A 140,062-nucleotide genomic window follows, 5' to 3' on the forward strand; every position below is an offset into this window, starting at 1 on the left:
GAGTTAAAAACATGACCAGCTGAATACTACTTAGGCTACTTTATTTTATTAATCCTGCTGAAGAAATTAAGAATGGCTGGCTGCAAATAACACAATCAACAGCAATGATAAAAGAAAACTGCATGCATGATATTAATAAATGAATGTCGTTTCAAATAGTTATAGACAGAGGCATAAGATCGAGAAGCACCTTATCAGTCTGGCTCATGAATATTATATATAGAACCTCATGTAATATTCGTCAAAAAATAGCCATTTTAGGACTACGGCTATTTTGTCGCGAGTTCTTCATGTCAATGCAGTTTGTTTGGTCATAAAACTGAAGTCAGTCATAAAAACATTCTTAAAGGTGCAGTGCATAATTTTTCAATTGTAAAACAAACAACAAGTAAGTGTATTCCCAAGAAAAGTGCACAAACTGACATTATATTGATTTACCCAATGGACCCTTTTCACATTTCCAAGGTTCTCAGAAGCGGAAGTTGTCATAGTTGGGTAAAACTTCTATAGTGGTAAATGGAAACTAGCACAAATATAATTTTTGCATTCCAGTTTGATCCAATATCAAAAGATTAAATCTACACAGTGTTTCTAACATTCCAGGAAAGGAGGATAAAAATACTGATAGCTTTATTACAGTGGTCAGAACAGAAAAAAGATTTTACATCAATCTCTAAAATCTAGATCAAATCTAAATAAAAAATCTAGAAAAAAAAACTTGACTTATGATGTTAACTGGAAACACGTCATTACAGTCTGTGAATTAGTGTGAGTTGGGGGTGGGGTTATCTGGCTTTCTGACCAATAGCAGATAGGTAAACTTGTTTGAAAACAATCATTAGTTTTGAAAACTCGTTTGATGCCACTAGTGGCACAAAAAGAACACATTTTACTTTTAAATTTCTAAATATGTCTACAATTTTTGTATCCTTCTCTTAAGCCCCTTATATTTCCACTCAACTTAATCCCAGAAGAAGAAGTACACAGAGCGGGAAAAGGGGTAGTTTGGCTTACAGAGCGGAAATGGTGGAACAGAGAAGAGGGGTAGACGGAGGAAATAAGGATCAGAGGAAGGGGTAAAAGAGAATAGAGGGAGGGGTATTGCGGTACAGGAGCGGTGTGACGGTAGTGACACTCTGCAAATCGTGTTAGACAGGGCAGGGCTCGGCTGAGCTGCAGCAGTGTGACGTGGGCTGATGCACCATGCCTGCCTGCGTTACTCTCGCCAGTGTGCCTGCATCTGTGCACTCTTTACCACAATGCATCCAGCAGCCAATCACTTCTTCCACTCTAATTAACAGCCATGTAAATCCACACCCCGGCCGTCCGAGTGCACACCGACAGCCCACGCAGGAGGGGTGCGGGAGAGGTCGAGGCATGGGGGCAGGGTGCCGTCCCAACCAAAACGCCATCTAATCCGAACCTGCGTTTGTATCGGGGTGAGACCTCGACCCTACGGCCCCCCGCCTCTTCCCGTTCTCCTCCCTCCAAAGAGTCTCTCACATTCAGTGTGCCACCAGCTCCAGCCTTCAGCTCCCATCATGCTCATTGCCCCGGAGAAGGTCAGTGGGGTGGCGTCTGATTGGCCGAGATTCAGATATCCATGGCATATGGGAAGCGTGACACACCTGAAGTGACAGGGCACGTCCTCTCGGCAGACACTGGGGCAGGAGGGATAAACAGATGAATCCATATAAAGAGGGAAGAACAGAACACACCCATCAACCCGATTGCACGTCAACCACTGTTGGGCGGAAACACAGCTGGCCAAGTCATGGTAAGTTGAAGAAACGTTGTCTCAACGCATCTTACCACACCTTCAGTCCTCACACAGAACTTATGTGCCACATGTCAACTCTCTGGAGGCTTAAGCCCCTCTGAATGCTTCGGTGTGTGTGTGTGTGTGTGTGTGTGTACCAGAGGAGGGGAAAAGGAGAAGAGCAGAAAACTCTTCTGAACAGATGCTTGAGATTTGTTTTTATATTTAAAGTAATGTTACTACCATTCAAAAGTTTGGGGTTAGTAAGATTATAAATTTTTTTTTAAATCATATTTTATTCAGCAAGAACGCAAACTAAATAAAAGCGACTTTTTACGTTGTTAAAAAAAATACATTTTAAATAAATGCTGTTCTTTTGAAACATTCTATTCATCAAAGAATTCTGAAAAAAAGTATCAAATTTTCCACAAAATGTTTAGCTCTTAATTAAACCCTTATCAACATTGATAATAAAAAAATAATAATTCTTGAGCGCCAAATCATCATGTGACACTGAAGATTAGAGTAATAGCTGCTGAAAATTCAGCTTTGCCACAGGAAAGGGACAGAGGGGGGAAATACATTTACAAATATTTTTAAAAATTACTTTTAATCAAATAAATGCAGTCTTGGAGACCATATGAAACTTCTTTTTTTTTGTATATATATTTAACAAAACTCTTATAGACCCCAAACTTCTTAATGGTAGTGAATAGGAGTGTAACGATACCCTCACGATTCGATACATATCACGATACTGAACTCATGATACGATATTATTGCGATACTTCAAGACTTAAGGTAAAAGGTTAACAAAAAATGTACTGTTAATTAAAGTGCTAAATTTGTTATTACATTGTGGGTGTAAATGAATATCCTTGGACTTACTAACTAGCCTGGTTAAAACCAGACCATTCTCAGTTGTAACTGAGTTATGGTCTGGCAAAGCGTCATAGACAAATCATTTCCAGAGGGGCGTCACCAAAGGACGTCGCGGATAGACCTAAAACCAATCAGAGCGATGAAGGAGATGGCGTAAGCAGAGCGGCGAGTGTTGTTCTTTGCTCGGTTTTTAACTAAAAGGAAATGTTGCAATGTTGCCGCCGGCCTTCACTGCTTTGATATGAAAAATTGCGAAGGCAGGTGACGGAGCTTTCACAGTGGGCTCGTTTGCTGCGGTCCGAGTCGAGCGCGAGCGAGATTGTTCCCGGCGCCCCCCGCAGCGTTGGTCTGGTTTCACACTCAATTCTATCGAACCCTGTTGAGTTTGCGTGCATCTTATGCCATCGCAAACGTGCACGGCGTATGATAGAAAACAGAACGCGGGTCAATATATTGTGTTTTTCAAACGGACTCTTTTGAGGAGACAGTGGATTTCCAAATGTGTTGCCCTGATTGCACGCGCAATGCGCGAATACACTGCAGACTCAACTCTCGCGTATCCAAGGTAAATCATCAACACTATCATGCCTTACATGTGTTTTATTTAACTAAATGCATCATAATCAGCTAAAACGCATGGGCAGGCAGGTTACTTAACTTCCTGAACAAGCGCTCCCGAGTCCGTGTTGCTTTCACATTCACGCGAACCACGGCACGGGCCCGCCATGCACGCAGGTGTAAACGCAAGCTACATAACTGCGTGCCTGCCTGCTTTCAGCGCGACTCATAGTGGGCTAGTCCAGACTCTTTCATTTCAATTCCAATTTATTTGTATAGCGCTTTTCACAGAAAATGCATTGCATCTACTTTACTATTCAGAGTGATGTTATCAGTTATGCTTTTCAGAAATGTACATAAATTAATCATTATTAGCTTACTGTACATTTTAAGGCAGAACAAAGAGCTAATTTAAGTAATACATACATGTTTGTTATTAGAGGATTAGATTAGGACTCTGGATAGCCTAATGGAAATGCAGATACTTAATGCTTAGATTGTTAATACATAATGTTTTTGAACAGGTGACATTTTATGTTTTGGCCCTTCAGTTGAGTTCAAAATAAAATGGACACAATGAAATAAACACTTGATTTTTTTTTTTAATTAGTCGTTTAGATTAGTCGACTAATCGAAAAATTAGTCGAAAGATTAGTCGTTAGAAAATTAGTCGTTAGTGGCAGCACTACTGAATATTAAACTAATTAATGAAAATGCAAGTAATGTGGATCAAAATAAGACTTTAGAAAGGAACTGTGCAGGAATAAATCGTTTTCCCTCATATTTTTGTAAATTTTGTAAATTGTTCTCATAATGACCCAATTTACCCTCTTGACATGACACAGCTTACCCTTAAAGTGGGGATCTTTTGATCACATTTCCACACCCCCTTGTTTCAGAATCTTTTTTTGAATAATTTCCAGACAACTTAAGCGAAATAGGCATAGTATATGAACAAAAGAAAGACAGCATCCAGGCAGCAAGTGTGAAGTTAAATGCGAAGAGGAAGCCGCAGTAACACAGAATGACAGCACCAGCCCTTGAGTTGGAAAACCTGTTCCTGCGCTTTAGATCAAACCAAATCCATCATTTTTCCACGAGTGGAGCGCACAGCATCCACTCACCCCCCTGCTATGACACACCAGCCACCAGGCAGCTCTATCAGTCCCTGATGTGGACAGACGGCCACAGAAAAAGGCCCTGAAAACACCCCTAGCACACTGTCACTTCTCCCAGCCTCATGTGTTCAACTAGAGCGATATGACGCCTTCTGTCCCTCTGTCTGCTCTCCTTCCCTACTCGTTGTTTTCTCTTTTTCCTTTTCCCTTCACTCAGGCTTCTGGGGTCAACTAGTTCTGCTTTTGCTTCAGGTTTTTTTTGTATTGATCGAGCCGCCAGTGAACAATGACTGAAGTAAGTGGAGTGTAACTATACTGGTCTAAAAGATGTTGCTTTAATGTTTAAAGTGTTGTCATTTAAAGACATTTGGGTCATTCTACAAAACGGATGCCATTTGAGACCCTCATTTGCATATGCGAATTTAACAAAGAATAGATTGTCAGCTACTACTGTGTGTGAATATAGATATTTAAAAACCCCACATAAAATTTTTTAAAAAAATCTATATTTTATTGTTTTTTATTCTTGATATATTAGCAAATGTGCCACATTTTCATAAATGACACATAGACAACATAAATAAAACACTGCAAACCTATACAGTATATGTATGTAACTAATTATTTAAGTGATTATATATAATGCTAAATTGTAACAATTATTACAAAATTAATTACAACAGTAATTTATCAAATATTATATAAATATTTATTTACTTATTAATTAATTAATTCACTAAATATTTAGCTTTATATTTTTAAATAAATAATATGAAACAATAAAAGCTTAATGTCGACATCATTACAATGGTTTAAACTAGGTGGCGTTATAAAATTATATTTTATACAAATATATATATATATATATATATATATATATATATATATATATTCAGTTGTGTATTTACTTTTTATGTACACATTATTATTATGTAATATTTAAATATTAAAATCTTAATGTTAGCCCAATTATCTAAAAAAAATAAACTAGCTTGCAATGTCAAATTAAACTGTAAAACTGTCAACTCTGTTACTTTTCTAAAGCCCAATAATTATATCCAAAATATTTTCAAATGAATTAATTTAGCCTTATGTGGCACAATGAATATATTAACACTTTAGCAAAATCAGTCTGAAATAATACACAGAAATGTAGTTTAAAAACAATTTATCAATCTAGACAAGGCAGCAGTTTCCCATTATGCGCCATTTGTGAGTGTGCTTTAGTGCTGTTATTTAATTTATTCTTTGACACAAGGGTTCAAGCACCAACTCATGTAAAACAACACAAAACAAAACATTTGGTTTCAACACATAGATGCTAGTTTTAAAACCCCACAGAGCAAAGAACAGGTGAATGCAGAAAAAAAATAAGCAAATTGTCACATTCTATAAAGTGAGTGTAAAAATGTTGTGCAGCCTGCAACCAACACAGATTCATCACTGACGGCATGAAAAAATACTCTCTTCAGCACATTTTAGGGCACGTGGCATAAAGTGTGTTAAAACAGAAAACTACGCTTGGAAATGCTTGAAAGCGTATATTGGATCACTGGCTTCCATTATTACCGTGACTTGCAGAAGTGGCACAAGCAGCTGAAATGAGCAACTTCAATTCTTTTACAAACTCTCTCTCTCTCTCGCTTTCTTTAGCTTCAGAGATAATAACATTGTTGGAGACAGAAGGAGAAAACTAGGCTACAAAACTCTAAACGAAAGTGTAACAGCATTATCAAAGCACAATCCCACAAAAAAAGTCTAAGCAAAAGGAGAGAAAAAAAACTGTCACGCGTCACGTGTAATCATTTTCAAACAGAACACAAAATTGTTCTCATCTTTTTCCCGAAGCACTGAATGAACGTCACGCAAAACGCAGCAAAAATCACGAAGTGCAAAATATAAAGGCCAATTATGAATAATTACGTCTTTTCATTTCCAACGTGATGAAATAAGTTGATTGCTTTTCAGACAGGTCTGGTCTAGCTCAAAAGAGACAGCACGTCTGCGGCCAGTTAGCATGGCGTACGACAGCGCCGGATCCCTCGCAGTGACGGAATCGGAGCTGTTGGCCATAAATCACGTAACCGTCATATTGGGAGGAAATGACAATATGGCGGGGAAAACAAACATTCGGTGTGACCCACATTAGAGAGATAAAATAAAATCATGACTACCACTCTCAGCACAAGCATGTTACATACTGTCTGGCGTGAGACTGATTAAAATGGACAGAGTGGCCAGTCACGCGAAAAGCTCTGCAAAAAATATCTTGCAATTGCAATACAGAGGTATAATATGATCAATTCAACCAACCTGGACTATTTTCTGGAGAAACATAGGAACTGGAAAGACCCTGACAATCAAAATTTACTCTACAGTTTGACATTCGCCACATTCTCATCCACCTGACAAAAGAAACCACAGTTTTTTTGTGCTGTCAGGTCAGCCATTATAGGGTATGACAAGGGCAACTGGTCCAGATTGGGCCGATTGGACCTCTGAGAATGTGTGTGGGTGTCTGGTTAAAGTCATAGCCATCTGGGAATAATCTCAGGTATGTGACACACTATGTTTGTGACACACAGTGAACCATTTTAATCACATGATAATGATAATGGATTTGATTAACAGAAGCCATTAGAAAATGTATAACATGTTAATTTATTTGCATAATCTGGTTATTATCCTGCATCTTATGTTATTAAATATGGGAATGTATTTCATAATAATGGCAGCAACAGGGACATAAAAATTCATAAAAGTACATTTGCATTTAAGTGCAATTGCATTTCATTGAGGTATTAGTCTCACGCAGTCAGATTTTAGACTACGCAAAAAGCCTGATAAATTTTTGACCAACAATTCCTCATTTAGACAGAAAAACAAAGTGCTCATTATGTTTAATCAGTACCTTGTAAACACAAATTTATTTCCAGAACTGATTATAAAAAAAATTGCACCTGTGTGCAATATCAAAGGTTGGGGTCCATAAGAGGGTGTCAGAGGTAAAAAAAAAAAAAAAAATTATATAAAACAAGAAATATATATATAAAAAGTAATAATAAATCACGTGTCACATGATCCTTCAGAAATCCCTCTAATGTGTTGATTTTGTGGTCAAGAAACATGTCTTATTATTATCTGAAAACAGTTGTGCTGCCTAATTTTGTAGAAACCATGATATTTTTTATGATTCTTTGATGAATAGAAAGTTCAAAGGAACTAGAAAGTTGAAATATAACTCTTTATAAATGTATTTTTAAAATAAAAAATCAGAGTGATTAAAACAGTGAAAAGTGAAAAAAATTGGCGTCGGTAACTGAAATTTTAACAGTTTAAACAGTTTAAACATAACAGTTATAAAAGAATCAGCAAAACGCTGTTTCAAACAGTTCGGTGTGAAGAAAAAATCATGAATATACATTAGCTAAAGTAACATTTGCTCATTAGGTTAGATGAAAAGCAGCTAAATGGGTGCTAACCATTAGGATTATCGAACAATATTTTTTACAGAATTTATTCATCTAGGTTAATTTATAAATATGATATTGTTTATTGTTATTAATAATTCATGCTAATAATATATACTGACCTCAAACTTTATAAACAACATGCCTTCATAATTTCACACTTACTATTTGTAAATCAGCATTTTAAAAGTGTTAAAATATATGCTGACTTTATATTTCAAGAAGAGGGGCCTTCACAAGGGCATCGTCATATTTGGGGGACATACAGTAGGTATCAAAAAGCTTGAAAACCCTGTCAAAAAGTCAGCTGACTGTGAGCAGCTATCCAGGTATAAATGTAGTGCGTAATATTTTTAATGTCCCGAATTCACTGACTATGACTTTACTATAGGGGCACTACAGCTCTTGAATATGCCCACACTGCTTCTGCTATAGTAAACACAACAGACAAACCAGATTTGAATCTGTGAGTTGAGATCATCCCTACAATTAATCAGCAGCACCGCAGCGTCGCTCAGTTCTCTGTGTTCTGTCTGTAAACACACTCACTTACGTTCTCACTTGAGGCATGTAGTGTGATGACATAAACACACACCGTAGTCGGCCCGCACCATCAAACAGCGGGGGAAAGAGCCACAGGACGCAGAGCAAAAAAAACAAAAAAAAAAACAGGTCAGGCACCCCTCTCACACTGGCAATCATAACAAGAGGCCCTCCACGGTCTCTCAGCATCTGTCTGTCTCCGGCCGCCTCCCAGCAAATGTAGACGTTACAACTAAACTACAGTTCCAATTCACCTGCCTGTTTGATGCTCCGCTCTCACACATGACAACACATTGATTTTACTTCTGCCGCCGCGCCGACGTCCGCCTGAAGAAATCCATTAGGCCGACACTTCTCGTTTCCCGTGACTGACAGGGTGACAGGCCAATGCTTTCCACCCGTGTACATTTGACGGACAGCTCGACACTTAAACAAGCCCTCAAGTTGCTATAATAGTTTAAAACACTTTCAATTACCTGAGTCAAACAAATTCAGCCGGCCATGCGCTTGGCTGCATCTCTGCAGGCTCACCGGTCCCGGAGCCATTCAGAACCTGAGTGAAGAGATATAAAGGGTTGAGCGGGGCCATACCCACCAGCAGCATCTATATTTACCGCATGAAAATACATATCATATACTGGGAAATGTTGTTTTACATTTTTATAAACTTTATAGTGTGCCACACATTCGTCCTGCACTAGTTATTGTGAGGAGTTTATTGATTTAGGGTTGTTGTTGTAACTGTATTATACTTTAAAACAATCAAACCATCATACTTTAATGCAAAAGAGGCTGCTTTTGCAGTCTAGGCCGGAGCGAGAGAGAGAGAGAGAGAGGGAGAGAGAGAGAGAGAGAGAGAGAGAGAGAGAGAATTGCTTACATTACACCAAAGCAGTGCGAAAATTAAGGTCAGAGACATAAACAGCTCATAATAGTAATGCCACCAAATAATGATGTGCTGCATAATTTAGCCAACAACAAACGATTCCTCTCAAGGAGGCACTTCATATTTTTCTGTTTTCTGTCATTTCATTTCTAAACAAAACTGTGAATGTCCTTAATGACCAAGGTCATCTCCCTGTAGGAATACCGGAGACAGGTTTTTAAGCTGGGTTGCTGGGCTTTCCTGTGTATTTTTATCCTGGCAGAAACTGGTGAAAACGCAGCCTTGTCATAATCATTTAGCCAACAGCTAGCATACTAATAAAACCCTGCGAGGAAATGAATTAAAATAAGTACTTGATTAAGGGGACGTGCGTAGCTGAGGGTTTTTATATTTGGATGCGCAAATATTCATGGATGTGATGGCCGTCCTCTATTTCTTTGACAAAAAGGGTCACCGTCGACTGTCTTGAAGTTGCGTATTTGTACTTTTAGACATACTCTCAGAAATAGATTTAAATAGGAAAAAAAAAGGTAAAGGAAACCAACTAGCGATGTAATGGAATGTGAATCCTTTCTTCAAAAACTTTTGGAGGAACTGCACTCGCAGTCTAATACAAAACAAAACAAACCCAGTTTTTCTTGAACAAAACCATTAGTTCATGCCGTCTACACAATTATACGGGAAATATATTTGCGCTGGACGTAAACAAACTGAATTACGTATTTTCCAAAAAAAGATCAAACTAAACTGAAAATGTTCCCTGTGCGACTTGCAGACTCTCTCTCTCTCTCTCTCTGAACATCTACATCCCTTCATTTAAAAAGAAAAAAGAAAAAAAAAGAGCGATAGCTTGAGGGAAATGAAGCAGTGAATGTTATAGTGTGCTATGGGCCCTGATGGCCTCAGTAAATGACATGGGCTGCTCAGTGGTGTGTGTTCTCCTCTCCCATCCCTGATGTAATGACCCGTCCACACTAATGCCTCCACAGGGCACTATGAGTACCTCCATCCCCCACCTGCACCTCTATAACTACCCCCCACCTACTGTGTGCAGGAGCGGCTCCCACCGTCTCTACCGCTGGATGATTTCATTATGAGCAACTTTGAAATTCAGTGCTGAGTGTTTCTCCATAAATTCAAATTATCCCCATTGAAATTATTTGGGGAAAGTTACACTTCTGAATGCAAATATTCCGTTTTATGTTCTCCTTGTCCTCAGGTAAGTGGCATACTGATTTATATACTGTTTCCCGAGAAAAAAAAAAACACAAGTAACAAGAACGTACAAGTTAGATTGGTGACAAAAAGTGTACTGCTGCTGTATTTGATTTCATTTTGGTCTGTTAATGTAATATATGCGAATGTTGATGTACGATAAGAACAACATGAACTTTTAAAAACGCAGCCGTCTTGTTTTTCTGGCCTCTTATTAATATTCATTAACTTTTATTTATACTTCGTAGCCTAACTGTTTACAACCTAAGCACGCAAAATAGGTATGGGGATCAAAAACCAAATCAGAATCAGATGCCAGTGCAACATTGGCACATATTTTCCCCCACTTTTAAGAGTTCGTCCACCAATAGCTGTCAGCCTGTTCGCCCAGAAATATTAGACGCCAATTATCAAAACAGTGATGTCACACTCTCTTTCATCCTTGACGTTTTCAAGCCGAGGAAAAAGGAATATATGAGTGCAGGGGATGTGAAAGAGGGCCAAGGGCTGTAAAAACCAGGGGAAAACATCTTCCAGAGTCCATGTTTCTCACACTCTTTCCATTCAACTTGCGTGGTACCGTGGCGTAACACTGCACAGATATACAATTATCATTACATTTCATTATATCATTGTGAACATTTTGAAATTTGAGGAGGAAGAGCAATGGCAGGTATAGAGAAATATACCAGATACGCTTTCACACATAAGCTGCTTCTTCACTCATACACACAAACACACACTTTGGCTAAATGACAACCGTAGGCCTTTTTTTCATATATATATATCTGAAGCCAATAAGAAATGTTATAAAAATTACAATTAACACCCCTTCTCTTTTACTCTATATGTGCCTATATATATATAATATCACTTAAAAAATATTCCTGTTCAGTGAGTCAGTCTATAACTGTGTGGTGGATTCAGAAAAGTATTCTTAAGACAGATTCTAACCGCTAACTTGTCTTTTTTTAATGATTCGTTAAAAGAACCGGCTCATATGAATCATTTGTTAGGGAATAAGACCTCAGTGGTTGTGCTGTATGTTTTTCATTTGCTGAAAAGAAAGCAGCTCATAAAAAAGTAATTTGTTCATGAGTCGGACTAGAATGGACATTCTAAACAGTATGTTGTTTATGCATACAGTACAGCCCATGAAGACAATTCAGTAGAAAGACGTTTCTTGCTAACATGATTTAGGTGAGGGAAACAGTGCTATAAACATGAACCCCATTCCTAGAACAAAACTTTTCACACTTTTTAAATGAAATAATAATAAGTGTCCTCTATTTAAATATTTCACCATATTATTGTTTTTACTGTACCCTTAATCAAATAAATGCATCAAATACATGCAAATAAACGCAAAAAAGAAAACATTTTCAAAAATCTTACCAACCCCAAACTTTTGAAAGTTTATATATATATATATATATATACACACATACACACTCACAAACACACAACAAGGGAGCTGAAGTTGGTGATATTTTGTTGTGCCGGACGGATTTAATTTGTTTTATTAATTTTGAATTAATAAGGTTTGCTTGTGATATTGTCGGGGGAAAAAATAGTCAAAATGAGACTAATGCACAAAGCACTTTTAATAATTACAGCTCCAGTGATAAACAGAGAAGTACTTTAACAAGATTCATTGGTCTCTGTAAAACACCAATTGTCATCAGTATGCACAGTGATAGTGTCATTCTCTTCTTGGCTTGGTCAATATTGCGGGCGCCACACACACACACACTCGGGGCAAGGTAGAGTAATGTGACTCGCTCACTCCAGGACTGTGTGGGTCACATCCTACAACAACATTGATTTTCCTGATGAGGATCTCGTCTCTGTTTAACCCGACCATGTCAACTTGCCCCTGAACATATCCACACCACCACTACCATTGATTCCTGCTCTCTGACTCCTCAGCATTTAGGAGTTACATTTTGTTTGGGTGGGCCTTTTACATTTGGACGTCTCTCGTGTGCTGGCTTCAAGCGCGTCACCGCTGGCCAAATCACTCGTCTGGGACTGTTGGATGAATTTCCAAATTCATCTGTCGAGAGATTTTAATGTATTTCCCTGCTTGTTAAATCACACATATTATTTATGCTTTGAGTCTAGTGTGTGTTTGGAAAATGAAAATCAAATTAACTAATGTAAATTCTCATATCACACATCAATCAATGAGCATTTGCTCTTGAGAGGATTTATTATTCGACAAAATTAAATACGTTTTATGTGGTGTGATGACATGGAAAAATGTCAAATGTACAAAACTGAAAGATTGCATTAAGAAAACTATCCCTGCAGAATAACAGCCGGCCGTCCCCTCGAGTCCAGATTTGTGACAGAATCCAGATAAAAACTGCACCCTCTGCTGTTGTGTACATTGCAAGTTCACTCTATTCTCCAACAATAAATATGAAGATTAAAGATGTAATAACAGACACGGTTTTAGATCATCTGTATATCACAGGTTGTTTTTTATTAGTTTTGTTATTTATAATTTTTTTTCTTCTGTCAATAATGGATTGTTTTATGAAACATTGTAAGGTCGGTCGTGTGACTTCAATGTGACCTTGCTTTATTCTACCGTGACAACACAGGACACCAGATGAAAAATAAAAGGAACAATTATAAATTCCTTCCCCTAAATCTGTCTCTGGATTAAGAGATGAATGAGGAGGAATAATTATGCTTTAATTATTCACATTTCTCCAAGGCATTTTTCAGACATCCTAAAGCACAAGCTCTTCCATACAAAAGCATATCGATGCTGATAACATTCTTCTTACAATCTTAAAAATCACATCAGGCTGACCAAGTTTGATTTAAAAAATAAATAAATAGTGTCCGCACAATCCTTCTCCCTCTCCCTCTCTTCAGTTCTCGTTCACTATACCTCGACCATTTTTTACAGCCCCAGACATTCCCCTTAAATACTACCATATGCAAATCGTGCGCATGCAATTTGCATATTTAAGTATTTAACTCCGCATATTTATTGGATTTGGAAGCCTGGCTGATCATTGATTTATCCGCCGCTGGCAATCATATTTCCATATTTGTACGATTTTAATGACGGTGATAATTCAAGGATGCACAGAGTATATGTTTTGAACGATATGTTTAATTATGTCCTCAAAGCATCATCACTTTGGCTGGCTGATGACGAAGAAGGGAGAACTGAAGCAAAGAGGGAGAAGTTATCAGAAATACGAATCCCTGAAAAACAGCCATTCCCGTCGCCCGCCACAACTCCATCGAGAGGAAAGACAGCAGATAGAAAAGGCGAGATGGCTGTAATTGCTCTGCGGCCACAAGCTCCTAATCACGAAAAATTAAGGTCAAAAACGGAAATTATTTATAGCAATAAAGCTTTGAGATGAAAGAACGTAGGGAGAGATGGAGAGAGAAGCGGAGATAGAAAGCCTGCTAACCTTTGTACATAAACATGTGATTAAGTGTGACACTCCTTCACGACAAATTCAATCATGCTTTGAGAGAGAGGCAGAACCTGGCCCTATCCTCTCCAACGGGGAAACTTTCTCTGCCACATCCCTTTATACAAGGTGTCACTATTTATAGGTTCCCCAACGGGAGGAGACGTTCGAAAACACACGGACACGTACACACGCACACACACCCACAATGACATTGACTAGCATTCGGCCAGTTGGCTGCATCAAGCGACGGAGAAATGTGCCATATTGAATAGACTCTCTGAAGAGATCACCGTGTCATTTTGTCATTAACCATACAAGAAGCTAATTCATTTGATTATTTTATCACGCACAAATTGTGTTACAGCTACAGAACAAAAGAATAAATCATGCGATATTTACTCTTCATCAAAGTTTTCAATCACTTTGTCAAAATATGTTTCACATTTCGCAATTCCCTGGTTGTAATATTAAACAATATTTGGCAATTTAATGTATCTGATACATGTAATAAAATGCAATTAGATGTATGCTAATTTCAGAAACGTATGCATAATTAATGTTATCTACACAAAATGTCATTCATTGGCTAGGTGTTCGCTCATTACACTAATTCATTTTAATAGATCCGCACAGTGGGTGGGGCAAGAATCAGTCATAGCCCTTATAATGTCACTGTGGCCAATTCACACCACAGATTTTACATTTCATTAAAACTCACACCCCAATCAAAACAGAATATTTTTGAATATTTTGTCTAATAAAAGAGAATAATCAGACTGAACAAAACTGACTGGAATATTAACAAATAATGATGTACTCCTTTAAAACATAGCATTAATATACTAGTACTAATATAGACTATTATAAAATGTAAAAACAGGAGAGATTTTTTTTAACTAATTTGACTACATAATAATAAATAGTAATCCAATTTTAAGTATGTTTTCCAGGGCAGTTTATTCGCTGCCCCAGGCATCTGTAGAGTTATCAGACCTTATGTTTACTTGCTTCTATTCTTCCCCAATACATAATGATTTGAATAGGCCCTTGTGTGTTTCTTATCAGATCTGTCTATGTCTGTGTGTGTGTGTGTGTGTGTGTGTGTGTGTGTGTGTGTGTGTGTGTGTGTGTGTGTGTGTGTGTGTGTGTGTGTGTGTGTGTGTGTGTGTGTGTGTGTGTGTGTGTGTGTGTGTGTGTGTGTGTGTGTGTGTGTGTGATGCTATCAAATGCCTCCTCGGGGTAAAATAATAGCAGATCTTTGATAATGAAAAACAGATATGGTATTAAATAAAATCTAGAAATTGAGATCTGATCAGAATTAATTTAATTTTCACAATTATTTAACAAGCTCAAAAACAACCTTTATTTACAAAGTATGTAAATGTAAAAAAAAGTGAAATGATTTACAAGATTAAAATGTATTTAAAGCTATTTTAACTCTTTCGTTCCTTTTTATAATACACAAAAATCCCTGTTTCAATCCATAATCTCATCAAGTTTATTTGACTATTTATTTCTATTTGAACTATTTTAGAATCTGTAATAAACAACAGCGTGTGTCTCCATTCTTTGACCTGTTTCCACACCCTTTCACAGTGCTTTCCACAACAAACACACAAATATGAACACAAGTGCACTGCAGAAAAACAGATGTTACAACGCCAGATAGAGACCAAATGTCAGTCTATTCCAAGATCACCTGAACAGTATTTACGAAAGAAAAAGGAACACCTGGCAAAAAGTGGCCAAGATTCAAACTTCACACATCACACACAGACACACCTCACAGATCTTACACCCTCATTATCATCAGTGCTTGTTAATTGCAGCGGTGCTGCTCTCGCAGTGTAAGTCTTCTTTTAATTAAGGTGCTCTATAAGGGGAGTTCCTATTACATGTGCTTTGTCCTTGCCGTAATTGCCCTCCCGACACCCCATTCTCCACTGCCTTTATTTTTTCTTCCTCCTCTCCCTTTAACGTACAAGCTCCCTGGACATAGTGCCACGGGGCCCCCCGGGGACCTCACCATCGTCTAGCCTCCGCGTGGCCCAAAGGATCCATTGTGAAAACACCCCCTTGTGACTCTATAGTGTGTGTAAATGATTTCTCCTGTGCTCTGCACCATAAACACTTCAATTAATATGCTCAATGAGGAAAAAAAATAAACGAAGTTGGTCAAACATCCTTTTTTCATTTTTTTCTGAACCGTCCGGGTGAAATTCTTGCTCTGACATTCAAATCAAATTAGTGTACTTTGACGATGACGCCATACACTGTTAAATCCATTCAAAGATCCAGCTCTTCTTTTGCATGGAAAAGAAAGCTAACGCCATCTACTGCCCAAAAGCGTCCAAACAACCCCACAGCAGCAACATCTCTATCCAAGCCGGCCTTAATTGGGAAATAATTGCAAATTTTAAAGGGGACAATTTCATCTCCTTGCCTTATCATTTATTTCAGTTTCTTGTTCTGCCCTGACACACAGAAAGAAAGGGGGAAAACTTCAATTAGCTGCATTCTTGAAAGATGTTCTTCGCCTTAATGTTTCGAGCAAAGAACTTAAATTCATGTAAATAACGAGTCTCAATTAAAAAAAGGGAAGACAAGCCTTGGCCAATTATCCCGGCCCGCGGAGTCTCTTGGGTTGAGAGAGCAGTGGAACTCTACTGGCTGAGTGCTACACATTAGCTCATTGGCTTTTGAACACACAATAAGCAGAAAGCCCTCAAGTCATTAGTAGGGAGCTCTCCATTTCCCTCTAAAGCCTTCTTCGCTGTTACTCTAAATGTGGCGGGCAGCATTTGAAACCGAACACACAGAGGATTGTGGCAATTAAATGTTTCTTTAAAAAAAATTATGAATAAAAGACTTTTTCAGTACTGGGTGGCCTAATGAGGAATAGAAAATATGTAGTATAGTTAAATCTGTCATTGTATTAACAAGTTGATTGATAATTGAAAATATATGCTGTCTAAAATAAATGTAAACACATTATCAAATACATTATTAGTAGTAGTAATAATAATAATGTATTTAATCATTTCAAATTTTAATTTAATAAATACACTTTGAAAATTGTTCAGTGGTGTTCTATATAGAAGGTTCTTTATGCCTTGCATAAATGTCTGCACAAATGCACAATACTCTTATGTTTAACAGGTTATTTCAATTTTGTATTGATAAAGTAAGTTTATGAGTCGTTTAATTCACAAAATTTAAATAACTAAATTAATTAATTAAAACTAAATCCATAAAATGATCCCATGATATAAAAACCTAAAAATATGAATCACATTACAGAACCCTTTAAGGTTCTAAATAGAACTTTTCCTTCTAAGACTATAAGTGGAATATGTCCTGGAACAAAAAACAACACTCAAAAGAGACAGAATTTCTGGCCACATATCCGATGTGTGTGTTTAACAAAAGTCCATAGAAATAAATGCATAAAGCTGAAAGTATATTTATAAATGTATATTATTTATAAATGCAGTCTATTTATTCCATTATGGTGGTGCGCCTGCTACTTTTGTAAATCCAATGAGAGATATCGTCACGTATTAGAGTCAAGTGTATGTGTATAAATGGTTAAAATAACGGGGATATGTCAGCTTCAGCTGCTAACATGCCATGTTCTTATTGTTTGTAATCAAATCAAAGTCTTGCACGGTTACCAGAAGAAGAGCAGAGTTAACGTTGTGGCAGTGTTATGAAATCTGCATGTTTCTGAGTTCATATTCACAGCAATACCCACTCTTTCCATTTTTCTTTTTCCATTCTCCTCTGCCGTACCCATTTCTTCTGCGTTTTATCTTTTACGCTGTTTATCTTGTGAATTCCCTCACATATTTCCTCCTCACCTCCTTGCATCTTTCTATCTCTATTCCCCGGTAGCCTCTGAAGTGAATGCACAAATTACATCCCTCCACCTTTTTACTCTGCACTAAATCTTTCCTTTTTTCCACTTTGCTGAGCTTGAATATTTCATTCCCCCCATCAAATATGCATCCCATTAATTAAGTGAAATTACTCCCGACTGCCAAATATTCGCTGCCGATGACTGTCAACACAAGATGCACGGCTTTGAACTTCTAATGACACGGCCTCACTTTCAGCTGAGTTACAGCCTTCAGAAAAGCGTCCGCGGGCACGCGATCAACGCCCTTCCTTGATGCCAAAGCCTGGAATTAAGTGCCGGTTTCTTTTTCCTCCAGCTTTTCAACAAGCCTCACAATGGATGACACGCACGCACTTGACAAGCAAGAACTTCCATTTTAATTATATACCTTTTCCTCATCTTTTAATTGCTGTTGTTAATCAGTCATTAACTTCTCCCGCCCCCCTCCCGAGCCCGAATCCTAAATCTCCCGCGCAACGTCTCAATAAATTCCCGCGCGCCCCTCCCCGCGCCGGCTCTAACGTGTAATTTCATTTATTTTTAAAACTGTCATTTTTCCAAACAGAGGTATTTGTTATTTGTTCCAAAGGGCTTGACAGTAAGGGGATTTTAATCATAACTTGCATTAAATTATCAGTCTCCGGATCTGTCAAGAGGATAAATTCAAGACGACGTTAAAGACGCCGCTATTGAGTAATTGTGTTCTGGGCAACACTAATATTACCACTGACTGATTCCAAACAATGGTGATTGAGCTATAGGGCTATTTGCCTTTCACCCTCCCTCGATAATTCCAACCTGTCCGAAAAGCAAAAGGACTCGATATGAGTACAGATACAGGGGTGACAATGGGCCTATTTGTCTCTCCTCCCTCTGAAAAGAAACAGATGTTTCTAGAGGAACTGACTTCTGGATTAACATGAGCCAAAGCGGTACTTTAAACGGGGTGGGAGTGGCGTGCTGATATGATATGACAGACAGGGCCGAGATGGCTTGACAACAGCGGGAAGGGCTCCGAAAAAGATCTTAGTACACCACGCTGGGGCGATTGAAGACCCCTGCGACAAAGCAAAAAAATGAACTTTTAATGACTGTGGCAACTTGAAAAATCATTATAGAAACATAACAGAAACCCTGTGGCATATTTACACAGACACCGACCTGTAAAATTGATATCTTTTTCAAAATCACGGCGCTTCTTAATATTGTTATTCAACCCATACGCATCACAGAATAGTGCTAACCAATAATTACAATCTATGAGCTGGCGGCATGGCCATGACAACAGTACTTAAGTCTTGTTAATATAGGGTGTCTGTTCTGGCCCTTGTGGCAGATTGTGTGAAGTAACTTCCTCCTATGTTGTGAAAGAATATGAACAATGAGCTACTAATAATTAGCGTCGTCAGGAAACCTAAACTAAAACTGATTATTAGTTTAGGCATCATATACAGATTATCTGTGCTCAGGTTGCGAAAGATCAAGTATTTCCTTTTTAAAAGTCATCGCAAACTTCGCTGTAATTTAAATCATTTAAGTTACGCAATTTTTGACGCTTTGTCACCGGCTGCTTCCCAACTGAAGAATCGGGTTGTCGGGTCCAGGGTGTGAGCGGGGAGGGCCGAGAAAGCCCTGAGAAACAGATATACGTGGCGTCTAGACAAATTATAACCTCATCTGTTTTGCCTAATGAATTATGCAAAAAGGGGACCTGGCTTGGGCTTGGCTAAAAGTAAATATTTAATATTCATCCTCGCAGTCTGAAATTACAAAACACTTTGCATGGCTAAATGTTTCTCCACCCCGGCGAAATTGCCCATTTTGGCCAATTTAGTTCATGCGTCTGAAGACGTTGATTTGAATATATCGAGCTTTTAAAGCCGACCCGCTTTGGTGAGACTCTTTTTGTTGTACAGTAACCACAAATAAATGGCTTTCACAATTAGAGGTTTAAATAATGCAATGGCTCATGTTCAGTCCTAAGCAGGATTCCAATGAGCTTTCTAATGCATGTAATGATTAAGTGTAATTCAAATACCAACTGTGTTGTTCAAAATCTGACAGGCAATAATTTGCTCTATTATATTGTGCCATTTAATTGCCTGCTACCGACAACCTCTGACGTGCCATGAAGCAATGATTTACAATTACTCCAGCAGTAAAGATCAGGGGATGACAATATAATCATCTACACAGAGATCCCTTCTCATCTGCCACAACTAGTGAGGCAAGTAAAAATAGTTTGGAGCTTGTAGTTTTAACTCCACTCTATTTGAGGATTAGAAGATATTACAGCTGCGGAGGACGTTTAACAATAGCAGTTGTGTTAAGAGCTGGCTGCGGCGGGATGAGGCGAGTCAAGATGTCGGTTTGCTGTCAGGGACAGGCCTCACACGCTAACGGAGGGACATTATTGTTGGGGGTAAAGCGTTACTGATGTCGGAGTTTAATCTAAATGAGGAAACGCCAAGTGGAAGATCAAGCAACAGACTCTGTTTCCCCATCCATCCTCTTATGAACTCCGTAAGACTTTATTACCATATAAATGATAAAGGATAACGTACGAAAAAAAGTATGCAATAATTGCGCTTCCCTATGTTACAGTCTGATGTAAATGTTTCTAAAAGACAAAATAAGCAAATCGACGGCCTCCAACAAAGTTAAGTATCCTGCCCTAATTTGAGTGTGGAATTATGGAAAACAAGTTTACTCCATATTAAACCAATGTTTCACAGCATTTAAGGAGCTGATACATAATTTAGCGCTTACAAAAACGAGCACAGCATGTTGGGGAGGGGGGGGGGGGGGTCCTTAGAGGGAAGGCAAGGCTGCTGAGTGCACTGCCTGTTTAAAAATGATGGAGGAGAACAGGGGATTCTCATTAAGTGGCTTCACTCCACCCCGAGCAGCAGACACTAGAGAGAATGCAGACAAAATCACAGGCTCGTGTTTCCCCATTAAATATGAAGGATTGTGCAATATGTGCAGGCAGGCAGTTTGCCGGGGTCAGCCGTCGCACTCTTTCTGCTGTTTCTGCAGGTCATGTCATGATGACCGACTTTACCCCGTGTTCAATCAGTTCCTTGTGTTTTAGAAGATGGGGCAGGAAAATAATAACACGAGGCAGGGGGACTTTTAATGAGGACAAATTAGACTTGGGCAGCAAAGAGCTGCGAGGGACGAGAAGTTTCATTACATGACCTACATGGAGAGAACGTTTTTCAAACTCATTGACAGGAAGATCGGCCTTGATTTCAACTTCACTTCCTGTCGAAACTGAGAGAAAGTACTAATGAAAAGTGTTTCAGCCACTTGACGATGTCATTCAGTGGGCACTAAACTTTTGGACACTTAAAATGTGTTCATTTCATTCCATCTAGTCCATCACATTTACACATTTACTTCTCAACAAGTGTCCATCACATTTACTATGGACATGTTCCACAAAAATAACCAGAAAAAGTATTAAATGTTTTGTTTGGAAAGCGTTTTTGTGTTATCTTTCACTGAAATAAATATCTCTTGGTTTTATACCTTCTTATATAATGCCAAGACAATTATACATTTTTAAATGGTAACTTTGTCTTTAACTTTCGTTTTTTTCAACACAACATAAATATATTTTGAAAACTGTCTCAGTATCTTTATGCCCATTCAATAAAAGTCAATGGGGTCCTCCAAAACAACACTGGACCCTCATTGTGTGGACACTGAGACATTTTTCAAAAGAAAGTAAGAAAGTAAGTCATGTTTCTGGTCAAAGCGAAGGCTAAACATACACATACAACATCATCCGTGCTTTGACAAATCACAGATCCGAAATCAGTCGCCCACCTCATAACCGCAGTGAACCGAAAGCTGAAACCGATCCCAAAGCGGGTCGTCGAATTGCAGCTCCGCGATCGCTCACCGGCACTACTTGACATGGCTTTTACTTTGATCTCCCCTGTCTCCGATTCATTGGCTGCCGACTTCACTGACTCCAATCTGACCCAGATAAAGACTCTGACCTTTCCGACCAACTCCATTACATGCAGCTGTACTGGGTACAAGCTCTTAAACGACTGCGGTTTAAATGTGGCCATTACTGGAGCCGGTGTCTGCAAAGATTTCATTGTCACAGCCCGGCAAAGGGAAGATGGCCACACAAAATGACTCTTGACCTTCATTTACATTCGTTAATCAAATGTCACACAGAGTCTGCGTTTTATCAGCGAGTCCGTGTCTATCTCCAGAGATGATTTGTGTTTTCAAATAGGTAAATAGAAGGGTCTGCTACCGCGACGTGTGCGAGGAAATGGCTAAAGGATAATTGTGGAGAAAATTCAGCGGTGTTTGCCGCTTTGGGCTGATTCTGAGAACAAGATGCAGGTGAGATGAGATTTATTCAGATCATTAAGAGAAAAGGAAGATTGAATCTAATTATAGTCCACACAGCTGAAATGAGAATCTGCAAAACAAGTCTCGGATAAAGTGACCAGTGCCATTTTGTCATATATAAATAACACAGAAGCTCACCAACGGATTCGTTCCAATAGAATAAGCATGTCGTGAACAGCACAGCTAATGACCTGAGTGGTACATTTTGCATTCTAATTCATTCAGCACCTAATTGTGAGTGGACACCACAGATAGCCGCCCTCTCTCTCCTCATCTCTCCCCAGACTGCAGAGAAGCCCTGCTCAGAAAGGTCAAAATGGCCGACATTAATCAGATCGCCATATCCACAACCCCTCCCCGCCATCGTTACTGTGCTAATCACTCTGGGTTTGGTTGCAGAGAGGTTTACTCCTAATTATTGTCATTAATAAATCAGACGAGTCAGGCTGTCGGGATGAAAGAGAGGCCGTCCCTGCTTGCCATCCATCAGAGAGGCAGAGTGCAGGAGAGTCCAGTCATTAAGAAGCCTTTGAGACACACGGCCGCATTGGGGACTCGGCAACTCAGACAATAATACGCCTAACTTTTTCATCAACCTGTGGCTTTTGCAACCAACCAGGAGACGAGGATCCCGGAAAATCATCAGTCACGTACAAAGGAGTTAAAAAATAAAAGAACGAATGTTGCAGAAAGCAGGGCGCTGTGGGATTTTGCGAAAGCAACTGTCTATGTACATTACATAGAGACATCCAAAAGTCTGAGAACACACTGAAAAAAGAATTCTTAGGAAAAATGTAAAGTTACGGTATTTTGAAACTGTTTAAACACAAATGGAAGCATCAATTACATTTTTTCAATTTCAATTCAACAAAAAATCATGCTGGATAGCATGGGAAATTTTTAAATCAAAATGAAATATATATATTTTGTATTTGAAAAAGAATGCACAATAAAAGCATTTTTACTGGTGGTCTCAGACATTTGGACCCTATTGAACTGATACCAAATTTGCGATCTATTTACATTTTAATAATTTTATCATTGTCGAGAATGTCAAAATGTATTAGAAAATGTTCAAATAATGTTATTTACTATTTGCAAACTTCACAGTGGATACCAATTACCAAGAAATTACCACACACACACATTACCGTGTAAAAGTTAGCAGGTTTTTAAAGAAATACTTTTATTCAGCATTAAATGAATCTGTAAATTGATTGGTAGTAAAGACATTTATTTATATTGTGACAAAACATATATTTCAAATAAATGCTGTTTTTTTGTTTTTGAAAAATGTACCGGCTTCCACAAAAATAGTCAAATCAGCATATTAGAATGATTTCTGAAGGATCATGTGACTGAAGAAGACTGGAGTAACTTTTTTGTCGTTTTCTTAAATTAGGATCAGGATGATCTTTGCAAATTATGATGATGTAGATGTGCATTTTATTCACAGATGCCATCTAAATTCATCACATTCTAGTGCCTTAACCTCTGAACAGAAATATTCACTCAACAACCAGCAACCATCAGTGTGCTTGTTTCCAAAACACATGCAGACACACACGCTCACTCGGTTACCATGCGTGTTGAGGACACCAGCTAAAACGTGCCGTATATATCTGTGTATGTGTGTGTGCTTCCCATGCCGCAGGGAGAGAGAGATGGAGAGAGACGTGGCATCGCGCTGCCATCACATCTCATCAAATTAAGGAAGTCCATTCCACTTAAACGAGTTCTGTGAATCTAAAATCGACCATTAATGCAGTGTCATGTTAAATTAATACTGTCATCTAAATTACTGGTATGAATCTTTCACATTTGAAATGAGACCAAGAATGACTTATTCATTCTCTGCTATCTCCTCTGATGTCATCCCCATTAAACATAACCAGGCGAGCTGTCTTGGCCTAATTGTATTAGAGTGTTAAGGGAGTGTTAGGCTGTTCAGAAATCATCATTTAGTATGCTGATCAACGGCTTTAGAGAACTGAATAATATCTGAAATGAGTCGCGCAACGAGGCACGCCGCAACTGACAACGCATGAGAGAGAGACATCAAGGAAATGCGAATGCCGGACAGTTATGTCCACAAAACATTTTATACAGTGAAAAGAAGTAGCTCAAGAGTGAGGTGATTGACTTAAGTGCCTACCATGTGTTGTGCCAATCTGACATCTACATGAAAGGAGGTGCAACCCAGACACGTGCCCTGGCATCTCTCCAGCAGCAAGACAAGTCCTTATAAGCTGGAAATGTTTGACTTCCCTGAAAGGAAAAGGGCAAACACTGCTGAAAACTTTTAAAAATTCAGATTTTTTTAAATTAATGTGTAAGAGAGACAAGCTAATGTAATCTGGTAATGAGCCAGACCTCATAAAACTAGTGGAGCTCAACTTCCTCCTTCAGTTTTATGGAGGCTGGCTGCAGGTGAGACTGATCCTGATTTACTGTCTATTCTGTACAGCACATCTCATGTTAGACAGACAAAAACACGGTGAAGCGTGTGTCTATACGTTTGAGGTTTGAAATGAGCAATGTAATCATAATGACCAACGTGAACAATAATGTGATACATAAACATGTGCATAGATTGTGCAAAATTCACAATTAAGGAACTGGCTCCCTTTCAACTCATGACAGGAAGTTGAACTCAAATCTGATTTAGAATATCAGGAAGAGGAAATTACTGAATTGCATTTTAAATAAATTCGAGATAGTAAAGCATTCTGGGAAATGAAGTGTTTATAGCCACCCTGGTCCAAAAAGCGTATTTTATTAGGTAACACTTTATTTCAAGGTGATCTAGTTGCATTGTACTTACTCAAATAAGTACTGAGTAATATTAATTAACTACATATAGAGTTCCGGTTAGGGTTTGGTTTAGGGTTAGTTAGGCTACTTGTAATCATGCATAATTTACTGTTAAGTGCATGTAGTAATGTGTAACCAATTATTATATTTATTTATCATTTCTATAGGTGGCATTTCAAACATTATCTCTCTATCGCCTCAAAACCTTAAGGTCTATTTAAACTTTTTTGCGAGCCTAAATTCAGTGTTTGTCTTGGCAATAAATATATAAATACAGTTATATGTAATTCTTTGATTTTCACTTCATTTTAATTCGACTTCCGTACACAGTCATAGTTCAATTCGAACTGTAATTCTGCATCCTTTTTTGTTTTGTTTTTACCTCATTTCAAATTTAAGAATTTAATTGTAATTTAAAAGGCATTCACAGTTCAATTCTGACTACAATTAAATTCATAGAATATTTGTCATGTTTAAATGTCATATCTTGAAGAGCAATGTCTTCTTACTTACCTCAAATGTGTTCTAGCGTAGGCTAACGGCTCTGACCTGGAGCATTTACCGTGACGTCACCGCAAATCATCGCTCAAAAGTTTGGAACAACAATTTCAAAGCCAAATATTGTCCCTGTTAACCGTATTTTAATCATAATTCATAATACTATAGTGCCTACAGTTATGGGAAAAAATGCTGCTATAAACGGTTACAGTTCTTCTAAAATGCAAGTGTGATATCTGATATACAACTGTCATAAACAAAAGATTTTAAAAATGACTTGAAAAGCTTCTTGCCCGTTTTGATATAATTTCAATATTCATTCATTGAAGTTTTGCAGTATTAAAAACGTATTATTTTAGAAGAATCTGTTATCAAGCCATTTCATTTAAAAAAGAATGCGGTTTAAGAAGTGCTTCAAAAATTAAATGCCCGCAAATCACGTGTCCTGGTTGCAATCTGACAATAACAAGCATTTGTCGCCATCTAGTGGCACAAATGAGAAAAAGCTACTCCTCGCATAAAGTATATCTGTATTGTAACAACCACCCAAATAATTTTAGTGCTGCTTTAAGGCCTTCTAAAAAAGTTTCCATTGTCCCGGCCCCTTAGACTAGAAGGACCCATAGGGACCTCCAAATAGCCTACCCAATGGGCCCAGGGGAGTGAATTTAAACAATGACCACGTTACAACTGTTAACTTACTTTTCTCTGCTGAAACGTGGCAAAAAAGATTGTATTTGCTGATACAGAAGAACAGTAGTTCTACAGGTAAACAAAAAGGCTCAAATATTGCATTGGTACAAGCTTGCAATGACTGTTGTTCAACAATCCATTCCAGCCTTTTGTCTTATCACATGAAAGCAGCAACTCCATTTCATGGCCAATTTTAAATCATAGACAGGACAACCTGTGTTGGCTGTGAGGTCTGACATTCTTGAACTAGTCAGACCTGATGAAATGTGGCTCTGCTGCTTACAGCAAGGCCTGGTAAACAGTTTTGTATTCAAATTCTCCTGCTTTGTAACTCTTCCTACTGACAGCCATTGCCACAGGCCAAGATATCTCACAAAGCCAATGTGCATTTCAACATGGTGTGTTCAAAAAAAAATATGTCAGATGGACTGAAACTGTTCTGAACACTAGCAAAAGAGGGAGAGACGTAAAAAAAAAAAAATTCTTAAGGGCAGAGATAGGCTGTCTGGTCACATTTAGAGACTGGGTGTCATGGGAAAATAGCGCCACCAGACAAGTTTGTCCATTTGGATTCATCTACCTCGCCTGGCTGTGGTTGCACCGTTCCTGGGGCTATTAAGAAGGAGGTACAGGATAGATGTGACCTCCCGCTCATAGAGGGCAGACCTACCAGTGTGCTGTCAGTCCACCTGTGAGCATCAGACATCAGAATGCACATAAACAAGCAGGTTCACTACATCAAACCCTATGCATGCTAATTTAAATGCACCATTGTGAAAAAGTATAGTCAACTATAAAAAAAAAAAGTGTGTAGATTTGTTTTCTTTAATGTGTATGAGTTTAAATATATACTCAAACTCAGGTGACGTGATGAACGGTTGCATAAAAAAGCTTTTTACAATGATTTTGAATTACTTATATCGCCCCAAATATATATGTTGGATATATATATATATATATAGTGCCGGCATTTCTGAATGGGCTGAGGCTGGAATTTAGTGAGTTTGAAGTGAAAGTATACCCTTAGGTCTCTGAGGGTTAATGAACGTATACTATGTGCGGAGAGCATTCACTCAATAGTATTATCTCATTTTTGACAGAGGTGGCTTTTAGAGGCTTTTGCATCGGAGGTCTTTATATATATATATATATATATATATATAATTCAAAAGTTTGGGGTTAAGATTTTTTTATGTCATATCTTTCATAAATCATTATAATATGCTGATTTGAAACATTTCTTATTATCAATGTTGAAAAATGAACAGCAAATCTTTTGTAACATTATAAATGTCTTTACTTTCACTTTTGATCAATTTAATGAAAACTTTTGAACAGAATTTTTTATTTTGCTTAAATATATAAAAAAAATATTTAGTACTGCCCTTTGGAAGCGACAGAAGATACATATATATGTAATATATATATACATATATATGTAATACATGTTTCCAGGAATATTAAGTACAATTTACCTTGATCTTCAAATCGTCATTTGTGTAAATTGTCTTGTGGACAATATGTAAACATTTTATGTAAAATATCTTATTCAAGACAGCACTAAATAAAAAATAACATGCATTTTGTATGATCCCTCTTATTTTGTTAAAATTATTCACAAACTTACATGTGTAGCTCTCTAATATTTTAATGCATTATATTATCTATTTACATATATGTAATGTATGTGTATATAGATAATAGATAATACATAAAAAATGTTAGAGCTACACATGGCAGTTTATCTGTTCAATAAATTACCTTACTCGCCCGTTGAGTAATAAAAAAGCCACCTTCGCATCGCTTTTACAACATTTCAAATCCCTACGTAATCGTCATCTCCGAAAAGCCAAGCCGATGTTTATTCTTGTTGTATAACGAGCTCTGGTGTGTTCTCTTTTTGCCAGCAGACTCTCCAGCCGTTTTTTTTAAAAGGGCGATTCCCCTGAGGTTCGAGATTTAGCTGCTCCATGTCAACCTTTCTCGCTTGTTGTGACAACTAACCTATGCCACTCCCACACCATACATGCTTCAAAGTAGCCACGAAAACCATTCCGTGAGGTCTAAAATATAAACACTCATAATAGGCTTGCCATAGTGAATCAGGGTAAGACAAAAACACATTCTGGAAGAAGGATTGACGATGTTTTAAGTTTTGTTAATTTTGAACAAAATAAAAGTTACACAGTGTACCTTTAACGATTAACTAACACTTGAGCACTTGGAATACTTAAATTGTTCTCAAAATAGTCCACATTCAGTGAATAACAGTACAAAAAAAAAGATTCTAAAGTAATCAAAGTTCAATTTTAATTTGCATGTTATACAGTAGGTGTGCATATGCCATACGTAAACAGATTACACCAGATAATAGATTGTCATATACCATATTAAAGGATATTCCCGTTATACCCAAAAATGAAAAGTCTGTTATTACAAGGGTGAAGAATTTCAGGCAGACACCCAAATATTGCAGCTACTAGGGATATACGAGACTGAAACAACAATGTATGCTGATTTGGTCTCACCAGTTTTTTCAAAACACTTGCTTGATGGTTTATTTAGAGAAAACTGGACCAAAGAAAGAAGTTTCTGTTAGCTAAGCAGAGATACTTCATGGAAGTAAGCTCCCAACATCTTGGTGCCCTGAATATAGTTGGATCTGTAAAGAAACAGAAAAAAAACTTTTTCAAGCATCCCAAGTTCAGATACGTTTTGCATAAATAAAGCTGGCCTATGAGAGCAATCAGATGATTACAGAGGTGACAGCTATCATACGCAGTATCATACTCAGACAGATCTTGATAAGATGTTTGTCATAGCTATGCGTAAACCTCACCTGTTGAGTTTCTCGTTCTGCGAGTGAGCTCCATCGTCAGAGGAACCGACAGGCAGCAGCATAACATTCTGGCCGGTTGCTTCCTGGAAGGTTAGAGCCACCGGGATACTTCCTCCCTCACGGGTCAGGTCAGGCTCCACGCCAAACACTAACAGCAGCGAAAGATACAGAATTACGTTAGACCACAAATAAATTGTGTTTGGAGAAAAAAAAAAAGGCTAAACTATTGGTTTGACAAAACAGAATCAAGGCAAAAATCAACCAACATTTTGTAAATATCATGCATGGGTTGTGGATGCATTTAAAGTCGGCATGAAATCAAATTTGACAAATCTTCTTTTTATATGTAATATTGTAGTGTTTATTATAAATGATTTATCTGTGCACTTCATTATTTTTTTTAAATTCATGTACCCTTATAATCTTTAATCAAATACATTACCCTTCCCTCCCCCCTCGAAACGACCTCTCTTCTCTTTCGGTCACGTGCAATGGCGAAAGGGTGCGGCCAGAGCCGATGAGGGTGCGGCTATCGGTGCACCGCCTCTCAGAGAGGATACATTCAAATCTGCCTCCATTTTGTTTGCAACACCCAACCTCCAACGATCCAATCAATTCCCGAAGGACGAAATCAAGCCCCGCCCTACATTTTTTTCTAATTTCAGAAGCCGTTTCACTCGGATATACGTCACAACAAGGAAAAAATGACAATCTCAACTTCCGTTTCATGCCGACTTTAAATATCCATGGGCTTCTTTAAATCAATATAAACTGGACGTCATTGTCCATTCTTTTATGGGTTTTCACTATTTCTAATCACATTTTTTCCCTTCATTAATTTGATTAAAAGATTAATTTAAAAAAATTACAAGTTTTTAATAATTACATGTAGTATATAAATTAATAGGGGCTCATTAAAGCAACATACATAAATATAAAATATGAAATTAAAATAATTAAAATAGATTAAAATGCCAAATAGAATATCACACCGTACATGTGAACTTTAGGTATTTTATGTCAACGTAGACTAGAATAAGATCAGCAATGTTGTATCTACAGTTATACCATATATTATGTCTTACCAGTCTTCATGGCCTTTCTGCCAGCCATGTAGTGAGGGTGGTTAAAGTCAGACACCCAGGCTTTGGCTCCATGTCCCATGTACACTTTCAGTTTGTTGGGACTTTTCAATTCCGCAAACTTGCTTTCCAGGTGAGTAATAACCTGTAAGAAAGGCAGAACATTCAGCACAAGCACATTTGTAGCACAACAAGTCTGTAAAGTATGCAGATGACTCTATGTGAGTGGTAGAGCATTAAATAAGAAACCTTCATACCTGTTTCTCCACTACTTTGGGATCCATGTCAGGGACAAGGCGGATGGAGAACTTGCCATTGACCTTGCGGGGGATGACAGTTTTGGCCCCTGCCTCGGAGAACGCTCCCTCTATGCCGTGCAGAGACAGGGATGGGTATCTCCAACGATGCATCAGAATTTGCTCCTGCATAGACAAACTAATATATTATCTGGTTTATTATACACATCACTGAACATAAAACATGAATTTACAGAAAGGTCAGGCAGCCTGATTAAATCAGGCAATTTTTTAAACATGCTATCATATCATATTCAAAATATATTCCAATAAATAAATAAAATTTGAATCTGTGTTATTTTAGCATCATTGATATACTATTATAATTTTTGTTAATATTTTGAATTAGATTTTATTTTTATATTTTATTTTTAGCTCAAGGTTTAGTAATTCTGTTGTGTTTTTGTCATTTTGTTTTGTTTTTTAAATGTCTATATAGTTTTAGTTTGTTTAGTTTTAGTTATATTAGTACTTCAATTTAAAAGAAACTTGGCAATTAGCTAAAATAAAATAACCTTAAGTTTGTTTGTCGTCCCCCCCCCCCCCAAGTAAGACCATATTGAAAGGTTTTAGTTTTAGTGAACGATAATAACCCTGATTTAAATGAACAGAAACATAAATATTACATCAGCGGACACTGAAAATGTGGAAAGAGAGGGGTGATTTACTTTGGTGTCATGCAGGAGTTTGCCTGCTCCAACATCTTTGGCGTATTCTTCCATGTCAAACTCAATCTTTTCATAGAGCTTCTTCTCCTCATCAGTTAATTTAGCCACATGGTCGTACATTCCTGGTACTATAATTTTCCCCTTGGTATCCACCAAAGTGCCTACAAATATAACATACTTAATACACTTTCAGCATTGCAAAAATAATTAAGTAATGGTACATCAACAAACAACAATAACATTTTTTTAAGGTTCCTTAAATTGTGAGATGAGCTGATCCAGAGGAAATCATTGCCAACTGCTCTAAGCTGACAGGTAATATTAGCAGGTCAACAAGAAAGATATCCCAGTGTAATCAATGCAATCTAGGAAATCCCTGTCATCCTGAATAGTTTTATGACCAACCTACTGATCCTATTTCCACCAAAGGAATATCTAGGTATCAGTCTCACCCATCAGAGATATGAGGTCAGTCATGGCCTCATGAACGGATCCTCCAAACACACCAGAGTGAAGATCTTTATCACAGCAATCCACCTGAAAATGTAAAAGATGTTTCTCAGCCATGGGAAAACTCTCAAATCTTTGCCTTTGCTCTCTTCTTTAAGTACGATTATGAATAGTGATAAATAACAGGTAGATTAATCAGGCAGTAAGCGGCAATTTTGTGATTATCGAAATTAACTGTGCCTACCAAAAACTGTGAATTAATAGTACACATTTCCGGTTTTCAAATATATATACAGTACTGTGCAAAAGTCTTAAGCCGGGTGCACACTGTGCGATTTATAATAGTCCTTTACGATTGCTGCTTGTCAGACTGTACGAACATGATCATCACTGTCATCCATGTCACACTGTAAGATCTCAGTTGTCAGTGATGTCAGACTGTACGGCAGTCAAGACACGTTACAAATGGACGCACGCGAGAAAACTTGTCTGTAGTTTTACATCATCAATCAATGACGCGTTCAGTGACTATGAGCTGCATTACACGCGGGATTAAAATGGTGGCTACAAAGAAATCTCTAACGTTAATTTTGATCATGGCTTGTCTTGAAAAACAAAGACAATTTGACTGTCGTCGTCGTAGAAGTCACACTGCAGGACTGTGAGTCAAATCTTCTGATACAGCTAGAATTACGTCGGAGGCAAAAATTTTATCGCAACGGTCATTAATCGGCTGTCGGTGAACATGTCAAACTAACGATCAAAGACTTCAGATACTGAAAAATTTGTCTCGGACGGCCAAATCGCAGCCAAAATCGCTTTGGCACGTTAGTATTTTAACAAAAACAAAATAGTTTTAAGCCAATATATTTTGCTGTAGTGTGTCAGTAGTCATAAATAGATTTTATTTATCAATTAACTTCTATTAACTAAGTCAAATCAATATTTGCTGTAATCACCCTTTGCGTTTAAAACAGCTTTTGTCCTCGGTACACTTGCACATAGTTTTTCAGGTAGCTTTGCAGTAAACCTTGCAGCTTTTCAAGTGTCTTGGAGACGTTGCCACAGTTCTTATGGATTTAGTCTATCTCAGTTTTTACAGTTTCTTCATGTAATCACAGACAGACTCGATGATGGTGAGATCGGATCTCTGTGTGGAGCATACCGGCTGATATCAGACTCCTTGTGTATACAAAAATTTCACTGGATTATTACAATTAATGGCAAAATTGAGATTCCCTCAACCTCAAGAACTCAACCTTAACTAAGCATCACTGCTAGAAATCTTATGTTAACCCTCTGGGGTACTTCGGTCATTTCTGACCGGGTTTTTTTAAATAAAGAAATGTTAAAAATCGTAGCTTCGTCGGAATGGTTCGAAACTTGGTGACTTTTATGGTACTTGGTATACGAACACACACAAAAAATTGGGGACAGGATTTGAAAAGTCTAAGTGGTCATAAAAAAAATAGTCACACTCAGGACCTTCGGTCAAAAATGACCGGCCATAGGAAATGAAGGGGAAATTGGCAAAAATATGAAAATACAGAGTTTATTTGTGCGTACAATCTACAAATCAGCCACGATGCAGGAAAAAAGCACACAACAGTGAAGGGGGGAATCTCTAAAACATCAAGAGTGCAAAACAGACAAATACACTCACACACACACACACACTTATACACACAAAAACACACGCATGTACACAAATGAACGCGTGTCATTGCAAAAGCTAATTTTGGGAAACGTGTGAAATAAAAGCAATTATTCATCAATGTAAGAAATAAAGCGCACAGCAATGAACGCATGAGACTGTAAACAATCAAGGTTGCAAAATACACACACACATAGGGAAATATGAGACTGGTGAAACTGTAACAGAGAAATGTGAGAATATGTGAAATAAAAATCAATGAATCAAATAAAGGGGAGACTTTGGGTCCAAAATGCAAAGGTCACACACTATGTCTCTCACACACACACACACACACACACACACACACACACACACACACACACAGTGTAAGATCAAACGATGGAATTCTTCCTTAGTAACCTCCAGGCCTATTGCAGCACATATGTGCTCTTTTTATGCGTTTATTAGAGGTTGAATTCAAATCAAATACTGTCAAACCACCCATACTACTTCTGAATAAGATGTCTACTTCATAAATTGTATGAAAATTATGGAAATACATGGTTCAGATCACTCAAAACATATATGAAAATGGAGGTGCCCTTATATGGTCAGTAAGGAAGCTTGGCTTTCCATCTAGTGAAAAAGTTTGGTATGCGCCAAAATAAAAACTTGACTGAAAGCTTATTTTTTGAGATATCAACCTAAAATTTGGAACACAACTTCTTAAGATTTTTGGCTTTCATTTTCTTGCAGTTTTAGAGTAAAATATATTTTGTAATATATATATTTTATATAAAATATAAATAATTAAATTTTTACATTGTTCATTTTCTTTTTTTCTTGTTTCACTTTCATAATTTATTTCACTTCTACAATAATCTGGCAAATGTCTTCTTTAAAACAAGACCAACCATAGGTCTATATTCCAAAGCATTCTTGACTTACAACCATTTAAGTTTGGATAGTGATTTTCATGTCTATGCGAAAATAATAGAATTTTTATTTTATTTTTTAAAAAATAAAATAAAACAAACAAACAAAAAACTTGACAAAAATAGTCTTTGAGAATCACTTATTATAAAGTAAAATCCACAACCTGAAAAAAATAGGCAAATATGTGCAAAAACAACTAGAATTCACAAGCCTTTCTACAGAGGCTGTAAATCCATCTAGTGGTTAAAATATGATATTGCATGATAATTATGCTCACTACATCCACCAGATGGCTCCAATGTGATTTAAAAAAATGTTTTCTATAGGCCAAGGATCCACTTTAACCTGAAATACAGCATTAATTAAAAAATAATAAAAATAATATATATAAATGTTCTATTATATTCAATGGGAAAAAGTTGATCATAATTATTGCATAAATATTAATTATTTTCATAAAATTCTCTCAAAACACCAAAAAAAAAGAGAAAAAATATTATTGAACAAAAATAAATTTCATTGATTTTACTGAAAAAAAATAAACATTGATTTCAGGGGTCCGGTCACTTTTGACCGCGAAGGTCCTGAGTGTGACTGGAAAACGAAGAACCCCAGAGGGTTAAAGTAACCCATTAACTCCTACCTCAATAAAGAAGTAGCAGATTCCTCTCAGGCCGTAGGTAATGCAGGGCTTGGTCTTTCCCAGCCAGTAGTTGTCAGAAATGCAGACATAGTCCACATCCTTAAAAAAGGTATCTTTGCGAGAGAAAACCAGCTCATCTAATCCCTCTGATCCAGACTCCTCCATTCCCTCGAAGCAGAACTTTATATTGATGGGCAGTTCCTGTGATCAAGTAAATTTAGGTTTTTAGTGCAAAATCCATTAAATGTGAGGTTTCTAGATATTTTACATGGTGCTTTCTGCAGTCAGTATAAATCTATAGATATAATATAAATTGTGAAAATGATCAATTATAGTATAAATTTTATTGTACTAAAACGTGAACAATAGGAACAAAAAGGATATGTTTTACTCTTAGTCTATCATGTATTATAGAAACAGTGCATAACATTACAATTCCCCTTACAGTTAATGAAATAAGATCTAATTAAATTAGCTTGACACAAGGCTTTAAAATGATCAAAGATCACAAAACAACCTTTAAACTGTTCTGCTCTCAATTTGCGTGTGTAAATGAGGAACTTTAAAAGCAGTGACAGTTCTCTCAGGTGATAATGATTGAGAAACTGAGGTAATCTATGGATAAGCAAAGGACTGTCTGTATGCAACTGATTTTTAACACAATGATATGCAGTGTTCTGTTGTACTTCACAGTTTCAGTTGTACTATGTGTACATGCAACTGCAATTTAATTTACATTCTGTCTTGTTGGGGGGAAAAAAAGATATATTAACAAGATGGAGAAATGCAGGCAATGCTAAACTTCTAGCAACTGACATATTTATCCACTGATACTGTCATACTGCTTGCAATACAGGAGGACTTTGCACAGGTGTTACAGGTTTAATAAGTAAGCAGACAGTATCATTTGAAAAAAGACAGTGTTAGCACCTGTCCAATCTTCTGATAGGCCTCAATGATGTTGAACCAGGCCAGTACAGGGCCTTTATCATCGGTAGATCCACGTCCGTACATTTTACCTACAAAACAATTAAATGAAGCATGAGCCACAGTCAAATAAAATGTTGTAAAGTGTAATGATTACAATGCAATTCTATCTACAATCTCAATTCAAATCTTCAATCTCAAGTCTTTTACAGTACATATCAAAGTGAAAATAAAGCCCTCGCAGATGTGTGGCCTTGTTATTAATTTACAAAAACGTTATGCTAATTGTAAAAGATTACTAGACAATTCCTAGACAAAAGCATAATGTTTTGGCTGATCCTGTATGAGAGACTTTCATTTTAGAGCATCTTAAGAAGATCATAAGAACCTAGTTGTGAAATTATAGAATTGGTGAAACTTTGTGTCAGAAAAAATATATAGATTAAGGAGCTAAATTTTAAAAACAGAAAATATTTGATTGCACTATATAAAAAAACTAACTAATTAACTATTTTTAATGATATGCAAAAATATATATATTTATTTCGGTTTAAGATTAACATTCATTTAGCCCAGTTTGGAAAACAAAATCTACAGGAATCAGCTGACAAGTCACATGGCTACGCTCAAGCGTCAGATCTATCTCAGCAAAAAGAGACAATAGGATTTGTCTTGAAATCTCTTCGGGCTGGAGGGACACAAATGTAACATGCTGAGTGGGAGAGATTTCTTCCTTTTTTGTGTCAACAGCCACATGCAAGCAGGACAGAAATCTTTAAAAAAAAAAAATGCTAGTGGTGACTAATTTTAGCCAAATTGAATATGAAATATTACCTGGAGGGAGCACTGCTTGCAGAGTATTGCACAAAAAGCAAATCAATTGAAGAACCTCATTTGGTCTAAACAGGTTTCTTCAATACACTCAAAGGCTTCATTAATAAATTAAGTAAGCATCTGGATCCTCAACACCAAGAGACTGCTACTGTACACTTAAAAAAAAAAAAAAAAAGACTTAAAGGCCCACTTGTGCAAGCATACTCATACCATCTTTCTCCACCAGAGTGAAGGGCGGTGAGTCCCAGCCATCCTCAATGTTGGCTGGCTGCACATCCAAGTGTCCGTAAATGCACACAGTCTTCTTGCCTGGGTCTGAGCCAAGTCTGCCCAGAACTATTGGAGGAAGAGGGATCTGTTCACCACTTGGCAACTAAATTAAAACCAGAAAAAAAAAACAATGCATGAGGAGTTTAAAATGATGTAAGAGTGTCACCTTAGTATTCTTTTTAAACTTTCTTATTTATTTTCAAAAGATTTATTTAAAAAAAATTGTAAAAATTGTCATTTTATATACAGTAGTGGCCAATGTCTGGAGGCGGAAGGGAATTGGTTTGGAGATTTGTTTTAATGAACCTAAAAGTTTGATTAAAGTATAAGTTCACTTCAAAATGAAAATTCTGTCATCATTTACTCACCCACAAGTTGTTTCAAATTAAAACCTGTATGAATTTCTTTCTTCTGCCGAACACAAAAAAAGTTATTTTGAAGAATGTCAGTAACCAAACAGTTGATGGACCTCATTGACTTCCATGGTAGGAAAAAAATAGCAGAAGAAAGAAATTCATACACACTGTAAAATGTTTCTGTTAATTTACACCCAAATTTCAACATTATTAACCTGTTATTTTTAATAACTGCGCCTTACTGTTAATTTTAGGGAATATATGTTAAATAACACCTCATTTTTTGTTAATTAACACCTCATTGTTAAATAACACCTCATTTTTGTTATTTAACCGCAAAATCGAAAATTCAAGCAAAGATGTCAGATAGAGTATAGGCTAATGGTCTGGTATGTTTGGAGATAAATGCCGATATGCAATTTTATGCTTATTATAAAAAAAAGTTATTATATCAGAGAAGTTAGCCATTTCATTTCGGTTTTTTAGGTTGCTAAACAACGACTGATTCAATCAATAGTCGACGGTGCAATCCATTACTAACAAACTTAATATTGTATGCATTTACTGAATGAAGATTAGAATTAAACACCTGATTTCTCTACTGCAAATGTTATCAAGAATAATCTTGCATAGCCTATTCCACAGACAGAAATAAGAAAGTTTGCGGTGTTTTCTGTGCATGCGCAAATGTGTTTGTTATCGTGGGTGTAGGCTAATAGCCTTTTATTAACTGTTACCCTATTAATACCCTACACTCCGGATTGTACGCGAGAAGGCCTAACGTTATACATTTAGTTGAGGAACTGCGCTCCCAATGTGTGTGTGTGTGGGGGGGGGGGGGGGGGGGGGTGTGTCTCCCCCAGGGGCGTAGAATTTAGTAGGGACGCTAGGGACGTGTCCCTACCAATATCCAGTGACACTGATATATCCCTAGTAATAATTTCGATAAAAACTTAAAATATATTTATATATTGATGTCCCCGTCCCCACCAATTTAAAAATCAAACCTACGCCACTGGTCTCCCCTGTTCTTTCTGAACACGGTGTATATCCGTATGTATGACACGCAGCACGCTGGCAGGCGCCCGCGCCACCAGTCTATTGGCGCCACTATTTAAAATAACATGTTCATACAGTATTTTTTTTAATTCTGGGAAGGAGCGTAGAAGGCATTTGAACCGGCCGGCAAGGAACACGGAGATCCATGTCGGAGGATCGCGGTGGTTACATCGACCAAAATCACAATAATCCGGTGAGAGAGTTTCTTGAAAGTCATACATACGGTAGTTGTATAAGATGATGTATAAGTTACTAATATAAACGCCACGGACTTACACCACATGAAATGAAGTAACGTTAACGTAAGTTAACTTAGCTAGCTAGCTGCTAATGAGCCTAGGTGATTTCGATAGTTTGTCCATTAATTTTTAGAAACAATGCGCTTATTTTAATGTCCATTAATGTATACGATCTAAATCTATAAACAATAGGCTAACATTAGGCCTATAACTTTAAGTAGCATTCCCGTGGTCAAGTTTGTGTGGCATTCTTGGCATGTGCATGTCTGGTTAAAGCAGATTCATCCTGAAAATCAAACGGCTAACATAAATCTATTTACTGATAGCTGTTTATTATGCTAGATAACGTTAACTTAGTTGGTCCAAGTATTTAATGAATTCATGTCAGCTGCTCGTCTTTGATGGATTATAGCGCTAGCTGTTTGGGCTACCAGACATGCTGGTGTGACTATTTTATGTGCAGGTTTTAGCCTATCAATGAGGTAAATCCAGCAAAAACAGCTATTACTGATAGGGCTAACGTTAGTGCAGTATCTAGCTATGTGAACAGCTATTCTCTTTTAATTGCCTTGGTATACTATAGCACCCTATTTTGTGTTTTTTTTTTTTTTTTTTTTTTTTTTTTGCTGTTTTGATTATCATTGAGTTGTAGATCAATGTTTACATTTGTTTTCTTGTTTTTTTTTTTTATTACAGATGCAGGATACCATCCCTGATCACACTGCTGTTCAAGATGATATCCCAGGATTTATATCTCTATCTATATCCCCTCTCTCTTTATCTATCTCTTCCTGTCGCTCCATCTCTCATTCTATATATCTATCTATCTCAGTCAGTGGTAGTCTTATGTCATTAATATTGTGTTTAATTTGTTAATGTCCTAGAGATATGCCACTGCAGCTGACCTTGAGAGTTCACTCTCTATACCTGCAACTCCTCGTCTGATACTTCTTGGTAAGTTGGTTTAGATAGGACAGTTGGCTTTAGTGTTGTATGTAGTGAATTCAATGGTATCAAACTAAACTATTCAAAATGAAAACTAAAACAGAAATTTGACAGTTAAAACATTTCTGTTTCAGGAGAAACGGGAAGCCGCTTCCAGCGCTGGATGCTCAGCCTTGAGGGCCAAATCATTTGCAAAGGGATCCAGTCCACCTTTGTGATAGGGCTGGCGTCTTTCTTTCTTTCATTTGAAAATGGTGAGTAAGATGTATACATTACACATATGTTCAAACAGCAACGACTCAGGAGCTGGGGAAATTCATTCTAATGTACATTCTCAACTGCCTTTCAAAGTTAGAATGCTGAACTCCTCTTCCATGCTCTTGCCATTCTTTTTTTGTTCTTTCAATGAATTGTACTCATCACCCTTTCTATTATTTTTTTTTTATTCTGTCTGGTTTGGGCTCTGTTTCTAAAATGAGCTTTTGTTAGGTCAAGCCATGTGATATAATTTTGGATTAAAAATGTGAAATTATGGAACTCATATCTCTCTCTCTCTATCTCTCTCTCTCATATACAGACCCAAAGGATCCTCATTGTGTGCTTTGAGAAAATGGTTAGTGGTCTAAGCAGTTATTGATGAAGAGTTCCATTAAGTGTTGGTTTGAATGTATTCATACATGTTGAATTTTAGTGGTTTATGTAACACTAAGTGTTGAGGTTCAGTATTTTGTCATAATGAACAATGTATTTGAGTTTAAAATGTATTTGCTACTTTTTAAGCCATGAAAATGAGATTTGTTTGTGATTAATCTGAGCCTATGTGTAAAAATTTTATGTGACCAGGAGTCACAGTGTATATCCTTGGTTTGAGTTTTTTAGCTGAATTTTAGCATTTCAGGGAACATTAAATGTTGAGGTTTAGGGCCTTATCTTGCACCGACGCAGCGCAAAGCCAAACGCAAGTGTCTTTGCTAGTTTAAGACAGACACAGTTGTTATTTTCCGTCCAGCGACCACAGATGTCAGCAATGAACATGATATACAGTATATTTCTGTGATTGGTCTGATCCATGCGTGCCTACATTTGTAAGTATTTACCTTTCAGTGTTTGTATTACAATAAAAAAAGTTAATTTCAACACAGAACTATTCGTTTTCTTTTACTTAAGTGTTATCTGATGGATTATGCCTATTCTTGTATTAACTCAAGCTACAATATGTCTATAACAATCAGTGGTACACGTTACTATAGGTTTGAAACAACTTGAGGGTGAGTAAATGATGTCAGAATTTTCATTTTGAAACAAAAAGCTCACAGTGACTAATCCTAATCAGTTAATATTTTGTTGGCTCTTTCTTGTTTTTGCATGTGTTCATAATTTCTTTGTATGACAGCCTGGCCAAAAAATAAATGTCAGCACAATTTAGAATGTTTCATTGCATTATCACAAATAAAACAATTGACTCCAAGCACAACTATGCTATGCAATATACAAAATCTTTATCAATTATTTTTAGTAATTTGAATAAAGGGTGAATGTCAATTTTTTTTCTCTCTCGCTCTCTCACACACACACACACACATATATATATTATATATATATATTTATTTATTTATTTAAATAACTTTAAGATAAACATATACAACTTTTATTGTGCTTTTATGGCTTTCTTCAAAATGAATATGGTTTTGGAACAACATGAGAATGAATAAATAACGACCAAATTTTGGATTGAACCCAAATAAACAAACTCATTAACAAATAAATGTCACTTTCACTTGATCACAATCACCACGTGATCTGAGTTTAGGACCAATTTCAAAGCATAACTACACAACTGCAATCTTCTGGTGCATGTGACACATGCAGTCAGATGGTCGACCACAAAAATGAAAAACAGGAACCAGCTTGTAATGCTTGCGCTAAAGGCTAAAATCAGTAAAAATAATAAAGACAGACATTAAAATGAAAATTCCAAAGCCTTTTCCAAGGCAAGAGATTCATAGTAAGTAACTGAATTTCAGAAAACACACCTTCTGCATGCCGAGGTCAGCCATCTCCACTGTTCCCCCAAGTCTCTCAATGTCCTTGGCTGCCATCTCCATCATCTTCTTGATTTCTTCTCGTTTCTCTGGCCAGGCAGACACACTCTGTACAGCAACCCACTGTGCCAGGCGCTACAAACACACACACAAAGTGTTTACATTTCCATTAGAAAAATATACATTGCTTCATGTCCAAAGAGTAAAGTCATCACAAAATTTGAATAACACATAGAGTTATAGGAATAAAACAAAAAAACTATAAATAAATAAAAACAAATCTAAACTATTTTAGCTTAAGTGGACACATTTTCCAGTTTTGGATATATAATAATATACAATGTAATGTAATATAAGATACCTCTCAATACCTCAACATATTGGTCCTGGTGCTCATCGACGTATTTGAATAGAGTTGGAAGGTAAGACATTGCTGCAGTGATCCAATCCTTCAGTGACAGAAGAACTGACCTAAAGGAAAGGAAGATAGACGTGTAATATAGATTATTTGTCATCCAGGGAGGAAAATAAACTCCTCCCAACTCTGTAATTGCTGACAAAATCATTCCCACTTTCAGTGCAAAGGACTAAGAGACACGCTGCGCTGCCTACAACCATAAAACAGGACAACAAATTGTTTAAAAATATGTAGAACAACAATCTTTTTGATATCAATATCAAATAGGCCTATTGATTTAATTTAAAGAATAATGATAATAAGAATTATTTCGCTTAAAACAATTTCCAGTGGTAAGTTAACTAATTTGTCGTTCTCCGAAATTCCTAAAATAATAGCTTGCAGTGGCTATATATAGAAAACAACTAAAAAACAACAACAACTCATACTTACTGAGAAAAAAAACACTTCAACGTCTTGAAGTTAACCGAAAGTAAGCTGCTCTCCACCTCAGATCTTTTTGATCAGTGGTGTGAAGAACGCCATGAGAAAGCAACTCATGGGGTTCCGACAAGATCAATGGCTTTCAAAATAAAGGTCTGAGTGAGGCGGAGGCTTTCACAGTGTAGTGTACAGTGGCTTCAAAAAACGACTACACATCAAGCGTGCCGCACAAGCCCTCAAAAGTGAAGCCAAAACGTCTCGATCGCCCCCCGGTGACCGGTCCTAGTATAGCTCATAAGCCCCGCCTCCCCATGTTATTCAATGGGACGTGAGACCAACTAAATAATTAAATTACACGTCACATATCTTTTTTCTAAAGATAGTTTCTGTCATTTACTGTAGTTTCTATCACGTTGATGTAATTTCAAGTGTTTGTTTTTAAAATAAGTTAGTTTTTAGTTAGTTATTTGATGCTATAAAAACGGTGCTGTGACATCATGATTGACAGCTGTGATTGACAGGTTCTCTGTGTGAAGTAGTCACTGAAGCACCAACGGACTTTTTTTCATAATGTTGACTATGTGGTTAGTAGTTATATTTACCTTATTTTAACGAGGTACTGCAATCAGCAGACATCATTGGAGAGGAACGGAGCAGACAAGGCCACTTAAGAAAAGTGCAGGGCGTGTGCTTGCGAATGATTCAACGAGCGTGAGGGGGTGGGGCCTTGATTTCGCGGCTTTACTTCCTGCTCACGACTGCGCATGACTGGTCCCGAAAACGCTACTGCGCAGACTCAAGTTCCAATATGTCAGCGCCATATCGGGACTCTGGCGGCTTCAGTTTTCTCCAATGGAAAAGAGCGAAGGGGCGTCGTCCATCTTTTTTTACAGTCTATGCTACACATTTAGTCACACTTTGTGTATGAACTATGAAGGTCATTACATTAGATAATAAAATATGAAATCAAGTGGCATTCATCACTTTTCAATAAAACATTTCACTAAAGTTTGTTATATTTTAATTTAGCCTATAAAATAGATTAATATTAAGATATAAAAAATGAAGACACTTCGTTGTTGTCAAACTGTCCATCATTAGGGCCTGTCCTAATAGAGTGCTGCAGTGATGACATATTTTTGTAGGCTTAACCGGAAGTTAGTATCACCCTGATTCCCTCAACACTGTAAAAAAAAGTAGCTGTCTTAAATTAAGTAAAATCAACTTAGATGTTTATGTCATTTCAACTTAAATTACATTAAACTAGTAACTTGTTAAACTTGAATCTTATAACTTATAAAAAAAAGTTTAAAATTGCTTAACTTATTTTGATGAGTTAAAGCAATGTAAAAACATACACTCACCGGACACTTTATTAGGTACCCCATGCTAGTAACGGGTTGGACCCCCTTTTGCCTTCAGAACTGCCTCAATTCTTCGTGGCATAGATTCAACAAGGTGCTGGAAGCATTCCTCAGGGAGTTTGGTCCATATTGACATGATGGCATCACACAGTTGCCGCAGATTTGTCGGCTGCACATCCATGATGCGAATCTCCCGTTCCACCACATCAAAGATGCTCTATTGGGTTGAGATCTGGTGACTGTGGAGGCCATTTTAGTACAGTGAACTCATTGTCATGTTCAAGAAACCAATTTGAAATGATTAGAGCTTTGTGACATGGTGGAAGTAGCCATCAGAGGATGGGTACATGGTGGCCATAAAGGGATGGACATGGTCAGAAACAATGCTCAGGTAGGCCGTGGCATTTAAACGATGCCCAATTGGCACTAAGGGGCCTAAAGTGTGCCAGGAAAACATCCCCCACACCATTACACCACCACCACCAGCCTGCACAGTGGTAACAAGGCATGATGGTTCCATGTTCTCATTCTGTTTACGCCAAATTCTGACTCTAACATCTGAATGTCTCAACAGAAATCGAGACTCATCAGACCAGGCAACATTTTTCCAGTCTTCAACTGTTCAATTTTGGTGAGCTCTTGCAAATTGTAGCCTCTTTTTCCTATTTGTAGTGGAGATGAGTGGTACCCGGTGGAGTCTTCTGCTGTTGTAGCCCATCCGCCTCAAGGTTGTGCGTGTTGTGGCTTCACAAATGCTTTGCTGCATACCTCGGTTGTAATGAGTGGTTATTTCAGTCACTGTTGCCCTTCTATCAGCTCGAACCAGTATGGCCATTCTCCTCTGACCTCTGGCATCAACAAGGCATTTCCGCCCACAGAACTGCCGCTCACTGGATGTTTTTTTTTTCGGACCATTCTCTGTAAACCCTAGAGATGGTTGTGCGTGAAAATCCCAGTAGATTAGCAGTTTCTGAAATACTCAGACCAGCCCTTCTGGCACCAACAATCATGCCACGTTCAAAGTCACTCAAATCAACTTTCTTCCCCATACTGATGCTCGGTTTGAACTGCAGGAGATTGTCTTGACCATGTCTACATGCCTAAATGCACTGAGTTGCCGCCATGTGATTGGCTGCTTAGAAATTAAGTGTTAACGAGCAGTTGGACAGGTATACCTAATAAATTGGTCGGTGAGTGTATATTGTCATAACTTACTGATTGACGTACCTTTCGCAATGTTCTGGCCAACACACATAGTCCAAACAAGATGGAAAGAGATTAACTGTGATGCATGCATTTATTTGTACATTAAGTTATGAACAGCTGAATTTGTGTAAGGTTTTGCACTACAAATAGCTGTCACTGAGAATACTTATTTCTCATAATATGAATTGATGTGTTGTAGTTTAAATCAGTTTTAAATTTTACAGTTTTCAACTTTCCAAACCTAATTATGAATGGACTTGGATGGATCCTTTTGTCTCAGCCACTGCTGAATTTTTAGGAACTGGATGTGTTGTAGTTTTTCCATCTTAAAAACTATATCTAAATTACGACATATGCAAATTATCTCAATGACAAATGCAGAAAAGTTAGTTCATGTGTTCATGACCTCAAGCCTAGATTATTAGCATATCACATTATTAATTTCTATTATTCAACAAATTTATAAGGAAAAAAAACAATAAATTAGAAATAATAAATCCACTCCACATCTGATTCCAATTGATCAAGGGCTTAGAGTTTCATTTAAACACATTGCAAGGGTTACGCCAGTGGGCACTCGTGCAACGTAAGCAATGACGTGCATTCAAGTGAATGAGATGGAGGGAAGTTAGCGTGGGAAGGGCATAAAAAAAATAGGACTTTAATTCTGACATGGTTTTATGAATAAACCTAATAATTAGCACTGTGATGATAAATAAGAGCTTAGAAATACAAAGATTAGAAACACGCCATTCAATATTTATTCAATATACAGTGGCATTTTCAGATGGACAAAATTATAAAAGACTGGTGATCGTAACAGCAACAGAGAAACACATTTAAATATGAAGTTGAAAATCCTAAACAAGGCCATTAAACAGTCCAAATGACCATACTGCTGAACGCTCAGATCTTGTCCAATGTTGATGAAAAAAAAAAAGCAATGCATAAAAAAGTGCACAGACATCAGTATCTGTATTTGGTTGAGTAGTCTTTTGGGGAAACCACAAGACCCCGTCCTTTCCTCGCCCCCCTGTAGACAGTCTCAACAATGTCTATCATCTCCTGCTTATCTTCCATGGTCCAGTTTATCTTGTTGTTGTTACCAGTGCCAAGATCAATCATGATGTGCTTGTTCCTGAGATAGACAAACAAAAGCAGAAATATACATTAGGATAAATATGCACTGTAAAACTATTATTGAGTAGATACTGTATATAAATATTTCATATAACTTTGACAAGGTCAGAAAGTGATTCTATAACATTAGTCTTGTGACAACAGTTAAAGTGCCCCATTATGCTTTTTTCAGACATTATCTTTCATGTAGTGTGGTTTAGCTGTTTATGAATGTGTCAGCAAAATTTTAGAGATCAAATTGCACGATAAATGGAGTTATTGCCTCCCAAAAGAAAGAACCGATTCTGAAATGGCTTTCTTCCTGCACAAACCTATATAGGTTTGTAACAAATTTGCATAATGGAGGAGTCGATGTGATAGATCATTTAATTAAATTACAAATAATCAAATATAACGACTAATACAGCAGCGTGTCACCAAGGTTGCATCAGATGCGTGCTAGTCAGAAAGTGTAACTCCTGTTGTGGACACGCTCTTCCTGGAACAACGCGCTAAACCCAATTAATTCACAACAATTTATTAAAATAGTGTTCTCATTATAATGTTATGTAACATGACATTTCCAATCATAGTTATTATTAGTCGTGCATTACTGTTTGAGCTGCGCGCTGAAGCGCTGAATGAACACTGGTAACCTGGAGCACTTTGTTAGCGGGTTATTTAACTCAACGAAATGCATCCTATATGAGATTAATCAGATACAAAATAAACATATTACAAATTATATCTGCACAAAATGACGAGAATGCACAAGTGAACTTGGACTAAGTTACGTGCTAGTCAGAATGTCTAATTGATGTGCTCTTCCTGGAAGAAAAGTAACAATACATAAGAAAATCACGGATCAGATTTGATTTAAAGGTCAGACAGATTTAGTTTTTACTAGGGCTGTCAAAAGATTAATCGCGATTAATCGCATCCAAAATAAAAGTTTGTGTTTACATAATATATGTGTGTGTACTGTGTATAATTATTTTGTATATAAATGCACACACATATATATTTCAGAAAAATATGTTATTTATATATAAAATGTTTATATAAAATATACATTTATTATATATAGGCTACATCCAGTCTATATACAGTCTATACATGCAAATATTTCTTAAATACACATGCATGTGTGGATATTTATGTATTAAAAATAATTATACACAGACAGTACACATACATATATTATGTAAACACAAACTTTTATTTTGGATGCGATTAATCGTGATTAATTGTTTGACAGCCCTAGTTTTTACATGATGAATAAAACCAAACATGACACTTTTAAATTAAATAATTTTATATATACAGTTTTATTTATTAATGTGTAATATATTTATTCAAACGGATTAGGAAAATAACTTTTTTAATTTTATTTGTACAGCTCTTTTGCTGTTGAACATCCACATATAAAATGTTAAGCTTACAACTGCATCTGTCTGGGGGAAAAAACAGCAGTGATTGATTTTATTATTGCTAGTTTCAAAGCTTTCAATTTAGTCTCATTATAAAAAGAACTTTAATGTTTTAGTTTTCGCTCAAAAGTAAATGAAATGAAAAATAATTTGTTTATAATCCTTGCACAAGAGAGACTTGGTGTTTCCAAACATAAGGAAAATATATCGGTAATGAGGCCAAAATGAATTATTCGATATCGGCAAAAATCCACTAACGTACACCCCTAGCTTTTACTATGTCAGTCATTGCAATTGAGAGTGAATTCCACATTTAACCTGTATGTGGATGTCACTACAAAAACTTTGCAGCATGTATGTTGCGGTTGGTCCTCTAAAAACCATGAAAAACCATAACTTATTCAAATACTGAATAGATTATATATAGAAAAGAAAGGGGGAATAGAGCACTCCCTTTATAATCACTAAAACCTTGTTCCTCCTCATGATTTCTCAAAGTTCCGTAATAATAAATTAAGCTGTGCACTGCACAATAAATCTCTTATTTAACATGCGGTGCGTGGATTCCGACTTAACTTAAACACCTCTGAGTGGCCAGATATAACTGTGAATACTTTAAGTAGAACACTTCATTTTCATTGAATATTTTGATTTAGCCAAGGCTATGTTTGACTCAAAAATATAGGTTACAGTAAGGCACTTACAAAGAAAGTTCACAGGCACAGGGCAACATTAAAAACCACACACACACCCCATTTCGGAACAGTTGTCACAAGGCTAATGTGATAGAATCATTACCAACCATGTCTGTGCAAAGTTATATGCGATATACATACACGTCTATCCAATTACAACACATCATTAGAACGTAAAGCCAATAAACCCTGTAACATTTGCATTACAGGAGCAAGGACACATGACAAGGCCATTCCTTCACATTTGTTTTAAACCCAAATTCATTAAGTCCTTCTATGTTTTTTAAAGGAAGAGACAAAGAGATTTTCTATGGTAAATATGCTATCAATAGTGCATAACCTATCTAGAACTAGAAACAGTTAAGGAAAAATAAATAAACAAACAAACAAACAAACAACTAAAGCTTAAATGCTTAGTAATATACCCTGCATAATGATGAACTCCCATATGGTTAAAGGGATATGCCACCCAAAAATAAAAACTCTCACGTTAGGGCTGTCACTTTTGAGAAAAATCTAATTCGAACGGATATCAAATATCAAGCCCCACCCCCATCTTCATTTATCATTTTCCAGATTTCAAAAAATTCTTTTTTCATTCACTTTTTTTAGTCCGAGAAGCTCCTGCTTTGCTCCAACAGGCAGGAGACTTTCCAAAAATGAGCTGCTGTCTGTTTAAGGCGAGAAAGGGCAGCATCAATAGCCCTCACCTCTAGTCCCTTGCGCACGGCTAGGTTTAACGTGTGTACCAAGCAAGGTACATGTATGAGGCCTAAATCACGTATGGGTATGGCTTTCACATAATTCTGCGCATTGTCTGTGTTGACCGCTATTACTGCTTCACGGGATATATCCCAGTCGTCCAGGGTGTTGCTGATGCTCTCTGCGACATGGGCAGCTGTGTGACTTCCCCTTAGCTCTTTCGTACAAAGAACGAAATTCTCTAGGTCCCATGTGTCTGAAATGAAGTGAGCTGTGATTGTCACGTAAGCATGTGTGGCCAGTGATGTCCACCCGTCTGTAGTTAGAGCAAGTTTCTTGTCCTGCAAAAAGGTCTTAATGTTTTCTCGTGTGGTGTCATACAACTTTACTATGCGGGCTGACATAGTGGTGCGACATGGAATTGTGTATCGTGGCTCCAGTTCCATTATGAGGTCCTGAAACCCGTCTCCCGAAATTACACTTATAGGTCTCATATCCCTGCAAATAAACCTTGCCATCTTATCAGTGATGGCCTTTACTCGTGCATCTGGCAAGGTGCCGACCGGTTGTGCAGGAAAGTATGCAGTCATACGATGTTGGACGCCTGGCGATACTCTGGCCGTCTGCTGTGTCTCTGACTCCGCTGCCTCATTTGGATGGTAACTCGACAGGTGAGCGCCAAGATTGGATCTCGAAGGATGCGCAAGTAAACCGTTTTTTGCAAATTCGGCAAACTACCTTATCTTTAACAGTTACTTTACCATCCACGGTGTAGAACCCAAAATATTTCCAGACACTACTTTTTAGATGAGTTGGGGTCGTAATTGTCCGCTCAGGCTGGCCGTTCTGTGCGTAATCTTCCATTTTCAAAACAGGGTGGCTATTGGCTATTATTCGCTTGATTCGGTCATGGGCCTACACTACAATATGTTTAGAGCGCCCGCTACTGGATGAGATGGCAAACAAAAAAATAAAAAACAAATGGTCTAATCATAGACTGTAAAAAATGCGCTACTCATGGCACTTTAAAAACCGGATAGTTTATTTAGAGTTCGATTACGGATATTTCACGTCATGTTCGAATGCATATTCGAATATTGAATAAAAAGTGACAGCCCTATATCATTTGTTTTCTTTTTCTAAAAATCTCTGTTTTTTTTACAGAAGAAAACCATAAAAGGGAGAAAATTAAAGAATTTTCATTTTTGACTGGAGATTGTCCAGTCAAATTGGACCTTTAAATTGCTGCCTGACTCACTGCAATCCTTATAGAATCTGAAGACTTACCTGAAAAAGAACATGACTGTGCAAGGATCATATAACTCGTACATCTTGTTAAAATCTGGCACTTCTGTGATGTCCACAAGATAAATTACTGCAAAATTCTTCACCTGAGGAAACACTTGATATTAGGCACACGACACACTGATAGAATAATGGTACATAAATAATTGTTCACAAATACATCATCAACAAGTACTACATATTCAGAAAATACTACCTGTTCTTAATAGGAAACTGTAAATACCTTTTCGGCGATGCTGTACAACACTTCATCCATTTTCATACACGTAGGGTCCCAGTCGTGGCCAAATCGTATAACAATAACACGGTCCTCCTCGGATAAAATAGCCTGGTCCACTTGCCAGCCATTGTGAAGATGAGGGAGCATGTACGACATTTTGATGGAATTTCAACACACTTCTAGAAAGGCACATGAGATTGTTGTCATATGCTTACAAACCACACCAGGTCAATAAACCGTTCAAAAGTAGCAAACCGAAAAGCAAAACTGATTTGTTTACATTTCACACGTTGATTTAACGTTAGCTCTGAAGATTCTAGAAAGATTATTTTGATTTCTTAAGTTAAATATTAGAGAAATAAAACAGAAAAAAACTTTAAAGGGAAATGCAATCCTTACCTTACAGTTTAAATAACCTTGTTGTGTAGATTAAGTGAGTGCTCCGAGTTTATTAGATGTAGAACACGGATTATTACGGTATTTAGCACTGCAACGACGACGGCGGCTGCCGCGGCTAGTAGTGATAATGCGTATAAACAGATATCAATATCGCCCTCTGCTGGATTGGAGAAAGCTCCTTTTTCTTCTTCTGTGGTTTTTATTGGCAGTTTGCAAACAAGGTGCATTACCGCCATCTTCTGGACTGGGGTGTGAACTCATTGGGATGTCATTTTATGTTACTAAACAAACAAACAAATTAAAAATAAAATATTAAAACCTAAATCCTATTTGCAAGCTGAGTTTCTTTCAGAAAGATCATAACATCCTTCATTATAGATTGCGTGCCAGGCAAACCCAATAGGTTTTTTAAACTCAATCCATTTTCCGTTGCCCACTCTAGTTCTTTCCTTTTTTCAGAGTACTTTCTACACGTCAAGAGTATGTTTTACATTTTCCACTTCTCCACAATGAATGCATAATCCAGTCTGGTGTTTTCCTATTAAATTTAAATCAGCTATTTAACTTTGTAAGCATAGTTTCCTTCTGTCGTCTTAGACTACTGTTCTTTTTACCCATCACTTCTTTCTGAATGCTGTATTAAATGTCTTACTTTTTCCTCCTGATCCCATGTATCCTGCCACATTTTATTTATAGTATATTTAATGATAACTAATTTCTGATTTGCTAAGTGGAACTTGTATATTTATGTTCTCTGCCTTCAGGAATTATTTTGCTAATGTATCCGAAAGCTGCTGCTCTATGGAGTGAGTCTATAACGAAATCTTTCAACCAAGATAGTACGGGTATTATAAAGATTCAGATGTAGTGTTTACATTTTTAAGATATATTCAAAGTGTCATTCAGGAATCAGACTGAAGATTATTATATTATTATTTGGCCTTAATCATGAACCAAACATACACAGCAATGGATATTGTCTAATGTTGTCTAAAGACAAAATACCTTTCGCATGTATGTTGTTGAATATCCTACAATATGGCAGCATGGATAATGTGTAGGCAAGCAAACACGTAAGATTTCAATGAATCAATTATTCAGAAAAGATGCAGCATTAAAGTGAAATATTTATTTCCCCCATTTTTGTACTATAAATGGGTAGTTAACATGGAATACTTTTGGAAAGTATGTCTTGCAGCCAAAACTATGCTGAATAGTACTTTGATATTTCATAGTTATGCATTCAGCCTTTGTGAACTTATTTTAATCGAGAGTATGTCAGTTGAATATTAATACTTAAAAAATGAATTTGTCACACCAATGGAACATTTAAAATCAACATGAGAAAGAAATAAAAAAGGTGATTAAAAGTGGAAAATGATTGTGTCCATGGATGTTTTTTTAAATATCAATGTATGTGTATGAATGGAAATGCATTTGATATATGTAGCCTATATGTATATCTTAAGATAACACCAGACATACATATCAAGATTTAAGATAAAGACTTTCCCATGTACATTCATATACATTTTAACCTAGATAAATAATAAAATAAATATAAAATGACTATGGTTATGTAAATGTCAACTACCTATATTTTACTGAACCAAAATGTATAGGGGGATTCTGTAAGTATTTATCTTATGACAGAATACATTTTAAATTTCGAGGATTATCCCACAAATGGCAGCATGAACAATGTGTTAGCAAGCAAATATTAATGACATTTTAGATCTTCAAAACAAGATCTATGATCACAACAATAAAGGTGTTTATTTACCCCATTTGTGTTCTGTAAATAAATACTAGTTTAAATAAACTACATAATTAGTTTATTTTACATAATAAACTAATAAATGTTGTTCTCTGATGACAAATAGGTTTGAGTTTTTAACAATGCCCATTACTACACATGAACATACAACTGAAAAAAGTGAACTTGTATGTATATGCTCTAATTTATTTACAGTTTTCATATTGTAAGCTTAGATGTTGTCATTTACTTACTGAACAGGGGAAATGAAGTGGGAAACCAAGAGTCTACAAGATATCCTGATGCTTACAATCATTATACAATTGAAATTAACTGCAATTAAATTTCTCTGCAAAGCTCCACACTTTAGTTGTGAGGATGTCACTTAGGTAAGCAGCATTACTTAATAAGAGAAAAGTTTTTTGGCAAAACATCTAATCAAAACAATAATTTGAATATCATATTTATAAAAGTATAAGGCAAGAAAAATAGAAACTAAGTTTAACAATAAAGGGAATTGATTAATAGAAATAAACATGGTCTAAAAGAAAAGGGAAACGTAACCATAAGCATTCCAACAAATATATAAAGAAAATGTCACAAAAAAATAGTTTATGAGGTTTGGAAAATATAAAAAGTATAATCACACAGATTTTTTCAACCCTAAAACTATAAATGGGTTACAAACATCTATTTTTACATGAACTTTGCTTGAAGTGATGTCTCAGTGAAAAGTAATGGATGTATATTTTAAAATGATTAATATGAAACAAAACATAAGCATTCACACACATTGTTTAACAGTAGACAAAATCAAACACATTTTCGCTTGTTTCAACCTCTCAAATTCTACTTGGTTAACAGTTTAACACTAGTTTTGGTGAGAATGGAACACATTTGCATTGTTTCAAGGAACAGGTAACAGTTTACGCTCCCAGTAAAATTTGCATTGCAAGTCCTCCTTGTCTTTATTACTATTTTCTCCAAGCTACTCCTGAACGACCTCCATCTCTGTGTCTGTCACGGTGATCACCTTCTCGGGCTCAATCTCTGGGATGTAGAGATTATGCTTCAGCTTCATCACCTCTGCCATATTGAAGCCTAAAAGTACCACAGCCTTGGTTTTCTGTATGTTCTTCATACATCTGGTACGCTTTGTGCTAATCTGGCAAGCAACGTCAGTTTTGTTAAGCAGTAAACGGTTACTCAGGGCAACAATCTCCTTCTTGAGTGGGTAAGGCTGTGTATTAAAGTACTTATTGACAAACTCACGTCGTTCTTCAAAGGGGCGCAACTCCATTCCAGCAGGATCCAATGCTAATTGTACAGAAGGATCGATTACTACTTCAGGTGAGGGGACCATCAGACCAGCCAACCTATCTCGCTCGAGTTTTCTCTTCCTTGCCAACCGTTCCTCCCGCTCTCTTCTATTGGCCTCCATAGCTTCTCTGAAGGCTACTTCCAGGCGCAACTTGCTCTGCATCTCCGCTTCGCTTTCCAGTGGCTTTGTGGCAGGAACAGAGGCTTGAACTGAAGTCGGGGTTGGACCAGTGATCTGTTTTGGATGAGCTGGGTATGACACAAGTGCTCGGTTCGCTCTGGGAGTAATAGCTAATCCTGAAGTCAGTTTATCACCATCCTTGAGACTCTTCGGTGCACTGCGGCATTTAGACAAGTGGACAATGATGGCCTTGGTAGTGGTCTTCCCAGTGTAGACACCACCACAGTAGAGGCATCTGTACGATGGGGTTTTAAGTATAGCATGTAGAGTGGGGACAATGAAATGCTTCTCTTTGAGGTGCATTTGATAGCATTCCTTGTTCAGAAGTTTCTCCGAGCAGAAGGGACACTCTGTGCTGTTAGGATTGGGTGTGGGCATATTGCAGGGTGCGGACAGCTTTCCAACACCCTGTGGATTGTTGGGCAACATCTTCACAAAGATCAGATCGAGGGAGCTTGTGACCAATGCAAGATTGAGCTCTTTTTCACCCATTATTAGTTTAGGAGCCGTGGTTCGGATATCGAAGTAAGGGAAAAGCAGATTCCCTGAATCATCAGTATACAGTCTGTATTCACGCCTCATGAAGTCACAGTTGCTCTTTCGGTTCACATTATGCTCCACCTGGATATGGTCAACAAGCTGCTTGATGGAGTAGAAGAGCCCAGAACAAAATAAGCAGTTCATGCCATGAAGCAGGTGTTCAAAAACTCCCTTTTCCGAAATCAAGATCTTGCATGTCAGGCATTTCACCGTCTTATCCGGCATCTTTCTCAAAAATGGAGCACGAGCAGCTAGACCAATCTTGGGCAATTTAGCTACCTCTTTGTGAACCTCTGGATGGGACTCGTAGATATCAGATGGGAAGAGTTCATTACAAATAGGACACGTGATCCACTTCTTGGTTTGTTTGGGGGCCGGCAGAGAGCTGTTTTGTTTGTTTTGCTGAGCAGGAGGGTTGTTCTGGGATGCAGGCAGCGGTGGTTTGCTGACTCCTTGGGAATTATTTCCCTGGACCGATAGGACCTGCAAAGGCGCCAGAGTGTAGGTAGGCAAACCATCAACTTTGTTGCCAGTGGGTATCAAATGACTCAGAAGGGATTGAGAGGTTAGCATGGTGCCTCCAGATGTGGGTTGATTTAGGGGCAATCTTTGATTACCTACGAGGGACTGAGGTGGTGGTGGCCTAACAGCGGGTACATTAAGACGTACGCCTGGTGGTAGGACAATTTGGCGGGAAACGGGTTGCAGTTGTGCCTGACTAGGTAGGCCTACTCTGACGGACATCTGATTTTGAGGAACGCCGCTCGGAGCAGGAGGCAAAGCAGGTCTGGTGATTTGGGTGTTCTGAAAAGCCAGTGGTACTCCAGGTCTCAGTAAACCCTTCGCCTCAGCGCTTGCAAGCTGAACCAGAGCAGAAGCTTGAGTTGGGAGAAACACCTGGCTTGTTCCTGGGGCAGCAATGACTGCAGAACCACCACTTTCTGGCCCTTTAATTCCACCAGAAGCCATTGTCACCGCTGGCGGATCTTTCATCATCAAGACAGCAGGAGGGCCTTGGGATTTCGGTGCTAGAGCAGGGTACTGTTTCTTACTGTCTGTTTCAAAAATTAGAGCTCTGATATGCACATCCAGCTCCTTGTGCTTTTCTGAGGTTAGAAGATGATACAGCAAGTGTTCGGATGTCTCAGCTGATACGTAACACTTTTTACAGTAGAATTTCTGAGACCTGTCTCCTAGAGTCAGAAGTTCCCGCTCCGATCTCTGCCCGGCATATTTATTCAACGTGGAAGTGTAGTGATAAAGAAGAACATGCTTTTTCACACTGTACAAAAGAGTATCTTGAATATGGCATCTTCGGCACTGAAATGTGGTGCCGTTTACAGCCCTTGGAGGCAGCTGCGGGACAGCAGGGATAGCAGGGATTTCTAACTTTGCATCCTCAACGTGGAACAATTTAAGGTGCCTGGAGACCAATCTTGGGTGGGCTATAAATGGGCAGGAAGTACAGGCAGAAAGCTTGCACAGACGCTCTTCTTCATCATGGTAGCGCTGAACATGGGTTTTGTAGGCATGCCAGGATCTTGTAGAGAACTCGCACAAAGTGCAGCACAAACCTTGTGTACGATATTCCCACTGAGGATGGAGAACAATTGGTAAGAATTTCAGCCAGTTGTCACAATATTCAGAAATGCTCAGTATTTAAATAGTTTTTGCTCAAGAAAAGCTAAGCACTAGGACTGTCACAAATGATTATTTTGGTAACTGAGTAATCGGTCGATTGTTTTGACGATTATTCTGATATTTATTTGTAGTAATATAAAGTATTTTGCGCACAAAAAGTATTCTCATCACTTCATAACATTAAGGTTGAACCACTGTAGTCACATGGACTATTTTAACGATGTATTTACTACCTTTATGGGCCTTGAAAGTTGCAATGATGTTGCGGTCTATGGCTGGTTCAGAAACATCACGGATTTTATCAAAAATATCTAGTGGTGCACGATATATCGGCCGCCGATATAATATCGGCCGATATGGTAAAAAAAAAAATGTACGCATCGATATCGTTCCGATGTCAAAATAGGGCCGATGTGAACAGGCCGATAATCATTCCTGTGTATTTGACGTGCGTGTAGATGTGAGTGTGGGGGCGGGGATGTTTGTTTTTGCACGAGCGCATACATTACACGTCACATAATGTGCCGAAGCAGGTGCTGGAGGCGGCAAAAAAAAAAAGTCAAAGTCAGTTTAACTTTGCCTTTGGTGAGGGAGCAACGATGTCGTCTGTCTGGTCGTTCTTCAAAGTGTCTGAAGAGGATCCTCGCTAGGGCTGCACGATGTATCATTTTAGCATCGATATCGCGATGTGCGCATCCACGATAGTCATATCGCAGGATGTACAAAGTCAAGTATAGGGATCGTAGTTGATCCGTGATTCATGATCAGTAGGCTACGGGCCAGCAGCTCCCCGGCCCGTAACGCTTGTGATTCTCGGATTAAGTGCAAAGCTTAACCATCATAGTGTGAGAGTTTATCAATTTGCAAGTCCTGTCAGTTTAAACATCAAGCACAAGAAGACTGGAACTTGCACGCTGTTTTCTGCCAGCCTTACTAAGGCGTATTTTTGTCCCGCCAAAGCCTTATTTGACCGGTGAGTGATGTAGATGACTGACTGCTGTGCTTTTTTAACTGAGAGAACAAGCAGAGAGAGTGAAAGCCGCACTCTCACCGTCTTCAAACTGTCTTGCTCTCTCTCCCTCCCTCGCGCATATTAATGAATTGAGTTGACTGAATATCTTTGAGAATAGAGAGCCTAAGTCCCTCCCCTCCGCTTCCGGCTCATGGGACCTTATTTCGGAAAAAATATGTATGGTAGTCAATGGCGAGAGACAACTCATCTTTTTATTCCGTCTGAACTGTGCCCTGAATTACACATATGATGTTTATCAATTTAAAAGATAATTCTGAAAGTCAAGAAGGTCGCAGTTTGTCATAAAACAGAAGAGTAACATTTAGTTTTATGTGAAAATCGCTCAATGAACTACATCTCCCGGGAAGCGAAACAAGCAAGATCCGTCGCTCGTATGGGTGCAGTCTGGTACAAAACACTCAGGCATGACGGCGTAACGTTACGATTATAACGTAAGACTATAGAAAAAATGACAGACGTTATAGCTTCAGTAAAGTTAGCTTCATTTATTGACAGAAAATGTGCGCCTTTGGGGTTTGTAGTCTTTGTAATTACGTATTTTCACAGTCTTATACCTCAACAGTTTTACATCAAACTGCGACTTTCTTGACTTTAAAATGCATCTTTTAAAATGACAAATATCATATGTGTAATTCAGGGCACAATTCAAACGAGATCAAAATATTTGTTGTCTCTCGCCATTGACTACCATATAATATTTTTCCAAAATAAGGTCCCATGGTGGTCGACCGGAAGGGGAGGGACTTAGGCTCTCTATACACGATGGTAAAAGGTCGGAAGACGAAGTTTTTCTTTTTCTGAACTACCACTGGTTGTTTATTGTGCTAAAATAACGTTGCCTTATCTTCTCTGAAAAGCTTTCCACACATTCAGATGACATAAACCACAATTTCAATAAACAAAACAAAAAATCTATCTAGTGATGAAATGTTTTCTGTGTCGAGACAAATCTTGTGCGATGTCCTAAACTGCCTGGATAATCACATAACGTGTGCCGTGGTCCATTAATGACACGTCCGATTTGCGAACTAATGACTCCTTTGAACCGATTCACTTTAATGAATGGTTAAAACAACTGATCTGTCCAACACTGAACTCAAGAGACATAAATCGGTAACACTTTAGAATAAGGTTCCATTTATTAAAGTCTAGTTAAGTACATTAGTTAACATTCTTTTAATATTAGTTTCTATGCGGATTTACTCAATGACAAAACCACCCCAGCAATTCTAGAATGATTCATTCTTTCCAAATAGAGCTATTCAAGTCATCTGATGAAATTGTTTTTATATCGCAGAAAAATAAAATAATCGAAATGTAATTTTTTTTACCAATATCGTGCAGCCCTAATCCTCGCTATGTGTTTTCTATACAGAGATATCGACATCGGTAAATATCGGTATCAGCCATAACATCAAAATTAATATAGGTTATCGGTATCGGCCACAATTTTCACATCGGTGCATCACTAAAAATATCTTAATTTGTGTTCCAAAGATGAACGAAGGTCTTACTGGTTATATAATATATAATAACGAGGCAATAATATTGGGTTCAAACAAAGTATCAAAAGCAAGTAATCATATGATGAAATACATAATAAATATAATATAATATACAAAATATATGTTGAGATACATAAGATGATTGTTTATATTATGTACATGATATAGTACAACAAATGCCTGCCGAGGGCACCAATGGCCTGGTGTTGTTACGCTTTACAGCAGATAAAATCCTTTTTTAATTATATTGGCCAAATGACATTAAATTCAAATGTTTACTTAATCTTTAATATTTGGCCACTTCTTTACAATAAAAATGCTACAAACACAGTCATTTCTTGAATACGATTATGTGGACATCAAAATATGCAAACTCAAAAGCATCGATTTAAACTTATTTTGAAATCGCAATAAACAGTTTGCATATTTAGAAACATATTGATGTATTCTGCTATAGGTATATAAATAATTTACCTTACAAATCTGATGAAATGCTGCACATTGCATATCCAGATGAACGTAATAAGCTACCCAAACTCACAGCATATGCAGAGATGGAGTTTGAGATGCGATCTGCGCATGTAAATTGTAACATTCATGTGGAGCAGCATTTACTGTGAACGGTGCTGCTCTGAGACGCACGTGACATACACGCATGGGTTAGTAATAAAAATTAAAGCGCATATACATAAACCCACAGGGCTTTAAAAAAAAAAAAAAAAAGTATTTACTGAAGCCTTTGTAAATTCACAATACCACTATGCTATAGTATAGTTTTTAAATGTTTTTTTTTATACATTGTGCATCCTTACAAAATGGTCTAATAATGCGGTTCACGGATTGTCGTCCGTGGAATGCACCACATTCGGTATTTTACCAGTTACTCGACACGAGTAAATTCCAATCGAGGATTTTTTTTAATCGAGTACTCGAATTTATTTGAGGAATCGTGACAGCCCTACCAAGCATATTTATTAAATTCACCTTCTTCCTCCACCGGCCGTCATAGCCATCAGATAAACTGCACCAGTCTGTGGCATCAAAAACATTGTCTCCTGGGTAAAATTCCTGGAGTTCCTGATAAACAAAAACAAGAGATAACATTTCAAATGAAAATACATTTTTTTAAATAAAAGGTTATTTTGATACACATGGACATGAGATTTCAGCTGTCGTGTTTCCTTTTTAGTGAAATGTAGCCTATGTGGATTACAAAATAAACATACCTGGCCCAAATTAAGACATTCTTCGAGTCCAAATTCTCCAAGAATGTTTTTCACTTTACGTCTTGTTCTGCGGATCTTCTCCAACCCTCTGACTGGAAACTGGTACATGGTCTTACACCTGAAAGAAAATCACTTTGGTTTCCATTCGAATTATGTCATAATTTTGCGATTTTATTTTGATTTCTTGACCAGTCTTGAAAACCTATAGACTAGTTATGCAAGACTACAATGCTCAGTACTTTGCTCAGCCTAAAATACTTTGCTGTTAAACCCTTAATAAGAGTGAATCAAAATTATTAAATACTTGCATAATCCTTTAGAAAGAATCCCAAATTATGAAATCCCACTTTTAAGTATAACTTAACTAGTAGTGGTATCATGAAAACAGCATATAGTTCATATACCTAAAAATAGATGTAACATTGGTGATAAATACTTCCACTTGCATAATTCAGGACAATTTAATAAAAATTAGAATTTCACAACAACATGTCATATTTCAGCCCCCAAAAGAACATTATGATTTGTAGTGATTTTTATCTCATGACAATTACACATAGTCTCCCTCCCATTTTCATTACTGTCATGCCAATGTGGATTTACTTTTGAAGGTTTCTTCTATAATTGCTGTTATCCTCCCAGTGTATTTAAAAAATGCGATTTTATATATTCCCCACCTGGAAGTGTAGGCTATTTCAGGCATTTTAACTTAATAATTGAATTAGTCAATCTTACCAAATAGGCGTGTTGCCTGTGTGCAAATTTGAAATATCTTGGAAATTGTCACTTTTGACTGGATTCATTTCTGGAAGGTTTTAACATTCCAGAAATGAATCCATTATATATAATCATCATCATTACTCACTTACGAATTTGGGGAGAATCGTGCTTAATTGTAATGAAAAGAAGTGCAAAAGGGCATTGCCTCTCCATCATTTTCTTTTGGGTACATTTTTTAAAGTCGTATGATGTTCTTAATAGGTCATAAAGTGCTTCACATCTCAGCCTGTTGAACAAGCAGTGATGATACAATCTGATGAATTCAGTTCCACAGCAAATTATACAACACCTCTATAACGTTATCTCAAACTTCGTATTCAGGAATGTTAGAAATCAACACGCTATTACCCAACTATATTTAGTGATATGGCAGATATTGTGTACGAATGCAAGACAAAATATCACATCTCAGCCATGCATCACTCAAATACCACACTTTATGACAGCATACGTTACATTGTCATATAGCCTATGTGCCAAAGCGAATATCAAATTCAAGCTGTAATTATTTATTTATTGCAAGCATCAACTACGACCGGTGACCAAACATATCCGCGCCCGCCAAAGCACACTAAATCTCGGAAACATTAGAGACAAATGTAACTCTAAACTAGCCAGATGTAATTTACCCAGCGCCCCGCATCAATAAGAATTCGACAGGAATGATTCCACATCGCAGAACAACTGATTCCCTTCTAGAACGCGCGATTCTAAATAACGCAGTGATGTCATAAAGTAACCTCTTCACAGCTCTCGGCTAATGGGCTTCGTCGTTCTACTTCCTGATCATACCGAACCCGCAACAACTAAACGCAAAAGCTAATGTTCCCGCTGCTATCTAATTGTGAGGACATTACCTTTTTTCACCGCCACACAGACGCAGGGAGGGGATTTAGCTACTTTCACCAATCCGCGTGCTTGCCAAAACCGATGATAGAAGACGTGGAAGCGGTGTAGGATGTTGAAATAATAATTCTGCGCTCTCAACTATGGAAACCAGCAATGAAAAGTATTTATAATTTTTTTGCAAGTAAGACTCATTTATTGTGCTTGCCGTTTAGAGTCGAGAAAATGGCGCATTGAACAACTGGGAAGTGACGTCAGGGCATAATTATCATACTGTGTGCCTGGCCAATCGAATTTTAGTATGCTTCAAATGGAAAAACTTTCTTATATATCACTCCTGGTGGTTTTCATGGGTAACCACTTGGAGTAGTATATACAACTTTTAAGTTGGGACCTAGTCTGGTTGTGGTTATTTTCAGTCTTTCAAATATTCATCATGATAAGGCACTTACTTAGAAGTGGTCTGGTCATGAGGGGGCGCAGTTACTTGTAATTCACAGGCATAGCCACTAGATGGCAGCTTGAACAGACAGCTCGTTGCTATGCAACAGCACAAGAGAGGAGGGGTTTTGTTGCTGAAGTCATATCACACCACTAGTCTTCACCCAATGGGTAATAAGTAACAGATACTAGCAAAGACATATAAAAAACGGCTTATAGCTACTTGCAATGACGGGGCATGAATTTTTTAACAGTTCACTTCTGTTTTTTATTTCATGACAAAAAGTTACTTTAGACAACACATGAGCATCCATTTTTGAAAGAGCTGATCATACATTCCGTTCGCATTTTTTAAATTTAAAATTAAGTTCCAATCTAATGTAAAAAAAATATTTACAAATAATGTGTGTGCAAATTTGAGCAATCGTGTTTTTTTAATTCAATGACCTGATAACATTTCAAACAATGATTACTATGCGTCGTAAATTAGTTAAAATTGTTTTTTTATATCGCCGATCAAAATTTCTTTAAAAGATCTTCTAAAATCAGTGCTAATTTTGGAAATTTCTGCAATTCTATATTGTACGTGAAATAAATTTCATGTTCAATGTTTTAGAAAATTATTTAATGTTGTATTAAAAAAATTCTAACTATTATATAATTATGGACAGATTTTCATTCAAATGTTAAGCAAATTCAAGCGTCACCATTCCACTACAAAAACATAGTCCATAAATAAAACGGCATAGTCACACTAGGCTTGTGCTTCATTCTCTTCTTTTAACATGTATGAGAGCAGAAACGCGAGTGTGCGAAGAAGTTGCGTATTTGGCTGTGGACCAAAGCAGTTTGGCAAACCCCATCTAGCTAATTCATATTGAAAAACATTTGACAAACAATTGAACTAAATGTCACTAACTGACCTCTTAACACAATATAATATACAATGCAAAAGATACAAATGGCCTTTATGGGTGCTGTTACTTTGATGTGTATTTGTCTTGTTTCTATTTGTATTTATTGATTTATCTTTTTATTGCCTGTGTATTCTGGTCACATATGGAAATGTTAACCTTGTAATGACTTATTTGTACAATATTTCAACACTGTATTTTGTTTCTTCCTCTGACAGAAATGACAATAAACCACTTCACTTCACTATACTGTATTGAACAAGCAATCAGCATCCAGTATCAGAACTATTTGTTTTACACAACGCAATCTTTGATTATAACTGGTAGTTATGCATTGGTGGATAAACAATCTTTAATCTTCAGACAAAAACATTCTTTTTTTTCTGTTTTTGTCTGGGGGGGTTTCTGCAATGGCAGAAATGTTTTCTTATGAACTTACAAGCCAATGTTTTTCTACTAGTTTTAATACTTTTGTCATGGCCTTGATTGTTTGGTGTAAAATGTGTCCTTTAGATAATCATAAATCAGGATCCAAGGTGTCTTACCAAAATATAGAAGCATAAGTAGTCAAAGATGGATTGTATGAATGGGAAATTTATTATCAAATTGAAGTTAATTTCACACAGTGCATTCCACAACATACAAATTACGATTATTATAATCAGTTGTTTTTAACATGTCTTTTTCTTATCTGGAGATGATCATGGACCTTCAAGATCTTTGGCAAAGTAAGATGAAACCAGTTCAGAATGTGAAATGTGTAACCATTCTCCGGATACAAAAGTTGCATGGACTGTAAATACTAAATACTATGCTCCGAAGTTATGAAGAGCTAATCGGAACATGTCGTTGGTGCAGACCCATTTGTTATCTACATTCTTCAGCAAGAAGACCTGCTGAAACCCCATAACTTGGTCCTGATCAGCCTGTAAAAATACACAAAAACAATATACATTCATGATTTTTTTACAGCCTACACTGTAAGACATTTATAATAATAAATAACTATTTATAATTATGGTAGCTTGTTTCTGCCACTGAAAAAAAAGGAAAAAAGTAATTGCAACTTTTTATCTCATAATTCTGGACTTTTATTATGTAATATTGAAGAGCTGACCACGTTCATGTAAACTGAGGCACCTACAAAGTGATCTGTCACACAACATTAAAGAGCGTCAAAACGGAATTTATCGTTTGAATTTCGTGATAAAATGGACATAACTTGAAAAATTAGTTTCTTATCGAAAGTAACAAAATGCGGAGCTTCTAGCGATTATTGGTGGTTAATGGTGGATAGGCTACAACACTGTATTCGTCTTGTACACAAGACACACGAAAAATTTGCGGAACAAATACGTGTACCGTTACAACCCTAAGAACTATTTAATCAAATGTCAAGGAAGAAAAATATGTTTTGTGACAAATTAAAGTGAGGTCAACTTCAACAATGGGCTAGGGCTGGGCGGGCGTTTGATACGCCATGAGAGTATCGTGATACGTACTGCGGGTGGTGTATCGCAGTTTTCCGGTTTGAAAAAAAAAATATATATATATATATAGGCTAAGTCGGTACTGAAATTTTAAAATTGTGACACTTAGGCCGTAAACACCTCAGATTGGGCATTGTGTTCACACGCTCATCAGATATGTCTGTGATTGGCTACAATGATCAACGCACGGGAGCGTTTGAGAGCACACGGAAGCGTTTTAAAAAACGGGAGCGTTTGTAGCCAATCATATCGGATGAGCGTGTGAGTACAATAGGCAATCGGAGGTATTTACGATTCCGCCAAACAGCGCTCAAAGCATCAAATTTTTTACATTTCAGTACCGACTTGGTTCCGAAGTCGGTACTTTTTAACAACTAATATATATATTTTATATATATATATATATATATATAATAGATTTTTTTCTCACAATTTTGAGTTTATAATCCACAATTCTGACTTTTTGAGATATTTTCAGAATGAAATATAAACTCACAATTGCAAGTTATATAGTCCATATTGTGAGAAATAAACAAACACTTGCTAGAAAAAAAGTCAGAACTTTGAGATTAACCCTTAAGAACCCGATGTGACGTGGGTGTCACAAACACTAATGATCATTGGAAAAGTTTTTTTTAAACGATTATACCTCACTTTCAACCCAGGAAGTCCCTAAGGGACATATAAGGAACATCCAGGTTCAGTCATGTGACAATGTGTGCATTTTTGTTGCCATGGTAACATTTCCAAAATGGTGGTCTGTCTTGTGTGCACATGTTGCAGTGTCAGCACTTTTTAAAGATGCTTATTTTTGTTACTAAAGGTATGTTTCAACCCATGCAACAATTCTAATGTTTTAATAACATATCCTAGATTACACTTGACTTGATTTTAAAACGTTTCTTGTACAAATTGATATAAAACAAGTTTTGCAAATGTTGTTGTGACATATGTGTCACATCGGGCTTTTAACAGTAAAACAGTAGGTGGAATTTTGATGTGACGTATGTGTCACATTAAGAAAAATGCTAATGAACTGCTCAAATAATTTAGCTGATTCAATTATTTTAGTATTATATATATTCTGCTGCTCAATTCAAAGCATATTTTAAACAAAAAAATGTCAAATTAATAACATTGTTAAAGGGTAACTAAGCCCCTGATCAGAGCCTGACTCCACCCACTGGCAATATTTGAAAAATGCTGTAAAAGTGGGCAGAGCCCAGCGGACGGAGGGGCGTGCACCTGAGACGCATCTCTCTGTAGGCATGGGTGTGGTTAGCTGGTGCCTGCTTACCTCACAGGGCACCACAAATTGAAAATTCAACTGCAGTAGCCACCGTTCAACCTGAAGAGGACAGCACTCAGATGTTTTTACACCATATATTGTAGAATTAAAACACTTTATACCCAAATGTCTAAAAAATGACTTGAATCAATGAACAGCAATAATAAAGCCCCAGTCTTACAGATCATTAACTAAAGAAAGTTGGTTTAGGGTTTACCCTTTTATGAAATGTATTTTGAAAATATGTTGCATACCTGTAACTAAAACAGCTATGCAACATATGGTACAAAACACCATATTTATTGTTATTCAGTTTGCACATTTTCGCGTTGTGAAAAAATAATCAAAAAATGTATTTCTGGTTAAACCGTATACCTGAAAAGGTAGAATTTTGCAATGTTATTGCACTACATGCATGTTCAACATGTTGACCTCCGGTGTGAGGTAGTTATTTATTTTTATTCATTTTGCACATTTTCGAGTTGTGAAAAAATAATCTAAAAATGTATTTATGATTAAACCGTATAACTGAGAAGGTTAACTTTTGAAGTTACAAAACAGTTGTTGTAAAATGTAATGGTCACAGTTGTGTGGTTTTGAAATATGTGGCAAAGCAAATAAAATGCAAAAACTATTACTTCTGAAAAAAAAATTTTTTTATTTATCTTCACAGAAAAGTAATAATTTAGAAAATGTTGTGGAAAAGAAAATAAACAGAAAAAAAATGTTATTTAGCAAGAAAACTGACCAAATTATTTTTTTCCAAATGCATCATAAAAGCCCAATGTGACATATATGTCACATTAAAAATGCACCATAAACGCCCAATGTGACATATATGTCACATTACAGATCTTTGACAAGGAGTGGTTGTTTTTAAAAAACAACGGCAGAAACATGTTTTAAGTGGTCCAATTAGTCTGTTTTATATGCCCCATAATTTTCCTATAAGGGGAAATTGGTCCGGGTTCTTATGGGTTAAAAGCCACAATAACGTTTTTTATTTTTTTATTAAAATCCCAGAGAACCGGAAGTTGCAACCGACTTTACTTCAGTGGAAACGGAATATTGAATAGAGGGCGGGGTTTTACTTTAGCCCACCTCCTCTCCATCCTTCACTCATTGCAGACTAACAGTAGGAGGGGAGTGGTTAAGGATATTCAACCCAAGCCAAACTGCATTCCAGAGCGGAAGCAAATTTTCAGATTTTGATTAAAGATTACCACAACAAACAAGTGTATTAACTTCCACGGATTAATTGTTCACCACAAGATGTGTTACCGCTTACAATGGTAAATAAAAAATAAATAAATAAATATGACGACTTTAAACAAGCTCCCATATATAATATCACTGGTTTTGAAAGGTATTAAAATGTGCCATTTTCTTTGAACAAAAAACAAAGAATTAATCAAAATTTTGACAAACAAACAGTTGCCTGATGAAACATCTGTTTTAATAAATGCAAACTCTGATCACATCTTACTTTGAGCTGGCCCATGACCATACTCATGACACAGCTGTCTGGAGTCGGGTGATGGTCCTGAGCTGTGATGATGTGCTGAATGCTCTGGAAGGGAAGGCTCTGCAGATAGGCACATTCTGTTAAACTTAGAAAGACAACTGTGCATATGACTGTAAAATAAAGTAACTTACAGTTAGTTTGGTCATGATTGCGGTCTTCCCTTGAAATCCCTCCCCCTCCCATGTCAAACAGGAAGCATCAGTCTAAAGGAGAAAAATATATATCATAATCAGGCATACAAGCACAGAATGGCGTAATAGTATAGTAAGAGCTAAAGCACAAAACAGATGGATTAAAACAAAATAATTCTGGTTTACTAAACTTACACTCATCGCGCGAGATAATGAGGTTCAATGACAGTCATTTACTCGCAATAATTCACTTACATATAGGTCGGCGAGCTTCACGCGGTCTGAATCAAACTGCTGATAATAGTGTTGCACGAATCCGCTGCCGATTTGCTCCCACATCGGTTTCTCTGCCATTGTTTTTAACCGTATAAAGCTCCCGCGCAAGTTTGAACAGAATATTCCACGTGTAACTGAAACTGCAAAAAAAAAACCACTGAAGATTAGCTGTTTGGTAAAGTTAAACGAACGTATATTAATTCGTGATTTTAGATAACATCGTGTGTAAAACATTATTGCTGGAGATATTATTTTTAAACTTACATGACCACCTCAGTGTGATGGCACGCTACCTGAGCTGAATAGCTTCGCGCCTTATGGCCGGAACAAGAAGTTACCGGCAGATCTGAGATCAGCTTTTAGCCAAAGACTGTAAAAAAAAAAAAAAAAAAAAAAAAAAAAAGCTTTTAGCAGAGTACATGAATCAGTGGAATTCAGATGTTGGGAAATTTGATTCATTTTTCAGTCTTATAAAATAAATGCAGAACTGACACTTTCTGAGAATTTGTATTACGATTATACAAATGAACATAAAAAATAGACATTTATTCACATTTAAAAGTGAACTACACTTTTTACAGAATGTTATAGTGTGAATTATGGTTAACAAAAGTACACTAAGAATTAAAAACAGGGAAAATACTTCACTTATCTACATCAATATTAATAAGTAAATTAATAATATTATGACATAAAGCCAAAAAATAGGAAACAATAAATATGTAGACAGAATTTTTTTTTTTTTTTTTTTTTTTTTTTTTTTATATCAAGATTTACATACAAACATGGCTGCATAAGTTCCTTTTCTTCAGAATAGAATACAAAGAAAATATAGCCAGAGGGAGCAGCTCTTAATACAAAAAAAGAATATAAATGTCTTAGTACAAAAATATGGATGATTTGTAAGGAAGGAAACATTTAAATAAATAAATGGTAGAAATTTTAACATAACATAATAACATAAGGGGTGAATTCAGTCTTTGTTCAGCCATTTATCTCAGTTGGGAAGTGTTTTAGGGTATCATATTTTTTGTGCTTTAGGACCTTTCAGAGTTTTAAAGGATTTTATATACAGTTTAAATTCATTTTTTTTTTTTAAAAACAAATTTGGGAGATGATTTCACAATTCTACACTTGTGAATGAAAAATGTAGCTAGACATACAATTGTATTAGTACACATCTCATCACCCTTGCTTTGCAGCATCAATCCAAATGTAATGTCGTCTCTGGAGATAGAGGTTGGGAATGAAGATATCTGCTGCTTAACCCATTTATGTATATCACACCAAAATATCTATATCACATTACAGTCCGTAAACACATGGTCCGTAGTTTCAACATCATTTTCACAGAATGTACATGTTATCATCTATATGTAGACAGAAAATATATAAATAGAGGAATAAATATTTAGCTGTACAGCATGAAAAAGTGATTTTGCAAAAACTCAAAAATAATTGACCAGATATAATATAATAATTAAACAGGTATCGTGTGCATGAGCCAAAAGTGAATGGATTGGATAGACATTGAATAAATATGCGTTAACTACTGAATAGACATTAATGTAGTAGTATACTTTATTGTCCTCGAAAGGAAATTTGTTGTGTACTACATGTTGCTGCATAGATATATAATAGACCGATAGACAAACACTAATAACAATTGTAAAAAAAAAAATATATATATATATTATCAAGATAAACACTTATTCAACATTCGCGCAGATACATGGATATGTACAAAAATGAATATAACAAGAAAATGGTTGGAGCCTGACCATTACATTTTATGTGTAATAGGATTCAATTACTATAATAATTGTATAATATATTGTATTTAAATCCTGTGAAATGTACTTATCATGTGTTTTGGTGTGAAATGATAATTTCAAGCTCAATTTACAAAGAGTAAATTATCATTATAATAAAAATAGATGACAGGACTTTTAAAAGACTTTTATCATGCCATCATCATTTCTGAAGTCGTTCTGAGATCTCCTGTCCATCGATGATTGCATGCAAACCATTCAGTTAAGCCAAGACGTGCACTTAAAAATACATATAAAGACATTTTTGTTTATTTTATAGTTATATTAAAAATTAAACCACAAGTCAATATATCAGACAATTTATTTCTAGAGAATATCTACCAGGCGCATAAAGGACAGCTATTAATTCGCAACTGAGTTGGAGGCAGTTCCGTGTTGTCTCGCGGATGTACTTACTGTTATTGTAGAAGTTACATTGTTTAACCATGTCTGGGTCTCAAGGAGTCACTGCTTTGTGCGAAAATCCTAACGAGGTGTTTTTGGATGTTTCTAAATTGCTTATTACATACGCGGACAATATTCTTAGGTAAGTTAAGTTTTCCGGAGACATTTCAGAGAGAGTCCCGGGTGGAATGTTGTTATGCCTGATTACTGGAAATGACAGTCTCTTCTTTATGTATGTTGTCCATAGGACAGTCTGTCCAACCATCTTGTTTTTTGATTCCCTATCCTACATCCATCATATTGTGTGCGACCTCTAAGCTACTCATTATTTCTATGGATTTACATGGATTTTATTTTCTTCTTTCAGTTTTTAGTTTGATCTTGTGCATGTGTGTTTTGTAGGAACCCAAATGAGGATAAGTACAGATCAATCCGTATTGGAAACCCAACATTCTCCAGCAAGCTTCTGCCTGTCAAAGGAGCAGTTGAATGTCTCTTTGAGATGGGATTTGAGGAGGTTGGTAAGCAAATAAAGTTGCCTTTATGGTTTCAAAGCATCATCACATGTTTTATGTGCTATTTGTATGTGTCGTCATTAGGCTGAAACCCACTTGGTGTTTCCGAAGTCAGCATCTGTGGAGAGGCTGAGGCAGGTGCGGGAGACTATTGCCACTGAGAGAGACCAGAGGCTTGGTGTGAGCAAAGCTGCATCCAACCCACAAAGTGCCAGAGTTCCTCCAAATCCTGCTCCACCACCAGTACCCGTACCCTCCTCTCCTTCTGCAGGCCCTGCGTCTGCCACTGCAGTCCCTACGCCTGCACCAGCTGCTTTACCTTTCACTGTGAGTTTATTTTTTCTTCCTACTTCATATTTTTCATTTTATAGGGTTAGAGTCCTACTTGTTTTATTTTAAAGAGATAGCTCACCCAAAATGAAAATTCTGTCATTAATTACTCGTTCTCAACCTGCTTGATGCATGAGAACAAACCTTATTGGTTCTTGCGGAAGCTCAAATGTGCTGCGTAACACGAGAATGAACCTTGTAATGCTTGAGCTTCCGTTTACCACAACTGATGTGTGAATTGATGAATGCTGTATGAATAAAAGCCTAAATTCAATCTGTTCATCATATAAAGCGGTCGTGTCTCTTCAGAGAATTTGGACTAAACCACTCAATTCAAATGGATTCGTTTTACAATATCTTTATGAAACGTCAAAGTGGTAGTTGCGTAGCTGTCAATAGAGGGACAGAAATCGCTCAGATTTCATAAAAAAGTTATTTATTGGTGTTCCGAAGATGAATGAAAGTGTTACGGGTTTGGAACGACACGAGGGTGAGTAATTTATGACAGAATTTTCATATTTGGGTGAACTATCCCTTTAAGGATGTTATCATAAACTTTGTGCACCACCAATTATAAGAGCAAAATTAATAATGGGGAAAATAAATGGTTTGAAGACTGGCATCCTTTCTCTTTTTGTTTTCTGATGTATTAGTCCAGCAGCGTGACATTCTTTAGGACTGTACAGTCAAACTTCCAACATGTGATGATATACGAGAGCCCTGAACTGCAGCAGAAGGCACTGAACTGCATACCTCATGAAGTGCTCAGGTCCAGGGCTAAAGAACGCCTGAAACAAGCCGAGGATGCAGATCCAGGTTAGCAAGACATGAAATCACAACTCCGAATTAACACAGATACTTGTAAACGAAATCAGATTTATTTACATTTAATTCACTTTTCATGACGTTGGATCAACTTTCCTTTTTAAACCGGAAGAACAAAATGGCTAAAAAAACAAAACATTTACCCTTAATAATACTAAACATGAGTGCTATTGTTGTTTTCGTTGATGTGCAACCTGTCTGTTAACATCTCAAAAAAATGTTTTTTTTTCTTTGACATTTTGAACAATATGTTTAAACTAATTTATTCTTGCATGAAATAAAGACTCTAGTCCAGATTATCAGAAGCTGACTCATGTTTCTGTGTTGTGTTCCACTTACAGCGTGTAGTTTATGTGAGGAGGACATGTTAGTTCTAGACCTGTTGCAGTGGTTCAAAGGGGACTTCTTTTCCTGGGTGGACAGTCTGCCATGTAGCCGGTGTGGAGGTGGAACCCAGCCTTCTGGATCCCTCCCCCCCTCAAGTGATGACCTACGCTGGGATGCAGGCCGTGTAGAGAACCACTTCTGTCACACCTGCCAACTCTCCAATAGATTCCCAAGGTACATCTGCTTTTTCATTCTCATCAAGAAGTTGCGCTGTTAATGATGTTGATGGTCTAGTATCTTTGCATTGAATTCTATGAAGCAATTTTCTCTGTATTCTCTGTTAAATTAATAAATGAGCATTGAGGGATAGTTCACCCAAAATGTACTCATACTTATGTCATTGCAAACCTGTATGACTTTCTTTTCTCTGTGGAACACAAAATCATATATTTTTATGTTTATGCTGCAGACATAATTATATAGTGACATGGGGCTGTTAAAGGGCAGGGGACTGATGCAAGACTTTCATTCACCTTCGGAACACAAATGAAGATCTTTTTGATGAAATCTGAGAGATTTCTGTCCCTCCATCTACGCTCAAAATACAAAATATTAATCTCTAACGTAGATTCACAAGAGCGCCACGACGCATGAGTGTTGTGTTGACTCAAGAGCAGACGCTTTTGCCTGAACGCGTGTTGGAGATGATTTGTAAATAAAGTGGTAAATTCATTTTTTTGCGCAAACAAAGCAATTCGCGTCACTTCATAAAATTGAGGTTAAGCCACTGGAGTCACATGGATTACTTGGGCTGCATTTACACTGCAGGTCTTGATGCCCAAATCCGATTTTCTGACTATATCCGACCCGCTTACATCATCTTTTAAAAGTGACCCGTATCCGATTTTTGCATTTACACTATACACTGCTGAAACTACCAAATGTAGACGTTCTGACCCGGAAAAGGAAGTAAAACAGCACGAAATGCAATGGATGCAGATGCGAATAAAATTATCCAGTGTTTTGCTTTCGCTTTGTATTTGTTTTTTAAGCTTTTTATCTTACTTTGGCACACGAGCGCTTAAAACCGTGCCTCCCCATATCTCGTGAAATGTCTTCAAACTCGGATTTATCTCTGTAACAACTCTGCATTTTTGCCTGCACTGTCTCTTCGCCCCAAACACTCAAAAGACATGAAACCTCCGCATTGCTCCACTGTGTGTATCCTTCGTCCTCCATCGCGCCTATAATAAGTCGATCTCAGTTGGTGGTGTCCACCTGAGTTGACGTAACTTTTTTAATGACGTACATTTCGCATTTACGCAATTTACTGGGTAATATCCGATTTGTCTGCTTACATGGCACACGCAAATGCAGGTATCCGATTTATTACCACATATGAGTGAGGCCTGAATCCGATCTGAGAAAATCGGAATCCATGCGTTTTTTTCCTGCTTACACGTTCATGGGTCATATCCGATCTCTGCCACATAAGAGGAAAAAATCGGATTTGAGTCACTTGAACCATGCAGTGTAAATGGGGCCTTAAAGATGTTTTTACTACCTTTCTGGGGCTTCAAAGTGTTAGTTGTGTAGGCTGTCAATGGAGGGACAGAAAGCTCTCAGATTTCATTAAAAAGATATTCATTTGTGTTCCGAAGATGAACGAAAGACTTGCGGGTTTGGATTGACATTAGGGTGAGTAATTAATGAAAAATTTCATTTTTTTAAAGCTCCAAAAAACTACCACAAAACTAGTCTATGAATCTGTATGCTGTGTTATAAAATAGGTTTGTGTGAGGAACAGATCAGTATTCTCTAAAAACCCGTCCTCTCCATGACATTGTTATGGTGCTTTGGTATGGAAAAGAGCAATGTTATTCATGTCATTACTGCAAATTCACATTACTTTTCCTTTCTGCACAGGTACAATAACCCAGAGAAGCTTCTGGAGACCAGGAGAGGGCGCTGCGGGGAATGGGCCAATTGTTTCACACTGTTCTGCCGAGCCTTAGGCCTTGAGGCCAGATATATCTGGGACAGCACAGGTAGAAATCTTACAGCTTTAAGGCGCTAAAATACTCCAAGCAAAGCTCTTTTATTGTCTTTCTCTTATGGGTAAAAAGAAGCATCCTGTGCTGGGAGCCTCATTTATATAAATGTGTAAATATATGCTGCACGCTTTCCACTCAATAACAAAATAAACGCATAACAAAAAGTGACAGTGACAAAACAGAAAACAGCAGTTAAAAAAGCATCTGATCACCAACTCTGCAGTTCACGTTTATTTGAATAACACTTTATACAAAAGCTTTAAAGGGTTAGTTCACCCATTTAAGACATGAAGTTGTATGCAATCCTTACCAGCAGCACTATAGTGCATACACACTGACCCACTCTGTTGTCACCTCCCTGGTCAGAGTTCTGGCCGCTGGAAGTTTTTCAATGAAGTACTCCCGGTTATTTTCCGGGGTCACAAAACTGTGCGTTTTTACGTGAAAAAATGATTTGCGTTTCAAAGCTTGATTAATTTACCACACAAAAAACACGGCGGTCAAAATTCATACCTCAGTTTTAATCGGCACTATTTTCTATCCATTTCTATCAATCCGCGCTGCTGTCAATGTCAACAGTGCGCACGTTCCGATCAGCTGTTGAAAGCGCGACTCACTGACAACATGTCTGACTGCGAAACTTCTGATGATGAAACCAATTTTAGCACAATGTCAGACGGATCGGATGATGAAAGTAATTTTAGCACAACGACAATGTTATTGATTGCAACACCAAACCTCAATTGTGTGTGTGTTCAATCAAATAGTTTTCTCAGCAAATTGTACCAATATCCCTATAGGCTATACTGTTTTTATATTAGACATCTTTTCACGTGTTTTATAATGGAGTCTAACGTTAAACATCAGCTTGTTTACCGTACAGTTTAGACATGGGATCATAAAGTTAGTAAATAGAGCTTACCCGTGGTACTGGTACAGCAAAACGCTTTAATTTTCCTTTTCCTCCTTGGTTGTAATCGTCTTCGCTGAAGTGAGCACTACACACACGAAAATCCTTTATTCCGGACTGGATATTTTAGCTCGCACAGAGTAGCCGATGGCAACCAGCCAAAGCTGTCTCATAGTTCTATTCGAAACAGGAAAACGATGGAATCTGAACTTTGATCCCGGTACATCGTTGTGGTCATAGCCTGGGAATTTACAAGTTCTCACCATTGTTAATCTAATACTTTTTACGTCGTCGATCGATTGTGTAAACACTATGGAACAGCTGATCGGAACGTGCGCACTGTTGACGTTGACAGCAGCGCGGATTGATAGAAATGGATAGAAAATAGTGCCAATTAAACCTGAGGTATGAATTTTGACCGGCGTGTTTTTTGTGTGGTAAATTAATCAAGCTTTGAAACGCAAATCATTTTTTCACGTAAAAACGCACAGTTTTGTGACCCCGGAAAATAACCGGGAGTACTTCATTGAAAAACTTCCAGCGGCCAGAACTCTGACCAGGGAGGTGACAACAGAGTGGGTCAGTGTGTATGCACTATAGTGCTGGACTGGTAAGGATTGGATACAACTTCATGTCTTCATGTCAACAAATGGGCGAACTAACCCTTTAAAGGAAGCCACTTACAGTATTAAATATGAAAAAACAATGTCAGTGTCGCTTTCAATAGACCAATTTCCAGCCGACGTCACAGTTACGTCACAGCGCTAGCTGGTGGCAGAACAAAGGGAAAACTGGAGGCGGTGAATACAAACCAGCACAGATTCGGCTACAAAATAAGGATCTTAAATTATTCTTATTATTATTAAATGTCATCTTGTTGTGTTGTTGGGTGCAAGAATCAATGAAACATTAATATGCTTTATCTGCAATTTTTTATTTCTAGAAAATATTCACCTCATTAAAATTGCACCGTAATGTCACTCTTTACATTGTCGTCTTCATGGCGCTGGCTAGGCAGAACTGCGGATCGTACACACACGTCTTGCACATCACCATTCAGCACATAGTTATAGGCATCTAAAGATTTATATGCCCTCCGTTTCTCTATCAGGTTGGTGTAGATGTCAGGCCACTCAACCGGAGGTAGCGTTAACGTTAATCCTGTCAGATCCTCAATGAGTGTACGGGTCAGCCAATCTGGTTCCGTCCGTTAAAATTAACTTTTGCAAATAACAATCGCGGTCCTGGACAGTGAGTGACCTTGCACATTAAGATAAAATCGGATTTTCTCCAGTCATTGTTAAAAACAATCTAACCAAATTTGCCGACTTTACGTTAGTGAAGTGGCCAGAGGGATCGTTCTGCCACCACCTAAGCTCCGCCCACATAAAAACGTCACCATGTTTACCAACTGAAAATTGGTCTATTAGAATTACAACTTTTATAGTACAACAGTTTGTACCTACCTATTACATAATCGCCACGGATAAATGGTATTTCGAAGGGGTTTACCAGCCAGAGCTAACTTTTCCAGGAAGTTTGCTTTGGCAAGCTATCGAAATCCCGAAACGAACTCCAAATGAACGTCATTTTGACCGGATTAGTTTGAAATGAAGTCACATCAGTTAATTCTTCGATTTTGCTTGAAGTACTGACTATCTGGGCCTTTACTGTACCACAATGATATCATTTGGGAATAGAATCACAAAGTTTTGTCCTGCTTTCAGATCACGTGTGGACGGAGGTGTATTCTCAGTCACAGCATCGCTGGCTACACTGTGACCCTTGTGAGAACACATGTGATAAACCCCTCCTGTATGAAGTCGGCTGGGGGAAGAAACTCTCCTACATCCTGGGCTTCTCTAAGGACCAGGTTGTGGATGTGACGTGGAGGTACTCCTGTAAACACCCAGAGGTCCTTTCCAGACGCACACAGGTTCAGGAGACATGGCTGCTTCATACGATTAACAAGCTCAATGCTGCGGTCAGTTTCTCATTTTCATCCCGTCACCCAAGTACAGCTCCTTTCATCATTGCCTTGAAAAAATGTATCTGACTGTCACTGTGTACAACTCCATACCTGTAGAGGCAGCAGTCTCTGGGAGAAGAGAGGAAGAAGCAGTTGTTGCAAAGACTGTTGGTGGAGCTGGTAGAGTTTATTTCTCCCAAGACCTCTACATCTGGAGAGCTGGGCGGTCGGGTCTCAGGTTCTCAGGCTTGGAGAGCAGCTCGAGGGGAGACTGGTACAAGCAACTCTAAAGGGGTGAGATGCTCAACTGGAACACAATGTTTTATTACTGGTTATGCCATTGGAGTGATTTCAATAAATGAATAGACAGACACACACACACAGGGTAAATTAACTTGCTTTAGTTTTTATGTATGTTTCCTCCCAGAATGCACAGGAATGTGTCTTCATTCCTTCCGAATCTGAGAAGCAAAACAAGTTTTTTCACATTTGCTACAACATGACCAAAGACTGTTACTTCAGACTGAGCAACGACCAAGAGACTATCCCAGGATGGCAGAAAGGTGCTTGGAGGACAGAAAATATCTTTCGGAAAGAGGAGCAAGACTGGCAGATGGTTTGTTTCTTTCAGTGGTTTATTTTTTTGAAGATGAAGGAAAATTCCTTTCTTTATTTAACCAATATTAGTGATATATCTATTTTACTGATTTGAATTTAATTATATCATTTAATGTTCAATTTTATTACTTCATTGTTTATCTTGATTTTATATTTATTTTTTATTTTGTTTAATATTAACCTGGTAGTATCATTTGTTTAATTTGTATACTCTTATTTTCCATACATTCAAAAATTTGACAAAGTAATATAGATTTATACAGTACCATTCAAAAGTTAGATTTTTTTAATGTTTTTGAAAGAAGTCTCCTAAACTTGCTCACCAAGACTGCATTTATCTTATCAAAAATACAGTATTATTGTGAAATATTATTACAATTTAAAAGATCTGTTTGGTGCTCAACTAACATTTCTTATTATTACTACAGTAGAAAATGGTTTTGCTGCTTAATATTTTTATAGGTACCATGATAAATCCTCAGGATTCTTTGATGAAACATAGGAATCTTTTGTAACATTATAAATGTCTTTACTGTCACTTTTGATCAATTTAATACATATTTGCTTAATAAAAGTATTAATTTCTTTCAAGAACGAAAAAAATCGTGCTGACCCCAGACTTTTGAACGGTAGTGCATAGGCCATAACATTAAAATAATGATCGACTCATTGTACTTACCAGAATTACAGTATGTGTGTATTCCTACTTTTTGCCCTTTCTATCATATTATCCATTGTCCTAAAGAACACATTTACTATGTGTTTTAATGCATTTAAATGCAGTACTTACTGTGCTGACTCTGTGATTGTAGGTGTATTTGGCACGAACAGAGGGCTCTCCCTTTGGAAGGATAAGCTGGAAATTTAACTGCGCTCCAGTAGGGATGAAGATCAAGTCCACTTCAGTCCGAGCCTTAAGCCAGACCTTCCATTCTGGCAGCGTGCGTTGGAGTTTACACTCCGCCGAGACCACCATAGAGTTCCCTGGAGGTATCAGTCTCGCTGCTTAATGCATCAGCTCTGTGCTTTGTGTATTAGATTAAATCACAGCTCTCTGCTTCAAGAGCTGAAATGGTTTTTAAAAGTAACATCCAATTAAGCTTGATTATAATATCAGTAATGGGTTTTATTTTCACAGATGGTGAACTGCACTCCTCATCAACACTGTCTGGAGGGGAAGAGCTGATTGTGGAGGCGGAGCTCACAGGAGGAGAGGGTGACGTGTCGTGGCAACACACTCAGCTCTTCAGACAGAGTTTAAAAGACACAGAGAAAGTTTTATTTGAAATTGTGGTTGAAATGGAAGAGCCTTGATGAGAGATAAGCATGTACATATCTATCTTATCGGCATGTCTTCTTACTCCGCGCCATGGATGTTCTCTTTTATTTGTTGTCTACTAGCCAGAAATATATCTGGCCAGTAGATGACTCTAGATAACTCTGGCTAGCTGGTCGGTTCTGCAAATTGAACTAATGTGTCAAATAAATGTGATTTTAGATGTGACCAGATTTGGAAATGTATAATTCGGCATTGTTCTTACACAATAATTTATTTTTGAGATTCAGGCATTGCTGTTGTACATTTTTTTAAAACAGACTGTACTGTTCATAAGTGTAATGATATGAGCATTCAATTATTTCATTCTTCAGTTGTACGTAAACCCTTTACTACACTATAATTAGACTGCTTAATAGTAGATGTTACTTTTGTGTTTTTTCTTCTCAATCTCTAGTTTAAAAAAAAATGCTTTTTTTTATTTCCTTTTTTGTTTTTTTAATTAATTTTTATTAAAATTTAGTTTGAATGGGAAATCTAGTAGCACAGTGTGTGACATTCAGTAATTCCACTATCTATAATATTATTAAAATCTAGTAGAAATAATGCAATAATAATATGGAGAAAAGAATTTCATAGCAGGATAAACTGTCACTTATTGACAAGCACTGCACAAACTGACAGCTGGTATGGATGTTATACTTAATATAATTCTTGGCCAATCAGATTAAAGGACTGGAACTAGGCCATATATCTGTCTCTATATCCCATATATCTGATTCTAAAGACTTCATTGGTCATGTCAATCACAAGTCTCGCCCAACTCGTAGCGGAATTATTCCTTTACATTTCCAGTCTCCGGTGTTTCTGGTCAAATTATTGTATTTTCCGAGCCGATAAACGTATTGAAATGGTTTTAAAAACAAATGGCTCCACAGTAAACTTAATTTCTGCAAGCCATGCTCGTTTTCTCTTTTCAGTCTTTGGCATAAAATGCAAGGCAAATGGTGCTGTATACGGACATTCCTTGGTGGTGCTCAATTATCGTTCTTTCCAGAAACTTCTTCAGTTTATTGCTGTTGTTGGCTGCCACAACAACAGCAATAAACTGAAGAAATTTTCAGTCAAATTTTTTGTACTTTTCAAAGTTTCTGTTTAATTCATTTAGTCACTCTTTTTACCTAGAATCCATCATGGTGGCACTCATCGTTTGATAACGCATGGTGGATAACGCACAGGCAGTCGATCATTACTGCAAAATAAACTAATTATAAATCAATAAATAAATGCTGGCATTACTGATTTGAAATTATTTTATTATTTATTGTCTTGTAGAGATCGTGGAGAGACAAAACACAAGCACGGCTATGTAGGAAACAGGTTTCCTGGATGAGTAATAAACTTCCTTTACTTGGCTTTATAGTATTGGAAACACTGTTAAGCTACATAATGATATGCTAGACTAGACCAGCAAATTCTGCACAAATCAAGAAACTCCAGTCTGTTGACTCATTTTCAATATAAATATATACAGACAAATGCATTTTCTGCTTAATAACATACCTAAATTGGTCAGCCAACAAAAAATGTCATCCGATTACTAAGAAAATGATCATTAACAGGTGTAATAACACAAGTAGATGATTGTGAATTTTCTTTGATTTAACAATTTCTATGTAAAAAAAAAAAAAAAAGTGCAAGAACACAAAAAAAGATGTGCAGTTTGTGCAACATTACTCTCTACTGAAACAGTCCAACACAAAAGTAGACATTTCTTTCACATTAGTTGCTCTAAAAATGTAATCATTCTATAAAATATGCTTTAAAAGCAACACAAAAAAAAGTCTTTAAAAGACATACAAAATATGTCTTTCAAAGCAAAGGTACAAAGACCTTAAAATAGCTTTATCCCCCCCATTTCCCCAAATGTAGTACAAAGCCCATCTCTTCTTAAGTATTTCAAAGTACAAATATTTTAGAAAACAACAATAGTACGAGTCATTGCACGTGTCATCTTTACATACAGATGCTGTACGTTCTCATTAGCATATTAAGACTGTATTTGTCACTGCACAGGGAATGCTCCTCTTACACCAATCACGTACACGCTCTGGTAAAGACCGCAAATGTGCGGGTTTCTGATTAGGAATATTCATCGTATGAATACTAGTATTTATCACCATTTCTTTAAGTTTAATAATAAATAAGTGCTGTTTGAAGGTACAACATTAGGTAATTAGAGTCATTTTTCTTGGTTGGTACTATATAAAATATACAGTTTTTCATAAAATCGATCTATATAAACAGATTTTCACTATTATATACACACACTAGCATGACCACATGCACACCAAATGCATACAGCCGTACATACCTCAAAATTGTTCCGCAATTTTGGCAGAAGGAATTTTTAAGACAAGAAAGAGACTTTTTCCACACATGGTGGTCATGCGGATATTCACACACATCAAACACCTGCATTTCAGACAACCCTCCTTTTGACGCAAAACAATGAGGGAGTTATATATGATAAATGTTGAGAAAAAGAGGTAGAGAAAAGGGAGGGGCAAGAGGGAAACAGACTACTTGCGCCCCCTAGCTGGATTACTTGTCGATGAGGCCCGCCTCTTTGATCTTGGTGTAGAAGAATTTCTCTAGTAGGTTGGCACATTTGTAGTATTCGCTTTCGGGAGGGTTGTACTCTCGACAGTTAGTGAAGATCCTCTGCATGTCGGCCATGAACAGCTTCCGAGTGGTGTAATAACGACTCTTCAGGCGCTCGCTCATCGTCTTTAAGTCTACAATGCACAATAACATTCATTCATTTAGGGGTGGGCGATACGTCCCAAATCTTATATCCTGAAATGAGTATTTTTAATTCACGATGACAATATATAGTTCTTTTTGCTTTAAGTAAGGTTTTTATGATATGAGCATTTTTAATACCATTTCATATTCGTGGAATTTCATAAATCTAACAAGTAATAAAACAAGCTTACCGCAGACAAGTAAACAGTGATAAAATAAGAACAAAGAAAGTAATTCCAAGCAATAGGACAAAAACTACAATAAAACCAAAGACACAAATGAAATAGAAATAAGAAATACTACATATTGTATAAAGTAATCAAATGTACCATGTAATAGTATGTACACATATACATTTATTTTGATTAAAGCTACAAAAGTGATTCAGTCAAGATCTAATTTCTTTTGTTGTTTGATTAACATTAATGACAGACGGCAGCAGGTATATTAGGCTGCTGTCACTTTAAGACCTCATGCACTGATCTAGTATACTGTTACACATGCACTTTCTTTCTTATATGTTTACTTTGCTTTCAGTTAAGACAAATGACTGTGTTTACAAGGATACTCTCAAAGAGTTTCAGGTGTGTGCGTCTCTCAGACAGCCTATGCATATACCGAAATGAGTTTTCTTTTGCACTTGAATGGTTTAAAATCACTTGTTTTTAAACCACAAGGATTAAAAACGCATTCAAATGATACGCTTTCGTGACAGCGCAGCACGGCAACGTCATGTGAGCGCGTAATCGCCACAGAGACGATAATCCAAAATGTATGCTGGTTTATCATGTCAACCGGTATATCGTCCCCACCCCTACTCTCATTCATTATACGCTCAAAAGTAAGTGTAAGGTCCAGTGTGTATAAGAGATATTTGCGTACCCATAGGGAAGCGGATGACTTGGTAATAACCAGGTGCCTCGTTCTTCTTTACAGGCTCCATGAAGGGCCATGCATTCTGGTGTGACTGAGGGGTACAATACATATTCCTCATTAGCCATTTATTTTCTTTCATAATTATTGTGCTTGAAACGTAAAGCCAAGCAGATATACATTACCTTGACCTGCTGTAAGATGTTCTTTATGGTGGTGTACAACTGGTCAGGATCCTTCAGCTCTTTGCTGTGAAAATTGACACAAAAAACGAAACATACTTTCAAAACTTCAACAAACTACAAACCAGTTACATAAGATTTGTTTAGCTGTGACTAATAGATACACACTCACCTCTTCCCTAAAGGCTTCCACCCCGTCTCACCTGTCCAAAGACAGAAGTAAATTAAAGTTTAAATTAAATGTATTATTATATATATATATATTCAGTAATATTTACAATAATAATTGATGTTCTTTTGAATTTTCTATTCAAAGAATCCTGAAAAAAATATATCACTGTTTCCACCCAAATGTTAAGCAGCACAACTGTTTTCGACATTGATAATCCGCAAATTAGAATGATTTCTGAATGATCATGTGACACTGAAGACTGGAGTACTGATGCTGAAAATTCAGCTTTGCATCACAGGAATTGGACATTATATTTTAAAATATATTCAAATAGAAAACATTACAAATTTTAAGTTGTATTATACAGTATTTCTGATCAAATAAGCTGCCTTGGTAAGCATAAGAGAACATTAAAAAAATGTTTTACTGAAAATATACATACATATACGTATATTTTGTTAAAATAATAAAATATTTTCAGAATACAATGAATAATATTTGTATAATAAAACATAAAATATTGTATTATCATTATTGTTATTTTTTTAAATATATATCAAAGAGAGACATACGGATTCCTGGAATGCTCTCAATTGCAATCTGGCGAACTCCCTCCTTAAAACAGGATAGGCCAGGGTAGACTTTACGAATCTGCGCTTGCTTGCGCTCTATAAGCTTCTTAATGATCTGAGAGAGAGGGTGAGAAAGACATAGAAAAGCCTTTAAGCGATAACAGAATCATGAATTTGACCATACTGAGTAACCTCTTTGACACATCAGATCTCATCCTCACACACACACACCTCTTTCTGTTTCTTGATGATGACGGAGAACTCAGTGTAAGGGATGCAGGGGTTCAGTTCACAGCCCATGAGCGTGGCCCCCTCATAGTCTTTAATGTAGCCCACATACTTAGACTTCGGCACTTTAATATCCTTAGAGAATCCCTGACATGAAACAAGAGTAACAAAATAAGGATATGGACATACTTAAAGCGACAGTACCCAAAAATGAAATATGTTGTTCCAACCCATCATTGTTTTCCTCTTCTTCTTCTTATTATTATAAAAATATAATAAAACACAAAATGAGATGTTAGGCAGAACCTCCCCATTTTTTTTAATTTTTGGAGCTTGTTAGTATAATTCACCATCCACTGTAGTTGTAATTTGTGCCATGGAAGAAAAATAAAATACCACTGTACTTTTTGTATGGACAAACATTTATCAATAATTGACCAGCTCTCTAAAACAAGTAATAGAGCACTAACCTGCTTCTTGAAGTAGCCAATGGCGTATTCGTCAGCGTAGGTGAGAAAGTTGAGAATTTCGTGCTTGATGTGATACTCCTTCAGATGGTTCATGAGGTGAGTCCCATAACCCTTAAACAGCAATTAAATGAATACGGATCAAGCTAGGAGTGAGTGAGGAAGGAGGAATGACAGATAATAATGGAAAAGCATCACCGTAATTATAAGACAACACACCTTGACTTGTTCATTGGAGGTGACGGCACAGAACACAATCTCAGTGAAGCCCTGAGTTGGAAACATCCGGAAGCAGATTCCCCCAATAACACGGCCATCTTTAATTAGAGAAAGAGTCTTGTGCTTCCTGTTTAAAGAGGAAATAGATTGACTCATAACAATGTTATGCCATCAATTCACAGGAAGCAATAGGTTAACATTAAACCAATGCAATTTAACACTAAACCACAACAGTTAACTGTTAAAATGTCAGAAAATCACCCGTTTAAAGGTACCCCTAATAATGTAGCATAATATAGCTGTTTGTGAATGTAAAAGGTCTGCAAAGTTCTCTCTAAGCGCATGATAAATGTAGTTATTGTCTCCCAATGGAAAAAAAACAAAACAATTTGGAACTGCCCCAAACAGTCAGTATTCCAATTCCAGTCCATACTTCCTGAACAAACCTGTATGTTGGTTTGTAACAGATTTGCATAATGGCAGCCTATGGTCTGCCGACGAACAACATCTACTTTGACCCTTCCTCAAACACTGTAGTTGTAGCTGAGGCCTGGAAGAGATTGATTTGTGTTGTCGACATGTCAGGAAGACGCTGTTTTCTGCATTGCAAAAGCAAATCCACTTTGCATGCACTTCCAAAGGATGAGGATGATGAGCCCCATCATACACTTGGCAATGCTATGCTCAAGGCACCAGTTGCGACGCAAGTGTTTTTCAGCCCAACGCAGTTATCATTTTCACGTCCTGCACCACGTTGTATAATTGGCAAATGCATTTTGCGCCCATGTTCTGATTGACCCATGCTGGTCTGAAAACGAGGTGTGTTCGGGCGCATTGTTGGCGTGTTGCTATTTTGAGGCAACTGAAATAGACTGTGCTATTGACCAACAAAAACCTGGTCTAAAGTCAGTGGCGCAGTATTTTTTGGTTATTTAAAGGGCACATTTGTAATATGCGCCTATAGGCGGGTGCACAACGCGCGTACACTCTGCTTATTACACACACAGGGACGTGCAGCAGCACACAAACATGCCAGATATTAAAAATAAAAGGATTACAATGTAAAAGATTAATATTGTGTACATAAAGATATGGTGGAATCCGGCTTGTCCCGTAGATGGTCTGCTTGCACGCTTTAACCTCGTCCACGAGCAGATCCATTTCCTCTCTGGAGAAGCGTTCAGTCTTTTTCCGCTTGCAAATTCCGCCATGTAAATAACAATACACCATGGCGCAAGTGGAACTAGCTTTTAAAGGGAATGGGAGAGGAGACTCTGATTGGTTTATTCATGTTACGCCCAAAACACACCCATTACTCATTAAGAGAATAGGGTCAACCCCTCTAGACCATGCACCTTCCATTTTTCATGTCGTTAAACTAGCAAAAGTGGATTCGGACACGCCCTAAATGCACTTTAGACCATGCGCTTAGAATTAGATCGTTAAAATAGGGCCCATTGAATTGATACAGTAAAACCGATAGTTACTGTTCGTATCACTGTGTATCAAGTGCTGAAGAAGCCTCTGGATCTGAAATTCAGATATTGTAGTGGGCGTTTAGTTTCTGGCACACGCTGCAAGTGGTAGACCAATCACAACAGACTGGTCCATCTGACCAATCAGAGCAAAGTAAGCTCTCAGAAAGCATGTTTTTTTTAGGAGACCGGCCTTTATCAAACCGTTTTTAGAAACTAAGCAAAGAGGTGATGCTGCAGTGTATATTATGAGAAAATTAAAGTGTTTTTGACCTTGTAAACCTATTGTAGAAGACCTCCAAAACTAAAATACTTAAATACTTCACAACAGACTTGTTATTATAAGCATCAGACAAAGGTGTTTAGTACATTAAAATGGGGATAATGGTAACCAACATACGGGTCAAATACGAGGCGTGTGATGTATTCTTTAGGCATGCGTGGCAGCTGATGTGAGAAGACGTTCTGCAGGCCAACAAGCCACATGAGGATCTTCTTATTGGGCTTTTGGTTGAGGGAGTTTCCGATGACATGGAACTCAATGACGCCGCGCCTCTCCTCTAATCGAGCAGCTTCATCCCGCGCAGAATGAGCTGAGAGAAGACTGGTCTGAGAGAAAGAGATACAGTTAAACACTTTGAGAATGAGCACTGCCATATGTCAGATAGAAAATACATCAGACACACTCTCTGTTTTACCTCTGGTCCCAGCATGGCAGTAGGGTCTATAATGGTGGACATGACTTCATTAATTAATTCCACAGGAATGTCACCAACCACACGAGGTCGTTTGCAGTCCTCATGAGATAACGGCTCAGAAGGCTTTCGCTTTTCTCCACCTACATGTGCATAAAGTCAAATCTATTCAGATCAGTGGTCATTGTGATGGCCAAGAAACACTCTTCACAGACCCATTAAATATCTGCAGTACATATATATTTGGAACATGATGAAGTATGATATATGATATATTCTATATTATCATATAAAATATGATGTAAGGATATTTAAATTCATGGATTAAATAGGTAAAAACAAATCATAAAGTAATGATACAATCATACAAAGTGTTATTATTATAAATTATAACTAAATAATGAACGGCTTCTATTTATTTAAAGCATCAAAAAATTAATAGATCATTTTAAGTAATTATTTAAACCATTTAAAAAGATGTAATATTTTATTTGTTTACCTGCATGTCACCATCATCAGAGAACCGTGAACATGCAAATGAGTTGTTAAATTGTAATATATCAATAAAATATCAGGGGGTACTTCAAGTTTTTAAAAAAAATGTAATATTGGGAACAAGAATTACAATTTAAAATAATTTTCTATTTGAAAATATTTTTTTTTAAAGTAATTTATTCCCAACAAAGCTGAATTTTCAGCAGTCTTCAGTGTCACATGATCCTTCAGAAATCCTTCTAATATGCTGATTTGGTGCTCAAAAAACATTTCTTATGATCATCAACGTTGAAAAGAGTTGTTACTTAATATCTTTTAGGAAACCATGATACTTTTTTTTCTGGATTCTTTGATGAATTGAAGGTTAAAAAGAAAGCATTTATTTTAAATAGAAATCTTTTGTAACAAAGTAAAAGTCTTTACTGTCACTTGTCACTTGATCCATTTAATGCATTTAATGCATCCTTGCTGAATAAAAGTATACTTTTATTTAGCAAACTTTTGAACAGTAGTGTAGATTTATCATCAAGACTACATAAATGGCAAAGTGATTTTCTATAATTTATAATCAGACACTGAATGAAATACTATGAAATAAATTGATACCTGGATTGGGCTCCAGGACGGATGCTACTTTCCGGGCCGGGCTTAAGCTGCCTCCTCCAGCCAGCTCCACTGGGGCAGGACTACTGCTACAGTACAGGGGGCGGGTCACGGGTGGAGCACTGATCACTGCACCAATCAGAGAAGAGAAACGTTTGTTTACAAAGCCATGCCAAATATATGACTGAATAAAGTTAACTCTAGCATTGCTAATCACCTGTGGGAATCTGTCCACCTGATAAACCAACCATGAAGTTTTCACTCCAAATGGGCGAGTTATGACTATAAACCTCCTCCTCCAGCATAGACAAAAATCTAGGCACAACACACACACACATTCACATACACATACACACAATGTCAACATATTGAGCCCAAAGTATACATAATATTTTACGCCAGTGAAAGTGAAGGGATGGATTCTTGAATGCTGCTTTAATGTATATCCTTTGAGTGGTTGTTAATCCAGCTATTAATCAATATTTATCCTTGTAAATATCAAAAGATTTGAATGACTTCTTCAAGCTTATGAGATTTACATGTCAGTTCACTGAAACATGCTCTCTCTTTCTGTTAAAACCAATATTTACTCTTCTAGCTGACCCTGACAGCCTAGGTCACTAGGGGTCACTCAGGCCTGTTGCCTACATGATAATTCTTAGTTAAAACTTTACTTTATGTATCTTCAATAGAGAATAATGATGAATATTGTCTGAACCTCTTACTGAGAGAAAGTACATCTTATCAGTATGTTTTGGGAAAGTTTCCTGGTCAGAGCTAGTGCTCGACCAACTCCAACCTTGAAGAAGCTGGGTCTCTGTGTGTGTGTGTGTGTGTGTGTGTGGGGGGGGTCTGAAGTTATGTAAACAAATAATGGCATGCAGGGGAGGTGATCTGCCATCTGGCAAGACAATTGGAACCTAGAAACTGCCTGGTGACTCAGTGGGTCACTTTGTGCCTCAACCAGGATTTGACTGACGTCCTGATAATCAATGGAGATATTCTTCCGACGAACAGCCCATATGTGGAATTTTTTTAAAGTTTATCTATGCCTTAACCAATCAGGATAATTTTACCTGACAAGATGACATCGCTTAGTGACTTGTGTGAGAGTATAATTGCTGCTGTAATGAGTGTGTATGCAGAGTGGCCTACAAACTCCTTGCTGAGTGTTGAAGCTGACTTCTGCTGATGAAACTGCAAATTATTCTTCAGTAAAATGTTCTTTACTTGATTGCATCTCTGACTCCTGGTCCTCATTCATCCTATCTGGTCCTTGGGTCTTAACTGTAAATTCCCCTACAAAAGTAAGCTTGTACTATACTGGTGACGAAATTTGCGCCAAGCGCACTTTACGCGAACTCTCGCGTACGAGTAAAAACCAAAGGCTTTATTTCTGTCTTTGTTGTTGTGTGCTTACTTGGGAAAATGTGTGAGAATGAGTGTGCGTTTCTCAGGCGGTAGTTTGTCTTTCTCCTGTCGGGCCTGTTCCAGCAGCTGTTTCCTCATTACAGTGAACACAGAGCGCAGAAAAGTGCGTCCGAAAATCTGTGTGGCCTCATACCGAGGAAGACTGTCACAGAACTGTGGCACATTACAATAACACAGCCACCTGCAAAACACAAACACAAAAGAAGACCGGAAATGTGTATTAAAGTCACCATGAAATAAAAATTGACAAAAAAATTTTTTTATGGAATATTACAGTATTATTGTAAATTAATTATCCGTGCACATCTTAGAGGGCGGGCAACCTGTCGCTCACATGAGATCACACCAATAGTGAATCACAACCATCCAACGATCCAATCAATTCCAGATGGACAAAATCAAGTCCCTACATTTTTTCTAGTTTGAAACGCCGGTTCACTCGGATATACGTCACAATATGGAAAAAAAGACTATCGCAACTTCTGTTTCATGCTGAATTTAAGAAATAGGGCCAATTGTTATTTCATGTTATACTTAAATGACAATAAGGTGTAAAACAGAAGAGAAAAATAACATTTTCTTTTCCCCTATGGAAAATTAGACCCTCCTCAAAAACTAAAAAATTATCAGTCACCTGGTGTAATTGACTTTGTAACCAGCTACGTCATCATCCGGTGCTCTTTGCCGTCTTTGTGAGGGCGTCTCTAGCTGCCAGTAGTTGATCTGGTTCAGGAACATCTTTGCGAGCTCCACAATGGTTTGCCTCTCCTTACAGGGTAGGTGGCTAAACTTGTACTGCACAAAGTTGTTCACACCCTGCAACAAAAACAACATGAAAAAACATCTGTGTGACACCAACAGCAAGGATGTCAGGAATGTGTCTAGGGTTGTTTGGTATCTCACTCACTCGTGCATCACATGCAGAGTACACTGCCAACAAATTAACCAAGAAAACAGAGCTGTGAATGTAGTTAAAGGGGACCTATTATGCAAAGTCTTGATTTTGTTTTTTGGGTGCTTGATTTTGCTAAATAATTTTTTTCACATATTTTACATCTCTCTTTCCAGTCTGTCAGTAACACTCTGTTTAGTTCCTGCCTCTATGAAGCCCCTCTTTCCGAAAAGTTCAATGTGCTCTGATTGGTTGGCGGGAACAGTGTGTTGTGACTGGCCAACTGCTTCCAGTGCATTTCAGAAAAATTACACCCTCTTACCACAACCGTGAGTTTCAACACACTACTAGTACTAACTCAACTCAACCAGGCCTTTTTTTGCATATGCCTTGGGCGGGAATTATTTAAAAGAGGAATACTTTTATGTGTTCGTTCCCGGGAAGAAAACCGAAGACTACAATCGAGGCGTTTCAGGGAGTTCAGGAACGTTGTTTACTTATATAGAGAATCTATATTCCATTTAGAGACCTTGTTCATGCTCAAACAGCAACATTACACACAAAAGAAAGTTGAAAATGTAAAAAAAGGATAATCGGACCCCTTTAAAACCGTCAGATGTTTCCCACAATTCCCTGTTTTCATCATTGTCTGTTTCAGAAGAAAGCTACTGTTGAGCTCATAGGCGGTTTATCTATTTCTGCACCTTCACACTTCTAACTTTCTCACACTGATATTGTTTTTGATATGATGTTTGAATATGATGGTGAAGAAAAATGTATTACTGTTTAGTGCTATTTAGCAAAGATGTCACCAAATATTAAATACCAGATATCCAATGCTGTTCAAAGCATACCTGTTCAATGCTTGGTTTTTCAAAGGGTGGGCTTTCCAGAGCTTCCACCACTGGCCTTCCCATCTGCAGGATACATTTCCGTAGCAACTAAGACAAAAAAAAATGAACAAAAAAAAAAGGTGGGTAGGTAAGATGGATTAATAGTAGCAAAGAAGATTGTGATTCAAAAGTTTAGGGTCAGTAAGATTATTATTATTTTTTAAAGAAATGAATACGTTTATTCAGCAACTAAAGAAGGCATTAAATTGAAAAACATTTATAGTGTGACATAATATTATCATATTCTATTTTAAATAAATGTTGTTCTTTTGAAGTTTTATTCATGAAAGGATTCTGAAAAAATGTATCACGGTTTCCACATAAAATATTAAGTAGCAACTATTTTCAACATTGATAAGAAATGTTTCTTGAGCACCAAATCAGCACATTAGAATGATTTCTGAAGGACCAGGTGACACTGAAGACTGCTGAAAATTCAGCTTAGCAATCACAGGAATAAATTACATTTTAAACCATCTTAAGAAAACACTTATTTTAAATTGTAATGATTTTTCACAATATTACTGTTTTTTACTGGATTTTTTTGAACAAATAAATGCAGCCTTAGTGAGCATAAGAGGCTTCTTTTAACTTGTGTTAATTATATTCATTGTAATACATAAATAGATAAGTGTCACCATTTCATTCAGTGATCAATATTTTTAATATTTCCAAAACGGAATCATGCATGCTTGCACAACATGCAACAACCCAGAAAACTCACTTTGAAGAGAGAGAAGTAAACTTGTTTAGTGTCAGGATCCTCCTCTTTATGGACACATGTGTACAAGTATTCTACATCCAGTACGATTCCAAGCAATCTGTTCACCTCCTCCTCCGACACATTCTCCAGGTGTGTCACATGGTCACCTGGGCCAGAAACACAAATGAATGAAAGAAGCCTTACGAATGATGTGGCTGAATCATAACTAGAAGTAATTAACTTTAAATATAACCACTGAAAAATATTCAAATATGTAGTTTGTGTAAGCTGTAAGCAGTGTAAAAACATACTATCGCTTAACATTATAACACTAAAAATCGATTTCTCTATGGACGAGAGAAAAGGGATTTTATCTTCCTGAACTCTACTGTTGTTTTCTATTATTACACAAGCAGTCGTTACCGAGGGCGTGGCTGCAGCTTCTGCACGGCTCCATTAAGTTAACAGCGATTGGCTGCTCAGCCCTGGGCGGGGTTGGAGGGGGAGGAGTTGGTGGTGGATTTTGACTCTTCCAGCCATTACATTTACAAGCTCCTTCAGCCTGTTGGAGGACAAAACAGATCAGTCAAAATATAAGACACTAAAATGACTACATTAGGAATAAGTTCACATTAATAAACCGTAAAGCTACTACAACCTGTATTGAAAAACTGCACTGAAACCAATAGAATCTAGTATACCTTATTTAAAGAAAATTAATTCAAACTTGATTTTATTATTTTATGCATTAATCCAAAAACCTTAAAGCTGCCGTCGGCAAAAATTTTTTGATCATATTTAGTGAAATCGACACTATAATCCGACAGAACAACATAAATAAAGTGGTTTTAGAAAAAAAAACCGAGCTTCTCGTTCTAACTCCACCTGGAGCGTGTTATTTGTTTTGCAAAAATCCACAGCTCCCGGATCATCTGGTCCAATCAGCGCAGGGGGGTGTGAGATCTGACTGTCAATCACAGATCAGGCACACGCCACCCCTCACGCACGTTACAATCACATGCACACGCCGGAAGTTCGCGCAGTAACGAAGAGTGATGGCGGATGTATCTCGCTTTCAAAACACTAACAAATCAAGTAAGCTCATTTTTAGAGTATAAATGACGTTAGCAATTGCAATCTATCGGTAGATTAGCCAGGGCAGCATACCTCCAAATACCCCATGGTGTTGATGGATGCTGATGAGACGGGCGCGTTCACAGATAACCTGGTGCACACGCACTGACGAGCACGAACTCGGTGGAAGGGTATCCGTTGATAGTGGGGGAGGGGCATGAGAGTTGTAAACATTCAAAATTTTGCCTAAGTCCACTCAATCTGCCAGACTTGCCGACTGCAGCTTTAAAGTGGATAGTTCAATTCTGTCATTATTTACTTAACCTCAAGTTGTTCCAAAGCTGTAAACATGTCTTTGTTCTGCTGAACACAAAGGAAGATATTTTGAAGAATGTTTGTAACCAAAAATTTGTGGGGCACCATCGACTTCCATAGTATTATTATTTTTCATACTATGGAAGTTAATGGTATGGAAGCTTGTTTCCGCCACAGAATAAAAAATAAAAATACTAATTGGGACTTTTTATCTGACAATTATGACTTGTTTTCTTGCAATTGCGAGTTTACATCTCGCAATTCAGAATTGCGTGATATAAACTCGCAATTGCAAGAAAAAAGTCAGAATTGCGTGACAAACTTATAAAGTCAGTTATAAAGTCAGAATTGCATGATATAAAGTCGCAATTGTGTGTAATAAGGTCAGAATAAAAAAATCAGTCTTTCTCAGAATTGCAAGTTTATATTTGCAATTCTAACTTTATGACACGATATAACACTCACTTTATTCTGACTACTTTTATATGCAATTCTGACTATAACTCGCAATTATACGTTTATATCTCACAATTCTGAAAAAAAAGTCAGGGTTGCAAGATGTAAACAAGCAAAGGTGAGATAAAAAAGTCACAATTATCTTTTAAAATGCTTTATTCTGTGGTGGAAACAAGCTTCCATAACAATGGTGCCCCACAACTGTTTGGTTACAAACATTCTTCAAAATATCTTTCTTTGTGTTCAGCAGAACAAAGACATTTTTACAGGTTTGAAACAACTTGAGGGTAAACTATCCCTTTAAAGCTCATCCTTAAATGCTGGCATCTTTAAAGTCCATAGAGAATTCCGGATTTACAGGTTTTAGGAGTAATCTATGTTTTTAATGCTGATGGGCTTGTTTCTGTGGAGGGCGTAATTAATCAAAATTAAATCATCACATAAATGTTGGAACACCCCTAAAAGGTGACGCTCACTATTGTTGAGTGACAGACATACCGACAACCGTAACCCTGCGTACGGATATGAAAGGACACATGCTGCTCGTGCTTAAAGCTGCACAAAATAAAAGTTGTGAATTTGCGATAGTCTTTTCTTCCATATTATGACGTATATCCGAGTGAAGCGGCTTTTGGAACAAGAAAAAAAATGTGGGGCAGGATTTGAATTTGTCCATCAGGAATTGATTGGATCTCTAGAGTGGTGCAGGTATGACATCCCTTTGTAGGCCAGAAGCGAGTTAGCATTTTAGCACTTCTGGTTCCACCGTCCCGAAGTCAATGGGTTTTTTGAATGGGGTTTTGGTTAAATGGCTGAAACAAGGTCTGGGATTAATACAAGCTCAAAACACTTTCACGTTTTATTCTATGACATAACATACATCAATATTACCCCACGTGTGATTTTTTGAAGCTGTTACGTGTCTTGCAAACGGTGGTTGCTAAAAAGTGGCTAAATGGGACTACAGAGACTGTCTGGGACATTAAACATCACGCTGAACAGATAAACTCAGTCCTCTTTTACAGCCTCGTTATGCTCATAATTGTGCTCTCATAAAGTATTCTAACTCAAACTTTCTGGGAAAATGTTTTTTTTTAGATAAAAACTGAAAGAGTTGGCGGAAGCTTAGTGATGGTGACGTCGAAGTCGTGGGACCGTGGTGTAGTTTGTTTATAGCCTACCTTTAGCTTTTTACTTCTGGCGACTGCATTTAGACTTCAAAATTCATGAAAGAAAGGTGATTTAAGCAATTTTGAGCGTGGCATGGTTGTTGGGGCCAGACGGGCCGGTCTGAGTATTTCACAATCTGCTCAGTTACTGGGATTTTCACGCACAACCGTTTCTAGGGTTTACAAAGAATGGTGTGAAAAGGGAAAAACATCCAGTATGCGGCAGTCCTGTGGGTGAAAATGCCTTGTTGATGCTAGAGGTCAGAGGAGAATGGGCCGACTGATTCAAGCTGATAGAAGAGCAACTTTGACTGAAATAACCACTCGTTACAACTGAGCTATGCAGCAAAGCATTTGTGAAGCCACAACACACAACCTTGAGGCGGATTGACCCCACCGGGTACCACTCATCTCCACTACAAATAGGAAAAAGAGGCTACAAATTGCAAGAGCTCACCAAAATTGGACAGTTGAAGACTGGAAAAATGTTGCCTGGTCTGATGAGACTCGATTTCTGTTGAGACATTCAGATGGTAGAGTCAGAATTTGGTGTAAACAGAATGAGAACATGGATCCATCATGCCTTGTTACCACTGTGCAGGCTGGTGGTGGTGGTGTAATGGTGTGGGGGCACACTTTAGGCCCCTTAGTGCCAATTGGGCATCGTTTAAACGCCACGGCCTACCTGAGTATTGTTTCTGACCATGTCCATCCCTTTATGGCCACCATGTACCCATCCTCTGATGGCTACTTCCAGCAGGATAATGCACCATGTCACAAAGCTCGAATCATTTCAAATTGGTTTCTTGAACCTGACAATGAGTTCACTGTACTAAAATGGCCCCCACAGTCACCAGATCTCAACCCAATAGAGCATCTTTGGGATGTGGTGGACCGGGAGCTTCGTGCCCTGGATGTGTATCCTACAAATCTCCATCAACTGCAAGATGCTATCCTATCAATATGGGCCAACATTTCTAAAGAATGCTTTCAGCACCTTGTTGAATCAATGCCACGTAGAATTAAGGCAGTTCTGAAGGCGAAAGGGGCTCAAACACAGTATTAGTATGGTGTTCCTAATAATCCTTTAGGTGAGTGTATATGTGTGTGTGCACAAATAAATCCATTTATAATAAATACTGCAATATTCCAGGAAGAACAAGAATTGTCCATTTTTATTCATGGTGATTTTAAATTAAAATTTGAATGGAAAGAAAATGATGAAATGGAAAAATGAAAGGCAAACTATAGTACTAAAATGAAATACAGACATGTATTGATTAGTCGGGTGTAGTGTTGTCAAAAAACTCGGTACTTCGGTACCAAGTCGGTACTAAAAAAAAATTACGGTTACGGTACCAGCTTTTCTAGGTACCGAGTACCGGGTTAATCCGGTTCTTGATGCGCTGTCCGAAAGCTGCAGAGTTGCGTCCTCTTCATAAAAACACTGAGACATGGCGACCGGCGGCGCTGCTAATGCGTTGGCTCTGAATCCACTTGTTGACAAGAAAGGAGGAAAGAGCCACATATGGAAATATGTTGAATTAGGCTAATGTCACGTTGCCATAAAGGGCAACACGTTCACATAGCACGTTTTTTGCGCGTGCAAATTTCAAATTGTAGGCGCGCGGGAAGCGCGCTCATAATAGAAGCGACGTGCGAGCTTGTTTTTCCAGGCGCGTCACTGTTTATGGTTGCATAGCGGAGACACGCGAGAGCGAGCGCTTGTGGAGAGAAGGAGAAAGCTGTGCAAACTGCGCTCCCCGTGATGACGAGGAAGTATCAGCAAAGAATTAATTGATTTCTAGCCCTTGCATTAGAAATCAGCTACAGGGTTATCAAGTTTTGAAGACAGGCAAGAGTGACATTTTTGGCAGTTTTGGATTAAATAAAAGTAGGCTACAGTTAAGTCAAATAAAACATGTTCTATCTCCTGTATAGTTTGGTAACACTACAATAAGATACCATTCATTAACATTACTTAATGTGTTAACATCAACACATTGAGTGAACAATATATTTCTGCAACATTAATTAATGTTTGTGAATGTCATTTAATACAAACACTTGATTGTTCATGTTTGTTCACTTCATTCATTGTGCATTAAATAATGTTAACAGATAAAACTTTTGATTTTAAAAATGTATTAGTATATTTTTAAATTAACCCCAAGGAGAATAATTGCTACAGTATATAACTATGGTTTATTGTTAGGTAATTTTATCTAATGTTATCTAACAAATATAATCTTATTATAAAGGGTTTTTAATACTACAGTTTCCATCTTTGTAACTGTGATATACACTTTAATATATGTAAATTTGATCTAAATTAAGCTTTTGGTACCGAAATTGGTACCGAGAACCGTGGATTTTCACTGGTATTGGTACCGAATACTGAAATGTTGGTACCGTGACAACACTAGTCGGGTGATTTAATAATGAATTTAATGATTTTCATGTTTTTTTTATTTATGTATTTAACTCTTTCACGCATAGAGGTCACTACAGTGGACAGCTATTAAAAATCCATTTTCTTGCGTATGCCTGGGTTTTGATGGCATAGTTGCATCAACCACTACATTGGACACTAGTGTATAATCCAACGGGGTAATCCACCAGCCGGAAACTGAAGTCTCCCCGGGCGCCGCCATTGGCTAACAAGCCTTCACCTGCTGTTAGCATTCCATTGACTCCCATTCATTTTTGCGTCACTTTGACAGCGAATAACTTTACATCTGAGACGTTTAAAGACTCCATTTGTCCATTATTTATTTCTAAAGAAACACGACAATGTATAAAATGCTCCATTACCTTGTATCTTACGTCGTGGCCCTGTAGAAGCAGTTTTTGTAAAAATAGGCTAACGATTGCGTCATAACACGCGACTCTCTGTCGCATAGAAGAGAAATGACCGTAAAGACAGATGTAGAAGCTCACGCGCAATCGGGGGACGTGGAGGCATAAAGTCAAGGGAGAAGCCCATAGAGAGTCATAAAGTTGCTCCTGCTGCGAGCTCATGGACAGCTAATACTCACGATCTCCGGCTCTGCAAGATTCAGAAGGGAATGATTCAGATTCCTCTTGGCACAGCTACTAGAAGACGTACAACTGTCATTCAGGTTGCTCACGTCACATCTACGTCTTCAAGCTCAGTTTGAGCATGCGCAGTTCGCTTGGCAATCAGGAAGTGAGTGCTTCTATTTGACTTCACTTTTCTCCGTTGAAATCTATGGGGTCGCTGTGTCCATTTCTTTTACTGTCTATGGTATAATCCTATACACTGCCACCAAGTGGCAAGCCTTTGTTTGTGGAATTGTTTTTCTCCAAACCAAGATGGCCGATGGCCAGTAAGAAATGTCAAGTTGCTCTTGAATATCCATCCATTCCTTCTATCCTATGAGACTCTTGCAGGTAAAATAATGTTGTAAAATCAAGAAACATCTAAGGAGTCATATCATTGTTACATTTTCCAAGTACTGATTTTAGATTTGGAGGAAATTCTGATTTATCATCTGTCCACCTAATTAGATATCATGCATCACTATTGCAGCTACAATAATTACTGAGACTGTTGTTCTTGAAAATACATCATCTGCAGTCACTTTTTTGGCTGTAATTAATGAATTTGTTTGATTAGATTATAATTTGCAGTTACGTTAATAAAGTAATCTGATTACATAATGCATTTACTTGTAATGCGTTACCCCAACATTGTTCATTTCAGATGAGGTTTTCTCAGAGAGAAGAGCTGTCCATTTTGAACATAATCAGAATTATCAGCTAATAAGGATTTGTCTGCGCAAATCAGGGGTGAGATTGGTGATGTCTGGGGATTGTGTTTGCTGGCGGTGGTGGGGTGGCTGTCAGACTTAGAGAGTGGTGTGTATCTGGAATATCTGGAATAATTGGCTTTAACTCCTAAAATGCCCAGATATTGTACTTATTGTTGTCATCACTGTTATTGTCGTTATTAGGATTATTATTACTATCTTAAATTTTCTTAAGATCTATTTGTCACTCAGTGCTTTTATATCCATTTTTTCTCTTTCCATAACATTACCATTAAAAATGAACTAGAAAAACATAAATAATAACAATAATTACTATTACATTACATTAATCTATTGCATAAATTATCACTGTACATAAGCATATCTATATGTTTTGTCATACCTTTCTTTTTTTCCCTATGCTTTTTATTTTGTATGTGTCATGGATTCTCTCCTTTATATTCATTACCATGAATATAATGTTGTTATATTGTTTTGTGCCAAAAAACAAAACCGCTGATGCGGACATCTGACAATTTCTTTGTAAAATACGTGTAAAACAAAGTTCAAATCTTGTTTTTCATGCCCTAAAAGCAATAAAAACAAATAGGGAAAAAAATCCTGACTGTGGTTATCATAATTCATGCATGAAAGGGTTAACGATTTATTTCAATATTTTAACATTTGTGTAAGTTGGCTCTCCATAATTGTGCGTGATCTGACAACAATGAACAGACAACGCCCCCCAGCAACAAACCCCGCCCCCGGCAACAGACCACGCCCCTCCAGCAGCTGTCATCCTGTCAAAACAAAGACGCCGCTCTCGCCTCTTGAGTAATCAACTTCAGTTTGTCTCCTATTCTAGCAAAACTCTCGCACCAAAGCGTCATGAGACTTCAGTTTGACTTGACAAAATACAATAAAAAACGACAATCACTGTTAAAAGAAAAACAAAACAAATTGACTACCGGGCAAGAGCACCCAATGTTCACGTCATCTTGCTCACTATGGGCAAAGACAGCGGTATTATCTCTGCAGATCACGGAAATGATGAGTTCATTGATATATTTTTGTTGTGCACAAATGTAAGTGGCCAGCGCACGAAAGCATACATTCGCAATTTAAAAGAATGGAGGACAAAGAGATGGCTTTTTGTGCTGTGCTTGCAAATTCAAGAGTGCGTAAAGTAAGGTAACAGCTAGTTTCACATATCAGATAAACATATAAAAGGGAGTCTTGTACTTTGCACTGTAGACGTAAACAATGTTTTTTTCCCGCTCTTACGTAGCCTACCTTGCACGAGGAATAAACGCCGAGTTTCTCCAGTTTCTTTGGACGTGGGGAGGAGCGGAGCTGCGCCTTCTTAACAGCAATACGTGCAGAACCGACCGCAGCGCCCGAACACTCGGTTCCACCGACTCCTGGAGCAGCCGGAGCCGAGCCCGCCGCGCCCACCGCCGGGGAGCCTTGAGGAATCCCAGTGCTTTCCGACATCGAGTCTGGTTCCGCGCTCAGACTCGAATCCTCGAAGTCCGCCCGCTGTATTCGCTCTCTCTACCCCTCAACAGCGGGATCAGACATGGCGTTCATCCCTGCTTTTTTATTTGACATTGTAAATCCGTCTCGTCTCCGCTAGGGGAGGCACAAAATGAATCCCGTTATGATTCGGACTCGGAGAAGGATACAAATATGTCATGATTCTGAGCGAACCGTTCAAGGTCAAATACATTAAAAGGGTTAGACATGTTTTGTAGAGACATTATGGCTTCTTAAAGAACCTGTTCGAAACTTACTTTTAAACAATCCTGCTAAAAATAAATAAATCTAAAACTAGTCTCCTCTCCTGAAAGTCACCAAAAACATAGGAAACTATAAAATATATATATATATTTTTGTAATTTAAATAAAGCTGAAATATATACATATATATACAAATTTCAGCTATTTGACATTTTATATATATATATAATTTTACAAAGTTATATATATTATGTATCTATACATCTATATTTCTATGATGAAAAACTTAATTTAGAACAAACGAAAATTAGACATGTTGCTTTATAGCAACTAACTGAAGTAAGTTTAAATACAAAAACTGAAATAAAAATGTAAAAGCTATATATTTTTTTTTAAAAGACAAAGCACATAAAATTACTGAAACAAAATTAAAATGAAGACTAAAAAATATATTAAGAAAATATTAATAAATACTATAATAGAAGATATATAAAACTAAAATAACACAGACTTAAACACCTGTCGGCAAAAATTAACGAAAAACAGGTGATCTTGAAACAGACAGGTTTCACTATAAGGAAATCGGAAAAATAAACACTTTCTAAAATGAAGCTTATCCGCAATCAGTCATAGAATAAAATCAGCAATCAGTCCTTTATGAGCAAACAAATAAGTGTTGTGACTCAAGGTATACAATTTACTTATTATGTGTCATTATCACAAACAAATGCTATTACAGAAGAATCTGCACTGGGATGGGAATTCCACTCAGTGATAAGACAAGAAGTTAATTTGGCCCTTTGAACACACAATATTATCAATACCATTTATAAGAAATTTATTTGATACATTAACAGTAATATTTAAGTAACTGCATTTTTTAGTCTCAAAGGGGGAAATGCTTTAAAAAATAAAAAAAGACAAAAATTTAATGTAGCAGCGAATTTATGTGGTACCAGTATCCTGAAGGATAGAATATTGAGATCATGTTAAAAGTGGATGTTGTCTGATACTGGGAAGAAAAGCAGGGGAAGAACCATCATAATCTGTTCATTTGGACACTGTTAGTGACAAAACGTTGTGAACGTCTTTGCTTTCTCATGAAAATTACAAAACAGACCACTAAAGAAAAGCTTTTTTTTTTTTGTTAATAACACTACATACATTTTTTATAAGACCACCATTGATTATAATTTAACCATTTTGTGAAAAAGAAACATAATTCCAACCCCCTATCAAAGCAATTCCTGGTTACTGTACAATTGTTTTTTTGTTTTTTTAATGATTATCTAACTCCCTATCAAGCATTAGTCCTGCAACAGTAAATGGAAAAGACGAATACATTGCAACACCCTATTTACAGTAAATTATTTATATATATTTATATCACTCTGGCTGTTCTTGCAAGAGATAATATCAAGACCAAAAATTAGTGCAAGGCATGGAGTAAGAAACACCTGGGTGAGTTAGAACCAGAAGAGTGTGAATGTGTGTGAGTGGTGCATGTTTGTGAAGGGAAATTCACTTATCTTGTATGTAGACAGGTTTTTTTTTTTTTACTAAATGAATATCACATCCTTGTGTAAGCCTTTCATGCTGAGTGAAAGCGCAGCCAGATATTCACTCAGGACGGTGCCAATAATGTCACACAAAAAAAAGTGAAGGCTTGCTAACTGGTGAGAGAATAACAGGGATCTTGGCTGTGTGTGTGTGTGTGTGAAGGAGGTGGGCTTGGCGGCACAGCCTCAGGAAGTGGGCAGTCTGCCACTGAACAGAGCCGCTGGGACATCCAGAATCAGAGCGAGAGGGAAAGAGCAGGGAAACGAGACGGGGTGGAGCAAAGGGGCCGGGTCATTTGTCAAGTCCTCTCTCACCATGTGTGCCGTTGGATAAGGTTAAAACTTTTGATTTACCTTTTTCAGGCTTTGTAGTGATACATGCATCCATTTTTCTGAAAAGTACATTTTTATAAAACAAAACAAAAAAAGGATGAAAACAGATTTGAGAAAAAGAAACGACGAAGACGACTGTAGAGTTCTGAATTATGACAGAGCAGGTGAACCCTTGCAGAGGCCCCACCCCTTTTTGTCCTGGTCAGGCAAATGGCATTTTTTCTTTCTTTCTGATGAATATTTGTGACGGCATATATTACAGTTTGGAGACAAGGCATGACCTTAAGCATGAATACAGTAAGAAGCCTGGGTCTTTACAGAAAAACAACAAAACAAAACACCGCGGATACATGGGCGGGGCAGAGCTTTTGTTACAGCGTAAGAGAGTTGTGGAAATGGGGAAAGCGGAGGCATTTCATTAGTTAGTCAAAACCAAGTTGGAGGGCGGGACCTTGCGTTAGTTGTTGCGGTAACAGAGTTTTGTGTGTTTTTTTTTGTTGTTGCGTTAGTTGCTGCAGCAGGGGGCCTTGGTGGGTTGGGCTGTCTCTGTGAGGTCCACGCCCCTACTTCGCCCACTGTTGGCTCCGGCAGCTTGGGGCTCGCTCTTAGGCAACTTTTTTGCTGAAGAGAGACAAAACAAGCAATGAACACCAGAATACTAAAATACAACAATATAATATAATCAATCAGCAAATATGTAGTGTTTATTTAAGAAATAAAAGATGAACCAATAGAATTCACAATACCAATTGTGTATATTCACAATTTAGCATGGCTTTGAGAGCCTTATATTAATTAATTATACATAATAATAATAATGTTAACAGTAATAGAAAAATAACTTGCATTGTACTTGTATTTGATCACAGTCTCACATGATCACATGCAGCTTAATATTTTTGTGGAAAACTGATGCTTTTTTTTTTAGGACTCTTGATGAATAGAAAGTTCAAAAGAACATTTATTTGAAAGAGAAAACTTTTGTAATGTTATAAATGTAATGTAATTTGTGATACAATTTAATGACACCATATTAATTAATTAATAAAATATGTATTCAATATTAAAAGTTCTTGGCACCAAAGCATCAAAAAGAATACTATGTTGCATTTACAAGATCTTATAATACTCTAAATCATCACTAATTTTCAATCACTCTGAATGGATTCAATCAGATTCTGAAAGTTCTGTTTATTTGAACCCTAAACTTTGCAATCAGATTAATTTTTTCAATGTCATGCAAAAATGTATGTAAACATCAGAAATCTTATTATAAAAAGGCTGTGGTAAACATATGCGTCAAGGCACTGCGCATGTGCGCAAGGTATTATTGAATCCGGTTGAGAAGATAGTCATATTCATTCAAGCGTTTAGATGCTAAGTTTTCTAGTATTGATTGGATTGTTTCAGGTCTACACCAACCCTTTCAATCTGATCATAATTTAATTTGGATTGAGCTCAGCGGATCTATTGAGGTGTTTACAGGAAGCCTTTTCAATTCGATTGAGCCATCAATCCGATTACTAACAAATTATTTGAGTGCATGTAAATTTAGCAACTGTTAGGTTTTACTATGAGGTAAAACCTTACCAATGGCCATGAAGATCTCATTCACATTCATGGAAGTCTTTGCTGATGTCTCCATGAACAGCAAACTGTTGTCATCTGCGTAAGTTTGAGCATCCTAGAGAAATAAAACAGCTCGGGTGAGGGAGACAGCTTTGGTCAGATATAAAAACTCTCTCTGGTTGGTCTCATTGTGAAGCCATGTATACCTGGAAGTCCACAGCTCTCTTGTTGGCAAGGTCAGCTTTGTTCCCAGACAGTGCAATGACAATGTTTGGGCTGGCCTGCCTCTGAAGCTCCTTCACCCAGTTCTTTGCTCTTGCAAACGACTCCTTCATTGGCGCAAAAACAGAAACACAGAAGAGACAAAGAAATATGACAAAGTTGGTCATAAAACAACTATTCATTCATTCATGAAGAGAACAACAAATCGACTCACCTCATTGGTGATGTCATAAACTACAATGGCAGCTTGGGCACCTCTGTAGTACATGGGGGCCAAACTGTGGTAGCGCTCTTGTCCGGCTGTGTCCCAAATCTCAAACTTTACTGTTGTGTCATCCAAGCACACCGTCTGCGTAAGGAAGGCCGCTGGAAGCAAAAGTCAAAAGTTGTTGAGAACATGTGCAAGCAGGTACAAGCAAATTTAGACACAAAATCCCCTACCTCCTATTGTGCTTTCCTGAAACTCGTGAAACTGCCCCTTGACAAAGCGCAGTACGAGGCTGGACTTTCCCACAGCTGACTCCCCTAGCAAGACCAGTTTAAACTGGCAGATCTTATTCCCCACGTTGGACCCGTTGGGGCGTGTTGCTCCTCCCCTATTGGCCATGACAGTCGTCAATCACCCAGTCTCCTTTAGGCGGTCACACACACACCGAGAGCTGTCCCAGTACTGGCTGCACAGGGTAACATGTAACCAAAAAAAAAGAGAAATGAAAAAGAGCACTTTCATGTAGACTGCAGACAAAGATCTTTTCTTTCTTCTCTTTTTTTCTCTATTCAGAGCTCTCTAACGGGGAATCGCTCATCTTGGCTTTAGTGATGGCGACTAGTAACTCAAATGCTATTTTTGGTTTTGAGATAGGTATTTTTAGTCTAAAAAACAAATCTATTTCCTTTTCTACCTTACAGCTGAATATATGACACTGTGACAACTAATTACAATGATCTCAAACCAGTGACTAAAGATGCCATGTACTCAATTACTGTTTTGCTATATGATACAATTAATAATGTATATATATATATATATCAAAATATTCAGGGGTTCCCAGACTTCTTGACCAATTTCTTTGACTTTGTCATTACTGGGTAAGGATTCTTATTTCTTAAATATATATATTTTTTTTTTTTTATTTAGATTCAGGCTAATTTGTGGAACAGTTTGATCAATTCTTTAATATATTTTCTCTATATTTTTATATATCTATATGACAATGCATCATCGTTACCACAAAAATATTAAGCTGCACAACTGTTTTCAACATTGATAATAATAAGATAATAATGATGTTTCTTGACCATTAAATCAGCATATTAGAATGATTCTGAAGGATCATGTGACACTAAAGACTGAGTAATGATGCTGAAAATTCAGCTTTACCATCCAAGGAAAGAATTTCATTTTAAAATATATTTTGATCAAATACTGGCAGCCTTGGTGAGCACAAGATACTTCTTTCCAACTCTGAACACATACATACAAAGATTTTCATGACTTTTAAAATTCAATAATATTTCTATGACTAAGGGAACTCCAAATATTGCTAGAATTAGCTACAGATTGTAATCATGCATTAAAAACATGGAAAACAGTTGTTTTATTGACCATAATTTAACATTGCTGAAATCCTTGCAGAAATAAATCTCTGTAGCCATGGTAACCCATTCTAGCACAGAATGTCCTGAGTAAGCAGTCAAAACAAGCATTCCTATTTAGCCCGAAAAAAACAGCCTGAAGCAACAATTCAACAGCAATTCAAACATGTCACTTCCCAATGAAGTATCTCGGCCTTCAGAATGACTACACATACCTGGGATAGATACAATACCAGACAGCCACCAACTCAAATGACAGTAATAAACTCAAGGAATATCATAGACATTTACTGTGTCAGTGACCTCAAGGCAGGGAAAACACTTTTCCTGTCAAAATTGCACCACTGCTGCTGTTATGAAATAGGAGAACATAAAAACAGACCCCTGATGCTCCTGTGGCTGCTGTGACATTGCATCATCGTAAGCTGATCTTTCTATAAGAGAAACCAAGATCTTCTTTGACGCTCACATCAAATCAACAACAGGAACTCTATCTGCATAACAGGATATAATTCAACTCCTTGAGAAGAAAGCCTGGTGGTATGTCAAACCATGCCAAAACTGCTGTATTCATCCATTTGGTTTGCATAACAGCTGATATAAGAACAAAATTGGTCTTTTTACACTTTCCTAGAGTGCAATGGCATGGCGTTTATACAATATTCAAAAGCGAAACAAAAAAGCACAGCTTATGAAACAAGTCATGACATTGCAAAAGTCAGATCACCTGTGAGAGGTTTTAGTCAATTGCTGGTGGTCAGATTGTGGTCCGTTTTAATGACAGGCCTAACAAAAACAGACCTGTGATTTCTGTGTTGAAAGTTGACACACAGTCATACTGTACATGATTCATCTACCCAAAATAAACCTGTATTTTCAACATCACACTACTTCAATATACCCAACCTAAACAATTCCCCTATTTTTCAACACACCCCTGCGCCTCAAGCCAAGGAACAAGCTGTCTTGTTACTCGCAAAGACAGCCCACATCAGGTCAGATGCCAAGTCTAATAAACCACAGTGATCGGCCATTTACCTATGGGAATAAGATAATAACAACATTATAATAAGCTGCTGATAAGCAACTTCACTTTCACTCCAGCATTCCCACCCTGTGTTGCACTCAAACTGCATTCCGACATAAGACTCAGCTAAACATAGCACGACAGGATGGATATATATTCACGCTTTTAAAAAACAAGATCATGTATAATGTACATATGAGGCTAAAGAGATCAGATTTGATGACTTGTGTAGGCAGAATTAGGGCAAGAGGCCTGTAACATTTTTGACGATATCTAGCAAGCTAAAGTGGCTAACGTTAACTAGCTTGAGGGATACGCCAAACCAGAAAACGGTACATTCAACAGAGGTATTCGGTGTCTTTTTACCTGAAAGTCAGCCGACAGGTTGCTTGAACTGATTTCCGACGACGGGGTGCTAAAATTTTTGAGAGGTTTTCCTTATTATTGGGGTCGGTTAGTGGGAATTTTACCAACCCCGATCAAGTCTCCTCCTTTCTTTTCTCTCGCAACTTCCCCTTTAGAACCAAAACACAAACAAGCGTTTCCGCCCCTCATGCCACGTCAGATGATACTTCCGCCCTGCAATGATGTACTTCCACCGTATAAAACGTCCTCGGTCAAATTGCATCTGGCTGCAGACTTGCACTTGCACTAACTCTCATGCCCTGTCCAAAACCCACACTTGACCACTTGTCTACTTATATGACGTATTTCCTATATTTGACCCAAGTGTTCAAGTTGGCAAAGTATTTTTTTCAATAGGCTACTTTGCTTTTTAAAATAAACTTCTAAGTCTGTTCAGTTACAGTAGTCGCTATGTAAAATTGTGGTGCTTCTAATTCAATGATAAAAAACAGTTACAATGTTGTACATTGTACATTTTGCACCAAATTAACAAAAGGTGCAACACTGTATGTTTGTTTTACTACCAAATTATATGAAATATCTAATTAATTTAAAAGGGTTAGTTCACCCAAAAATGAAAATTCTGTCAGTAATTACTCACCCTCATGTTGTTCCAACCCCGTAAGACTTTCGTTCATCTTCGGAACACAAATTAAGATATTTTTGATGATCAGCTGGCTCACTCCTTCATAGGCTGCAAGGTAATTTCATCTGCCAGCCCAGAAAAGTTAGTAAAAACATCGTTAAAATAGTCCAAGTGACTACATTGGCTCAACCTTAAGTTTATCAAGCGACGAGAAGTTTATCTAGTCGCTTGATAAACTTAAGGTTGAGCTCTTGGAGTCACTTGGACTATTTTAACAATGTTTTTACTAACTTTTCTGGACCAGCAGAATGAAATTGCCTAGAAGCCTATGAAGGAGTCAGACAGCTCTCAGATTTCATCAAAAATATCTTAATTTGTGTTCCGAAGATGAACGAAAGTGTTTGCAAGACATAAGGGCACAAATTTAGTAGAAAACGTAACCGTTCTCTTTCAAACATTCGCTCGGTATCTCACCATGGGAACGCCTCTGAGCGTGACAGATCTGGAAGTACCAATCACACCACGTCTAGACCAATCACAACAGTGATGCGGGAGTCCCACCTCCCTCATATATACCGCTGCCAGTGGTCCCTACTTCATTCTTCGATCTCTTCCCCGTGAAGATCAAAATTGGAAGCTTTCCTTCAGTTGGACCTGTCTTCAAAATAGTTGTTTAACTGTTCTAAGACGAGCCGTCAAGGTACGTCACCGAACGCAGCTATTTTTTGTTAGCAGGTCTTTTACCACTTTAACGGTGATTTTTTATTTGATTCTGGTATACCACGAGAATTAACGTGTTACGGCGAATTCTCTTGGATATTCCTTTCTTCTTAGTTACACGTTGTGGTGAGCTTGGATACGGTATTATTATTATGGCAACTACAAGTTCTGCAAGCGGCGGACCGAAAGCAGAAACTTCACATCTGTGTGCGTGCGGTTCGATGATTTCAGGCAAGGATCTTCATCCTTTGTGCATCGCATGCCTGGGGGTTAGACACGCTCAGGCAGCCCTTGCTAACCCCGAGGGCTGTCCTCACTGTTCTCTCTTCCCGTCGAGGGTGCTAGAGAGAAGAGTGCGAGTCGCGGCCACTAACAAGGGAGATCCCAGCTTTTCTCCGCCGCCCGCGGAGGAGGCTAGTCAGCCCCCTGCGTCATGCAGCTGGGGCGAATTTATGGACGAGGTCTCCCCCCAACTACCTCCCCTCTTTGGATCCTTTACGGATGTAAGAGAGGAGGACGATGAGGACGACGAGGCCATCGCTCGTCTGTTGGAGGACGATGGTGAGGAGGATGACGACGATGCGATCCTCCCGCCGAATCCCTCCCGGCCAGGCACCGCGTTAAGCGAAGGTTCACCCTCCCCGGCTCAGGGGGAGCTCGACCTACTGGAAATGTGCCGGAGGGCGGCGGCAAAACTCTCCATAGACTGGCCGTCGCAGCAGACGGGCCAGGGGACGGAGAGAGATCTCTATGACGGCAAGAGACTGCCGGCATGTGCCCCACCAGCTAAACAGCTCATTCCAGCGGTCCCCGCGTGCGTTTCAGAAATGAAACGTTTCTGGGATAAGCCCTTTTCACACAGGGTTCCTGTAAAGGGATTTTCTAGGCTGGATGTGGATAAAATGGAGGAGTTAGGGATGTCAAATTCCCCTCCTGTCGAGCTGTCAGTGGCACATCATATCCACCCTAACCACAGGACAGCCTTTTCCTCGGCTTCAGCTTCACTGCCAGGACGCACTGAGCGTCTAACAGCCTCAGTGTTTCAGAAGATTTATCGCTCTTCTGCACTGGCAGTGAGGGCTCTTAATGTCACCTCTCTCCTCACTGCTTATCAAGCAGAGCTTATGGAAGAGATGGGGAGGCAAATGGATGCTGGGACACCAAACCCAGCTCTCTGGGAGGAGATTTGCGTTATTGCAGATCTAAACCTGAGAACTTCCAGTGGTGCGGTCCAGAGCTGTGGCCGCAGCATGGGTCTAGCAGTGGTCGGTGAGCGAGCTCTCTGGCTGGGGCTGTCAGGGCTGTCAGACAGAGAGAAGGCTGACTTCTTGGATGCTCCGGTTGAGCCCAAAGCTCTTTTCGGGGCATCGGTCACTGCTATGCGACAAAGGTGTGATCAAAAGAAACAAGAGGGTGAGGCTTTCCAAACCTGCCTCCCTCGCAGATCCACCGTTAAGGTTTCTCAACCACCACGGTCCAGGTTTGATGCCCCCCAGCAGAGAGGTCGGTCAGACTTCAGAGGCCCTAGACCTTCTCAGCCTTACCAGACTGAGCCGCAGTCTAAGCCAGCTCAGCCGAGGGGAAAACCTTCCTTTGCAGCGGCTGCAGCCAGACAGCGACCAGCAAACACTCAAGGAGGGAAGAAACGGCGAGCAACCTAATATTATATCAGGTTCAGAAAGAAGGTATGAGCAACAGCACTCACGGAGTATCTGTTGTTGTTATCCTCCCTCAAAGAGAGCGGCCATTTTCTCCCCCTCCCGCCAAGAGAAGGCGTCGGACACGGGAATTGTTCAAAGAAAAAAGTTACCCAATGACCGGTTCAGTTGTGAAGTTTGCACCAGTTCCCCCAGTGCCTCACAGAGAAGTTTCCCTCCACCCACGGGGTTAAAACAGAGGGCAGAGGGCTGTTTTCTGAAAGATATGTGTGCTGTGAAAATAATAAACACGTTCCCTGTGCAACCAGGCAGTGGGCCGAGGGCACAGCAATGTTTGAAAATAAAAACACACACAAAAACAAAAAAAATCCATATCAGAGCTGCAGTCCCCAGCTCCACCGCTAGATGGCGCCGAGAGCTCACGCAGAGAGCTGGCGCGCATGCGCAGTACACCCCTGGGTTTTATCCACAATAAGCCGGGGTTATCGTCTGCAATTTGCTGTAAAACCTCCACTTTTCAACAGTGTGTTAATGTCAACAGCAGAAGGGGAGTCAGCTCAGATTGTGGAGGAAGAAATAACCTCTTTATTGAACAAAAGAGCTATTCGAGTTGTGCCGCCGGAGGACAGCCATCAAGGTTTTTACTCCCGGTACTTTGTCATTCCCAAGAGAGGGGGGGGGGTCTCCGTCCTATTCTGGATTTACGGAACCTCAACAAACACCTCAGAAAATACAGGTTCAAAATGTTGACCCTAAAGACGTTATCTCAAGTTATTCGTCCCAAGGACTGGCTTACGTCAGTCGATCTGAAAGATGCATATTTTCACATAAGCATCTACCCGGCACACAGAAAATTCCTCAGGTTTGCCTATCGAGACACACCCTACGAGTTTTTGACAGTCCCGTTCGGTTTGTCTTTAGCTCCCAGGGTTTTCAGCAAATGTGTGGAAGCAGCGCTCACACCGCTGAGAATAATGGGTCTAAGAGTGTCAGCATATTTGGACGATCTGCTGCTGTGCGCGCCGTCATGGCAACAGGCAGAGAGAGAGACACAAATGCTCGTGTCTCATTTGGAGAGCTTAGGTTTCAAGATAAACGAAACAAAAAGCTGCTTGGTGCCTACACAAGAGATAATTTACCTGGGTCTCATACTGAACTCGGACCTTTATCAAGCTTTTCTGTCCGAAGAGCGCATCAGGTCAATTCGTGGCTGTCTATCCCTTTTTCAGAAAGGAAACAGAGTTCCATTCAGACTGTGTTTACGTCTTCTAGGGCTGATGGCCTCGACAGTTTCTGTCATTCCACTGGGACTGTTGCGAATGAGGGAGTTTCAGAACTGGAAGGGGGCGCAGGGTTTGTGTCCAAAACGCCATCTCAACCGCAAAGTGATGGTGACGTCACTCTGCATGCGCGCTCTCCGTCAGTGGAGAGATCGCTCATTTCTCGAGTCAGGGACTCCGCTGGGAGCAGTTTCTCGGAGAAAGGTGGTTACAACGGATGCGTCGCTCACAGGTTGGGGTGCAGTGTGCGAGGGCAGGAAAGCAAAGGGGAAATGGCCCGTCTCGCTACAAAACGCACACATAAACTTCCTGGAACTGTTAACAGTGTTTCTGGCACTAAACCATTTTGTGCGGTTCTTAAGGAACCACCACATTTTGATCAGGTCAGACAACACAACGGCGGTGGCATACATAAATCGCCAGGGAGGCACACGTTCCCATCTGCTTCACAGTCTGGCACAGAAAATTATCGTGTGGAGCGTGAAGCATTTTCATTCACTACGGGCAACCCATGTCCCGGGAATAATCAATGTGGGGGCGGATCTCCTGTCCAGAGGAAATCCTCTGTATGGAGAATGGACTCTCCACCCTCAGGTAGTGAGCCAGTTGTGGGAGAGGTTCGGCCAGGCTGCCGTAGATCTCTTCGCCTCGCACGAAAACACTCAGTGTCCTCTATTCTTCTCTCTGGCGAGAGACGGTGCGCCTATGGGTGTGGATGCTCTAGCGCACCCGTGGCCAAACCCACTACTGTACGCGTTTCCTCCACTGAGTCTGATATTTCCAACTTTAAGAAGGGTAAGAGAGTACGGTCACTCAGTCATAATGATTGCCCCGAACTGGCCAGGGAAGTTGTGTTTGACGGAGATAATTCAACTCCTTTGCGACCAGCCTTGGCCTCTCCCGTTGCGCAGGGACCTTCTCTCACAAGCGCGCGGGGAGATCTTTCACCCAGCCCCAGACAAAGTGGCTCTTTGGGCCTGGCCCGTGAGAGGTTAAACTTGAGTGTGACGGGTTTGCCTCCGGGTGTGATTGAAACAATTCAGAATGCACGAGCGGCTTCGACGCGCTCTGCATATGATCGGAAATGGACTGTGTTTGAATGATGGTGCGCACAAAAACACATTGTTCCTTTTCTCTGTTCTGTGGCGGATGTGTTATGTTTTCTGCAGGAACTTTTGGATAAGGGCAGAGCCTTTTTCCACTGTTAAGGTTTATCTTGCCGGAATGTCTGCGTGTCATGTGGGGGTTGACAGAAACACTATAGGTCAACACCCGCTTGTATGCAGGTTTATGAGAGGTGCACGACGTTTGAACAGGGTTTCAAAGCCATTGATTCCGCCGTGGGATCTGTCTGTGGTCCTTAACGCACTATCTCACTCCCCTTTTGAGCCAATAGAGAGTGTTGAATTAAAGCTCCTTTCGCTAAAGGCTGCTTTATTATTGGCTCTTTCGACCGCAAAGCGGGTTAGTGAACTTCACGCGCTATCGGTTCATAACTATGGATTACTCGAGAGTAACTCTCAAAACGAATCCAGCCTTTGTGCCTAAAGTTAGCGAGTCAGCTCTCGCCTGTAAACAGGTGGATTTACTGGCTTTCCATCCGCAGCCTTTTTCCTCGTCAGAGGATGCGCGGCTTCATTGCTTGTGCCCTGTCCGTGCGTTGCGTCATTATGTGGACAGGACGAAAGCACTAAGGAAGAGTAATCAGTTATTTGTTTCATGGGCTGATTCTCATAAAGGGAAACCTATTTCGCGTCAGCGCCTGTCCCACTGGGGAGTGGAAGCTATTATATTAGGTTATAATGGCATGGGTCTCTGTCCTCCGGAAGGGCTGAAGGCTCATTCTACCAGAGGTTTGGCTACCTCATGGGCACTGTTTAAGGGCGTTTCAGTTCAAGACATATGTGCAGCAGCAAGCTGGGCTTCGCTTCACACTTTTGTCCGATTTTAAAGAATGGATGTCACTGAGCCATCACTGGCTCATTCCGTCTTAAGTGTGTAAAAAAATAAAACAAAAAAAACACACATGTTGGTTGGTTGACATGCCTGCTTCGGAAAGCATATCTGCAATACGGGAGTTGTCTATATCCCATAGTGAGATACCGAGCGAATGTTTGAAAGAGAACTTTAGGTTACTTACATAACCCCGGTTCTCTGATAACATGAGTGAGGTATCTCACCACACGTCCCTCCTTGCAGTGCACGGAGAAGAGATATGCAGAGAATGAAGTAGGGACCACTGGCAGCGGTATATATGAGGGAGGTGGGACTCCCGCATCACTGTCGTGATTGGTCTGTCAACTGACAGACGTGGTGTAATTGGTACTTCCAGATCTGTCACGCTCAGAGGCGTTCCCATAGTGAGATACCTCACTCATGTTATCAGAGAACCGGGGTTACGTAAGTAACCTAAAGTTTCCTTGACCGTGTTGAAAAAACGCTTTTTGGGCAAAAAAGTGGTTGCCAAGTGTACGAGTCTGTAGAGTGTCCCATTCTGCATTTCAGCACTCAGAAGTGTGCACACGCTCTCATGTGGCCAAGGGTGCAAGTGTGGGTATTTGGACAAGGCAAAACTATGCAGACTTGCACTTGCACTTGCACTCTCGTTTCCAGTCCAAATACCCACACTTGCGGTCTTTGCACTTGGCCACTTGTACTTACATGTCGTATTTCCTGTAGCCTTCTTCACCAAAGTGTTCAATTTGGCGTGAAGACTGCAAGTGTGTGTAGAACTTTTGATTACTCAATGGGACACACTAGTGTTGCAAAAAAATGTGCTTACTTCATGTCGCGTACACGCGCTCTCAAGTGGCCAAGACCGCAGTGTGGGTATTTGGACAGGGCATCAGAATGCACGCTCAGTCACTTGCGCTTCCTCTGCAGTCATAGAACATGTGCTTATGAAAATTGCAGACAAAAAAAAAAAAAAACATGATCAAAGAGTTGGATTAATAGGGACAGGTATAAAGCATACTGGAAAGTAGGTGTGAATGAAAAAGGCTGAAGATTGCATTTTTTTTAACAAGGACAGGTCTGGTGAGGAGAATATAATAGAATGGACATTACAGGAAAATAAACCCTGAAGATGGCAGTAGTGCAGCGCCTCTGGATTCAAGCTGCCGTTAAACCCCAAAGGAGAATTATATATGATTTCTCATACACCTATAGCTGTCAGCTTGTATTGCACTATATTTGCCTTTGTAGAGCTATTATAATATTGTATTTATGGTAACTTTACTGTCTTCACTACTAGGCTATCTGACTTTAAGGGGTTTTGTGTTTTACTTATATTTATACATTTATAAGGTAACTTGCCGCAGCACTTTCCAAAACATCCGCTTTTCAAGATGCACGTGCAAATTTGGCTGATCCTTGACGTGATAGCGGGCAGCAGTGCAAAGTTGATTCTAATATGATCTAATATTTGATGGGGTTTTTTTTTTAAATTGTTGTAGATTTAAGTTTTGTTCAAAGTAATTAAAGCAACAGTTTTTCAATAACGGAAGAATATGTAAAAATATGGTATTTGGGGTAAAAAGCGCATCTTGTCGGGGCAAAAGGCACAATAATAAACATGATAATAAATATCTGGCTGACTTTTCCATTTGTTGACATGACATGGTTAGATTCAGAGGGTAAATATCATATATTAAATTCATAAAATATTATCATAAAATATAATTTATTGTTACTATTAAATTAGTATGGGATCTCCTTCAATGCTTTCATAATCTTTATTTTTTTAAATGGGCATATATTTTTTTGTATTTTTTAAAAACATTTTGTATTAAGATATTTTAATGACAGTATATTTATTGAATAAAAGTGAATTGTTTTATTTATAAAAATAAACAGAAAATAGTACAAACTTTGCTGAAGTGATTGTTTTGAATAAGTAGATTAACTTAAATACAAATAGGCTACATTATTAAAACCATAGCATTTTAGCTAAAGTATCTATCTATCTATCTATCTATCTATCTATCTATCTATCTATCTATCTATCTATCTATCTATCTATCTATCTATCTATCTGTCTGTCTGTCTGTCTGTGTCTGTTTATTTTGACATGCAGTTGTAATGTCTATCAACAGATGGCGCAAGGATGCTGTGTAAGAAGTGTATTAGATTCTGCTTTACAGTTTTTGTCAATCGGGTTGACTCACTAGGCTACTCAAATGAGGGTTTTTTTCTCTCAAAACAATACGTTCAGATAATTGAACAACTAGTTTCTTGTTCATATCAGATTTGAATTGTTATTGATTTAAGCAAATTGCATGTGTTTTGGCACATGTGGGCAAAGTAGGCCTACAATTGTCTACAATTTGCACAATGACTAACTGCACATGGCTTGTTTATCAAATCTGATGAGATGATTCTCAGTGAAATGGTCAAACTCTTCACAACTTCTAAACATTCTTTCATCGCGTGAGCCGTTATGCAAAATTATCCATTCAGTGATCAAAATCTCACTCAGACATGTTATATTCCATTTCTATTTATGGCATGGCATGTTTGTAATGTTTGCTAAATTGGCAAATGGCCTGCCATTGTAATGAAATAGGAATCGCAATCTTATCAATCAACCAATCAAGTTTGGAAATATATGGAGTTTGCTGACAGCACAATCACCACCATTTTTGAACATGGAGGAACATCACAACTGAACAGCAGCAGCTACATCAGTACTGTATAAATACATTTGTATTTTTACAGTACATTTATTTTTGTAGAACTACGTTACATGTAAACTTAAAATGCTTGTCATGGAAGAGCAATAGGAAGATGTGTAAGATATGTATGTGTTAGAGAAAGACATGATAGAGTGTGTAAAAATGAACAAGCAACTAATTATGTGTGTAAAATGTAACACATTTCTGCAAAAATAAATGTACTGAATAATACATTTTCTTTTTATGTACTACAGTCTTGACTTTGCAGGCAATTTTTACCTGTCTGGCAAGACAAAATGTGCCAAAGCGATTGATAAAAACTGTAAAAGTGCCTCTGTCTGGAGAAGAACAGTTAGATTTTAACAATCAGGTGTTTTTTAGATGTTTTGACAAAAGACATTGTTCATCGACATGATAAGCCCATATTCTTACCTCTAAAATGTGATTTATTTTATGTCCTTCTAAAAAAATATGTTTACACAGTTAAATAACAAACAGCCATTTTTGATGTCATGCAAAGCCTAAGTGATATATAAAGAGCTCTCTTGCTAATTCAAGCTAAATTATAGTTTTGAGCAGAGGCATAACCTAAATAAAATAGCCTATCAGGTGGGTCTAAAGATCACTGATATGGTGCTCTAATTACTGGAAGGAATGTTTAGGTGGAGACAGACAGTTAGTGTTCATTAAAGCAGTCAGGAAATGGCTCACAGAGGCTCAGCAAACTTTAATTGCCCTTTAAAATGATATGATACACACAAACACGACCCCCTGACATAGTAATACCATAAATAATAGTCTGGTATAGTTTGGGACAAAAATTAAGATGAATCGGATGACAATTAAATGGGTTCCATGTGTCAAGCAGGGGACAGTTCCCAATGGATCACGGCCAGAAGTGTCATATAATGTAGGTGTTGAATGATCTAAAGGGTCCCGTCACCACAATTGAGGCGATTCATCAGATGATTAATCAATGAGCACTGAATTTGCTGTTTTCATAGGATTTCATGTAGCTCAACTCTTCTGATTCAGACCTTGCTTCTTGTTGATTACATATTTTGTTGTTTTTGTTTCTGATACCTGATAATGAAACATTGTATTTTGTTATAGCATTTGTAATATTCTGGTTATATTATTGTTTAATAAGTTGTTGTTTTATCAAATGTGCATGATGATTGTGCAAATCGCTTTTCAAGCGACACCTACAGTGCATAAATGGTTATTCTGATTTTGCAATAGTTTGTCAAACACTAGCATTTTTTGTCTGTTATGTTTCCTGGAAGAAAAAGGTCAATGTTCAGATCTCACCAGTTGCCTTTTGTGACCCTCTGTGTCACAATTACAAGAGTCTTCTATTGTAATTGCGGACCCCGTGTGGCCCAAAGTTAGCTGAAAAAAGTGGTCTCAAAAGATGGACATTATTTGAATATAATGCAATTCAAAATTAAATGTCAGCTTACAGCAATGCCTGGGTGAAGTCCATCAACAAAGACTGAAAAAATCTTTTATTTTTTCAAAAATCTTTTGAATATGGATCAGACTGTCCAGTTACAATAAAAATACATTATATATCCGAGTCTTCCTCATTTTTCAGTAAGTGTCAACAATAAATCAATAATAATTGAAAAATAAATTGTTAGTGATTCTTTGAGGCGTATAATACAATTATTTGATGGGTGATTGAGTTATAAAAATGTTGTTTTACATTTAATCAATATGAAAGTTATTGAACGAGATTTTTGCTCATTACGTTTCAAGACTCTCGGTGTAACAAACGAACAGTCTTTATAATAATCCAAAGGCACTCAGAAAAAACATGCAGGTGATCACATGGGAGAATAACGCAAACTATAACTGACAAGGAACAACTGAAACACAAGGTTATAAATACAGGGTTAAAACAAAGGAAAACAAACTAGACACATGTGAAACTAATAGTAACTATAAAAACAAACAAGGACATAGTAACCAAGGAAGCAGAAACTAAACAGAGCAGGGAAATAGGAACTAAAAGAAACAAAACAGAATGCCAGGCTACATTGAAAGAACGAACTCAGAAGGATGCGAGGACACAGAAAGCATCCTTGTTGTGAGAATTGAGATGTGCTGCGATCTTGTTGTGATATAAGTATAGACGCCAATGCACACTAAATACAACATAATATCACAAACACATGTCATAATCTATTGAAACATTTCTTTCATATTATTATAGGCCAGTGGTTGAAATAACGAAAAATTTATATTAAACTGTTACTGTGTATTCTTAAGCTCGCATTGGCTGTGATAAGAATAAACCACCAATTGATCTACTTTTTTGCTGCATACAGTTACTGTAGGTTACAACAGCTTTAAACACTGATAAATGGTTATCAGCTGGGTCGCCGAAAATGACAAATGCAGATGTTTCTTCATCTACAAGTAAAGACAGTGCTAGTCTTCACATGTGTGGGAGCAGAGAACAAGCAACTACCGCTCTGTGTTCCTGAAATGAAGCTTTACATTATTTAGCTTTACTTTGCATTTTTTAGCTTTGCACATTATTATACCAGAATAATCTTTACGTCAAGCCTTATCTCCGTTCGCAACTTTCTTCTCTTCAGCCCGAAATACAGTGCTTAATAAATGCTAAACAACACCAACCTTTGCATAAGGTGAGTCACAAAGATTTGTTTATAAGGTCTAAGTGTCTAATTGTTATATGCCATTGCCAGAGTCTCCTGAGGCTCGGTCAGGCCCGGTTCCATGGGGGTGCTAGAGGGCTAAAGCTGTAATAATAGGATATTCATTGGCGAAGCAAACTCTCCAGTGCGTATTTGTGTTTGCACTCGAGAGCATCAGAGCATCTATTTACAACGTTGAGCAGAGTAGCCACCCCAAAATTTTGCGTTTAAAAGACTTCTAACAGCCGTCCAAGCACAGCCCTGAAGGCAAAATTTGGGCTGTCAGTGAAATTTTAATAGACGTCTAACCATAGCCCAAGAATAGATTAGTCATCTAGAACATCAACTCGTGAAAGAAATGAAACCAAACACCTTGTAATCACTGTTGACATTGCTTACATGATGGAATATCATACATCGGGCAAGTTATTTTGACAAAAGCTAGATGTGGACTATATCGGGTTGTGGCATCGTGAGAGGTAGGGTATCACCAAAGTGTGGGTTGCTTCACAAATCGAGTCCAGGCAGAGATCAAGTCACTGGTTTCTTTTTAATACTCAAAACTCCAAAACTTTTTAACCAAAACACTCTTCCAGCTTCTCTTTATGCTCTCTAACAAAAAACAGCCAGTCTCTCTGTTCTCAGCTCATTAACAGCTTTTCTCCTTCACTCGAAACAGCTGTGTACCCACCGCTGAGGAACCTGGTAACTGTAGTCCGGGACTAGGTGGCCATCTTGGTTTGTAGTCCCCATTGCTGCAACCACCTAGATGGCACATACCTTGCCTCTATGACATACCCTCTCACGATGCCACACACACCCCTTCTCTGCCGTGTGGTTCGTGGTTGGTGGGGAGAAGGGGTAGAGGGCATCTCCTCGTGAGAGGGCATCAGCACTGCCATGGCAAGGTCTGGGTCTGTGAACGACAGAGAAATGAAATGCTTGGAGGCTCAGAAACCATCGAGTTACCCTCCTATTGGTCTCTTTATTCCTTGCCATCCACTGTAACGGGGCATGGTCTGTTACCAGGAAAAACTTCCGCCCTAGAAGGTAGTACCAAAGGGTCTCCAATGCCCATTTGACTCCTAAACATTCTTTTTCCAATGTGGAGAGATTTTTCTCATGCTTTGCTAATTTCCTGCTTATATACAAAACTGGATTTTCCTCTCCCTCTTGCTTTTGGGATAATACTGCCCCAAGACCCACCTCTGAGGCATCCGTGTGTACTATGAAAGATTTCTTAAAATCAGGTGCCACCAGGACAGGATGAGACGTCAGGGCTCTCTTTAGTTGTGCAAACAATTCCTCTGCCTTTTCGGACCTTTTCACCATCCTGGAGTGTTCTTTCGTGGTCATTTCTGTAAGGGGAGCAACCAGACTAGCAAAGTTAAGGACAAACCTTCTTTAGTAATTGGCCAGGCCCAGGAAGGACTTAACGTGGGTCTTTGTGGATGGCCTAGGCCAGTCTTGTATGACATTGATTTTGGGCTCTTGGAGTTTAACTAGGCCTCGTCCTATGGTGTATCCCAGGTAGTTTGTTTCACAGAAGGCTAGTTTGCACTTTTTAGGGTTAGCAGTGAGGCCCGCCTCTCTTATTGAATCCAACATTTTCTGTACTTGCATTAAGTGGGTTTCCCAATCCCGGCTATACACCACCACGTCATCTAAATACGCTGCAGCATACCTTTGATGAGGTCGGAGGACACGGTCCATCAGCCTTTTGCCCCATGCAGGCCGAAAGGTAAATGAACATAATGGTATAGCCCCTCTGGGGTAGCGAAGGCTGTCTTTTCTTTAGATGCTGGAGAAAGAGGAACCTGCCCAATATCCTTTGGTTAAATCAAGGGTGGTAATAAATCTGGCCTTGCCCAGCCGATCAATCAACTCATCTACATGTGGCATTGGATAAGATTTAAACTATGACACTTCATTTAGTTTCCTGAAATCATTACAGTTCCATCTGGCTTGGGAACCAGCACAATAGGGCTTGACCAGGCACTCTGAGATTCTTCAATGACCCCTAGTTTTATCATTTTTCTTACCTCCTCTTTGATAGATTCTTGCCGGGCTTCAGGGACTCTGTAAGGACGTTGGTGTATGACTTTGCCAGGTATCGTGCAGATTTCATGTTGGATCACGTGGGTGTGACCAGGGTCAGAAGAAAAAACATCTCTATTCCGCTCTACTAACTCCAATGTCTCCTGCAGCTGCTGTGATGTTAGGTCTGGATTGACTTGGACTTCTCTACACTTGCGTTCTCGAGTATTGGGCTGGTTCCGAAATCGTATACTCTCTTAGGTACTTGTTTTGAATTAGTAATTACTTCGTGACCACTAAAAAAAGTACTTTCTATATAGTATGAATGTGTGTAGTATGAATGTTATCTGGACGTACAACATTTGCCACGTTGCCCTTATCAAGTGACCTACCGTCAGTTGTGTCACATCATCTCCCGTGGCCTCATAGGGTCCATCATATGCACACTTCAGTCTCTCGCTGGAAGAAGTAGGTCATCCAGGTACTTTTGGCCTACTCTTTTAAGACGTACTATTAATTCAGACTTCTTTTTAATGAATACTTTTTTGTGACATACTGTTTTTCACCTACTATACAGTAGGGAAGTATGCGATTTTGGATGCAGCCATTGAATTGAACTTCGACGGTTGATGATGATGTAGTACGAGAACACAAGGATGCAAGATTGCTTAAAAACACATATTGAGAAACGGCCATGGTCAACAGAATGGAACATAAACCTGACAAGTATGCTATATATTGTACTGTACTAGTCAGTTCCGATTGGATAATAAAATAAGTGTGAAATGAGGAGGCCATCCTTGAGGATTTGCGGAGATGATGTTTTTCATCACGCTTCATGGTGTAATATATTCATGTATTCCTCTGACAGGTAGTCCATAAGGCCTGTAAGTGTGGCACTGTGTGAAACATGAAGTACATTATCCTATTAAAATTCTGCATGAAGGAATTACATGCTCAAGACCACCGAACCAATGAGACACATGGTCATGCAGGTCATTTCATTCTCTCTCTTCCTCTTTTTTCACTTTCATTCACACATAAAGCGATTCAGATTCAGACCTTGGCTTAAGAGCATTTTTTTTCTGTTCCTATGCGGCAGGTACAGTAAGTCACTGCTCAAACAAAAAAGTCTGCCAACTTTCTGGGTTCAATACACACTTAAAAATAAAGATTCCTCCTAATTGACATCTATGAAACATTTCACATCAATGGAAAGGTTATTTGATAGATTTTAGAATTCTAGATTTTTTAAATGTTCTGCACTAAGAAAAAAACGGTTCTATTAAGAACTGTTCACTGAAAGGTTCTTGCTGCAAAAAACACTTTTTGGTACAAGTTAAGCTCAATCAACAGGATATATGAGGATTTATGTTGATTACCACAAAACAATTTTTCAACCAAATTTTTTTTTTAAATTGTGCTTTAAAAATTCTTCTGTATTCTTTGACGTTTAAATCTGCTTAAATAATCATTCAGGGTTCACATTTTATCAACAATTCTTTTTTTTTAATACCACTATGAACTGCATTGCAAAGTATTAAACAGACCTTTTGACCTGGGATTTGTTTGATGGTTTAACCTTGAGGATAAAAAAAATGAAAAGCGGCCAACAAACAGCTTTCCCTGAGGTCCATTAAACTATTTGAGACCAACTACACAAGACTATAGTCACAAATAATTTTTCATACATCCACAGTTCATGCAGTACTTGTAAATCTTCCGGCCTCAGCAACTCAAGACATAACCTATACAGGTGTTTTGTTGATGTGCTTGTTATGCAATAGCCTACTTCTGTCTACTGACGCAGGCCATTTTCTTCATTTAACCTTTCTGTACACTTCCCAGAGACGTTTGTGATTCTCGATATCTCCCCCAACCAGGAGAGAACGCCTCTTTGTACACAACTTCCCCCATTTTATTTTGCTTTTAAAAGGCTTTTCATATCATTCACACAGCGAGTGGCTCCCTTCTGCCCCCAGGAACTTGAAAAGCAAAAGGATGACAGAGGACAGCCTTGCTTTTCTGCACGACGAGCAAAAAAAAGAAATTCTTTCTCACCCAAAAAAGCTCTTCAGTGAAGACGGCGACAGCGGCGGTGATGATGCTAGAGCCAATTTAGCTCTCCCGCTGAAGCCCTTGAGCCCAAAGGAGGGGTGCTGATGTGATTGACGACCTAAGCACAGAGCGCGAGCAGTTTTAACAATCGCACGAGACGCTCACGAAGCAATTTCTGCAATGCCAGAGTCCATACGAGCTGAGTTTATCAAAACGTCTAGGAGTGATGTAGAAGGTCTGCAAGGCGATGGAGACTGAGCATCACGACATATGTTGACTATTATCAAAAGAAATAAGTTACTGTTCACTTGCCTTTACATGAGAGATTACCTTACAAATCAAAATAATACTTTTTAAAGCAATTAAAATATTAATTCAAGAGTGCTATTATTGTTTAAAGTCACCAGGAAATCCAAAATGACAAATATGATTTTTTATTGAATATTGCAGTGGTTATTATAAATGATTTATCGTGCACATAATTATTATTAATTCTTTAACTAAAATTAAATCCTCTCCCACTTGCAGTGTTATCTCTTCTCTTCTCTGAATGACGTGTTGAGGGCGGGACAACCTGTCACTCACATCATATCACAGAAATAGCAAACCACAACCATCCAGTCATCCAATCAATCCCCGATGGACATAATCAAGTCCCGCCCAACATTTTGTACATATAAACATGTACACATTGTGTATGTTTGTGTAGTGTATAAAAGAACACTTTCAAAAGGTTAGGCCTATGTACGCTACATTTGTTTTTGGTAACAAATTGTTGTATTGTTATATTAAGTATACTGTTGCAATTGTTTTAAAACCATTACCATTATACTGTTTATATGAAATAAAAACTAATAATAAACATTATTTTGCAATTAAGAGGCTGGTTATTTGTAAATAGCAGTGTTTAACCTTATTTATAGATAATTTAATCCTTAGTTAATCCTTCTTTAAACATTAAAAAGCTAAAGAAAAAACAAGATTTTATGTGAAATTACTGTTATAAATGGTATATTATTAACGAAAAAAAAATATTTTCCGTTATTTTATGGGGTTTTTTTCTGGCACCCCAGTTGCCAGTAAATTACCTTTTTTTTTACAGGATTTTTTTTAAAGTGTAGGTATGCTTGTATGTTAATGTAAATACATGAATAGACATGCACGTGACTCTATTGGCTAGGCCTATGAACCATAGCAATTCATCTCTCCTTGTTGGATTGGATCAGGTCGACCATCGATGGATTCACTCGGTGTCATCTCTGAACAATGAGACCTCGCGCTCCATCTGACAGCTCTGTGGAAACACGAGCGGTTTAAGCAGCCGGCGAGCCACGAGAGAATTACTTCAGCTGCTGAAGGCCATTGATCTTCTCCTGTTCCTCTCCCTCCTGACGAGAGCGTGAGGAGCTCTCCGGAGAAACTCATTTTCACAGTCATTCATCACCACCTGCAACGTTAATGCTACATGTGAACACGCACACGTGAAAGTTTGTACACTTGCGCGCACATAAATGCAGTCATGTTAGAAAATATGGGACAGCGCATATTTAAAATCTGCAGTAAGCATCTCCGCAATTCCATGCATAAAAGTGCCCGTCTGCCTGACCTAGGCTATATCATTTAAATAAGTGTCCTGAGAATAATTGGTTTTGTGACAGCCAGCCTCTATAACAGAAAAAAGAACATAGAATGTGCATGCTTCATACTATTCTATAATTATTGTTCACACTAAAAAAACCCAGGCGTAGGCCTACACTCTGGCGTCACTGGGTTGTTTTTGGGTCAAATATTTGACCCAAACATGGTTTGAAACAAGCCAGCATTTTTTGTGTGTAGTGCACTACAAGTACCCAATTGGACCGTTTAAAATCACAGTGAACTAAAAATGGACAATTCTTATTTTTTATGGAATGATTTATAAAAAGAAAAAAATGGGAACTTGTAATCGACATTTCTTGTAAGCGACATCTCTTTGCTTCTCTAAAGGCGTGTTTATTGGTGCGAGGGTGGGGCAACCTGTCACTCACATGAGATCACAGCAATGGCAAACCACAACGATCCAATCAATTCCCGAAGGACAAAATCAAGTCCCGCCCCAAATATTTGTTCTTGTTTGAGAAGCTGTTTCACTCAGATATGTCACAAGAGGGAAGAAAATAATATAGCAACTTCCATTTCATGTCATCTTTAAAGTCCACATAAACCTATTGACCCTATTTACTTTGTTAGCACACATTATTATTAGTCTTGTGGTGAACAATTAATTGTCTTATGAATTTTTTCTTCAAAAATGTCCTCCCTCGAGTGGCGTTCTTTCCCCGAACATCTGTAACCACTCCTTAGATGGCAAAGAGGAGCCCTAAAATCAAGCCCAGCCCTCTAATCAGTATTCCGTTTCACTCAATGTCACAACAATACAGGTTTCGTCATTAGCATAGTATGCACGCAGCCCTATTTTTCTAACATGCTATGTACACTCACGGGCATACTATGTATTGTACACTAATCTCACACAAGTGCTTCAACATTTTTTTGCACTTATTAATCTGTCCACAAGGACAAATTGTTTCACAGAAGAAACAACAAATGTTGTTGTGACCAACAGTGTCAGTTGCATTGCTTCACTGCCATTCACAACTCCTCATGGTGTAGTTAGAGTGTCCAGTGGATGCACACTTCAGAATCTCGACGGAAGTAGTAGGTCATTCGGGTACTTTTCGTGTACTGTTTTACTTTTGTGTACTTGCACGCTGCTGCCATTGCCAAGTCCACAAGACCAACATGAAGTGTGCCATGTGGGACAGGGCCTAAGCATGGCCGTAGCCAGCTATGAGGTCACCGAGGTCCGGACCTCTGTATTTTTCCGAGGTGTATATAAGAAATGTTGTGAAATAATTGCCTAATATAGTATTTACTCTACTTTAGTGCTGCAAGGAAATTGAACATCGTCTCATCTGAGCTGCCTCAGCAGTCTGTCACCACTAGTCAATGTCAAAATATTTGAGATGACCAATCAAATCAAAGTAAAGCCTGGATTTATGTTCACAGAAGCTGTTTCGTTAGCGTGAATTCCAGTACAACTCGACGCTTCAGTTAAAGGTCATAAAGTGTAAGAAAAAATGTAAGTAGCTAAACTAAACATTTCATATTTGAAAGCCGTTTTAGGATAGAAATGTTAAACGGTCGACAATAATAATGAGGCAAAATAATAAACTTTTTGCATTTTTTATTGAAAATAGGCCTATATAATTTACGTGATTCATGTAATGTAATAATTAGTACCTGCTAATGTGAGGGGAAAAGAAACATTAACAAAGCCGTTTTCATCATATTAGGCATAAGATAATGAATGTGTACATATTGTGAATGAATTTAATAAACTTATTTACCTAGTGTTCATAGCCTTGAAGCTTGTCTAAGAAAATGATTAATAAAAAATATATCAGTTGACCGCTGACCCTGTTTACTTTCTTCACTGACAGACAAAAATGAAAAGACTATCAGTCAAAGCTCAGCTTTATGAGGAAAAGAGACGTGGCAAGATAAAGAGAGAAAAAAAAGAGTGATGGAGATGAGGACAGAACAGGTATTGAACAATAATACTGTCTACTGACATGGTTCTAAAGCTATTGTTATCCAATTTTTCTGGCCTTCAAACGTCTTGAAATGCATAGATGATGATCAGAGAAATAAAACATTTCTTGGGAGTGCATGCCCCTGAACCCCGCTAACTAGCTCACATTTGGGACCTCGGTGATTGGGACCTGCCTGCGGCCCTGGGCCTATAAGCACTCAATAGCCGCGTTTCCACTGTCAGGCCAAAAGCGGACGTGCTAGTGCGTGCCCGTCGCGTTTCCACTGTCACTTCCGGGGCTTGATCGGGCCTTTTCGGGGCTTCCTCTGGCTCTGGGCCACAGCCAGGGTTTTTTGGCCCGCCGAATACCTTGGTCTAAAGCGGGTCAGCTTGGGCTTGAGGTGTGGTCATGAACAAAATCTGAGTCTGGAGACGGCAGCGCCAGATGATTTCATATATACCAGCTAACATCAGCATTAAAGACTTCATTTTAAAGGAATCATTTTAGCTCAAAACTCACTTTCAGACAGCAGTGAGTGTTTGAAATAACTTCTGTTTGTGATCCGATGTGGATTCTGATCACTATGCGCACTAACCATTACCATATAGTAAACATGGTAAATATTACCACTTACAGAAATCAGACAAATCATAAAGGCTATCACAATCGTGTATTTATTTTATTTGTCAGTAAGTCTCGTCTCTTTATACCGGACTGTCTGATATCCATATTTAGCTCCGCATATGTCATAAAATAAAGCAAGTCCGTTTTTTTCGGGAGCTTCCTCTGTTTCTCTGACTGAAAAAATATCTGTATTGGGACTGTCACTGAGAGAGTGAGGTCATATTTTTGGTGGAAATGTGTAGAAATTATCGTTCTTTCTAAATGTGAACAAACACACTGTCCTGTGAGGCTGTGACTACAAATATACAGAAACAGACGCGACTGAATAAGCACACGTGTCCTCTCTCTTTTGTGAAATAACGGTAAATACCACTTTATTTCTGTGTGATTAATGTGCAATCTTGACACAAATTAATTCATTATGATCAATGCATCACTTATTATTGTAAAACTGTAGTAAAACATTGATGCTAAACAACAAAAATGCCAACAAACGACAGCTTTTATCATGTTCGTTCTGCGATCTTGCTAGTTTCCAGTGATTTCTTTCTGATTAGTTTTCTGATGAAACTTCCATTTGTTGGTGAATTGATGGGTTTCTGTGATGTTGTTCCAGAGAGGCGTGTTATGGGAGGGTTTTAGTGAAGCGCTGTGGAGCTTCAGCGTGGTTTTGGGCTCGGTGCTACAGGTCCGAGGCTATTAGCCCAGCCCGGCCCGTTAAAAGCCCTGGCTGGCACTGGCCAGACAGTGGAAAAGTGGCTAATGTCATTCTCTGCGTAGTGGAAGGGGAGGCGTTTGAAATGTCCTTCAAATGGAAACCGTCAAATGCTACACTGAAGTAAAAAACTACAAAAGTTCGTTTTGGAAATGTCAAAATCCTCCTAATAAGCAAATGCAAAACTTTCTTGGGGAATTACATTTTTTTGCAAGAGAAAACAAAAGCATTCAAATATATATATATATATATATATATAAAATTTCACTATCACCATGCCATATATGCTTGAGACAGATTTGGAACAACATATGGGTAAATGGTCTGTAAATAGAATTGTAAATCCCTTTTGAATGTAAACTCGCACTACGTCCTCTGTAGAACACTTTGGGGTGCGCCTTCAGCGTGACCGACGACAGTCCGTGACATCACTACTGGTGAGACCGTGAGTATATAAGGGCACCTGTAATAGACGTCAATTTCTTTTGTCTTCAGGATCTGTTTGTTTGCGTTCGTGTGAACGTGAATATCATGAAGAAACACTCAACCAGGCGTTTTTCAGGAAGCATGTGCATCTGGTGCGCTTTGTGAATGAGTAATAAGTGTTTATTTCTTGAGGGTGCTGAATGCATATATTGTGAGGATTTCTCAATGAAAGCTCGGTTCGTGTTGTCCTTATTCTCTACGGATGTGGGACGTGCATTTGGGTGGAATGCCTTCGACTCGTTAAAGAGGGTAGGATGTATTTGCAAAACTATCTACAGAGACTGGTAAGGAGCTTTGTTTTTCTGTTTTCTGCTGAGGCATAGTAGTTAGCGTTTGCACAAGCATGTTCGGCTCTCGAGGGAGTTGAAGGCACTCATAGCGATGCATTCGCGGCTGTTCTTGTATGATTCTTTCAGAGTGACAGAATCTTGCTTTTGAACTTAGCGTGCTTAACTTCCAAGGGAGTTAAATGCACTTTGTGTGATGTGGTCGCTGTGATTTCTTCCACCCAGGCTTGACTTTTACATGATAGATGAGAGTTTAGCACCTATTCTCTGCGGCTCGGGTCCCATGGCCACCATTGCGGTGACGCGGGATCGAGTGCAGGGTTGTAGGGTGAGCGCAGGAGAAGGCGAACAGGTAAATCTTTGTTTTAGCTCCTCTAGCTAGCTCTGGTTCTGATTAATTTGCTGAATCTAATTCTGAGGAATTAGATACAGATTTAAGGTTGAAGCGATCTCGAGTATGGGTCCTTTAACTAGGCAGTTCCCTTATGTTCTCTGAGGTTGAAGCCGCCTCCCCAGAGGGAAAAAAACAAACAAAAAATAACTGGGTTTTAAGCCAGCGGCTGCTTTATGAACCTTCAAATTATAGCGTTTTGCTGAGGCATCCACTTTCCTGAGCTCCATCTAGACAGTGACATCAAGCGTGTCGGCTCTCTGTGGGCCAGTGTGATAAGCTGGCTTTAAGGTTGAGTGTAGTTTGGCCTTCTCTCACTATAGAGAGTCATTTTGCTGAGGTCTCCGCTCTCTGAAGACTACAGAGCGTCGCCAACCGTGCCCCCCTCCTAAACCGGGGAGCTGTGCTCGGAAAAGGCATAATCAGAGGAAGGCCAAGAAGGATCTGAGGGAGGTTATTGAGAGTAACCATGCTAGCAACCAGTCATGCTTAAGATAGGAAGTTCCTTCATGAGTATTCTCACCCCTGAAGGGGTTCCTTTTAAGTAGGAAGCTCCTTGATACCAACAGGGGATAGCCTCCTCCCCCCAGTGTCGGGTTTAGTAAGTAGGAGGCTCCCTTGGGTTTTGCCAAGGTGGGCTTCCCCAAATTTGCAAAAGCTTCAGGAAGCCCACCTTAAGGCTCATAGAACAAGTGCACCTTCCCCATTATGAATTCTAAACAAGGTCCTAATCACAGCTTCTGAGTATTCGCGATCTCCAAGGTAAGGGGAGCTCATGTATGAGCAAGTAGCCCTTTCATGATTATCATGAGCAGCCGCCTCCCAAGTTTTTAGCCGGTGGCTCCTTATTTCCAGTATACTAAAGTTCAAGGTTGTAGCTGCCTCTCCCAATCGGAGTCATATATGCAGGTAACTCCCTTGTGGGAATGAAGTTGTAGCTACCTTCCCCAGAGCTGGAGTCCCTGAAGCAGGAGGCTCTTTAATTTATCCAAAGGAAACCGCCACCCTTTTTTGGTTTTTATGGGCCTAGGATACAAACTTTAGCATACCAACAGGGTCGTAGCTGCCTCCCCTATTTGGGTTACTACGTAGGCAGTTTCCTCTTGTGCACCGGAAATCGTTAATTTGGTTGAGCTTGGGCCTCCCCCTTAGGGTCTGTGTGCGCCCACAAGAGAGCTTGAGATGATCCCCAGACTACAGGGGCACTTGTTGAAGGTACCTTCCCCATTACTGGGAGATACTTTTCTTTCCTGGGCCTCCACGGATTGTTCCGGCTCAGGTAGACCTTGGAGACTATGGCACGGCTTTTTATTGTAGCAGTTTCTAGTTACTCTAACGGGCATAGTTACTCTTCCTCATAGGTATCATAGGTCTATCGTCCCTGGTCCTAGCCTAGTCTAATCTGGGGATCACTGTCTTGGGTGAGCATTGGACTCCTCTTGATCAGAGGGTCTTTTCTGCCCCAGAAAGCCTATCTCTGGCCCTGGTGAGAAGCGGCTTTTTGCCTGAGCGTTGCATCCATTTTTACTGGTTAAACACTCTTAATTCAGGAATGTTGGCCAGGCAAGAGGCTGACCATAGGTCAGGCAGGGTGGAGAATTTCACTAGCAAATGCTCCCCTGTGGCGTTTAGGGGTTGAACCAGATCCCCCTGTGTCTGTCTTCCCACAGGCTGGGTTTTACAAGCAGACGGTCCCTTCATAAGTTTATACCAAGGTCAAAGCGGTCTCCCTCTGATTGCGGGTCCCTTAAGTGGACAGCTCCCTTAGGTTATGAGTGACAGGCAAGGAAACCATAGTTTTCCTGTGCCAGTATTCCCTTAAAGATAATGTCTAGTGTAGAGGCTAGCAGACCTTTGAGCTCCGCCTGTCTAAATTAAGAAGCTAAATTAATTATAGCTTGGGTGGTGGCCATAGGGAATATTGTCACTGACAGTTCAGTGGACCTGAGTAAGGGAATCTGACTCCGGCATCTAAGTCTGTTGAGCTTTGTTTTGTGCTTGTCACAGCCATTTAGGCAGTCATTCCCTTTGTTCCCCAAAGTGTTCTCTAGAGGACACAGAGTGAGTTCCCATTCAAAAGGGAACATCTCAGGTTACACATGTAACCATGGTTCCCTGAAAAGGGAAAAGAGACACTGCGTCTCTCTGCCATGCATCGGGCCTGCCTGCCTACGTCTCCTTCTGACAAAGAGGTTGATTAAGTCTAATACAAGTGTCCTTATATACTCATGGTCGCACCAGTTGACGTCACGGACTGCCGTCAGCCAATGACATTGTCAGGTTTTCACACCTGCTTCAGACACCGCTCACACGTTCCCCCAAAATGTCCTCTAGAGTAGAGACCTGCACTCCCGCGGGACCCAACGAAACAGAGTGCGGCGCGGACTAGATTTGATGGCAGAGTGCGGGCGGTAAGGTACTCGTGTGTGTGCGGGTTGCGGGAGAATAAAACGATTTGCAGGACTCACGCAAAGTAGAAATATCTAAATATAAAACATCTAAAAACAAATAAATTGTTATTCATCTGTTGCACAAAAGCAACAAGAACAACTAAAACAAAATAAAAACGATTTCCAGGCAGAGTTTCTATTCATAACATGTTTTTGCAGGATTGTAGCCAATCACAGACATAATTGTTGATTTCTTGAATGCAATGGCCAATCAGATACATTTAAGATAGAATCCACTCACCGCTCAAAACTGGGCTCCAGTTGTATATGACTATCCAGTTGGGCACTCCAACCGGACAATCACCACACATCCACAAACTACATTTCCCATAATCCTTTGCCCAGACTAATCAGCCATGATCACATTCACCTGTATGTCATTACCTTGTTTAGCTCACCCCATATAAGCCTGGTTTTCACATTCATTCCCTGCGAAGTCTTGTTTAGTGTCTCTACTGCAATTCCGAGCATTCTCTCTGTTATTCCCGTGTCCTTTTTGTTTGTTTGTTTGTTTGGACTGCTTACTTTGTGTTTATGACCTCTTGCCTGTTATCTGGATTACGTCTTTGGATTACCCTTTCAAATAAATACTGCATTTGGATCCTCAACCTTTGTGTCTCAGTGCAGTACGTGACAAACAGAGCTTTGTGAGATCGCGATGAACTGAGATGTCAGCTTTTTAGGAATTATTAAGGGAGAGCACTTTGCACGCATTCTGTCATGCCAAACCATGCATGCAGTAGCCTGCATGCTTTTATGTTAAATTAAAAGTGGTTTGTAAATGTTGATGCTTTAATAACAAATAATCCGTCCCGCGCAAGTCTCTACTCTAGAGGACGCAGTGTCTCGTTCCCCTTCACAGGGAACCATGGTTACATGTGTAACCCGAGACACTTTTGCATGCATTATTTGACTGAATCAGAATTATAGTTCTTATTAAAAAATTTCGGAAGTAGTGAAATTACTGTTATTAACATGACCCAGCTTTGACAGTTTTGTCATTCTAACTGTCATGTTTCATGATATTAAGAGTTTTGACCTTGTTCCAAATGCATTAATGAACACATTTCTAAATGCATATGGAGACGGCTGTGTTTGAAAAACCCTGGCTCTTTTCTGTAAGAGCATGTACTCATTTGAATGGAAGAGCTGTATTTAATGCAAAGTGAAGAATAGCCACTGTATATGGGTCAGGGCTATCAGAAAACAGTGAATAGCGTTATTGTTCATGTCAGAACACACATAAGCGCGCGCGCGCACACACACACACGCACTGAGAGAGAAATCAGTTGCTTGCTGAGAAACTATGAAGGTAATCAAAAGTTCCACAGACTCTCTCTGCATCAAGTACCTTGTACTCTCATCAAACTATAAATATCTTTCTGGCTCAGCTTTTTTCGTTTATTTTCACTGCCTTCTCCATCCCTGCACTGTCACCCCCACCCCATCCCTAATACTCATCCTGTCCACTTTTTTTTGTCTGTGACTCAGGTACAGCCTGTGAGTAGGATAATGACTGCTCAATGTGTGAAGTGTCGTACCTGCAGGGAAAAACAGAAGCTGTGTTTTTACAGTGTAATTAAATATGGATGAAGCAGTGAATGTTCCGATACAGAGAACGAAACACCTCACATTCTCTTTCACATCCACCTCAGGACATTGTTAAGGTGAACATGAAACGCTGTTCACAACCCTTTTTTACTTCAATAAATGATGTTTTTGAGAGAAATGAGACAAAATATAGGACAGGCCCTAATTGTACTTATCAAAAGTTGACTGGATAATGAAAAAATGGGCAAAGTTTGCAAAGACAAAAAAAGAAAGAAAAAAAAGTTGATGAACTGTGCATAATAAGACCAGACACATGAATTAATAAAGTAAATAAGGTCAATTTGATTTTATGTCCGTTCAAAAGTTTGGGGTCGATAAGATTGGCCATTTATTTGATGGAAAAATACAGTAAAAACAGTAATATTATGAAATGATATTACAATCTAAAATAATTGCTTTCTATTTTAATATATTATAAAATGCAATTTATTCCTGTGATGGCAAAGCTGAATTTTCAGCAGTCATTACTCCAGTCTTCAGTGTCACATGATCCTTCAGAAACATTTCATATTATTATCAATGTTGAAAATATAAATCTTTTGTAACATTATAAATGTCTTTACTGCCACTTTTGATTAATACAATGTGTCCTTGCTTAAAGAAATAACAATTTTTTTTTTATTTGAGCACTGTTCAAAATTGCCAAAATTCCTGCAACAATCGCCTGTCATTTACTTTTATCAGTCTCCTCTTTCTTGTCTCTTGCATCACCTAACTTCCTTTCCCCCGTTATTTTCTCACTCCCTATTCATCTCTTTCCATCTCTCTGACCTACCTTACCTCATCTCTTCTCCATTTGTTTCAGTTTACAGTTGTTCCAGTAACCATGGAGACCTGTCAACATGTGGTATTCTCCTCAGATGAACCGTGGCGGTGGCGACAGAAAGGCACACACTGGTGGCGTCTGGCATGCGTGCGAGTCTGCGTTCCCTGACGCTTACATTCAAGACATCTGTCACACATTGGCAGTCAGAAATCATGGCAAGTGCACACACGCAAACATACTCTAACCATAACAGTTCGATACTCAGCAAAGCACATAAAGTATGGGAGACTGGAGAAATGTTCTTAAATTATAAACGTTTGATGCCTTTGAATATTTTATCTTTTTTTTATCTCTTTCCGTTGTTAAAGATGAATTCAAAATGGGAATTTTGTGGCTTTTAATTCATATGTGTTAGTCAAGGCCATTTATGTGCAGATGTACTCAAACCTTGTCAAAATGTTTTTTTTAGCAGATATACATGCTCATAATTGCATATTTCCTCTTCTAGGAAAGCGACCCAAAAATATTGATGACTCATCCTGCACTGCACATATGTCTGTCTAACCAGATGCGCTTTTTGAGAATGTCCATTCCCTGCAATAGATCACATTTACTGTTGTTTGGTTCATGGGCAAAATCCAGTAATGATAGTACGGAATCCACAGCGATTGGAAATTCTGCATGATGACAAAAAATTCGCACATGGATTTCCATGGGGTTCAATTAGTCATGTGAATTTTCCATGTTGACCAACAGACAGCTGCTTGGTTTGAAAGTGACGTGTGCTTCATTTATCACTACACTATTGGCAATAGACAATGGACATTTTCCCCACAAAATTCTGCTAATGTTTACACTTTAACAAGTGGCAAATCATGATTTATGGCTTTGAATAGAAATTTAAATAGAAATCTCTTTGATGTGAACTTCCCATTTCAATAGGAATTATATCATCAAAGGATAAAAAAAACTGAACCCATCAAGTAAATTCAATATAGCTGCAAGCAGCAATTATCAGGGAAAAACATGCCTGTAATTATCAGACCAACTGCAACAATGAGCTGTGAACAATGAAAGACATTTTAAGATGATTTTAGGCAAAATGGCAGAAAAATCATAAATACATTCACTAGTAATTTGATTTAATGGTTGTTTGGCTGACTATGGCAAAACAATGGGTCGGCATGACCCAAGGAATCTAATAAGACCAGATAGACTAATTTAATCAAAAGAATTTCATTATAACTTTGGACAACAAGGTGGCCCGAATTTGTGCCCCGAATTTTTTTGAGTGCCTTCTGGGCATGGTGCCGAAGACACATACTGAGTTTCATAATGATACTTCAATGCGTTCATAAAATATAGCATTTGAAGATTTTTTTTTAAAAGGGCGACGCCTAAAATGGCCGATATGGGAAAATTTGGTACCGTTAGACTCGGCATGCTGAACCGAATCTAAAGACACCCGTTTTGTGGTTTTTGGCCAAGTCGTTCAAAAGTTATAAGCAAAAAGAGCCATTTTTTCATATCTCCTGACCACTAGGTGGCACTGCACCGAAACTGTGCAGGTGGCCTCAGGTTATGGTTGTCATAAAACACCAAGTTTGGTCAGAATACGCTAAAGCGTTGCGGAGATATAGCCTCATGTTCAATTTGGCGGGCACTTTGTCGAATTCGTTCTCGCGTTATTCGAAAACGGTTTGATGAATCAACTTGAATTCCATACATTTTTGTCGCCATGGTCCGAAGATGATCTGGTCCAATTTTCATGAAAATCGTAGCAACAGCCTAAGAGGAGTTTGAAAAAGTAGGTTTTTCGGAAAATTGAAAATGGTGAAAAAACTTGTCGTGGTGTACAAATCGTCATGAGCCAAGGAATCAATTTTGTTTCTAGCCCTTACGGTTCAAAAGTTATTAACATAAACATGAGTGCAACTTTGGCCAGTTGGTGGCGCTAGAGGGATTGAGTTAGAGACTTCACATTTTCTATGGTGACAGTTCAGACTGTTTTCTATCTGTGTGTCAAATTTCATAACTTTCCCGCAAGCGGTTCTATAGACTTTCAGAGCGGAAGACGACGAAACGGAAAAATAATAAAAACGTCAACGATTACAATAGGTGCTTACGCACCTTCAGTGGTTGTCCCCTAATAAATAGGCACTAACACCGCTGATGATGACTGAATTGAAAAATAAAGCTTTAAAAAAACGTAATGTTATTTTATAATAATGTATATATATATGGTTTATTATAATTTATAAGTATGACTTTTAATTTAAACATTATTCCAGACTATTGAATAGTATGTTTTATGTTAGCTTACTGGCATATGTTCAACATTACCTTAGAAAAATGAGGCACTGATTTGAACTTGACGTCAGCCTCTCTGATGATATACATTTGTGTCAGAACAAGACTAGGAAACATGCATAATACATCTGCGTTAGTCCAATAGCTAGTCATTTATTTGCATTACAGGTTTTTCTCTAATAATATCAAAACAAAAAGAATTTAAATAACATGATTACATTCCCAGTAGTATTGGAGAGAGGAGAGTTTCACAAAGCCATCGAGACAGTGAGAGAGCTGCATCGAGATTCATTGTTGCATTGGAATATGATTATTCCCACAATTCCTCCAAACCAAAGCCAAACATCGCATCCGTTCCCAGCAGTCTTTTCACGATTCCAGAAGCTTTCCTCTGTTTTTAGAGGTACAAAAATACACCTTTAATTGAGATACATTCATGGAAATATAAAACTGTAAACCCCCTTGCTCAAGCTTGGCATATCGCCTTCCTGTGACTGTCGGATGGATGGAGAGGAGGAGTTCTGTAAGAAGGGGCAAGAAGACACAGTCTGTCTAGAATTGTGGGAGGAAATATCAAGCTGACTCAAGGCAGTGATGAAGACTTTTGGGGGCCGGTTCAGATGATATATTATATAATAAACACTTTTAAAAAGGTTCAAAAATGTCATGATATTATACCTGAAACATCAAGTAGAATAAATACGGTATTGGCTATATCAGTCACCCTTTAAAGTCTGACATGCAGTTTTCCAATAACAGAGTAAACGAGACTGTATAAAACATATAGAATGCATATAGAATGAGAGTTGAACAGTTAAGTGGACAGTTCACCACAAAATAAAAATGCTGATATCATCTATAAATTATGTAGACTTTCTTTCTTACACGAACCGCATATTTTTGAAACGCTTCACTTTCTTCTTAAATTCAATTTGTTTGGTTAAGAGAAACTTAAGAAACAATACAATTTGGTGGCATTAACATCAAATCAATATTATAATTCTGAACATAAAAAAGAAAATGGAACTAAAACCCATTTTCATGACTCCAAAACTAAAACAACAAATAAAACAAAAATGATCTCAAATAAATAAATAAATAAATAAATGTCAAACGGATCCAAAATGCACAACGATAGAGTGAAAACTATTAAAAACTAAACTAAAATACATTTGTATTCACATTTACATTTTTTATGATTTAAAAAAATAATAATAATAATAATAATAAACAGAAATCAGAAAAAAATAGATTGAGATGAAAACTAAACTAAACTGAAATTTAACAAATTAAAAATAACATTTTAATATTAAGTGGACAGGAAGATTATTAGTACATAACCTAAATTAGGATAATCTGGGAAGTCTTTTAAAGCTTGAGAGTATGTTTTCAATGTATGGAAAATAACATCTTAAATGTTCTTAAAATGTATTTAGAAGGACATGAGAATGAGTATGATGACAATATTCATATCTTGGTGAACTATCCCTTTAAATGAATGACTACATAAGGTCAATGGTGAAAACAGGAGTAGGAGGGTTGCAATATGTTCCCAGATTAAGACTGTGAAATGGGAGAAAAGTGAGAAGAGAAAGACAGAAAGAGAGAGAGACAGGCAGGCAAAGCAGACAGACCACATCTGTGCCAGAGAGAGACGATTGACAGCAGGGGCCACTTTGCCACCGGCAACCAATCCCCCAAGACCAGTCCTAAAGAGCAAGCATACAGAAACCCCCCTTTCCCCATGTCAATTCAACTTCTACTAATAATAAACTCCACCGTTGGACAACCCCACCCCCATCCCTCATGCCCCAGATCCCATTCCTTCAGAAACCTCTGTCATAAATACCCCTTTAGTACTTGGCTACAGTATTCTAACCCCGCTTCCCCCACAAATGCACTTGCACGCATAGTCAAGAACATGCACTCGCATACAGCGTACGCACATCGTGTAAGACTCGTCCCCTCTGTTCCTCCATCATGCCCTGAGGGCCAAGCAGAGGAGAAAAGAAGAGACAGTGTGTGTCAAGATGACCTACATGCTTCTATGGTGTCTACTGTACAACCCTACATGGCGTCTCTACAACCTACTGCAAGGGTATACTCTCCACCCTCTTCAGAAGTCATGCAATTAAAAACAACAAATAGACAGAAGCTAAAGGGATATCCCGGCGGAAACCATCAGAACGATGCTTTAAAACCAGCTTTCGTGGTTCATATAAGTTTAAATGTAAAGCAAACAATCAATCGGTCTTGATGAAGTTGATAATGACACTGTTGGTGAAGGTTTAAGAGACGTTTTACACTGCAAGTGGTCTGAAGTCCTTCGATTTCTGGTCACATGAGCAGCAAGAGCTCAGTTCTTTGCCTACTTTATGCAACCAATGTGATGCGGCGACAACCAGTGTAAAACTAGTGTTGACACAGAACGTGCTTTTCCATTCCAGTGCGCTACTTTTCCATTGTTTTTCTATGGATGTGTTTGATCATTGCCCTCGCGTCTCGCATCTTTTGCAACTTCTCGCACATGGCACGGAGTTCTAAAAATGCGGTGCGCAAGTTAAAATAATTTCAAAATGCAAAATGCAAATTAAAAGGTTGGATTTCTACAACCTCTTGAGAAGTTCTGTGTGAATGATCTGCCAGCCTGTGTTATTTTAGATGATTAGTATTATATTGTTTATTAATATTTTGAATTTATATTTTAATTTTAGTTTAAGTTTGAGTCATTTTGTTCTGTGCTTTTGTCTCTTCTATTATACACTCACCTAAAGGATTATTAGGAACACCATACTAATACTGTGTTTGACCCCCTTTCGCCTTCAGAACTGCTTAGAAATGTTGGCCCATATTGATAGGATAGCATCTTGCAGTTGATGGAGATTTGTGGGATGCACATCCAGGGCATGAAGCTCCCGTTCCACCACATCCCAAAGATGCTCTATTGGGTTGAGATCTGGTGACTGTGGGGGCCATTTTAGTACAGTAAACACATTGTCATGTTCAAGAAACCAATTTGAAATGATTCGAGCTTTGTGACATGGTGCATTATCCTGCTGGAAGTAGCCATCAGAGGATGGCTACATGGTGGCCATAAAGGGATGGACATGGTCAGAAACAATGCTCAGGTAGGCCGTGGCATTTAAATGATGCCCAATTGGCACTAAGGGGCCTAAAGTGTGCCAAGAAAACATCCCCCACACCATTACACCACCACCACCAGCCTGCACAGTGGTAACAAGGCATGATGGATCCATGTTCTCATTCTGTTTACACCAAATTCTGACTCTACCATCTGAATGTCTCAACAGAAATCGAGACTCATCAGACCAGGCAACATTTTTCCAGTCATCAACTGTCCAATTTTGGTGAGCTCTTGCAAATTGTAGCCTCTTTTTCCTCTTTGTAGTGGAGATGAGTGGTACCCGGTGGGGTCTTCTGCTGTTGTAGCCCATCCGCCTCAAGGTTGTGCGTGTTGTGGCTTCACAAATGCTTTGCTGCATGCCTCGGTTGAAACGAGTGGTTATTTCAGTCAAAGTTGCTCTTCTATCAGCTTGAATCAGTCGGCCCATTCTCCTCTGACCTCTAGCATCAACAAGGCATTTTCGCCCACAGGACTGCCGCATACTGGATGTTTTTCCCTTTTCACACCATTCTTTGTAAACCCTAGAAATGGTTGTGTGTGAAAATCCTAGTAACTGAGCAGATTGTGAAATACTCAGACCGGCCCGTCTGGCACCAACAACCATGCCACGCTCAAAATTGCTTAAATCACCTTTCTTTCCCATTCTGACATTCAGTTTGGAGTTCAGGAGATTGTTTTGACCAGGACCACACCCCTAAATGCATTGAAGCAACTGCCATGTGATTGGTTGATTAGATAATTGCATTAATGAGAAATTGAACAGGTGTTCCTAATAATCCTTTAGGTGAGTGTATATATATATATATATATATATATAAAATATTTAGAATTTAGCTTATTTTTATTTATGTTTAGTAATTTTAGCACTTCAACTTCAACTTTAAATTATTTTATTTAATTTAGTTGAGGCAGCATTTCTAATTTTAAGTTGAATTTTTCCTTTTATAATGATAATTTTTCATTTATATCTAATATTTATTTGATTTCAGCTTTATTTCAATTGATGAAAACAATATTATATATTACTGAATATTATATTCAATATTATAAGTTGTAAAAATAAGTTAATGTATTATGAATTAACATGAATTAATATATTTATAAATTAACATTAAATAATACGTGCTGCTGATTAATAAATGCTGTAAAAATAGTTGTTCATTGTTAGTTCATAATACCAAATGCATTAACTTATTTTATCAAACCTTACCAAAGTTTGACCAGTTTTTGTCTTTAGCATTAGCGGTGGCACTTGAAAGGAGAAGCGACTTCTCAGAGGCTTTTAGCATGCTGTCATTGTGCTGTGATTTAGCATGCTAAATGTCTAACAGCCAAATGTATACAGCTAGCACTTAAAACCCTCTCCAAGAAGTTTTGTCTCCAAACAGGCATCAAAGCACCGCTTCTGTAACAAATTCCCCACCTTCCACAATAAATTCCAAAACAATTACTGTCAAATTTCTAAACGCCAACTGTGAG

General features: G+C 38.2%; 7 protein-coding genes and 1 pseudogene across 8 annotated transcripts; 2 read left to right on the plus strand and 6 right to left on the minus strand.

Moving 5' to 3' along the window:
- Positions 1-28,456: 28,456 nt before the first annotated feature.
- Positions 28,457-42,329, minus strand: cndp2 (carnosine dipeptidase 2). The gene is made up of 12 exons (XM_056250715.1): positions 42,236-42,329; positions 41,757-41,856; positions 41,377-41,520; positions 36,685-36,847; positions 35,644-35,732; positions 34,714-34,914; positions 31,501-31,585; positions 31,049-31,209; positions 30,342-30,506; positions 30,088-30,229; positions 29,003-29,150; positions 28,457-28,825 (listed from the first exon to the last, which is right to left on the minus strand). Exons 2-12 carry the CDS (start codon positions 41,814-41,816, stop codon positions 28,759-28,761), a joined length of 1,425 nt encoding a protein of 474 aa, XP_056106690.1. The 5' UTR covers positions 41,817-41,856; positions 42,236-42,329; the 3' UTR covers positions 28,457-28,758.
- A 3,205-nt stretch (positions 42,330-45,534) lies between these two features.
- txnl4a (thioredoxin-like 4A) lies at positions 45,535-50,781 on the minus strand. Its single transcript, XM_056250716.1, has 4 exons — positions 50,667-50,781; positions 50,271-50,446; positions 50,030-50,133; positions 45,535-45,934 (listed from the first exon to the last, which is right to left on the minus strand). Exons 2-4 carry the CDS (start codon positions 50,421-50,423, stop codon positions 45,763-45,765), a joined length of 429 nt encoding a protein of 142 aa, XP_056106691.1. The 5' UTR covers positions 50,424-50,446; positions 50,667-50,781; the 3' UTR covers positions 45,535-45,762.
- Positions 50,782-52,608: 1,827 nt separating this feature from the next.
- Positions 52,609-61,740, minus strand: adnp2b (ADNP homeobox 2b). Its single transcript, XM_056250717.1, has 4 exons — positions 61,506-61,740; positions 59,869-59,986; positions 59,627-59,719; positions 52,609-56,056 (listed from the first exon to the last, which is right to left on the minus strand). Exons 2-4 carry the CDS (start codon positions 59,974-59,976, stop codon positions 53,411-53,413), a joined length of 2,847 nt encoding a protein of 948 aa, XP_056106692.1. The 5' UTR covers positions 59,977-59,986; positions 61,506-61,740; the 3' UTR covers positions 52,609-53,410.
- Positions 61,741-63,423: 1,683 nt separating this feature from the next.
- Positions 63,424-67,919, minus strand: nutf2l (nuclear transport factor 2, like). The gene is made up of 5 exons (XM_056250684.1): positions 67,824-67,919; positions 67,539-67,699; positions 67,284-67,355; positions 67,114-67,212; positions 63,424-63,775 (listed from the first exon to the last, which is right to left on the minus strand). The coding sequence occupies exons 2-5, from the start codon at positions 67,635-67,637 to the stop codon at positions 63,659-63,661; spliced, it is 387 nt and encodes a 128-aa protein (XP_056106659.1). The 5' UTR covers positions 67,638-67,699; positions 67,824-67,919; the 3' UTR covers positions 63,424-63,658.
- A 1,835-nt stretch (positions 67,920-69,754) lies between these two features.
- ngly1 (N-glycanase 1) lies at positions 69,755-78,910 on the plus strand. The gene is made up of 11 exons (XM_056250718.1): positions 69,755-69,917; positions 70,178-70,292; positions 70,375-70,617; positions 71,274-71,436; positions 71,787-72,006; positions 73,699-73,820; positions 76,464-76,720; positions 76,823-76,999; positions 77,133-77,321; positions 78,136-78,313; positions 78,462-78,910. Exons 1-11 carry the CDS (start codon positions 69,817-69,819, stop codon positions 78,635-78,637), a joined length of 1,941 nt encoding a protein of 646 aa, XP_056106693.1. The 5' UTR covers positions 69,755-69,816; the 3' UTR covers positions 78,638-78,910.
- Positions 78,911-80,256: 1,346 nt separating this feature from the next.
- On the minus strand, positions 80,257-99,885 carry kat2b (K(lysine) acetyltransferase 2B). The gene is made up of 18 exons (XM_056250719.1): positions 99,388-99,885; positions 91,731-91,869; positions 91,329-91,474; positions 90,566-90,652; positions 89,454-89,635; positions 88,809-89,000; positions 87,606-87,703; positions 87,392-87,517; positions 86,294-86,433; positions 85,996-86,204; positions 84,121-84,247; positions 83,905-84,015; positions 83,438-83,581; positions 83,207-83,321; positions 82,635-82,665; positions 82,466-82,529; positions 82,290-82,374; positions 80,257-81,397 (listed from the first exon to the last, which is right to left on the minus strand). Exons 1-18 carry the CDS (start codon positions 99,586-99,588, stop codon positions 81,204-81,206), a joined length of 2,391 nt encoding a protein of 796 aa, XP_056106694.1. The 5' UTR covers positions 99,589-99,885; the 3' UTR covers positions 80,257-81,203.
- Positions 99,886-100,469: 584 nt separating this feature from the next.
- On the minus strand, positions 100,470-106,676 carry rab5aa (RAB5A, member RAS oncogene family, a). 2 transcript variants are annotated; one of them, XM_056250722.1, is made up of 6 exons: positions 106,507-106,676; positions 103,959-104,187; positions 103,732-103,883; positions 103,502-103,624; positions 103,317-103,410; positions 100,470-102,347 (listed from the first exon to the last, which is right to left on the minus strand). In XM_056250722.1, the coding sequence occupies exons 2-6, from the start codon at positions 104,122-104,124 to the stop codon at positions 102,232-102,234; spliced, it is 651 nt and encodes a 216-aa protein (XP_056106697.1). In that variant the 5' UTR covers positions 104,125-104,187; positions 106,507-106,676; the 3' UTR covers positions 100,470-102,231. The 2 variants fall into 2 exon arrangements, with proteins under 2 accessions (XP_056106697.1, XP_056106696.1); XM_056250721.1 differs by having other exon boundaries at positions 103,959-104,191; positions 106,507-106,674.
- Positions 106,677-110,449: 3,773 nt separating this feature from the next.
- LOC130085114 (uncharacterized) lies at positions 110,450-112,791 on the plus strand (annotated as a pseudogene).
- Positions 112,792-140,062: the final 27,271 nt, after the last annotated feature.

This window comes from Rhinichthys klamathensis, unplaced genomic scaffold, assembly GCF_029890125.1.
Source record: "Rhinichthys klamathensis goyatoka isolate OS25496 unplaced genomic scaffold, OSU_Roscu_1.1 h1tg000073l_1, whole genome shotgun sequence".
NCBI lineage: Eukaryota > Metazoa > Chordata > Actinopteri > Cypriniformes > Leuciscidae > Rhinichthys > Rhinichthys klamathensis.

Bases quoted from the DNA above. Each gene is read 5' to 3' on its own strand.
- rab5aa (XM_056250722.1), bottom strand. From the start codon at position 104,124: ATGGCCAATAGGGGAGGAGCAACACGCCCCAACGGGTCCAACGTGGGG. The intron at 103,411-103,501 runs GTATACATGGCT...TTATTTCTCTAG, and splicing joins AGAGAGCTGTGGACTTCCAG to GATGCTCAAACTTACGCAGA. The intron at 102,348-103,316 runs GTAAGGTTTTAC...GTCTCTCTTCAG, and splicing joins TGAGATCTTCATGGCCATTG to CAAAAAAGTTGCCTAAGAGC.
- adnp2b (XM_056250717.1), bottom strand. From the start codon at position 59,976: ATGTACCAGTTTCCAGTCAGAGGGTTGGAGAAGATCCGCAGAACAAGA. The intron at 59,720-59,868 runs GTATGTTTATTT...TTTGTTTATCAG, and splicing joins AATGTCTTAATTTGGGCCAG to GAACTCCAGGAATTTTACCC. The intron at 56,057-59,626 runs GTGAATTTAATA...CTCCATCCTCAG, and splicing joins ACGGCCGGTGGAGGAAGAAG to TGGGAATATCGTACACAAGG.
- txnl4a (XM_056250716.1), bottom strand. From the start codon at position 50,423: ATGTCGTACATGCTCCCTCATCTTCACAATGGCTGGCAAGTGGACCAG. The intron at 50,134-50,270 runs GTATTTACAGTT...GTGTTTCCTCAG, and splicing joins TGTACAGCATCGCCGAAAAG to GTGAAGAATTTTGCAGTAAT. The intron at 45,935-50,029 runs GTAAGTCTTCAG...TGTCTATCTCAG, and splicing joins ACAGTCATGTTCTTTTTCAG to GAACAAGCACATCATGATTG.
- nutf2l (XM_056250684.1), bottom strand. From the start codon at position 67,637: ATGGCAGAGAAACCGATGTGGGAGCAAATCGGCAGCGGATTCGTGCAA. The intron at 67,213-67,283 runs GTAAGTTACTTT...GCCTATCTGCAG, and splicing joins CAATCATGACCAAACTAACT to AGCCTTCCCTTCCAGAGCAT. The intron at 63,776-67,113 runs GTAAGATGTGAT...GTATTTTTACAG, and splicing joins TGGTCATGGGCCAGCTCAAA to GCTGATCAGGACCAAGTTAT.
- cndp2 (XM_056250715.1), bottom strand. From the start codon at position 41,816: ATGTCTTACCTTCCAACTCTATTCAAATACGTCGATGAGCACCAGGAC. The intron at 35,733-36,684 runs GTATGAGTATGC...ATTGTTTTGTAG, and splicing joins CACTCTGGTGGAGAAAGATG to GTAAAATGTACGGACGTGGA. The intron at 28,826-29,002 runs GTGAGGTTTACG...GTTTCTTTACAG, and splicing joins CAGAACGAGAAACTCAACAG to ATCCAACTATATTCAGGGCA.
- kat2b (XM_056250719.1), bottom strand. From the start codon at position 99,588: ATGTCGGAAAGCACTGGGATTCCTCAAGGCTCCCCGGCGGTGGGCGCG. The intron at 89,636-90,565 runs GTATGCTTTGAA...TTTTTGTTGCAG, and splicing joins AAAAACCAAGCATTGAACAG to GGTGTGAACAACTTTGTGCA. The intron at 84,248-85,995 runs GTATGTTGGTTA...CTCTTTAAACAG, and splicing joins ACACGCCTCGTATTTGACCC to GAAGCACAAGACTCTTTCTC.
- ngly1 (XM_056250718.1), top strand. From the start codon at position 69,817: ATGTCTGGGTCTCAAGGAGTCACTGCTTTGTGCGAAAATCCTAACGAG. The intron at 70,293-70,374 runs GTTGGTAAGCAA...TGTCGTCATTAG, and splicing joins TTGAGATGGGATTTGAGGAG to GCTGAAACCCACTTGGTGTT. The intron at 78,314-78,461 runs GTATCAGTCTCG...TTATTTTCACAG, and splicing joins CACCATAGAGTTCCCTGGAG to ATGGTGAACTGCACTCCTCA.